General features: G+C 47.8%; 3 protein-coding genes across 3 annotated transcripts; all 3 read right to left on the reverse strand.

The window, feature by feature from the left end:
* Window positions 1-9,541: 9,541 nt before the first annotated feature.
* OPN5 (opsin 5) lies at window positions 9,542-28,323 on the reverse strand. Its single transcript, XM_072333249.1, has 7 exons — window positions 28,243-28,323; window positions 20,899-21,051; window positions 17,297-17,416; window positions 13,636-13,806; window positions 11,703-12,037; window positions 10,518-10,762; window positions 9,542-9,605 (listed from the first exon to the last, which is right to left on the reverse strand). The coding sequence occupies exons 2-7, from the start codon at window positions 21,035-21,037 to the stop codon at window positions 9,542-9,544; spliced, it is 1,074 nt and encodes a 357-aa protein (XP_072189350.1). The 5' UTR covers window positions 21,038-21,051; window positions 28,243-28,323.
* A 17,143-nt stretch (window positions 28,324-45,466) lies between these two features.
* On the reverse strand, window positions 45,467-52,128 carry ADGRF4 (adhesion G protein-coupled receptor F4). Its single transcript, XM_072330925.1, has 8 exons — window positions 52,063-52,128; window positions 51,043-51,079; window positions 50,749-50,909; window positions 49,898-50,182; window positions 47,838-49,202; window positions 47,081-47,122; window positions 46,936-46,995; window positions 45,467-45,472 (listed from the first exon to the last, which is right to left on the reverse strand). Exons 1-8 carry the CDS (start codon window positions 52,126-52,128, stop codon window positions 45,467-45,469), a joined length of 2,022 nt encoding a protein of 673 aa, XP_072187026.1.
* Window positions 52,129-57,376: 5,248 nt separating this feature from the next.
* CD2AP (CD2 associated protein) lies at window positions 57,377-112,953 on the reverse strand. The gene is made up of 18 exons (XM_072332815.1): window positions 112,814-112,953; window positions 97,282-97,442; window positions 83,420-83,573; window positions 81,433-81,533; window positions 80,074-80,194; window positions 78,914-79,098; window positions 76,499-76,607; window positions 73,563-73,654; window positions 72,762-72,866; window positions 70,986-71,022; window positions 70,536-70,595; window positions 68,200-68,359; window positions 66,649-66,791; window positions 61,657-61,772; window positions 60,716-60,805; window positions 60,268-60,452; window positions 59,448-59,511; window positions 57,377-58,374 (listed from the first exon to the last, which is right to left on the reverse strand). Exons 1-18 carry the CDS (start codon window positions 112,815-112,817, stop codon window positions 58,333-58,335), a joined length of 1,929 nt encoding a protein of 642 aa, XP_072188916.1. The 5' UTR covers window positions 112,818-112,953; the 3' UTR covers window positions 57,377-58,332.
* Between the last annotated feature and the right edge of the window lie 28,099 nt (window positions 112,954-141,052).

Below are 141,052 nucleotides of genomic sequence, written 5' to 3' on the forward strand. Positions count from 1 at the left end.
GGATGTCAGGGGAAGTTTTTTACTCTGAGAGTGGTGAGGTGCTGGAACAGCTGCCCAGAGAGGCTGTGGATGCCCCGTCCATCCCTGGAGGTGTTCAAGACCAGCTTGGATGGGGCCCTGGGCAGCCTGGACTGGTATTCAGTGTGGAGGTTGGTGGCCCTGCCCTGTGGGGAGGGCAGGTTGGAGACTCGTGATCCTCGAGGTCCCTTCCAACCCAAAGCATTCTGTGAATTTATGATTCTGTGATGCAATGCCCTGTAGCAAAAATAGGTTTCCCACAAACCATCCCCACAGGCAGGGCCATGCATGCTGCCCACGTCATTTCACATGTTGCGCACAGAACACAAAGGACTTGATCCCATGAGAAATCCAGGTCCCCAGATGTGACACTCAGCATGCCATGGGACAACAGCAGTGTGCCTGTACCAGGCAGGGCCCTGTCACCTCTCAGATCACATCAGTGCTCACTGAGCCTTGGTCTCCTTTGCTGATGCTGCTTGAGAAAAGCAGTGGATCTTTCTTGCCAAGGAAAACACTCCATGAACAAAAGTGACCATTTGATTTGTCCTTCTGCTCTTCTGACACTACAAATTCATTGGAACAAAATGAAGAGGTTAAATGAGGAAATGTTTTCTGAGACAGCTCCAGTTCAGATTCCACTCCTTCTCTGCAGGCTGCAGTTTGTTGCCCTCCAAAGCAAAAGAGAACCATCCTTATCTGTCCGTCAGCATCATGTTGCAGCTCATTAGCTGAAGGTGAGGAGCAATCTGCACATCTGCCTGAGCTGTATTTCCATAAAGGCACTTGGGATTAAACTAAAGACATAAGGAACGAGTAATCCATTCCATCCCTGCACAGTTTATTCCAACTCTTAATCAAGATTGTTAGACACTGGGGGAAGCTCCCCAGGGAAGTGGTTGAGTCACCATCCCTGATGTGTTTAACACCCCTTTGGATGTGGTGCTCAGGGCCGTGATTGAGTGGAGGGCTGTTACAATAGGATGGTTGGGTTGGGGTTGGACTTCATGACCTTTAAGGTCTTTTCTAACCTGAGTGATACTATGATTAAGATCAGAGATTACAATATGCCATCCCATTTTGTGTTGAGGATGGATTTGCATGCTCCCAGTTGATTCTCCTCTGACACGTCCATCAGTCACTGACTGCTCGCTCCAGTGACTTTGGGATGGAGGAGGAACTCCCACACTCTGCTGTTCATTGGAATTTATTAAAGTTAGCAGCCAGCTATTACTTCATCTGCTCATGTGTGTTGATGTCTCCCTGCTCCAGAGTGAGGATCAGCTCAGTCTTGCATGTGAAGGTTGGCCATCCCCAGGAGATGTGGCCACAGTTTAAAATAAAAAACACCTTTTTTTTTTTTTTTTTTTTCTGGTTTTGGAAGCCTTCAAGACTGAAATCCTAATGAACTTTGCTCCACTAGATATGCACAGCAGCTTTTTATTTCTGAAACAGTTTGGTTTTCTTTTACTGGAACAGGTTGCCCAAGGAGGCTGTGGATGCCCCATCCCTGCAGGCATTCAAGGCCAGGCTGGATGTGGCTCTGGGCAGCCTGGGCTGCTGGTTGGTGACCTGCACACAGCAGGGGGTTGGAGCTGGATGAGCACTGTGGGCCTTTGCAGCCCAGGCCACTCTATGATTCTGTGATTCTATGATTCTTTCAGCATTTATCCAGCCACGTATCTCAGCAAAAAGAAAAAGCCACTTGCTCGTATAAACTGATCTGCAATATTTCAGCAAAACATATAAGTTATGCTGCAAAGAAGAAAAAAGCAGGTTGACAGCATTTCCAGAATGAGACTATAATGTAATAAAAGCATTATCGTGGCTTGTGTCTGCAAAGAGAATAAGAAAATTAATGAAACATCATGACAAATTAGGACTGGGAGAATTCACAAGAGGAGGGAAAGATGAAGGTACAGCTCAAGAAGAACAAAGCAAAGCCTTGCTGAAAGGCCACGTTTAACCCCAGGAATGTATGGCTGCTCTTCTCATCTCTGTGGACCCTTTGTGAAGGGACTCCCCACCCCAATGAAGGGTTTGTCAGCTGTCCACTGAACACTTTTTCTCTAAAATGCTTAGCTAAATTTAAATGCCCACTGTGTTTCTAGATTGGGTATTCCTGTTTCAAATAGCAGCACTTAAGGAATACTAACAGTAAGGAATTTGGGCTCCTCACCACAAGAAAGATGTTGAAGTCCTGGAAGGTGCCCAGAGAAGGGCAAGGAAACTGGTGAGGGGTCTGGAGCACAAGTCTTATGAGGAGCGGCTCAGGGACCTGGGTTTGTTCAGCCTGGAGAAGAGGAGGCTCAGGGGAGACCTCACTGCACTCTACAACGTCCTGAAGGGAGGCTGTGATGAGGAGGAGCTTGGCCTCTTCTGCCAGGCAACAAACAGGACCCAAGGAAATGGCCGCAAGTTGTATCAGATGAGGTTTAGGCTGGACATAAGAAGGAACTTTTTTTTCTCAGAGAGTGGTCAGGCACTGGAATGGCTGCCCAGGGAGGTGGTGGAGTTGCCATCACTGGCAGTGTTCTAGAGGCGTCTGGATGAGGAGCTATGAGATGTTGTTTAGTGCTCGTGGTAGCAATGGTAACGGCAGGATGGTTGGACTGGATGATCTTGTAGGTCCTTTCCAACCTTGTGATTCTATGACTATGATTCTATGAATACCTGAATGCATTCCATTCACTGAAAGTAGCAGTAATAAGCATGGCAAGGTGAGGATATATTCTCAGCAGGGCTTTGGGAGCACCTGATGTATGTCTCTACATGCCCACCTACACAGAAACAAACCTGCTACTTTATGATGTCTCTTTCTATTCAGCCGTTCTGGTAAAAACCATTTTCTTGCTGCTGTTCTCAGTGAGATACAGCTTTTCTCCAAGTAGCACTGCAGGTTGATTTCTTGCTTCTGTCCCTCCAGGTCTCTAGGCAAAAACTGTGGAAGCAACAAACTGGTTATGGCACAAAAGGGAGTGAGGTTTGCAGTGCTCTGAATTCAGTAGGCTGCACCTTGCCTTCATGCCATGATCCTCTCCAGTATTCATCCCAGCAGCATTCCTGGAAGGCTGTTACTGTGTACCCAGTTCCATTCTTACAGATAGGAGAAGAATGAGATATTTAAAAGTATGGTTACTTTATGGCACAGCCATGGAATCATAAAATGGCCTGGGTTGCAAAGGACCACAATGCTCATCCAGTTCCAGCTCCCTGCTGTGTGCCTCCTCGCTTCAGCCTCTTATCACACCAAAATGGGCCTCACCCTCTTCCTGCAGCCACTCCAGTCATAGCAGAGCTCTTGCCTACAGTTCCATGTGGCTTATGGTTGGCACTGAAAAAGCAAAAAAAATGCTGCTTTGGTGAGAAAATACACAGCTTTCTAACCAAAACCCAGAGACAAATCAACGTGTAACAGCATCAGTCCATTCTCCTGCTTTATTTGAAATCACATTCAGACAACAAAGTGCAGAAAATAAAGTCGACCCATGATGCCAGAAGTCTGGAAATAGAAACATGAGTTCAAACCAAAAATAACCAATCTGCTGCTTCAACACAGTGGCAGCAAAGTGTCCCCCGGTGCTAAGTGCAGTCAGTGTGTTTGGTTCTTCACTGCTTCATGACACACCATTATATATTAACGACACATCGATTCATTAACACCACTAGAGAACTTACACAGAAAGTTATTTACAGGTTCGCCCCATGAATTTTCTCTTGCAGTGTTGACTGCAGTCCCAGGATGTTGCACTGACACACAACGCATTTAAAACATTTACAGACAATAACAACTGAATTTCATTCTGTGAATTACAGGACTGTGGCAGTTTATGAACTCTCCCACTGCTCTGAGGTTCATTAGTGATCAGACTCAAATCTTCCATGACTCTTTGAGCTCCAGTATACAGAATAATGCAGAAATGAATATTTTAGGATGCTCAGTATTTCTTAATTTTGTACAGCTCCATAGAGCTCTGAGTGTTGCTTGCAACACCAACACGCTCCTACTGACATTTCTGCTCATGGTTCAGTACACCATTGGGTTAAATGCATCTTTTTTAAATATAATGAAGCAGAACATGGAGGAAGCTGAAACCACTCAGCCACAGGACTAATGCAGCCTTCAGCCTTCCTCATCTTCATGCTGTTGATCGAGGGAAAAGCTTACTGCAAATGGTGCCTTCTCTCAGCCCAAGGGATAGCTCAAGGTCTGGATATCAGAGTCAGAGCGGGCAAACAAAGCCTAGGAGTGGGCTGCTACATCTCACATCTCATGTGCCAGCATGCTCCCATGCAGCTGGACTGAAAAGACACTTTGCTTTCACTTCTTTCACAGCTTCAGAGCATGGTCAGTCCCATGGTTGCACTGGAGCTGCTCATGGTTCATCTCTTCCATAAGTAAGAGAGTAGAGATTTTTGCCCAGCCCCTGCTTACTTTACTGGTTTCCTATGGACACCATCCCTTTGTCATCACTCTTGTGAACATGCAAGACAAACAAGAAGTGTAAAACCATTTCTTATAGTAGAAACACTGGAAATAGACATAGACCACGGTCTTCTAAAGATACACAAGAAGGAATCTGATAACCTAAACACAAAAGAAAGCTAACTATTGCGTGCCTGTGGTTTCTTGCTCTAGAATGCTATGCATAGGTCAGTATTAGGATTTAAAATACACTTACAATTCCACTGCCGACAAACTGAAACAGTCAATATAACATATACACAAGAAATTACACTTCATTTATGCTCTTAATAGGAAATTCTTTCCTATGAAGGGAATCATAGAATGGTTTTGGTTGGAAGGGACCATTGAGTTCCAAACTCCTTCCCTGGGCAGTGATGTTCTCACCAGCTCATGCTGCCCAGAGTCCCATCTAACACAGCCTTGAACATCCCCAGTGTTGGGGCATCCACAGCTTCACTGCACACCCTGTGCAAGTGCCTGATAGGAAATTTCTTCCTTATGTCTTCTTCAGCATTAGGAATCACTACCTATTCAATGGACACTCCTAAGCCTTGAGATGTCACTGGAGTTTCAGTATCACTAAAAGTCTGCTGACATCTTTGTAAATTCAGCTGTATTAGAAATACGGTTCCTAACAATGAAATTCACACTCTACTAATAACTGTTTTTTCTAAAGGTAATTTCTTCATGTAATTTAATTGCCTTATGTTTGTTTGGTGTATTTTAATTTAATCGTTTTCAGATACCAGATTTATCATCATATTCTCAACATCTCAGTAGCACAACTGAAAACATATTATTACAAGAAATTATCCGAGGCAGAAATTGCAGAACTTTGTTTCGTCAAGAAATGCAAGTGCTACAAAATGTTACCTCTATAAAAACTCATCTAATAACTGAGAAAGCAAAGCTATTCCTTTCAAAACAAAGTTTTACACTTGGCACCTACATATGCCACTGCATTGCACCAACTTTGTATTCGTTGAACACAGAGTTTCACTGCATACCAGGCCTCTTAAAGTGTGTTTCAGTGCGCACAATCTAGCCATTGGCATGACATCGGTATGTTCCCCATAAAGAAAGGCAAACCACAAGGAAAGACAGTGACAATCTTTACATTAGGAAATTTTTGAGAAAATCAGATCTCGGCACTAAAAGGAAGAAGTTTCTCAGCACTAAAAAGAAGCATTTCCAGTTGCAAGTCCTGCTACTGGACTGGGTAATCTGGTAAATCACACACCAGCTTCTCCCCTTCAGACCCCTTTCCAGGCCTGAATGCTCCCCTCCTTCAGAAAGTCTCCTTGCAGCTTTTCCTGCTTTAGCTTCCACATTTGATTTCTCATTCTATCACCTTCAGAGACTGCAAATAATTCCCTTTCTTCATTTACATTATTATTGCCTTAAAGCTATTTATAGACTGTTATAATTTACTCTCAGACCTTTCCTTTTCTAGGCTACTTAACTTAACCTGTCACCTTCTCCTCTTAGCTTCTGCTGCTTGTGCACAACTACATCTCCTTATCGCAGAATCACAGCACGGCCTGTGTTGCAAAGGGCCACAGTGCTCATCCAGCTCCAACCCCCTGCTGTGTGCAGGGTCACCAACCAGCAGCCCAGGCTGCCCAGAGCCACATCCAGCCTGGCCTTGAATGCCTGCAGGGATGGGGCATCCACAGCCTCCTTGGGCAACCTGTTCAGTGCGTCACCACCCTCTGGGGGAAAAACTTCCTCCTCAGATCCAACCTCAACCTGCCCTGTCTCAGTTTCAAACCATTCCCCCTTGTCCTATCACTGCCCACCCTCACAAACAGCCATCCCCCCCTCCTGTTTATTCACTCCCTTCAAGTACTGGAAGGCCACAGTGAGGTCTCCTGGGGACCAGTATACTTTCCTTAGTTCCTCTGCATTGTTCCTTAGCTTTGAGACCAAAGCTGCAGGAAGCCAGGCAGATTCTTCTCTACTCTCTGTTCGATATAATGTCTTTCAACTCAGTATAAAGGATGTTCACACTGGAGGAAGACATTTAGGTGTTGAAAATTGCCCCCATGAATGCAAACCCCTTTTCTGACTTTCATCCAAGTTTCTTTCTTTTGTATGCTAAGCCTCTGTGTGGCCCCTTTTCTGAACTGGTAAGACCTTCACTGCTCCCTTGTCGTATCTATTTCCTACAAGTATCATAACATTTTCTAGATGTTTAATATTTTCATTAACATAGGATGAAGCTTGATGCAATGTGAACATTATTCATCATTTACAATGCAGGGCATACCACATGCCACATCCACCATCTACAACTAAAACACGGTCTGTGCTACAATAATGTATTTATCCAGTATTTCACATACATCTCTGTCATTTGACACCGCGGGTAAGAGATCTACTCCCAGAATTCCCTGTAGATGCTACATAGAAATAATAATAATAATAAAAGACCAAGGAGCTCTTTTGATGGCTTTTGATTAACCTTTACTGTCTGTGAGCACATCTCATCCAGATGTTGCACAAGTTAACTGTTTTGACTTTGAACGTCCCTCTTAGAATAGGTCAGTATCAGAATGGCTGTAATGACGAAACTACAGTTGGTGACTGATAAAAGCTGATTATACACGGTTAATTAAGAATCCTTTAAGTTCAGAAATAATGAGAGCCTGAAAGCCTGTAATCAACCCCTATACTTCAAAAGATTTTGTTGTATGTCATAACTGGGGAAGTGAAGGTCATGCTTCAATTACAAAACTGCCCTACACCTCTATCTACCAAATAAAGGGCAATACAAGTCATCCTGAGAAACAAAGCAAGAACGGAAATAGCAGAGAAAGGCCACTGTGGGATGTGCAGTGGCTCAAGAACGCATGCAAAGATGGCAGTGATGTTTATGGCCTCTTCCCTTCATTGCAGTGCTCTGAGCTCAGCAGCAGCGCTGCAGAAATTCTAATTTCAGGTGGCTAAATTTTATTCCTTGGGGCTGGACAACTACAAAGCCTTGTGACACTTGCAAAGACCCAGATAGGGAGGAAAACAATTTATCTTAAGAGAGAGAAGGGAGAGAAATGGGCGTTCTGGTGAACATTATCTTTATTATGATCTTCCAACCTGAGGCAAGAGTCACCTGGGAACTCTCTAAGCTGGGAAATACAGCTAAAAAGATGTCACAGCAAATTTGCACATTGAATTGTCTGGAAGTTTCCTCATGGGAAGGGTTAGAATCTCAAGCAAAAATGGATAATGTAGGATACCCCTTCACACTGCAGGTGGAACATCATTGTCCACAAAGACTTTACACTGTCATCCAGAACTGACATTGCACCTGTCAGTTCTCTGGACAAATTTCTGTAAAGTCTTCAAGCTCACAACCACAACTTCCATTCTTAGTGCTCTTCTTTTGACTTCTTTTACCATAAATATTTGCTTAATTCACCCCTTTCAAATGTCGGTACTTTTCAAGTAGCATTGGCCATTCCTTCTATAGTACCAGCAATTCCCAAGCCTATGGAGGAAGGCTTAAAGGCATTCTACAGCTATGACTGGTAATGACGTAATTAAAAGTCTTCATGTCCATGGGCTTCATGCTGTTTTACCACCTGTAACCTTGAAATACAAAGTAGAGGGTTATTCCCACTGGGACAATCTTACTGTCTGGGTCAGCTCATTATCTGAATGGGGTTTTAACCCATGTCCCTTGTTTCCTTCAAGCCAGTGGCAGTGAATTCAGATAACACTTTGCTTCTTGGCAACTCTGAATGTGCACATAGGATACACAATATTCATGGCAATTGTTCTTCACAGCACTATTTTCATTGAAAACCTAATATTAGTAGGTAAAATGAGAAACATTCTTAGTATGACGGCGTTGAAATATTGAAGATGCAGTAAAGAAATCTTCCTTCAGAGAGATGCTCCCCACACATTCCCATGTTGGGCTTTGTTGATGCCAAGGGCTGCCAGCTGGGTTACATCACAACATTGCTCTGTAGGGTAAGATCCACAGAGGTGAGAAGACTTGATTTCTTGTCAAAATTTGGCATAGAATAACACAGAGTAACACACAGCTCAGGAAATTCAGCAGTGCCCAACTTCTGCCACGTTGTCTGAATGTCATCTGAGAACAGAGCAAGTGTTTGTACTGCAGAATGGGATTGCCGGTCAACATCAGGCTACTTTAAATCTATGCTATCAAATATGATTACATCACAGTTGTGAAACAACAGTCTGATAAAAAGCACTACTAAGTGTTAAAGAGGAAACCAATTGAAACAGGTTCATGAATCCTCAAAAACGCAGTTTGGAATAGGACTTTAAATCTTGTACCTTTTTTAACCATACAGTCTGCAAAATTTGTATGGGAGATTCTGGTTTTCTATTAACTTATTTTATGTATCAGTTCCTCCCAGAAGAAACCACAGACAAGCATCAAAATCATTATTTACAGAGTTAATAACCTGCTTATACTGGGCAGCTCATATCTGGTGAGTAGGGATGCCTCATTTTTAAGGCAAATCCACAAATGAAGAATAGAATGGGAAGAATTGTGACCCAGGTGCAGCACAATTATTGGTCACAATTATTGCAGATCCTTTCAAAGCACACTGTTTGTTTAGTGTTGCATTTGGAAATTACGTGCTGTCTTTGGGACTGTCAGAATCCTTCCTAGACTTCATCCTTGCAGGGTTTGGTGTTTTAGAATCAGACTCAACTGCACATGAGAAAGATTTCTGTGTACCTACTCCGTAAACTTTCTCATCTGATGGCCTTCAGGGGTCCCTTCCTGCTCAAACCCTCCTGTGGTTCTATGAAACAAAAAACATATTTCAAAGGCTCTGAAGTGAATCCATTTCTGTCATACAAATGAATCTTCTCTCTTCTTCTCTGAACAATCAAAACATTTGCCTGGCTCTAATCACACTGTTTTAGTTGGTATAGAAAGAACTACACTGTACATAGGACTGGGGAGTAAAAAAAACACCTGTCATTGTGCTTTACTTTATTCACAGGAAGAGGAATTTGCAACCATATGATTGTTTGTCATCAGGTTTTCCCTCGCTGTGAAACAAGCCTTCACACTTCCAGTTGGGTTTCGCTCAGTGCTGCTGAATCTCTGTGTGAAGATATGGTGTACATCCTGTGGGAAGAAAGCACAAGCATGTTGCTTGGAACAAGCTAACCAACCATTAAGCTCCTAATTCTGGGAAGGTTTTTTTTAAGAACATTTCTTCAACACACAAGCCTGGGAAAGAGGGACTTTATTCAACCTTCTTTCTCTGCAGTGATATTTAAGGCTGCTTTGGGTTTGTCTCCCCGTTGCCCAAAGCTGCAGAGAGTTCTTGGGTGAACTATGAGTTTAGCATCTCGATTAAGAAACATATAGACCCTATACTTCTGCAGATGAGATAAATCTGAGCCTGTGATTGCAGGACCATCTGCTAAGGGACACTGTGGAAGACGTCAGGTGCTTTATTTATAATCAGGTACATCAAAAGAATTCTGGAACTGGCAAGGGAATGAAATGAATGATGGCATAGGCCCTCATGCCTCTCATACATACATACTCATATTTTCCTGGAATTCTACATATCTCCCATCACTTAACTCTGGTAGAGCATCTGTGGCCTTTATTCCAGCCCCTGTTGACAGACTGATTTACAGCATTATCTTCTTGTTGTTCTGACTTTGAAAGTAAGACAGAATTGGAAATGCTTTTCCTTCACGGACTGTCAGTGTTTTCATGACCTCCACTGGTGGTCAGTACAGACTGCACCAAAGCTACAGAGCAGGAAATGGAACTGAGGCCTTTCTGGTTTGATTGTTTGTTTGTTTGTTTGTTTGATGTGTGCTTTTCACAGCTTCACTGATATAAGGCAAAGAAGAGGAACCAGAAGAGAAAAACCTTGCATAAGTCATAGCAAAAAAGAAAGGCCATGGTCAAAAACAAAAGCAGAGATTTGAAGAGCCATGACTCTTGGAAGATCTTATGTTCAGTGAGTTTTTGGAGCACTGTATTGAAACACATCTAACATCTCAAAGAAGAAATTACCTCGAGTCCTTCAAAGAGCTCTTCTTCTGCAGTGCCTTCAGCCCACCTGACCGGCAGCAGGAGAACTTGCAATCAATGACCTGGTAAATAATTGGGTTGTACATGGCAGCTGACTTGGCAAGCAGAGTTGGTACCACCGAAAACTGGATGGGAACGGAATCTGGCTGTCCAAAGGCTGACCACACAGAGACCACGGCGTAGGGGATCCAGGCAATGAGGAATCCGGCACAGATCAACATTGCCACCTTGTGAGAGGAACAGGGAAAGGAGTTAAGCTGGCAGAGTTGTCATTGACGGAACGGCAAAATGCAAGGGAACATCCAACAGAATGGGAAAGAAAAAGTACAGCCTGCTTCAGATAAATTTGCAGTCTGAAAACAGAGAAAGTGCAGCATCTTCCCACTGTACTTCATCTTCCTGGATACAAAAGTGGGTTCTAAAGACTTAACTCTGCCTACACAGAATTATCGGACACTGGTGACAGTCTGAGAAGTGGAAAATCAGGAATCCCCCCACTGTCACACCCCACGCAGACTCTTTCCATCTTAATTGCAAATAAAAACAAGTTTTAAAAAGGAAACAAGTCCAAAGTAGGAAGGAAAATCACCACAATTACCAGACGTCGACCTTTTTCAAGGCTCCTGTAACATGGGGAGAAGAGCCAAACCCCATACAATGGATCGGGAGTTCACCCGTTCTCCAGAGGAAAGATGCTGAATAACTGAAACACTGCACTGCACCCAGGTGACCGCTTTTAAACAGATCACAAATGCAGCTGTACCAACGGTACTGACAGCACTGCAGTCACTGGCAGTTCAGGCACGTTCTGATATGATGTCACATTGCTGTGTACTATAGAAATCTCATTTTAACCTCTTGAAAATGTAATCAAGTGAATGTTGGACCATCCAAGTTAAAGATGCTGCTCTCCTCCTTGGCCTGAACTGCAGATGATGGTGAATTTTTACCACCAAGTCTGGTTTTGTTTGGCACAAGCTTTTGTATTGAAACAGCAAAATAGCCAGTATCAGCATGGAAATTATGTCTCAGTTCTTGCTTTTTCCCATCTTGACAATAATATGTGAGAAATCTAGACCACCACTTTCAGATCATGCCATCACTCAGCCAGGGCAGCACACTTTTTACGATCCAACAAAGTAAACGAAGTTAAATCTTCCCACTTACCTTGGTCAGCTTCATTTCAAGTATGTGGCTGTTCTGGATCCTGGTGTCATAGTGAGCAACCTCTTTGGTGGACGACTTGACTTTTAAAATGATTTTAACATAGGAGAACACAATCACTGCAGTCGGAAACAGGAGGCAGAAGAAAAGAATGCTGAGAACAAAAGCCTGCCCAGCCACTGAAGCCTGCGCCAGCCACCAGTCCAGGGTGCACGAGGTCCCGAAGGGCTCAGGAGCATAGCTTCCCACACCAGCAAAAGGCACGGTAGCCCAGAACGTCGCATAGGCCCAGATTAGTGCCAGGCAGATAAAGGCATGGTGTCTCTTAAGCCAGGTACCTGCAAGAAAATTCCAGGGTTACAACCATCGTTCAATATGTATTTGGCACAATGAAACCTGCCATCCTACACCTAAAGTAAGAGCTCACTTCTCTGTCAACAACCTCAGTGGGTTTCATTTCATCTCCATCTACAGTGGACACCCACGCTAACCACCCCAGTGCAGCTCCATACCTCATGAGAGACGCTTGCCTGTAGGGACGGCATGATTTTCAGTCTCTGCTTTGAGCTGCCATGATTCACAGCCTACAGGAGTCTGTACAAAAGCAATCCAAACAGCTGGCTCAGCAACAATCATGGGAATTCCCCTTATTTTGTTGGGGAGTTAGTTCCTCCCCATGCAAGAAAAACATCTCTTCCAAACTGTGGCAGTGTTCTTTAACTGAAAAGGGTGAGGCACATAATGCTTCGTATTTGAGAGATATACAATGTTGATGGATATTTCAGTAACAGCTTTCATTGCTAAATTCATTTCCTCCTTTCAAGATCCATCTCCAGACTAGAGAGATATCACATTTATTATGAACTACTTCACATCCAAATCTTTTATCTGTTTCAGCCTGCCAAATATCTTACAGGAATGTAGGCATCTAATGAGGAATACTTCTGTGCATCAGGTCATAAGACCTTTCAATTTGTGCAAAACTTGAATCTGCTAACACCAGTTAACAGCCAATTAGACGCAAAGTGATTTATCTATGAGCCATTACTAAACTCCTGGCTTAAGCAGACAGCAGGGGGACAAAAGCAAAGAGGGTATGTCCAGCACTACAGATTTAGTAGGGATTATTTGGGTCATACAAACATATTTACTTTATATATGCTTTTTTCTCTGTAGTGAACATAAGCATTTTGGAGAGCTTAACTATGATTTCAGGCTAGAAACCTCAGATGACAATGACAGGATAAAAAGCTTAAGATACTTAATATATCCAAGGAGAGGTTAAGAGCACAGCTTCAGTGGTTGTGAAGGGCTGCTGCCATCCAGCAAATGAAGTGTAACAGGACCCAAGAGCCTGCTCGAGTCAGAACCAGGCATTTCTTCTACCATCAGTATGATCTGCTCAGACATACTCGACATCTCAAACAGAAGAATACCTGCCTTCATGGTAATGCTCTACTCCATCAGAAATTTGGGTTCTGGTTCAGAAACATTTGAGAACAATTTGTAGAATCATGGAATATACTGTTGGACAACACTGAGTCCAACTCCTGGCTCCACACAGGACAACGTAAGAGGTAAATCATGTATTAAGGTTCAGTGTTTCCTGAGGACCCTGTTCCAGTGCCTGACCACCCTTCCCAGAGAAGAGAGATTTCCTAACTTTAAGTAGGAAGTTGACAGAGATAACCAAAGCAGTTGTTTTTGGTCGTGTAAATCCTTAACTCCCTCATTTGTATTGTATTGTATTTGCTTTATAGGTTTGGGTTTTGTGTTGTGTTTTGTTCTTTTTCTTCTCCTATTTCAGGAAATAATTTCTAATTGTTTTGTTTCCTTGCCCTGGTTGTTCACAACCCTAATGGCCAAAGTCTTCTTGGGCAGGAGGGGGAGAGGAGGCAGAATGAGAGCATCCCTTAATGCCATTTCTCTTCCTTACCATAAGCCAAGTGACAGATTTTTAGGTATCTATCCAGGCTGACAGCTGTCATGGTAATAAGGCTCCCACAGCCAAAGAAGAAGCCAGCCCATCCGTACCAGCGGCAGCCCATCCATCCGAAGATCCAGCGGTGAGAAAAGAAGGAAATGATACTGAAGGGTTTTCCTACAACTTCCAACAGAGAACAGACTGTCAGTTGACTGACAAAACCTGACACTGATAAAACCATTCTTCTTCAGAAAAGCAAACCCTTCCCTTTGCAGAAAGCAAACCCCAACAGAAGTGCTCTGCAGTGTGGATGTGATTGATCCACAGGACAAAGACAGCCGTAGCTAAATCTCACAGCATCTGCACATGGTAGGATTGTTCAGACCTGTTGTATGTGCTGGAAACAGATGCTTCCCTGCAGACCACAGGAAGCAGACGTCAGCTTGCACTCTAGTGCTGCGCACGTACAAATTCATCCCTCTAAAAAACTTATGAGTATGATTTATCATAGAATCACAGAATGGTTGGGCTGGAAGGGACCTGAAGGATCATGAAGCTCCAACCCCACTGCCACAGGCAGGGCCACCAACCTCCATATCTAATACTAGATACTGGTTTAGGTCCACTTGCAAACACAAACGTGTGAATCTGCATATGGAACAGGCACAGATCTAGTTAGACTACATCCTAATAACTAATTGAGCATCTTCAAACATAGGAGAAAGAAATTTGCCTTCAAAGAGGTCTTCTGCAAGCGTACCAAGGCCCAGTATTAAAATCTATACTGTAGTAAAGTGTTAGGTAAGAAAGACATGTGGTGCAGAGCATGGATCTGAGCAGCAGAATGACTTCAGCGCCTGCCCATCCTGCTACATGTCCCGAGGGACTCTCAGCAAGTCTTCTGCATGCAGATACTCAAAAGTTTTAAGCATCCCCAGCCAGCAGGTAAACCCATCGGTGTTTTGGAGATCCTTGTGGCTCTCTAGCTTGGTTCTCCACTTAGAGAAGTGGATGGTGTGCTGTGAAGGAAGTCAGGTTAGGTCATATGTTGTTCCATTCTTTGCCTTAAAACAGACTGACTTTATTCACATTCTTTGTAAATACCAGGAGAATGGGAAATCTTGGAAATCGTGATTTCCTAGTTGGAAATCTCCACCTTCTGAACCATTCAACTGTAGCATTCAGACAACATTAAACATTTAACTCCAGCTTTCCATGTATATTCCTGCACAGGAGTTACCTGAGTGCCTGCAGGGGTTCACAGCATCACCAGCTGCCCTGGGCTGCTGCCCTGGCGGTGAGACCACAGCAGTTTACATAATGGACGTGTGAAGCAAACTCCAATTCCCACAGCATAACTTATTCATAGAAATAAATCAAGAGAATTTCACAAAAGCAATCTGAAGTAAAATATTTCCCTAAATATTCCACTTCAAATCAAGCTGATGTGAGATAAAATATTTCATTCTCAATGAGAAAATGGAACATTTCTACCAAAAAAATCTCACAAAGAAGGGCCTCTGCTCCATTTTCTAAGGCAGTACTGAGAAGCCCCCAAAATGAGGCGTATTTTTACACAGTGCACTCTGAGCATCTTTTCCTGTAGCTGAAGCCTGTAAGGAAAGCTCTATCTGAGCATGAAGGCTGTGCTTAAGTCATATAAACACATTTTTCTCCAAGCAGAAGAAACACTTTAATTTTTCAAGCAAAAGCTGACCCCGGTGATCAAGGTTTCAAGAAAAGCATGAAATACCACAAAAGCCAGGATATACTCTGAGAGCAAGCAGCCTTCTTCATGTAAGCCATTACCAGCTCTGAAGGGCGTCACATTTATTTGCACGCACTGAGGTTCTGTTAGCACACAGTGAGCCCGCTGCAGCCCTGAACAAGGAGCTGTTGCCACCCAGTGGCAATCTGCAGGAAGCTGGGCTATTGCAGACCTCACCTCTTCAACAAAGTGCCCAGGTAAGCCAATGAAATAGAATGGCTTTGGAAAATGTCCCATCTCCACTACGATTAGCACAAAGGCAGAACTCATCACGTTTTTTGAGTCAACACCTTCCTTTAACAAAAGAAAAGGAAAGGAGATGAAGCACGTGTAGCTCTGCCAGTCACCACTGCTTCCCATAACAATACTTCAGCAGGTGAAGTTGAGATCCCTGTGGAAATATGGTGACAAAGACCAGTTGTGTTGGGAGTACATACACATAAGGAGAGAAGCGGGGAGCCCTCATGCTAGGACACTTGCTTTCATAGCCTTCCCAGATGGGCTGTAGTTGGTGTGCTCAGGATATGCCCTTTGGTGGTTTGGAAATACCTTTACATTACAGACATGTAGCTACAGAGAATTCCCATTTCAGCAGAGCAGCTCACACTATTCGGATCTGTATTACTCCTTCCCTAGAGTGCTGCAGGATGGAAATAGTGTCTCCAGGGCTGTTATGCTAAAACAAATAAAGGGATTCATCTTTGTGCTGGCAGAGTGAATGTATTTATACCAACAGCTTTCTTCAGCAGAAGGGATGTGTCTCATTCAGATAACCACGCTTACTGACCACTGAAAAACAACAGAATTTCTGGGGTCAGCAGTTTGTTGCAAACAACAAACTTGTTGCAAACAACAAACTTGTTGCTTGTTGTTGCAGCAACAGCAATAGGCTGCATCTTCGAGGGGCTGGGAGCCATCCTTTTATGTCACTCTGCTCTATTTCAGGCATTTGGAAAGTGGCAAAACCATTCAGGAGGGATGAGGGCAGGGAAAGAGTGCTGGACCTGAGGGCAATAGTCCTAGATATGCAACACATAGGGAACAGATGACTTTGGGAGCATGGGAGTGTTCTGTCATTTACATTGCACTGAAGACACTGCATGGTCATAGCTGGGTCGCATCAAGCCTTTATACTCATTAGGTCGTCTGCCATCTAAAAAAGCCTTTTCTAAAGGACATCCAGCTCTCTCCCTCTCATTTTCCTGTCACTCTGAGCAGCTTAATGAGACTCACGTGAAGAGCCAAAGAAGTGATCTGCAAAGACCCTTGACTCCCCAATGTTGTGTAAGCCTTTACAAAGATTCCTGTCTCATTCCAGAGCATCTGGGTTGCTCAGCCCTGGATGATGAGTTAAAATAGAAACCCCTCGAGTTGGCTGATGTTGTTTTACTCTTCAGACTGACACGAAGGCTTATTTTCCTGACACAAAGAAAGACGATGAGAGTCACCGGCAAGAAAAGTATCACCTTTGATAGGCCAATGGCCGCTGACAGGTTCCAATTTGTTCCCTTCATTCCCACCCCTTACTAAGATTTGATTCCTTCTTGTTGCACTGCGCAGCAAGTAAAGGCAATTTGCTTCAACTGCAGTGCAAACCCATTTTCTGCTCACTGTGCTGGGATGCACATGGGAGCTGTCTCTGAAGGCTGCACAGCTCTGAGGGGAACACGAGCTTTGCCTGAGACAGAATTGTTAAATGCAACCCTATTTTCTCCTCTGGACTTTTCACTTCCTTTCATCAAGTTGTGCAGGAACGTTGTTTTCTGTCCTTCTCTCTGTCGTGCAAATAACAGAGCAGAAGTTTCAGTACCAGAGGCATATGGGGCTCCCAGCACTTCCAGAGGACTGCCTCTTCTGCTGCCAGAAGGGAGAGTACAAATGAACAAAAGTAAGATGTGAAATTACCTGAAATGCCCAGATCACACACCGCTAAATTAACAGTCATTATCTCCGCAGGTCTTAACTTCTTTTTTCGCTTTGAGGACATAAAGATAACATACCCGTTTCCCAGAGTTGAAAGAATCCCTACAATTTAAACAGAAAAGAAAAGCAATAAAACTGGAGTTCTCCTTAACAACAGTGATGCCTCATCCCACCAGTGAAATTTCTGTTTGTTCTGTGTTCCCAAGGCTAGACATTCTGCTCTGAAACATGACATCTCACTTCCATTTTGTACCTCATAGAGACATCTGCTGCAGACATGGAATCATAGACTCAGAGAACAACAGAATGGTTGGGTTGGAAGGGACCTCAAGGATCACGAAGCTCCAACCCCCCACCACAGGCAGGGCCACCAACCTCCACACTGAATACCAGCCCAGGCTGCCCAGGGCCCCATCCAACTTGGCCTTGAACATCTCCAGGGATGGACGGGGCATCCACAGCCTCTCTGGGCAGCTGTTCCAGCACCTCACCACTCTCACAGTAAAGAACTTTCCCCTGATATCCAATCTAACCCTTCCCTCCTTCAGCTCCAAACCATTTCCCCTTGTCCTGCTGTTATCTGCCCTTCCAAAGAGTTGATTCCCCTCCTGTCTGTAGGCTCCCTCCAGGTCCTGGCAGGCTGTACTGAGCTCACCCTGCAGCCTTCTCTTCTGCAGGCTGAACAAGCCCAGCTCCCTCAGCCTGTCTTTGTAGGGGAGGTGCTGCAGCCCTCCCACATCTCCCTCCTGAAATGAGGACCATCCTCCCCTCAGCAGCAGGGCTCTGCCTTCACCACCCAACCCTACACAGGGATCAGCTGGGTGCACAGAACAGGAATCCCACCATTCCTTGGTCCTCATGAACCCAGTTTGTAACACAGCACATGAATGAAGCTCAGCTGTCTGATCACCAGCACCCCAGCTCTGACCGACCCTAGCTTTATTCTACTGTTTTGAGATTTTCACTTTAAAATGAACGCAAATTATTTCTAATCATACTAGAGACTTAATTGATTTATATCACAATCAGAAAGGAAAAACATTCAAAACAAAAAATAACAAGACCATTCTAAATCACTTTTCATGGTCCTGAACCCTTTCCAACAGACTGGAGGTCCACAGAGCATTCTTCCTCAGACAGAACTGGACTCCTACAGCCACCCACCCTGTTCACTTTATTTCCCTCTGTGTCCCAGCAAAGCCAGTGGGGACTCTGAGCTGCTCAAAATCAGCTTCATGGGGAGGGAAATTCAGGATTGTTTCTGTCTGCAGAAAATACAAGAGCCAACAACAGATCTTCCTGGGAACAACAGAGATGCATTTCCTTCCAGTTTCTGCTATTTCTGCAGATCCGGGTTATTATTAAAATGTAGCCATCCACCCAAGCTCAAATGGGTAACAAAGACAAGTTTGCATTGCCGGAGGTGGTGGTGTAGGCTGGGTGAGGAGCTAAACCAGGCTTGGAAGGTACAACCCACACATGAAGCACCAACCAACCAAAGTCTTGTTGTGCTGTTTGGAATCAAAAGAGAAAAGAGTTGGAGACCCTGCACATAACAGGGGATTGGAACTGGATGAGCACTGTGAGCCTTAGCAACCCAGGCCATTCTGTGATTCTATGACTCAATGGGCTGATATCTGCAAACCCAAAGAAGATGCAAAAGTAGTATTTGGGTGCATATATGATTAAGGTTGGCTCAAATGAAAACTGTTATTGGCATTTGTAAGGACCATCAGGATAAACTATCCTTGCAAGTAAAATGAAAACAAGAACAACAACAACAAAAAACACACAAATAAAAGTTAAATCTATAGCAAAAAGTGGGATACGATGTCTAAAGAAGAGCTACACGTGGATCCAGCAGAGAAGCTGTATGTCTATCAGCTCTCCTTAACCACAAGTTCAGACTCATGGTTGGGATTTGCTTTTTCACAGGACACATGATTTCTGCTCTTCACCTTTATTCAGCTCTCTCTGTGCTTTGAAATATGTTTCACACCTGGCAGGGTTACTTCTTTGGAACTGGATAAATCTACACTGCGTACAGCCCCTACAAATAGGCACCATGGTGTGCTTTGGAAGGATTCATTTCAGCTCCCCAGACATCTTTCCTGGGATTACATCCAGTTTGCTTCACCAACCAAAAAAAAGAAGCCTCGAGGGGGGTTGTTTTAGACAGCTCAGTGAAAACGGCTGTTTGTCCAGCAGCCATAAAGAAATAATATATATTGTATATTTATGGAAAGATATAAAAACTTAGGATGCATACAAATTGGTACATGAATACTGAAAACAGCACAGAGTTACTGAGGGAAGACAGAGCCTCACCTGTCAGCTCTATTGCTCTGAATGCCTTCTTCAATAAAGGCATAAGCAGAAGGCCTGTGAGAAACAAGGGTTATTCAGAAGGGTTATTCCAGCCTTTGTGGGATGTCAGCATTGGGAGGAAATATATAGATCCCTTGTGTCAGTCAGAGGAAAGGCAGTAAGAGAGGCAAGTGCACAAGATAGCAAAGAAGAACCATGAAGGTAGGACTGGGAGGTCTTTGTGCACAACTAGTAGAGCAAGAAAATGAACCCAAGAGAAACCAATGTGAAGGAATATCCTCTATAAGCCTGGGTCCAGCTGGCTGAGCCCCAGAGCCCAGCTTGGTGCAGCATCGTTACACAACCTGGGGTTGAGCTGTGAGAAAACACATCAGCTGAATCCTTGGCAAAAGGAAACCAAAATTGCAGAAAGAAGTTAAGTGCTGAGACAGCGGTTAGAAGCTCAGGTATTTGTGAGCAAAACTGTTGGCACAAAAAGATACGATGCTGCCCCACAAATAGCACAACAGGTGGTAAATTGGCAAGAACAGGGACCTGCCTGCTTCTAAGATGGAGAGCAGCATTACCCAACCCAGCAGCTACCTGACGCATCACTGTTTAACCTTGAAATCAGTTCAAGCTCTCATCTCCATGCACCAGCCAATAAATAACTGCATTTATTCTGTTTGCAAAGTCCCTTTGAAAGTGGTGAAAGACTCCAAAACAAAAAGAAGGAGAGCGTTATGGGCAGAAAGTGATGTTTGTTGTAATGTGCAACACAGGAGAGCTGCTGCCAGACAAGCAGGACCTGAGCAAACACATCCGAGGGTGTTCTTTGATGTGGAGGCACATGAGAGACTTTGAAACGAGGCAGTAAAATCACACAGTGTGAGGGCAGAAGTCAGCTCTGGTCAGAAACAACAGAACTGCAGCTTCTGATCTCATTGTGTGCCTGCAAGGACACAGTGGCATAGAATCACAGCACGGCCTGTGTTGCAAAGGCCCACAGTGCTCATCCAGCTCCAACCCCCTGCTGTGTGCAGGTCACCAACCAGCAGCCCAGGCTGCCCAGAGCCACATCCAGCCTGGCCTTGAATGCCTGCAGGGATGGGGCATCCACAGCCTCCTTGGGCAACCTGTTCAGTGCGTCACCACCCTCTGGGGGAAAAACTTCCTCCTAAGATCCAACCTCAATCTCCCCTGTCTCAGTTTCAAACCATTCCCCCTTGTCCTATTCACCAGAGCTGTACTTCGAAGATGAAATAAAAACTCATTACCAATTACTGTCAAATAAAACCCAGCTATGATGTCAGCTTCTCTAGACAGCTTTGATGCAAAGGGGTCTTCCTGCTGCACGTAGTGTGGGAGGAATTCTTCCTGGGAGGAGGAGTTGCAGTCCGATGCCATCCCACTCATGTCCAACTCAGTGTCTGAGAAAACAAACAAACAAACAAACATACAGAACCAGCAGAGCACACGACAGCACCCATCTGCCACCAGGAATGGCAAAGATGTTTTTCTTCATATGTAAGATGCATCCCCCCATCCTCATCTCTGTCCTCCCAGCTCCCAGGGCATTTCAGGATCCATTTCAAAACTGCATAAAGCATCCGGCCATAGTTTGTTTCATGACTTTGTTTACCCAGGAATGTCACGATCGGTGCTGTAAGCATTGCAGTATCCCAGCAGTAGCTGGGAAGCACTGTGCTGCAGCACTCAACCCACGGCTCCTGAGGCGCCTTCCCTGATTGTCTGAAGGAGCTTCATGTTTCCAGCTGAGCAACCCAAGGCTGAGGATCTAGGAAAACCAAGCAGGGCAATTGTTGATGTCTGAATAGATTTGTTGTTCAGTGTGCTTAATGCGCATTGGACTTGTCTTTATCTATATGCGCTATTCTCATAATCCCAAGAAGCTGGGAATTATCAGTTAGACAGTCCCAGCAGTTTCTTTGTGTCCCGAGGGGCACCGTGTCTACAGACTGCAGCCCTGCAAATTGCACAGTTCAGTGAAGAGACGTATCCATAATTCTCCTTAGAGTTATTTAGATGGTGGGATCCAACACAAACAACTTCACACGGCTTTGGTTATGAATACTGATGGTTATTATGGTTATGAAGAAGCAGCAGGAGTACTGAGTAATAGACTCAACTAGGCAGGCTTGTTTCATTTCCTGTTCAGTTTGTGGGAAAATGGGCTACTGAGGTGAGATGTGCTAAGATTAGTATGGGGAATCCTGGCGTGGGAATCCCCACAGGTTGCCTCTCCAGGACAGCTGCCACAGGACCTCCACCAGAAGATGCCAACACATTACAGTATTTGAGGCCAGCCATTCTAGTACTGCTTAGGATCTTCTGTCACCTCAGTTCTTCTTGTCAGTGGTTGATGGGGCTAAGAGAAAGGAAAGCCCTTACTCCCCTCCTGTTTGTAAGCACTTTAGGCACTGGAAGGCTGCAATGAGGTCACCTCATAGCCTTCTCCAGGCTGAACGTACAAAGAGACGCACAAACTTATCTCATTACTTTAAATGATATCTGGTTAATCCAGAATACAGGAGGTTTCAGACGCATAATCAAACCTATCTTCATTTGACTTACACAAAAAGCAATCCAGTGAGATTTAAATACCAGATTACAGCTTTACAATAGTTCCAACGTCCAGAAATAGCTGTGCCCCCAAAACAAAGTTCTGTTCACGATTCAAATTTCACTTTAAGAGCATCAGAAGACAGAAAGAGGATGTAATTAAGAAGGCATTGCAATCATTCCTCTTACCATTCCAAGTCAAGGAAAACCAGAGTCCTCATCAGCATTCTATTCCAGTGGAGCTTTGGGTAAAAGAGCAGTAAGGAGGGATGGGGATGGCTTTTAAACTATCAGGTGAAGGGCTGCAAATGGAATTGTGCATTTCCCAAGACGTACCACGTTTGAACACCTCACCCTATTGTTTTGGCCCATCTTATGTGTGTGTTTCTCTAGATACCACAGTATAACAATATGCCTTATCAAGGTCAAAAAGGCCCCTAAATATCCCACTTTGGTGGGATGTATGATCCATGTACGCACTGGTTTCCATTGCTTATAAGTTCCTGTGAGCCCCTCAAACATATTGGGAAGCTACAAAGAGGTGAGTCACTAAAACCAGGTTCAAACTATGCCTTCTTCACCAGGCTTAGCTAAGTGCCGGCAGATGCACAGAAAACCTGAATACCCCAATATAAATTAATAAGAAAACTGATACTAAATTGTTGTTAGCTTGCCAAAAATGGATACATTTGGTTTATGGAGACAAGGCAAAACAAAAGGGAAACGCATCTGTGCAACTTTGCAGAAAAATAAGGGACATGAGCATCAACCACTTTCTCATAGTCATCTGAAAAGAGAAAAGCATGGTGTGGCTGAGAGGCAAAAGCCACTCAGGATGGGAAGGAGCAGGAAACAACACGAGCCACAGCATCACATCACATCGCTACCACTGAATGCTGCCAAAAAGCCATCCATGAACGTGACTGCAGCAGCAAAGCTTTACTGCAGCTGCTGGACAAGGGAGCACGAGGAATGGATTATCTTGGAAGTCATGGACCACATATGGAATCATTGCCATCATTCATGAAAGCAAATGAATTCACCAAGTCATAAAATTGTAGAGTAAAACTAAAGATACCAATGGATCCCAGTGCATCTGCAAAGAGAGAATTAGCAGAGCTCATTTAAAGAGTTATCTCAGCTGAGTGATAACATTATCGATCGTGTTAATTAAGAAAATAACTTTCCACCCTCTTGTGATATGTAATAGGTCTTAAGAACAATACAAGTATGAATAATTTTAGCAGAATGAGTAAAAGACAAAAGCTAGAAGTTTGCATTAGTCCCAGAGGGCACAGTTATCTTTCAAGGGGGAAAAAGGGGGATGATCTTTCTCTTTATTTTGCCTAGTGATAATTATTTCACAGATACTCATTAACAAAGTTAGTTAGCTCTCAGTGGCAGTTCATATTGTCAAACGTATCTTTATTTGAAACCTCTCTTGTATTTTGCAGTGTGTGCTGTGCCATACAGACGAGGGCAGGCATGGCCCACATTCCCCATGGGCACTGTGTCATCCCCCCAGTCTTCCCAGCTGCTGCATTGTCACCAGAGACCTTGAGTCCAACGCACCAGATGACAAACGGGCTTCTCTCTTTAGTTTGATGGTATCATCAAACTTGCTTCTGATGTCCTGTTTAGGTTGTAGATGCCCCATCCCTGCAGGCATTCAAGGCCAGGCTGGATGTGGCTCTGAGCAGCCTGGGCTGCTGGTTGGTGACCCTGCACACAGCAGGGGGTTGGAGCTGGATGAGCACTGTGGGCCTTTGCAACACAGGCCGTTCTGTGATGCTGTGATTCTATGTGACCCCTCCTTGGTCAGCAGTCTGCATGGCTGCTGCATTTCAGGAGGTAGACAACAGCAAGCAGAAAACTTAAAATAACCCTGAAGCACCACCTTCCTTTCTTTTCTTTCCTCCTCCCCTCTACTGTAGCCAAAGAGACTTCTTTAATAAAGACAATTTATCTCAGTGGAGATCTCAAGTCTGAAGACTCACACTATGGACTGGGATCAGTCTTCCCTTTAGCAGACACCTTGTTTAACCACCATTATTCTGGGGTAGATGTTCTCACTCCCACTGAAGGGGACTCATCACTTCCAACAATTATTTTCTAGGTACTGGCATTCAAACCAACTCTTCATGCCTTTCAGTTGAGCATCCTGCTGCATCACACCAGAACGCTGCTTTCCTTTGATAACAAAGAATCACAAAGCTTCTGGAACTCATCTTTGTGGATGTTGATATAGGGGGAACAGTTTACAGCTACTCATCTGCCCAACCAACATCCCGGTGCAGCACAGGAAGGGCAGGGGGGGGAGAAAAGCACTCAAGTTGATGTGGCTCCCACTCAGCTAAAGAGTTCTGCTAACAGGATTAAAGACTCAGAGAGGGCTTCTGTCTGCTTGTAGCCTAAAAGTATGAAGTAAAAATTACTACTGAGTTTTGAAATGATGCAATTATTATAAAATCGAGGCCATCGTAAATTCACAAGTGAATTATGTGGATGTCTGCATCAATATTTACACCAGTAAGCAAACTTACAGCAGCGGATCTGCAGTGCTTACAGCTGCTGTTGGAGTCCTGCTGAGGACCTTCGTTTTTCCAAGTCCGTGTACTTTTTCAGCCCTGGCATTTAAAAATAAAAGGAATAACAGAAATCCATCTCATTATTTTTTTTTTGTATTTGTTGAATCCTCAAATAGATTGAATCCACCATTGGCTGAAAAGCAAGCTCTCAGTTCTTCCGTAACACATCAAACGTGGCAGACATATTTGGGCAAGCACTGCAAAACAAACCAGTTCCCAAGGCTGGTCCCTTCTTGCTCCCTTGTTAAGACCAGAGGACCACTTTGCAGCAGGTCTCCAATCACCGAGGTGTGGGAGCAGAGAGCCATGGAGCACTGCTTGCCCATGCATACATCCGCTGCCCATCCTTACAGCGCATCTCGTGCTGAAGGGCTGCAGTGAAAATAGATCGAAAGCCACAACAAAGGTCACCAATTTGCTGCATCTTATGAGAAATGGACTCATGCTTGTTCTTGTGTTGCAGGCAATTCATATTCAATTAACAGAAACAATCCCGCTTTTAAATAATATATTCCTCAAAATGGAACTGTTCCACTATAGCGAACCTCAAAATCCTATAGCTAATCCTTCAAAATCCTTACCCAGACTGTATATAAGAGCAATAGCGACTCTAAGACCTTTTGTGGTAAGAGACAGAGGAGGGGTGGAGGGGAGAAAGATTGTGGGTATCTGTAGCTGTTTGGTTGCACCAATGCCATTTTGCCAGCTCTGCACCAATTTCACTTCATTCTCTCTCCTCAGCCCTTTGTAGCTCAGCCGTGCTGTTCTGGGCCCAAGGAAGACAGGACACACATCCCCATGTCTTGTAAGAGAGGAACAGACAGATGAGACAGCATCTCTTTCCTGATTTCTGTCTCATATAGAACAGAACCAAAGAATCACCAAGGTTGGAAAAGAGCTCCAAGATCATCCATTCCCACCGTCCATCCATCACCAACATTGCCCCCCAAACCAGGTCCCTCGGTACCACATCTACATGGCTCTGGAATACCTCCAGGGACAGTGACCCCTGGCCACCAACCTCCATACTGAATACCAGCCCAGGCTGCCCAGGGCCCCATCCAACCTGGCCTTGAACAGCTCCAGGGATGGACGGGGCATCCACAGCCTCTCTGGGCAGCTGTTCCTGCACCTCACCACTGTCTCAGAAGCTCAACAGAAGAGCAGGAAAACAGGCTGGAGAGGACCTCAGAGAAACGAGCACTCCTTACTGACTGCTGTTACAGGCCACCCAGTCAGTTCTTCAAAGCTTTAATAATGCCAGTCTCAGCTCCTCACTTGGTAGATATTTCCAGAGATTAGCTACAATTGTCACAGGGAAAATCACCTCTTAAGCCCCATCATTAGATTGGAGAGATCCATTTTTTCTTATATTCCTATTTTTGATCCCTTCTTCAGATGAATAACATAAGGGATTAATTCCACTACTTTAGGAGCACAATTAATACATATTCAATAATTACTGCTGAATTCAGCCTTGATAAAATACTTGTTATTGCAGACTGAGCTGTGAGAGGAGCTGTGGGCAGGGAAGGACAGCTCAAGAGCCCCAAACAGGTAACACACACCACAGAGACGTGCACTCATGCAGCAACAGTCAGTGAGAACTGGGCATCAGCAGTCCTCCTGGTGAGGAAAATCCTTCGTGCTCAGAAGCCAGAGTACAAGGAAGAAAGGGCCGTCCCCATGGCACCCCTCCTTGGAGCCCTCTGGCACACTGGAATTGAACAGAAGTCCAACATGAGTACTGCTGCCCACAGGTGTCAGAGCTGTGCTCTGCAGAGTCAGTCCTGCAGCCCCAAAGGCACACAGAACTCTGTCAGTGTGTGCCTGCAGCCCACTCCTTAATCGCACAGAAGGGACTGGGGCCATCCCTTTAAGCCTCATGAGAAGGGAGCAGAGCAGGCATGTCACAAGTTGCAGAGGATTCACTGAATGTGAGCATTTCTGTGCCACTGAGAGCACTGCAGCCATGCAGCAGGTTTCACACTCCTGCTTCCCTGGTGCAAAAAGCACAGATGTGAGCAGCAGCACCAACAAAAGCGGTCACAGGAACTCCTGGATCAGAAGGACAGAACACATCACCCAGCATGGCACTGCACAGCAAGGGACAGCACAGCCCACAAGCTGAGCTGGTGCAGAACAAAAAGGCACCCAACATGCTGCCCTGCACTTGTACATGCAGCTCCTGGGATGCTTTCAGGTGCAGGTTTGCTGCTGCAGAGGAAATCCCTTTCCTCAGTTGCTACATTGCTGTCCATTTGTCCATCAGTGTGTCCTGGTGGCACACAAACCCTGACCCTGTCCTGGGCCAGGACAAGTGTTTCTGGCTGAGAAGCACACAAAAACCCATCTGTTCTGATCTCATACTAAACACAAAGGCCATACCATAATTGTAGAATCATAGAATCACAGAACGGCCTGTGTTGCAAAGGCCCACAGTGCTCATCCAGCTCCAACCCCCTGCTGTGTGCAGGTCACCAACCAGCAGCCCAGGCTGCCCAGAGCCACATCCAGCCTGGCCTTGAATGCCTGCAGGGATGGGGCATCCACAGCCTCCTTGGGCAACCTGTTCAGTGCGTCACCACCCTCTGGGGGAAAATCTTCCTCCTCAGATCCAACCTCAACCTCCCCTGTCTCAGTTTAAAATTATTCCCCTTGTCCTATCACTGCCCACCCTCACAAACAGCCGTTCCCCTCCTGTTTATACGCTCCCTTCAAGTACTGGATGCCCACACTGAGGTCTCCCCTCAGCCTTCTCTTCTCCAAGCTAAACCAGCCCACTCCTTACTTTGAAGCCAACTGATAATCAGCAGCACAACAACATCAGTCAGATAATCTGCATCAGAATGAACCCATCAGTAGTTTATTCTCCTGACCGTCCCAGAGACACAGACGGTCCATTCTCTTTCAAATTCAGTTTGTAATAAAGGCAATATCCGACCTGCACAGACCTCCACAAACGCTGCAAATAAATACACAAATAAGAATTAAAACATCAGTCCCCGAATGGGGATTTTTCTCCCAGTTCTGTGTGCTGCCCAGCTGTGTTACTGCACGGCACCGCCTCAGTGAATGCACAGCACTCAGCAGCGCAAGTGGAGGAGAGAAAGAAAGAAGAGAAACTGCATAAAACTTCCGGATTCATCAGTAATTTCGGGTTTGTTTTCCTGCCTCTTCTGGGAGACACCATCCGAACTACTTTAATCCTGTGATGATTTATTCAGCAGGAAAGAGGAGAAAGACAGAATGGCAATCAGACCGTTAATGAAGCTGCTTTGTAGCGGCTGGTCCGGGGATAGCGGGACCTCGATCGAGGATAAAGTGAGCACACACAGAGCAGACACACACCTGTGCACGGCTGTGTGCACTTCTGCACCTACACTCTGCACCTACACTCTGCACACGCACTTTCGCACCCCCGAACAAGAGCCGCAGGACCGGACGTACCTCCCGCACCAACTCCACGCTGAGCATCCCCCCGAGCTCCGCAGCTTGAAGTCAAACCCAAACCGTCTGCAACAGCGTGAATCCGCGGCTCCTTCAGCGCTCCGAGTGCTGCAGCTCAGCAGACAGGGCAGAGCGGCGCTGAGCCCCGCGCAGAGCAGACCCTCCGTCCCGCCGGGTGCGGCTGAGGATGCTGGGTGCCCCCTCCCTCCTCCCGGAGGGGCCGCAGCTCCTCCACCTCCCATCAGCCCACCCCGCTCCGGAGCTCCCAGCCCCGCCTCCGTCCAGCCCCGCACCGCACCGCACCGCACCGCACCGCACCCTGACCCGCAGCATCCCGGGCGAACGGGAGGCTGATAGGAGATAGCCACGAATAGGAAACCGAAGCGGCACTTTAAAGGCATAGATCAATGTAGGCTAAAACACCTCTCTTTTGCTTTAGATAAATAAATGAATAAATAAATAAATGAAAGATCATTATGAATTTCAGCTGTGTTGTTCTGCAGCTCACCCAGTTAGCCCGCAGCCTCGCCAGCCCTGCGTGGCACTGAGCAGGTGAAGAGCCCACAGCTCTGAGCACAGAGCAGAGGGGGAAGGATTGTGAAACTCCACAGTGACCTTCTGGCAGACCCAAAATACTCGCACGGCAAGTGGCATGGGGACAGTCCGCTGAAGAACCAGTAGGAGCACAGAGCTTCACACTCAATTGACTTGGAGTTGCTTTGCAGGAATTGCTCGTTGTTCAAGTCATCTTTTATTTACAGGGTGAAGAATCAGGGCAGAGAAAAACGAAAGACATCAGCTTTTTTGAGCAACCAGTTCACTCTAGTACGATGTCAGTCTTCCAGATGATTGTGGTGTGCCAGATAGGGGTAAATGTCGGAAGAGCTCTCAGGTTGTGAAGCTCCAGCAGCTCCAGAGCCAGTCCTGTGTTAGACTCAAGAGAAGGACAGCAGGTAACTCGGCAGAGAGGCCCAAACACCACAGCATCCCACATCTCATCTGCATGTGGAGATGGGAAAGGTGAGGGCTAAAGGGGGCGGTACAGCATAGAAGGGTCAGGGTCAAGGGTCTCCGCAGTTCCAGAACACCTCCATGGAAAAAAACAAATGGCATGGGTATTATTTTAATTGGACTAGCAGCATCTTTTGCCTTATTTTAGTAGGGCCAGCAGTCACTTGTATGTGTGTATAAGGTCCACAGCCACATTTTAAGTGTGCCAGGACAGGCTTAGGATGTGGTACCAGTGCACAACTTGTGAACTGGCTGATGGTCCTGTTTAGGCACTCAAGGCTCACTGAAGGTGTAAGAATAAAGATGCAAGTTGTGAGACTTACGCACTTCCAGCTTGGCTGCACAGGGTGGCTTGAAAGAGGGGAATGTGAGTACAAAATCCTCACCCATCAGGATGTGTCCATCTGAATTACCCTTATAGCACTGGCACTCGCTCATTAAGAAGTAGATGCCAGGACTTATTAGAGGGCAAGGCAGTGTGAACCTCCAAGTCACACATTGCAACGTGTGACAGAACGAATTAATCCATCCTCTCTCGGGGCCTCATTTTCCAGCTGCTAACACAAGTTAACTGAGTCACTGGCTGCACTAAATCTACTAGCATCATTTGGGGCAGTATTTTAAATGTTAGCACTTGGGCACAATTTGCCAAGTGGAAGAGCTGTGCACGTGCCCAGACCTTCCCAGCTGAGATGCAGCCCGGTGATGGCTTCCGTACACCTACATGTCCACTGACAGCAGAAGGAGAGTCCTGGAGAGGCCATGGATTGCTGGAAAGCAGCAGCGATAGCAATGCACAACAGTGCAGAGCGGTTCTGCAGGAGGGTTTCCATGGCTTGAGAAGACTCAGCAAGCAGCCCAAGGCTGTGTGCAGTGTTTGCATAGTTTGGTGCAAATCGGAGACCACTCCAAAATTTCCTTGTGCCCAGAGAGTAGAAAAATACTCATCTCCAAACTACTCACGAAGTTCTTCCTTGGAAAAGGTGTACTATGAAGGCCCTCTTCTAAATGAAGAACAATGATGATGGCTTTACAGGAAGGAAGGAGGGAGCTGGAAGGCAGCATTTGGAAATACGGTTGTTTTTTGAGGAAGAGAAGGTCAGGAATGGATAAACAAGCAAAGGAGTGGGGAAAAAAGGATTGGTATATGTGTATGATAGCAATGCCTACTAGCAATGCCTACTTACCGCACCACAACCTCACGGCTCCTCCTCATCCACAGATTTCAGATGAAAATTGTGATTTAACACCAACATTCCTTTCTTCGAGCACTTTGGATGGCTGGATTTCAAGCAGCCCCCCTGCTGCACGATTCCCAATTGAGCATTCAAGTGGACAGTGAACAGTACAGCAAAAGCCACAGTACAAAGTGAACAAAAACAAGAATTTCATTGTTGGCCTCAAAGGCAAGTTCATGCTTTGCAACGGCCCATCTGCGCCTGCTCACTGCCTTTCAGCTGGAAGTGCCTTGCTGCAGAAGCTGTTAGTCGAGCTGTGAGGGTCTGTATCCAAAATATTACTCAGCAAGGCACAAATGAATTAAGATTTCTCACTAGCAGGTTTTGGTCACCAACACACAGCTCTGTCCCTCTGCTTGTTGCAGCTTGCTGCACCGTCTCCATTTTATTGAACACATAGGTCATGTCAAGCAGAAAGGTGAAATACGTCCTTATTCTTCCATCCCTAACCACGCCTCCCCCCAGAACAAAACCTCATTCTTCTTAGCACAGAATCCTCAAGAGATGTCATTCTTTTTTCCTGGAGGAAATGATACAGAGAAGGTATCGATGTGGGACCTTTCTCCTCATCGGGACAGAGCAGCCACTTCCGCAGCTGCACAACAACAGGAGTTGAGTTCCAGCATCTCAGCTGCAGAGATGGCCTCAGACTCTTTGTTCTCTTGTTTTCTGCCCATCTTTGTCCTCACCTTCTTATAGATGAAGTTCGTCAACCCTTTCTCTGGCTCTAAACCCTCCCTGAATTTCTGACAGCCCATTCCTCTCTTTCTTGCATTAAGCCCAACCTTTCTCAGCTGTGTTGTCCAGAAGCCTTTCAGGCACTGATCTCATATCAGTCACTGCAGATAAACAGGCAGTGTGAGCCTGGCTGCTGCCAGAAGTCATTTCACCTCTCCACAACATCTGCAGCCGGGGGTGGTCAAGCAAACTGCTCTCTATGCTGTCTATTTTTCGGGGACCAGAGAACAAAACAGCCTGTACCAACCCCATTACAAATACAAGCTGTCTCTCCTTTATCCTGCATGTAGGGATATTTTTCTCATCCTGCTACATACAAAAAATACGTGATCCGTCAAACCATTAATTCTGCCTCCTGGGCCTGCAGAGCTTACCAAGGGGTAACCTGAAACAAGGCCATTGCTGACAGTTCAGTCTGACCATCTGGGTATGTCCCACAGCAGAGCCCATCTCAGGCAAGGACAACACCTCGGGGTCCTCTGGTTTCAGCTCATGGCCCCCGGTCTCACAAGGAGACAGACATGCCAGGAACAAAGCAAGCAGAGTTACTTAATATTTCATCACTCTGAACACCTTTTGTACTTAAGGATGAGACAAATAAAGAGAATACATCACGTTTCTCACGGAAGCATTCCGAAGAGGAAATAGGATCAACAGGAAAAAAATGGGGGAAAAAATCCTGACATTTTGAAATGGGAATTTCTACTCATTTTTAATTTTATTTAGCCCTAAGAATGTACATCACTTCAGGAAATTGAATGACCATTAGGCTGCTGAGCTCGTTACTTGGATTCTTCAGAAAACAAAGACTTCCCAAGTTCCACACACAGAATGACAGAGATTTCCCCCATTTATTAATTCCATCCGACACAGAAATTAATGGAAATCTCTGGTGTAAGTACAACCCTTTCATTGCTTTCAAGAATCAGCGGGAGCAGATAAAAGGGATGCTGGACTGCAAGTCCCAGGAAAGAAAGCAGAATTATCACTGGTAGTCCTATTCATGGATGGAGGTCACTGTGGGTACCAGCCATGGTTAAGGCCTGAGACACTGAACACCTCAAGCAACAGAAACTCCCATTCTTCTGTCTACAGTGTTCCTCTTTCAGTGCTCACTGATGTTAAGAAGCATGGGCAAAAGACAACAAGGTTGATTCAGAAGGAAAAGGGAAGATGTGCATTTAGGGATGGACAATGGGAAATCGAGCTTCACTGATTCTGCTTCTCATGGGAAAACAAAATAAAATGGTGACTTGTTTGTGTTTTATTTGCATTAAAAACAAAGTAAAACCACCACTGGCTGGCAAACCATGTGAATCACCTATTTAGGTCGGTAGGCTGGTAGACCCAATTTCAGTTAATAGCCTCATAAATATATGTAAACCCCACACATAAAATGAGAGGTGCATCCACTGAAGTCTGGAAGAATAGGAAACAAAACAGAGAAAAGAGCTATGAAAAAAATACAAGATATTGAAAATAAATAAATAAATGTTGTTTAATCTGAAATGGAAACTATTCAAGGCAAATCCCTAAACAGAGCCAAATTGTGTATAAGAGTGAAAGTATCTCCCTCCTGCCTATGCTAGAGAGAACAAGAAGGAAATGGAGGGAGCATTTCCACCAAGAGGCTGACACCAGAATCCACCAGCATCCACTGAAATGGTTTTTGAAGAGCAGGGGCAGAGTCAAACTCAGTGGGTTCTCACATTCCTTGCTCCCCCTGTGTTATGTCTATATAATGTAACTATATCTGTTTATAAAAGCAGAGCATGTGCCATTTAAATGTTGATGTAACCACCACAAAAACAGGGGCTACCTGTCTAAATAGAGCAGAGCAAGCACTTTTTAAATGAATATTGAGTTATAGTAGAGACCAAAGAGTAGGGAACAGTATTTGACGGATGTGTGTCAACTTGAATTGCAAATTGCTCTGCTTCATAAGGTGTGTTTAAAGAGGCATTCCAAAATGTTTGTTGGCAGCAATTATCCTCATGAGGGCCCCATGGTAGTAACCCAAGTTCAGCTCCTGCTGGAATTGAAACATAAAACTGCCTGTTGGGATCCTGACCTCGCTCTTGATTTGGATTCACTCCTTCCCCAAATGAAATCAAATAGAACAGCCCTTTAAATGTTTTCTTTGATGGAAGAATTCTTTCTGGATTCAAAAGCAGACACCCTCCAGCAATTTGCAATTTCAACAGTGATTTTATCATTTAATTGCTAGAAAGTGTGGCATCTTCCTAGAATCATGGAATTGGTTGGAAAAGACATTAAAGACCATCAAGTCCAACCCCAACCCAACCATCCTACCCTAACTAACAGCTCAATCACGGCCCTGAGCACCACATCCAAAGGGTTGTTAAACACAGCAGGGATGGTGACTCAACCTCCTCCCTGGGCAGCCCATTCCATTCTTCTTATATTTAACATCCATAGACAATAAAGTGTGTCAGCCTGGATGTGGCTTTGCGTGTCCTGGCCTAGCGGGAGGTGTATTTCCCCATTTACAGGACAGTGGAACTGGATGGTCTTTAAGATCCCTTCCAGCCCAAACCAGTCTAAGATTCTATGAAAGACACTCACAAGTACTAACAGATGTAGACCAAAGAGCACTGAGTTATGGCAGAAAGGACAGATGAAGATGCAACCAGAAATCACAGCCAGGCTAAACAGCTAAGCCTAGTTTGATGTTCTGAAAGTCAACAAGGACCCTCTGTTCTTTTGTCCAGGCCCTTCTTTGGTTTGTTTCTCACTGCAGCGTAGAGTAGTAGAGTAGAATACTGTCAGAAGGACAGAGAAAACTTCTGTTCCAACAAGAGGGCCCTCTCCACTCAGTGGATTAATTTTACAGTCTTCACACTGTGATGGCCTCAAGTCCCACATCACAACTGAGTAAAGCTCCAGTAAAACGTGTAACTTGAAGTGCTAGCCTCTAAAAATATGTTCTTCCTAAAGGAATAAAAGCTCTGGAAACATGCAAACCCACGATGGTGGATAAACCTTCATCTTAACAATTCCCAGTGTTCAGAAGAAGTCTGCTTATTTATTTGAAATCCACCGCTGCTCACAATCTGTGTCTCTAAATGGTGACACATTCATGTTGTAAACTCTGCTGGGGTGTGAGCAGAGGGTCAAAATCATAACACTATCAAGAACCCAAAATAAAGTCCATCCAAGAAGCAGAATATGCTTTAACAAATAATGTTGTGCAATTGCAAACACGCCATTTCAAGATAGAATTCTCTGATAGGTGTAGAATGAGAAAATACTAATTACTGGAAGGCCAGCTGGAGCTGTCCTGACTTTGAGAATGAATCCTTTAATAGCTCCACACTGAAGCAAAGATTCTGGTGTTTAATGGCACAGCCTCACATACTAACCAGCCATTGATTAACACTCACTGTTATTGTAAGGGTACCAGGCACACATTATATATGCACTGGGTGTCTGCAGGCAAATATGTGGGTCCAAAGTCACAGCCCTTCTCAAAAAAAACCCACATATTTTCCCACTAAAGTTTGGAGTGAAAAAGAAAGAAGCCACGAGCAAATTCTGTTCCACAAAACCCAGTACGAATTGGGAATGCAGATCAATCCGTCTGGAATGGCATGTTGGGAATTTCTCCTTGAAACAAGAACTAAAACGTTTTCTGCTTCTATTAAAGCTTATTTCCCCTAAGTGAACCTTAGAGCTAGAGTTACAAAACTGCTGCAAAGAGAGGTATGAAACCACATTTGAATCAAGCATACAGGGGATAGAGCATTTTCCTCCACTTCTGAGAAGCTAAGATGGAAAATATGAACTCATCTTTGTGGTTTGGATCAAGGTTGCAAAGCAATGCCATCAAGGAGAAAAGTGGGCAGCATGCAAACCCCACACAAAAGGTAATAGGAAGATTGTGAGCTGATGCCATACTGCTTCTGAGTACTAGCACGTGCTGTAGCACACAAACCCTTGTGAAGGGTGAAGAAATGCATCCAGGGCTGCATCAGCAGAGGGGTACAGTGGGTAGGGAGGGGACTGTCCCCTGTGCTGTACCCTTTGTAAGGCTGACAGTGCTGCGTCCAGGCCTGGGGCCCCCAGCACAGGAGGGATGTGGGGCTGTGGGAGTGGGGCCAGGGGAGGGCCAGGAGGATGCTGAGAGGGCTGGAGCAGCTCTCTATGGAGAAAGGCTGAGGGAGCTGGGGGTGTTCAGCATGGGGAAGGGAAGGCTGAATGAGACCTCACTGCGGCCGTCCAGCAACGAGGGAGCTCATAAGCAGGAGGGGGAGTGACTTTTTACAGTCTGACAGTGATAGGACAAGGGGGGATGGTCTTAAATTGACAGAGAGATGATTTAGATTAGATGTTAGGAAGAAATCATCTACTCTGAGGGCGGTGAGGTGCTGGCACTACCCAGAGCTGTGGGTGCTCCATCCCTGGAGATGGCAGAGGCTGAGGATGGGCCCTGGGCAGCCTGAGCTGGGGGCACCCAGCCCACACCAGTGGGGGTTGGGGGCTATGAGGTCCCCTCCAAATTCTGTGATTCTATAAACTGGAACTGGAACTGAAGCTGACCTACCCAGATGACTGAAGTACTTAGAATCATAGAATCACAGAATCACAGAACGGCCTGTGTTGCAAAGGCCCACAGTGCTCATCCAGCTCCAACCCCCTGCTGTGTGCAGGTCACCAACCAGCAGCCCAGGCTGCCCAGAGCCACATCCAGCCTGGCCTTGAATGCCTGCAGGGATGGGGCATCCACAGCCTCCTTGGGCAACCTGTTCAGTGTGTCACCACCCTCTGGGGGAAAAACTTCCTCCTCAGATCCAACCTCAACCTCCCCTGTCTCAGTTTCAAACCATTCCCCCTTGTCCTATCACTGCCCACCCTCACAAACAGCTGTTCCCCTCCTGTTTATACCCTCTATTCAAGTACTGGAAGGCCACACTGAGGTCTCTCCGCAGACTACTCTTTTCCAAGCTAAACAAGCCCAGCTCCCTCAGCCTTTCTCCATAGAGAGCTGCTCCAGCCCTCTGACCATCTGAGTGAACTGGACCCACTCCTCTTCAATCTCATGCTCCAGAAGCCAGCATTCTATCCAAGGCAATGCACAAGTGTCATAGAAAATGTCTTTAATTTTTCATACCAAACACAGCATCCACTGAAGCACCCTCCTTCTTCAACCTCCTTGAGGTTTCTGGAGCCCTGAAATACAGCTGAACCATTTATCCATTTCCATAGAAGAATACTACAGAAGGAGGTAGTTTCTCTGCACCCTTATGATTACGCTCTGGCATTCTTGGTTTTGCTAAGCAAAATAAAGCTTTGTTCAATTAACAGTTTATCAGCAAAATTAGTGCATGCCCAATTTATGCTGAAGTTCGGAATGATCAGTACATGTGGAGGATTTTTCTGAGAAAAGTCCACAGTACAAAACGTTGCCTTGGGAATGTTAATTGAATCAAGTCAAAGGACATTCTCCCTTAGGAGAAATGGGATAATAATAGGAAAATCACCTCACTGCGTATTTCAGAAGAAAACAAATACAACACACATAATTCCTCCTATACAGGACGTGGCTGTGCGATCCCCACAGCATTAAACGTTCAGCTGATGGAGCCATCGACCACAATGGTAGAGGTGAGAGATCATACATGAACCTGTATAAAGGGTGTTTCCACTGGTTTCCCTGAAGAATTTTTTCAACATTTTTCCTTGTATGCGATCACAGCCAACGTCAAAGCACACCCCAAAGAGGAAGGACTTCATCTGAAATTGCACAGAAAACCCTAGAAAATAATGTAAGATGGAGGCTTATTTGTACATTTAGCTCCAGAGGCAAATCAGCAAAGTCACATCTTTCCATATAAAGAGAGAACAAGGTGTCAGTGCCGGAAAGGTGTAGGACTAATTAGAAAGGATACCAATTTGTTCAGTTTGGACAAGCATTGGCTAAATCTGGACTAAGCCTTCATTCATGCAGGCATCAAATTCCATATAAGAATGGCCTGAAACTAATAGAGATGTCAGCAGGGAAAAGCAGAACAAGGGAGGAACAAGAGAGGAACAATCGGCCTTCTCAACCTCTGCTCATAACCGCGTGTAGTGCAGGGAGCAGAACTGGAGGTGGCATTTGCTATTGGTCTTACATTCACCAACTCAGAGCCAACTGTACTCATCAAGGGACAAAATCCCACATTGATTACATGAAAACCCACAGAATTTCAGTCAACCCCTCTGTTCTGTCATATCCTGAAGTTTTAATACTCAATTAACTAACGGAAGGAAAAGTCACAAGTCTGGTATCAAACAGCATCCACACTAAGACTAACAAAATGGTACCCACAAGCAGCAGACATCCTTGTGAAAGTACCCCTGCAGTTCCTCCCTTCCCTCCCCTCCCCCTTCCCATGCCCTGAAACCAGCAGACAAACAGAGCTCCATGGGACTACCGCATGGACACAGAGCTGTGGGACCAACACAGTACTTTTCTCCAGAAGGTCTCCATTCCCCTTTCCTTGCTCTGAGCAGTTGGGTCAACACTCACAGAAAATAAAAGGCCAAGTGCAGACAGCAGAAGTTTCTGAAAGTTCCCAATCAACTATGGCTGAAGTTACAACGCATACATTTTATACCAGAAGGATCAAAGCGCTGTATGTGAAAACAAAAGTGATCGCCTGTCCCTCTGGATATGTTGTTTCTGGTGTCCTTTGTTTGATTCCTGAATAAATGAATGGGAGATAGCTGCTCTGGAGGGCTGATGCTCAAAGGCTTCGTGATGGTGAAAATCCTGATGTACTGGTTGGTGATCTGCTCAACAAAGAGGGAAAGGGAAGGGAAGGGAAGGGAAGGGAAGGGAAGGGAAGGGAAGGGAAGGGAAGGGAAGGGAAGGGAAGGGAAGGGAAGGGAAGGGAAGGGAAGGGAAGGGAAGGGAAGGGAAGGGAAGGGAAGGGAAGGGAAGGGAAGGGAAGGGAAGGGAAGGGAAGGGAAGGGAAGGGAAGGGAAGGGAAGGGAAGGGCTGCTATCCCACCCAATACGCATTTCTGTAGCTTAGAAAAAGTACTTTTTGCATTTCCTCTGTGCAGATGATGTTGGCTGATAGCTGAGGCGGGAAGGCCGATCTCAGAGCTCACGCTGCAGATTCCCCAAGGCTCTGTGCTAACACTGATGAAACGGGGGAAATCTATGACATTAGGATGACAGAATCCATTATATTTGCACCTTTGGTGGCTGTCTGCTCAGGAAAAAGAAAGTGTGAATGTGCCGAGCAAGATGACTTTGACTTTAAAAATAGCTTCTATCAAGGTCATGCAAGCGCTCAAACTTTTAATTACCACAGGGATGGTCTCCACGCTCATAACTCACCTCTGGTATTACATGAGAACAACACCGTGGGGAGAGCAATGTCCTCTCGGTGCATCCAAGGGACAGGCTGCCCATTTCCTAAGGTGTTCAGCTCACAGGGCAGCACCAGACTGTAGAAACATGGAATGGTTTGGATTGGAAGGAACCTTACAGATCATTTAGTTCCAACCCTCCACCGTGGGCTGGGGCAGCTCTCACCAGGTCCGGCTGCCAGGAACTGCTCCCAGCCTGGACATGGGAACTGCCAGGGGTGAAATGTCAGCAGGGATGGGATGCAAGGCACACGAGACGTGGCTGTAAGTGGGGCATGGAGCATGTTTGCAGAACCAAGCTAAGAAGTGGGAAAAAACTGGAAGAGCACATCTCAGACCCTAACAGAAAGCTTCCACAGAGGCACAAGTAAAGAGTAAGAAAAGCCATCATTGCATTTGCATGACAGAAACATTAATTATCGAACAGGGATTCAGATTCACATCACAAATTCATTTCTGTCAAAGTATTTGGAAGAGCTGCTGCCATTTTCTCATAACAATTTACATTCAGTTCTTCAACTGAGCTCCTTCAGAGAGGTGGGGGACACTTCTGCCTCCCCAGGATCATAGAATCATAGAATCACAGAATCACAAGGTTGGAAAGGACCTATAAGATCATCTAGTCCAACCATCCTCCCTTTACCATACCGACAGAAGACCCCTAACCCATCTCTCCTCGCTTCCTATCCAGACACCTCTTGAACACTGCCAGTGATGGCAACTCCACCACCTCCCTGTGCAGCCATTCCAGTGCCTGACCACTCTCTGAGGGAAAAAGTTCCTTCTTATGTCCATTCTAAACATCATCTGATACAAGTTGTAGCCATTTCCTCAGGTCCTGTTTGTTGCCTGACAGAAGAGGCCAAGCTCCTCCTCATCACAACCTCCCCTCAGGAAGTTATAAAGTGCAATGAGGTCTCCCCTGAGCCTCCTCTTCTCCAGGCTAAACAATCCCAGCTCCCTGAGCCGCTCCTCATAAGACTTGTGCTCCAGACCCCTCACCAGTTTTGTTTCCCTTCTCTGGACACGTTCCAGAGCCTCAATGTCTTTCTTGCAGTGAGGAGCCCAAAACTGAACGCAGTGCTGGAGATGCGGCCTCACCAGAGCTGAGTACAGAGGGATGATCACCTCTCTGCTCCTGCTGGCCACACTATTTCTTATACAGGCCAGGATGCTGTTGGCCTTCTTGGCCACCTGGGCACACTGTTGGCACATGTTCAGCCCAGCATCGACCAACACCCCCAGGTCCCTTTTCTCTTCACAGCCATCCAGCCACTCTGTCCCACCCTATAGCGCTGCATGGGGTTATTGTGGCCAAAGTGCAGGACCCGGCACTTGGCCTTGTTGAACCTCATCCCATTCACCTCAGCCCAGATTTCTTTGGACAGGCTCACAGGAATAAACAGAAGAATGCTGAAATTCAGTCAGAACTTGCTTCAAATATGAGGGCTGCCACAAAGTAATGCCTTCTATTTCATCATCAGTCCACTGTGTCACGGGCTGATGTTGGTGGAGAGTAGAGGTTGAACCTTCCCCCCAGTATTCCATTCCTTGCTGTAGCTGTGTGACAGATGGCAGACAGAATGGTGTCTGATATGGGAGTGAAGGTGGATCAAAGGGGTGGCACTGAATTCCTCCACAAGGAATGAATGGCACCCATTGGTATTAATGGATGCTTGGGAATGTTTACAGAGCGACCAGTGGGTGTGAGCACATTGCAAGTTGGACTCCATGGGTAACATTTCCCTCACAACCGTTCTGTTGCAGCAGCTGTGAAGCTGTGGGTCACCTCCCCTGGGGCAGATCCTTCCAAGCATGGCGTGCAGGCTCTTGCTCATCACTGGTAAAAAGGCACAGCTCATGGTGGTGATCACATGTAAAAACACAGCAAGTTCTCAGCCACAAAGCACAATCAAACAGCATTACTGTGCTCTTCTGTTGTAGTTTCCATGGAAATAAATAGGAGGCACTACTTTTGGAGCAATGTAGATATTATTTTCCAAATCAATATTTTGTCGCACTGAAATCTTCACTTTTAGCTTGCACAGAAGCTGGGTTGAATGCATGCCAAGGTGATCTCAATATAAAAGCAAAGCCACTGGAGCTTCAGGCTGCATCACATGGGGGCAATGATTTTCCCCAGGTGGTTCTCTCAGACATACAGTTTGTATTTCCCCATTAGGATGATTGCACTGGTGTGCAGACAAGGAAGAGCAAAGCCCATTGCATTTGTTTTCTATCTTTGATATTTACATGGTTTGCCTTCACAGAACCAATAAAATAATCATGACCTGATAACCACAACTGAGAGTAACTGAGCTCACTTTGTCCAAGGCCTGTAGACACGCTGATGAAAGTGTGCTTCTCTCACAATGTTCAGCCTCTCACACCTCCTCCATTTCAGGAAGTCCGATCAGTTCTGCTTTCTGAATCAGATCTCCAGACAACAACCATCAATAAGGTGACCTGCCATATTTCAAGTACCTCCCCCCATTCTGCTTTTCTGCTACAGATGTGTCTACTAGATTTTTTACTCCTCAGCACACAGGAATTCACAGGGATGGAGAACCTTGGGAAATTATTTCTGCTGTGAAATGTGGTAAGGCTATTGACTGACAATGCATCTACCAGCGATAGGACAGTACTGTGGAAATCAGGGGGTTGTGTTTCAGAGTTAGTCCAAGAATTCACTGCAGATTATTTGTTTCTTTATGTTATCAGAAGGTCTGACTCTGAGCCGCTTCAGGAAGAACTGGTGCACAGAAAGGGCTGTTAAGCACTGGGATGGGCTGCCCAGGGAGGTGGTTGAGTCGCCATCCCTGCTGTGTTTAACAACCCTTTGGATGTGGTGCTCAGGGCCGTGATTGAGCGGAGGGCTGTTAGTGAGGGTAGGATGGTTGGGTTGGGGTTGGACTCGATGGTCTTGAAGGTCTTTTCCAACCTGAGCAATTCTGTGATTCTATGATTCAGATCTTCTCTTCAGTAGATCTTTGGGCAGATCCTGACACACTCTTATGTAATTATAGTCAAGTAGCTTGACATCTTATTGATGAAAAGGTCAAAATGTTCTGTTCTACCAACCTATTCCTGTTATGAACAGCAGCACTTAGCTGGCAGCACAGGAGATAAAGAAGGATTTTCTGTTGTACCTCTTCCCATGCCAGAGATTAGGATGACTTTTTGCAATACTGAGAAGGCCAAGCAGAAAACCCAGACTGCTGCAGAGCTCCCAAGCCAATCATCCCAGCCACGGGAGCGATTGTCAGCCACTCCATGAGAGAAAAAAAAAGATCTCATGAGTGTCATTAACCAGAGGAAGTGAATATTGATAGTGGGGATAATGATTGCGCAGACACAAACCCGTGCCATGGATCTGATGTGACTGAGGCAGGTGAGTGGTGCTCCAGGTCCACTTCTGCTCTCGGGTGTCTCCAGAAGTCAGGATTAACTGCTGACATCAGTGGAGTATTTCTGGAAGAAAAACACTCTCAGAGCAGGGATGGAGACCAAGGATACCGCGAATGAATAGCAGGGCTTATTAAGAAGGCTGGCACTGGTATGAGTACACTGATGTACTCTTCCCACTTTATCTTTGCTTACAACTGCCATCAAAGGGTTGGTCAACAGAGAACTCTGCCTGGGGATAACCACCTACAATGTCAGGTATTCACATTTGGCTACTGACAACAACGTGGCAATGGAGAGAAAGGCTTTGAGATGATTACAGATGTTAGAAGGGACTTGCTTTCCAAGCTGGAGAACTATGTTTCAGACCACTGTACAGATCCCATGTACCAGAAGCCTGATTTTGCAACATCAGAAAAAGGAAAATCCACTGCTTCTCAGAATACTTCCTTCCATCACTAACCTGCCTTTCTTACAGAAGGGTATTTGAAGCTGGATAAATTCAAGCTAAATACAGTTTGATGTTCCAGTAGCCCGCTGCTCGTAGCAGTCTGCTTGTTCTGACCAGAGACACTGCAGTGTAAGAAGCAAATCATAAACCTAAACCTGCATTCCCAAGGGTCAGAATGCTCTTTCTAATCAGTTTGATGAGAGATTCAACACGAGGCAGCAATGTGTGCCCACAGTCCAGAAGGCCAACCAGATCCTAGGCTGCATCAAGAGAAGTGTGACCAGCAGGGTGAGGGGGGTGATTCTGCCTCTCTGTTCTGCTCTTGTGAGACCCCACCTGGATACTGCATCCAGTTCTGGAGTCCCCAACACAAGAAGGACAGGGAGCTGTTGGAGAGGATCCAGAGGAGGCCACAAAGATACTCAGGGGGCTGCAGCACCTCGCCTACAAAGACAGGCTGAGGGAGCTGGGTTTGTTCAGCGTGGAGAAGAGAAGGCTCTGGGACGAACCTATAGCAGCCTTCCAGTACCTGAAGGGGCCTACAGGAAAGAAAAGGAGAGACTTTTTACAAGGACAGATAGCAACAGGAGGAGGGGAAATGGTGTAAAACTGGAAGAGGGTAGATTTAGACTGGATATCAGGAAGAACTGCTTTACAGTGAGGGCAGTGAGACACAGGCCAGGCTGGATGGGGCTGTGAGCAACCTGGGCTATGGGAGGTGTCCCTGCCTACAGCAGGGGGTTGGGACTGCATGATCTTAAAGGTCCCTTCCAACCCAAACCATTCTGTGATTCTATGATTCTAATTTATTTGTTCAACACAACCTTCAGATGACTCAAAGAGGTGATTTATTATTGGTCTCAACCTGAAACAAAAGTATCCACGGGGCATATGTACATCTCTTATGTAGGCTGAAGGGCTGCAACTGATGCTTATGCAAACAGGAGAACACTGGGCTTTGCAAGTTTAGCACTGATGAGAAATATAAGTGCAATCCCATATTCCAGCTGTAGACAAGCACATGAGCTTTAAATACCTTATATCATTACAAACATTTTTCTGCTGTATTCAGATGGAAGATGTATTTGGCCTTTGCAACCCAGGCCGTTCTGTGGTTCTATGATTCTGGAAAGTAAATGTAAAACTTGTGATATTGGAGGAAGAAAAGGGACACTAAGGTTCTGCTCAATAATAACCTGCTTTGCCTTCACGCATGGCACAAGAGAATTCAGTGCTACCTACCTGGCTGAGGAGGTTTTATATCTACCTACACTCACAACCAACAGTGCAAGCCCACAGGAGAAAATGGGCTGTCCCATTAAGCGCAGCCCCTTGGTAACAGCACTTTGGTTTTCAAGTCTGACCACACTGGCAGGCAAGGTGGAAGAGCAGCAACTTTGCTGCTGTGATTCCCAAACTCCAGAACAGTGGGATCCTCCCCTGAGATGTTCTGCAGACCCACTGCCACGTGGGGCCTGACGAGCACATGAGGGAAGGGTGACGTGTTTGGTTGAGACAAGCTGTGCTATTTTCAGTGCTATCAGAAAATCCCTGCTCATCAGTAATGATATTTCATTTGTAACAGTAAGACATACAAATAGAAAAATGCCTTCCAAGTTAGATGCCATCCTGAAAAGAAGGGTCATGGGAAACAGGCATTCCTAAATGTACCACACAGCTCTGCATGCATGGAACCCTAAGGAGCAAGGAAAGGGGAAAAAGAAAGCTCTAACCACTTCGAGAAGTGCCAAGAACAGAAGATGCTGCTTGACACTGCGAAGTGGACTTCAGGGCAAGAGTCTTTTTGAGTTTACATTACACAAGCACAGGAGTCCAATTTTATATTCATTTAATCAAAGCTCTTCAGCATGCAGGGATGGCCTCTTGCTATAAGCCTAGGGTCTAGGCAGAGAGAAGATAGGATTGGAAATGCGAAGCAGCATGCAAGTCCTGGGGACAAGAAGAGTTGTCTCACAGCCCAGCTCAGAGCTCTGCTCTCCCCATCACCATCTCCTCTGCCACGGCATCCCATCACACTGCAGATGTCCCATGTATGGACCACATGTGCTGCACCATCAGCTGGGATAGTTTCTCACTCTTCAGTACAGGGGTGTTGATGATGTAAGCCAGCATCACGTCAATTAGATAATTAAATTCCAAACATGGATGAAGAATTACCTCTGTAGAAGCTAGAGAGGGAAAAGAGATTTCTGATTTGAATAATGTGATCTAATTATAAAGGGCATTTTGATTACATGCTTTGGTAAAGCGTGTAAAGGTGGCTCTGGGCAGCCTGGGCTGCTGGCTGGTGATCCTGCACATAGCAGGAGGTTGGAACTGGATGAGCACTGTGGTTCCTTTCAACCCAGGCCATTGAATGATTCTGTGATTCTAAAGGAACAACATACTACAAACAGTGAGAAAATTTGTACTTTGAGAGTATCGATTTGTCCTGACAAAAACCGACATTTCTATCCAAGGTTTCATCTGTAAGGGTTTCCCAGACCAAGGGTTGACCTCCTGTAAGAACAGATGCACCATCGTCCATGAACAAACTGCTCCTCAGTCAGTGCAGTGCAGGTAACGAAGGGGACCTCCATCTCCACAGCATGCATGGAAGGACAGACAGCATCAACAGATAATGCTCAATATTTGTACTTTGTGTTAAAAATGAAACGTCTGTAGAACAGCCCCACACGCTGTGCAGTTCCTTATTGCGCTGACGTGAAGTCCTGAAGCAAACAGGGACAAACTCTCCTCACAGCAGTTTTCACACAAGGCAACCTGCACATTATGGCACGCTTCTCCCAAGGGCTGCAGCAGCACCGACGGCTTCTTGCTGCCACCAGCAGCTCCAGGGTCCTTTCTCCTCTGGTGTTTGTGACACGTCCTGTGGCTCTGGGACACTGCTGTGTGCACTCCTGGCTGGCCTCAAACCACAGCTTCTGTACCACAGCTCCTCCTCTCACTGTGCTCAGATGTGCGAAGGCAGCCTGCTGCTAGGCCTAGGAGAGAGGACAGCAGCAGGTCATGTAGGGCACAGCAACATGCAGGGAGGGCCCACTTCTGTCCTAAAGCAGCTCCTGCTTGCAGCACCACAGTGGACAATCACAGAACGGCCTGTGTTGCAAAGGCCCACAGTGCTCATCCAGCTCCAACCCCCTGCTGTGTGCAGGGTCACCAACCAGCAGCCCAGGCTGCCCAGAGCCACATCCAGCCTGGCCTTGAATGCCTGCAGGGATGGGGCATCCACAGCCTCCTTGGGCAACCTGTTCAGTGCGTCACCACCCTCTGGGGGAAAATCTTCCTCCTCAGATCCAACCTAAACCTAATTCATGTTAAAATCTGGCCCAATAGGAAGGAGAAGGCAGGAGGCCTTGAGCAGGACTGAGGGAACAGCATGGAGCTGCGGCAGGGGAGGGCTGGGGGTGAGGCAGGGCTGTGCCCCACCGAGCTGCCAAAGGGAGCGCAGGGACACCACTCTGACATCAGACTGGGGTGCTGTGTGGGGCCGGGAGTTGGATTCGATGATCTGTGGGGTTCCCTTCCAACCTGGGACGTGCTCAAACTTAGCAATGACAGCAAAGTTGGACGCTACCACAGACAAGGTGGGAGAGGAAGGATGCAGAGAAGTCAGAAGTTGCACAGTCAGCTTCTCTCACACAGAGCGAACTCGAGCACAAGGGAAGCACTACAAAAGTATTAGCCTTCTTTCTGCTGATTTTCCCCACCAGTTACATCTGAACACACTGTCACTGTCACAGCCTTCAAGACTACAGTCAGGACTGATTAAATAGAGAGAAACAAGGGAAAATGACCAAGCTCAAACTAAAGTGACAGTGTTTTGGTGGATAGGAGGAGCGCTGCAGACAATGGCTGAGAACTAAAGGGAATTCCCTTCTGGAAATACAGCATCAAACCATGGAGCCTTGGTTACAGAAGCAATCATTTAACAAAGGTTCTATCAATCAAACCACCCTCGTATTAACTTTGATGAGTGCCCAATGTGCTGGCTGAGCTCTGAGTGCCTTCCATCCTGAGCTGACGTTCATCTGGAAGCAGACCAGCCCTCCCAACATGCTCAAACAACCCTGCTGCCACCCTGCAGCACTTCTGTGAGGAGCACAATGGGGTCACTATGTGGGAATTTGGGGATCCCAATTCTGCATCTCATTCAGTCAGTAACCTTAAGGTTAACGGAGGCCTGTTGTACTGAAGGGAGAAGTCATGCATTCTCTTTCTAAATGGCTTTGATATCTATCAGGGAAGAAATATGAATAAAATAATACTTGTAGTTTTGTAACAGCAACAATAGTTTACGCAGCAGTCCCAGACTGCCACCTCACCCACTCAGTACCCCCTTATTCACAAAATTCCTTCCATTTATGAATGAGCAAGTTGGTAAAAATTGTAAATTAAGCCACAAAAGAGAACAAACAAAACAACAACAACAGAAACAACACATCACCTTTGCTAGGCTGCACTCCCGCCTTGATGAAAGGCAGTTCTTCCTTAAGGCTTCTCTGGTCTGTACATTAAAAACAACAGAAATCAGAGGTTGCTGTTTATGGATATAGAAAATATTAATGCATTCCAGGAAATGCCCCAAGTACCTTTCTGTCCAGAAGTGTCCCAAACAGCAGAATGAAGAATCCCTGAAACACAGCAAAAACAGTCATCAAAGCCAGAATAACCACATGTTGTTTCTCAAATATTTCTATTTCCCCTAGCATAATTATAATAATGTCTTTGAGTGTGAAAAGAGCTCATCACCTATGGCGTATAGCAGCACTGAACATAGAACCACAGCGTGGTTGAGTTGGAAGGGACCTCAAGGATCATGAAGCTCCAACCCCCCACCACAGGCAGGGCCACCAACCTCCACACTGAATACCAGCCCAGGCTGCCCAGGGCCCCATCCAACCTGGCCTTGAACACCTGCAGGGATGGACGGGGCATCCACAGCCTCTCTGGGCAGCTGTTCCAGCACCTCACACTCTCACAGTAAAGAAAAAATGAGTTTTTTCTCTCAGATCACACAGACTATCCGGGAATGCCAAGAATGAATATATAATCCATGCTGATTCTCATTACAAACTGGACTGATGGATTACATACCCGAACCTTCCTATGTACTTAAAAGCAGCATCAGGCAAGAGCAGACAAGACAGTCTGGGTACACAAGAGTATGTCAGGCAATAGTAGGCTTTGAGTAACGCTGGTGACATGGAACCACCCTTAATGTCAAAGTGAGCATCCCCTGTATTTATAAATCGATAGAGATGATCTTTGCAGTTACTGAACATGAAATACTCCAGTTAATGTCTAACATAAATTATCTCACTCAATGCTCAAACTCACTGAGTTTACCTGGAAGGCATTAAGGAGAGCGAAGGTAATGTGGAATCCCAAAGAGTGACTGTCAACCACCGTTGCTAACCCAAACCCCCAGGTGAGGCCCAGCAGAGGTGTCAGAAGAGCAACATTTTTGCTAATTCGGATCATGTTGCTCAGATCCTGTGACTTGCAGCTTTCTCCAATAGAGGGTCTTGGAGTCTTCACCACAACCACCACGACCACAGCCAGATTCACTGCAACGATGCTCAGAGCAGGTACAGCAAAGGCTAGAAGGGCTTTCGTCTCATACCAATTGAGCCAACAGGCTCCACTCCTTAAGTAGCCATTCTTTGGTTCAGTAATAATGACGGTGAGGACAGCAATGACTAATGGACATCCATATCCAATAAGGAATGCCGTAACTATGAATACTGATCTTGTTATCTTAAAAAAAACCAATAGCAATCCATAGAGAATTAAGAGACCCAGGGTGAACATCCAAAAGAACAAGGCAAGATAGAACAAGTGAAGGAAGAAAGTGGCCGCTACACACAGGCGGTAGTTCAGGGCTGTGTTATGCACAACAGCTGCCACGATGAACAAAATATCAGCAATGAGAAGCGACGTGGCAATGTTCACCAAACAAAAATGGCGCATGTAGGTGATGTCAGTTCTCGTAACGTGATGCCAGACAGTGGTCTCAACGGCCAGGCACAGAATCAAGCTGAAAATAGAAAGGCCTAACCCCACACACGTAATGTAATCCAGCACTGCGTTTCTCAGCAAGGTGGGGGACATCAGAATGGAGAAGGACCTGAAGGTGCGGCGGCGGTGCTTGCACATGCAGACAACACTGCTGATGTTGTCGGACTTCATCTTGCACGCCTTGTGATCCCACCTCCTTTCAGTAGAGTGCCATCCAACACACTGAGCCCCAGCATTCTCCAGCTTATTCACCTTTTCAAAGGTAAGTAAGATATGCTGAAGCTCTTCTGGAAGGGACACGGATAAAACCATCCCATTCACAGAAACGGGGTCCGGACGGCTGGCTTCCATAATAGCTCCAAGCGTGGGAAACGCAATGCTGATCGCTTTGGAAGTCTTCGGTAACCTCTGAAGTTCTTCTTCTGGAATGACCACGTGCCCACTGACAGTGTTTGTCTGATTCAGCTCCATAGAAAAATCGAAGTTTTTCCCCGAAGCATTTTGATGTATGCTGAGGCCTTTTGTAGAGATGAAGCGTTCCTGAATATTTTCCGATCCGTTCCTTAGAAGAAGTTTGCCAGCAAACAGGTTCACTGAGTCCAGTAACATTGAACTGGCATTTTTGTCCTTTACAAAAGCCCAATTGGAAATAACAGAGCTGTTCAGAATGTGATTTGCTATCTTGCTGTAGCTCTGAAACAAAGAATAATAAGTTACTGCTGAGGCTAAAATAAACCAATTATATTATGCCACTGGCATAGTCTCTAAAAAGGCTCATTTAAATTGAAGGCTAATTTCTATAATGCAATTATACTACTTCAACAATAAATAGGTTCATTTAACCCTTATCAGCCCAGCCCAAACGTCTCACTGGTGTGAGTCACCTTGTCCTTTTCACTTCATTGTCCTAAAGGTGCAGGAGGAACAGCATAGAGCAAAAACCTCGGCACTGCGGATGGGTTCAGCTGCACAGCTCCCTCACACCTCCCTCCCCCACCCCACGTCTCTGCTTTCTGAGTTCATCACAGGAAGGTTTCAGTTTTCATCATGCAACGCATGAGAACAGAGTTGTGGTCAGCATCTCCCTCACAGCCATATCTGCGGTGTCACATCTGAAGTCTTCCCCCTACTGCTCTCCAGTATCTGTAACAGCAAACACTTGCTTTTCAAGAGCAAGGATTCCACCACTGGGGGAAATGGAAGATCTCCACTTGACATGAGTAGGTCACTTTGTCTGACTACAAAACAGCCCCCTTTGGAACCTCTACGCAGGGGCTCTGCGTGCACCTTGCAGCTCTCACTTCACTGGACAGTGACTACAAAGGAGGGAACTTCCATCGGCCCTGACAAGCTCAGATCCACTTCTTCAAGCCCATCAAAGTAAATACCTGCATTTTTCCTCTATTGACGTTCTCTGATAACATTAAGGAAATCTTCTGTAGCAGTTCCACTATATCAGCGATATTTCCTGGAATTGCTGGTGAAGACAAGATCTCTGGGACGATGCACGAAAAATCAGCTTGGCAGTTACTTCTCCCACCGTCATCAGCACCAAAATACTTCGCTCCATCCCCAGGCTTCCCATGCGCTGGAGTTCCTGGCCCTACAAAGGGAAAGCGTCCTCCTGCAACGTGACCTTCTGAGCTTGGAAGGGGTTCCCATTTAGAAATCCTCTGGAGGGAGGAAAATACATTTGAGACAATTAATGAGCAGGATGAAATGCGATTACTGCTGCAAGCCAGCAAAATGTGCAGTCAGTGTGCTGGAGGGCCTGACTCCTGCATCAGCGCTCTGCTGAGAGACACATCTTGTTTGCAGAATGCACGTGAAGGAAGAGGGAGAACTGAAAGTAAAGTTTCATTCTTCAAGTGACTTAGAAAAAAAATGTTCTTTTTGTAGTTGGGGAGGAATTTACCATGGATCGTCTAATTGTTACAGACCTCTGCACTGCTCTTTGCTCAGCTTCATCCCAGTCTATCTTTGCTCTCCTCAGTCTAAACCAAGACGTTCACCAAGTGAAGAAGGCAACTTAATTTCTGAACTGTGTTTCAGATCAGGGATTTCCCAAAGTCATTTCCCATTAATTAATTTTAGACAACAAAAAGGCTTTTCACCGCAGGGATCTCTGTTCTAGAATACCATCTTCTTCCCTTGCTCAAGACACAAAGGTTGGGTGAGAGTGGAGCACGTGGAGAGTGGAGCACCATAGGCCCAAGTGGATGCATAGCAGTTACACTACCTGAAAAAGTGACTGCACGTCCAGATTTGCACAGGCATCTGTGAACATTCGCCACCTTCTGTCTTCGCAGACAAAGCTTGTCTCCCCGTGGAAGGAGGGAGAACAGGCCTGAATGCAGAGAGTTCCACTGTCTTCACAGGGAATCTGATCTCTACACCCATCTGGAAAACAAATCAAGCAGACATTTCTGCTATGTAATACAGTGCGGCACATTCCACGAGGTATCAGGGGCGTAAATACTGATAATGGATGACAGTTAAAAAGAAATGGAGACAACACAGTTACTCACTGTACCTTGCAGGTCACCAGCCTTGAATCCCTTACTGAGGACCTGAAAAATAACACGAAGTGGACTGTTGGTCAAATGTGAAGATAAGGAAAAGATGAGCACTTGGAATAAACGAGGAATGAGGCTTCATATGCAAAATGGTATCTCTGATGTGCAGACATCTCAAGGTATGGGATAGAGCGTTCAGAGCCCTTCATCCCATGTGAAGGGCTGGATGTGGCTCTGGGCAGCCTGGTCTGGTGTTTGAAGACCCTGCATACAGCAGGGGGTTGGAACTGGATGAGCACCGTGGGCCTTTGCAACCCAGGCCATTCAGAACTCTCTGCTAACATTTGTTCCTATGGAAAGGCTTCAGCTGCCCCCTTCTATTGAAGTGACAATACTGAGGTAATTAGCAAGGCCATGCATGTCTCTAGAATTCCTTGCCTGCAGGTGCTTGCACTGAAAGAACACCCTTTTAAATTTTGGAGAGGAATATGTTGTGTGTTTCTACCAATCCTCATCAGCCCTCAGAAGAGGATTTAGTGGTTGGTTTAGTGGGAGCTATTGGTAATAGGTGAACGGTTGGACTGGATGATCTTTTAGGTCTTTTCCAACCTTGGTGATTCTATGATTCTAAGAGATCTGTATTCCCCAGCTCAGGTCTGCTTTGTACAACCACATGAGACCAACTCTGCATGCATTATTCAGGGCAATTAGGAGGTCTGGGAGTGGTCTGTCGGTAAATCTAAACACAGAGGCAGTAACTGGAAGAGAGAACTGATACCAAACTAAATATAAATTTCATTTAGATATTAGAAGCAGGATATTACACAAGAGCGATGTTGACCCAAATGTACCCAGTCCAAAAAGATGTATCAGTCCTTACATGAAATAGGAGATGCTCCCCTTTCATTGGAAGCTGGGGCTCAGTTCTGGGTTAACCCAGGTGAGTTGGTGGCTCCCATCCCTCCCCACATAGAAACGAAGCGTTGCAGAGTTCTGTGCCACAGGGCAGCAGCGCCCAGCTCGGCTCATGGACTCACCCCAGGAGCAGCCAGTGGAAGGAGCCCAGCGCAGAGCAGCAGGCAGAGAGCTGCCCTCACATCCATCGCCTGGCGCTCACCGCTCTCCTCCTGGAAGAAAGGCGTTGCACATGACCACGTCTGTTCCCACTTATGAGCACAGCTTGGTTGCTCGTCAGCAGGCAGCCAAACCCATTCCAAAGGCTGTCCTCCATCTGCATGCAGGGTGCTCTTCAGTTGTCACATATTATTATTAATCATTAAATTCATCATTTATTTGCTTTTTACTGGATACTTGTGCATTTAATCAGTGCTAGTTACAGAGATTAGCTCAGTAATGACCAAGTCATGGTTATGTAATGATAACTATTTGCATTAAATTTGCTGTTAATGATTGCCAGTCTACAAAGGTCCTGTTTTACAGTTACTTACTTATTTCTTTAAACATCCCATTCGTAGTGATCTATGATTCTCTAACTCTGAATTTTGCATGTATACCACACGGATGTGCATGTGTACAGCCATGCAAATGTGTTTTGGTGCAGCAGTGTTTCAGCCCCGTTAAGAGAAGTGAGAGAAAAATTGTCCATGTTGTGTTCTGGCAAAGCAAAGCATGAGTGGTCTCTAAGGAAATCTCTTCCTGTGAGAATAATTTTCATAATTGTCACTGAAAAAGGTTTTTCTTGCTCATCAATAAGAAGAAATGGCCACAAGCAATTGAAGCTGGACATGAGCCAGCAGTGTGTATTTGCAGCCCAGAAGGCCAACTGTGTGCTGAGCTGCATGGAAAAGGGGTGGCCAGCAGGGACAGGGAGGTGGTTGTCCCCCTCTGCCCAGCTCTTGTGAGGCCCCATCTGCAGTGCTGAGTCCAGGGCTGGGGCCCCCAGCACAGGAAGGACATGGAGCTCCTGGAGTGGGTCCAGTGGAGGCACTGAGATGGTCAGAGGGCTGGAGCAGCTCTGCTATGAGGAGAGGTTGGGGAACTGGGCTGGTTTAGCTTGAAGAGAAGAGATGTCTGCAGGGAGACCTCAGTGTGGTCATCCAGTACTTGAAGGGAGTGAATAAACAGGAGGGGGAACAGCTGTTTGTGAGGGTGGGCAGTGATAGGACAAGGGGAATGGTTTGAAACTGAGACAGGGGAGGTTGAGGTTGGATCTGAGGAGGAAGTTTTTCATGCAGAGGGTGGTGACGCACTGAACAGGTTGCCCAAGGAGGCTGTGGATGCCCCATCCCTGCAGGCATTCAAGGCCAGGCTGGACACCCCGCCTCCATCGTCAGCATTGGCACATGTTGGAACAGAACAGGCCCTGCTCCAATGGATGGGTCTCAGTTCAAGGCATGGAAGGCCCGGCACACAGCTGGCTGCCCACTTCCTTAGTGGCATTTTCTTCATATTTTGTATGCATTTCCAGACCCGAGTGTTTATTCATTCAGAAAATACTATGAAATAAAGAGCTACACTGAAGCACTGAATTTTAAGTTAGTTCAATCCATTTTGGTAAAAGCACTGACCAGCTTTAAAGCCAGCAAGTGTCAGTTCTGCTAAGGCACAGAGTTTGATGAAGGGAAGGAAACCATCAGGCTCAGATCAGCACTTCAGAAGAGCATGAGGTGGGCAGGGAGCACCTACAGTAGGAGGTAAAATATCGCATGGCCTTCTTGCCCAGTTTCTGCAATCATTACATTTCCATTTGTGCTCCTAGCCCTAATTCCCTCTCACATTTGGGAATTCTTGACTTCACGGTGCTTCATCACTGATGAGTTCACACCCACTTTGCATTTCATCACCTACGTAACTCCACCCAGGGCTGCCACCTGTAAGCAGCTGCAGATCTGGGGCAGCTCCAGGCAGCTGAGCCGCCCCGAGATAACAACACGCGTTGCCCGTGAAGCGCTGACCTCGTTCAGTTGCATTGCTTGACTCATGGTGGAAACCACCCAGCCTCATGGCGCCGATAACCACCGTGCATCACCAGGTGCATAAAACACAGCAGCACAGTCAGTCACTTCAGGGAGAGGAGATGGGCGCTCTCACAGAAACTCACATTAAAGCACACTCCTGCACTGCCCCAGGCATCTCCCATTCAGGAAATGTCACCAGCTGCCGATCCTCCTCCTCCTACTAATGGCATCTGATCCCAGCACTGTGGGGGTGGGCAAAAGTGACAACAGGAGGAAGAATAAGTGACAAATAGTGTCTGGAAGAGGAAAGAACCACAGACTGGTGGGCCCAAATCTCCATCCAAGGGTTCTCCGTCACCTCGGGTCACAGCTTTCACCACCCCAGAAGCAGAGCAAGGCTCATAAGGACATACTGTGCAAAATCAAAGTTTACAGGGGGGTTATGTGTTCATCTGTGCAACTCTCCTTCCCCAAACACTCACTGCAGATTTGCATTGTGTGCATTTAACATCTAAAGAAAAGGTTTTCACATCCTTCTGTACTGAACCAAATTCTTTATTTAGGGCTTTAATGGCGACGTGGTCATCTCAAAGCCCAAGGAGCTCACAAAGCACCACAGGGTCAGTGCTCGCTCTGCTCACTGCCATATCACACCTTGAAAAGGCTGCAGCACGTGTTGCCAATGAAGGATAAAGACTGAGGCTTCTGAATACAGAGACTGGAATGACGTGAGTGGCATTTTTAATGGAGCCACACATGGAAAAGGTGAATTTAAGTAAATCAAATCCTGTGACCTCTACAACAATTGCAGCAATAGGATAATCTGACATTTTCTCAGAGGTGACAACGCTGTGATTAGAGACCAGTGACAGAACCACAAGCAAGAAGCAGAGCTGCCTATTGACTTCCACGGGAAGGAGCGCATACAAAACCAAGGGAAGCAGCACAAAGTGAACGCAGCCCAAAGCACTGCGATACCGTTTGGGTGGCAAACAAACCAACTCCACAGATGACGATTCCCTCGCAGCTAACATTCAAACAGAGCTGGAAATGCACGCTGCGATGGCACTCACCCTGTTCAGAGCTCCAGGTTCTGCTGCACGGAGAATTCACAGCACCAGAGATCCTGGAGACTTCACCGGTGAGCGCCCAACCATATACCCACAGCCATGGTGCTGTGCAGGGCTGCCTGTGCGCCCCACCTCGTGTCCTCTTCCCACGGGGAAATAACCCGGGGCATCAGCCCGCTTTCTCACTGGCCCCACTGGACGGACAGTCCGGGACTGGCAGATGACAGCAGAGGTGTTGCAGTGCGGAACGCCAGCACAGTCACAGACACACCCACAAAGCGCCAGGCTGCCACTGTGCCACGGGTGAGTCACAGCGGAGCAGCCGTTCCTCCCCAAGCCCTGGACGGAGCACCTTCTGCTCTCCTGCATTGCAGGGATCTGCTCAAACAAGTTATGCCCGTGTCCCACTTGGGACCAAACAGGAAGCAAATCAAGCACAGCTCAGCACCCACAGCACCAACATGGGTAGGCTCAGCAACTCACACTCCACACACTACCAGGCAAGGAATTATCAAGGCAGCAGCTCAGCACACCTCTGACTCAAAAGCAAAGGCCCAAAAACAGGCAACCCAAAGCACATCTCAAAGACCTCCTCCCTGGGTAGCTGCAGCTGTGCATCCACACACACACCCAGGAGCTTTGCTACGATGGCTGAACAGCCCCTGGCTTTTCAAACACCCCCTCGGCCCAATTTGTGCTCTGAGGGCTGGTGTCTCAGCAGACACACACACACCTCCCACAGACCAAGAGGTGTTACGCTGTGCTCCGCGGGGCTTAGAAACATACCCAAGTTGTGAGTCCCACAGGTGAGGAGGGAGCTCTGGACACATGGGCCTCATGCGCTGCAAGCCAGTCGGGGCTGTCTGCATTTTTCATGCTGGAGGTGCGTGCCTGGGCACCCAGCAGGGAGTGGTTCGGCACTACGGCTCTTGCAAAACTGGGTTTCCCAAGAGCCAGGAGAGCTGTTTTGACACGGCTCAGGGAAAGCAATCGGCAACACCTCGGAGAGCTTTAGCAACAGCCCCGAGTCCAGAGCCACAGAGACACACTTTGACCATTGCCTTCGGAAACACTTAATGAGATTTCTGCTAAATTAGGACTTTTAAACGAACGCTTTGTGTTCACCCAGGTTTAACACACACTTTGCTAAGTAACCCCAAGTCAAAGCCTGCAAGACATTAAGCCCGCCCATTGAAACCTAATTCTCCTGCAGCAACATGAAGGGAAAAGCCAGAATAACCTGGCAAGTGAATTCCAATGACAGCATCTCCTGGGTGGGCTACATGATCAGCAATGCGCTTTTCCATCCCGCCTCCTCCTGCAAAGCATCTTCAACAGCACAGGAAACGTTTCTGACCATGAAGTGAGCAGACGAGTCAACAGGTTGATCTCATCTTATTTGCTGAGTTTGGGGAGCACGCATCGTTTCACAGCACCAGAGAACAGGTCAGAGAAGCGCCCTGCTCCGAGGGAGCTGCTCCATGGAGTGCCTTCAAAGCACGGCCCTCCCCTCCAGTACATAACATGAGCTGAAGACAATACAGACGTATGTTAGGGCAACTTCCTTATGGCCAAACACACTCCTGGCAGTGACTTTTACAAAGGGGCTTAATTAAGTCATTGCACTCGGGTCATTTATTGCTATTCAGTAATATTCAATAATAAATGCCTTTCATTTGTGGCTGTAACTGATGGTCTTGTCCCGTTTCTCTCCTACATGCCACGCACAGGCAGTTTTTGTGGAGCAATCCAATCCAAGGTCAGCTTCATGCTGCAATCACAGCGAGGAGCTCGTACAACAAAACCTGCTCTTCCAATCCGCACAGTTCCTGCCCTTCATCATCTGCCCCACAGCTGTGAGCTCCGGGGGGAGATCAGTGCCTGACAAACAGCACAGCTGCTGCTGTTCCCACAGCACGGAGATCTGCCCCGAGTCTCCATTTGTGATGCATCTAAGAACTGAAAGTTCAAAGCACTGATACTGAATCAGCTTATCGGCAGTGTGCAACAGCACACAGCGCCTACAGACCCGCACAGCACATTCACCACATGTAATGAAGAGTTTCAATTAGCCACTGCCAAACATCCTCCAGTTGACTTCTGGGTGTTTGCATGTTTGATGTTTGATGGAAGTTTGACGTTGTGGATGCCTCATCCCTGCGGGCATTCAAGGCCAGGCTACCCCTGCAGATAAAGATAATGGCAATCAACGGGATTAAAACTTGTTTGCACACAAGAAGTGGAAGATGCTTTTTGGACAGCAGCACAGTGCTGTCACAGCGGCTGTTCTGATCACCCACTGAGGACAGGTGTGATGGAATGTAGAGGGACACAACATACAGAGATAAATACGGAGACCTTTTCAGAGTATCAAAGTTCAAGTGATTTATTTTGAGCCATCTTATAAACAAAAATTGAGCACTGTAAAAACAGATCAGAATGCATATTCAGCCACTGGAAAGACTGATGACATCAGTTTAGATAGGCAGAAGCACAGACCCTGTGAATTCAGGTTTACTTCCCACATTGCAATATTTGAGGCACAACAGGTTCGGTTCAGAGCAGATCCCAGCCTCCTTTCTGCACCTCTTCCTTTTGTGATATTAAAGTTCATTCTGTTGCGACGCCATGACTCAGTCCTAAATCCCTTTTTAATCCAATAGTGCAAGTGACACAACGTCCTGCTGAACCGCTCCGACGAGGCCGGCCCTTCTCAGCACGACGCGCAGCTGCGCCACCCGACCCGCGGCCTGAAGGAGTTCCTGTCTGACGGCCCAGCTGACAGACAGCGGACGGGCACACAGCAGAACCCAGCCTGAGACTGCTGACATTAAAGATACACAAACATCATCTCTTCCCTTTCGCACGCAGGGGGAAAGCAGCGACTCCGATTCCCATACAGCTACTCCGTCCCTCCCAAGGGACCATTTTACAGATTACTTGTAAAGATAGATCACCCTATTCATTGTATAGATCTCTTTAAAAATTAAGCTACGGATATTCAATAAAAATCTATGAAGAATTCCCTCTCCTCTTTATACAGATTCAGTAGTATTGTCAAGCAAACCAAACAAAAATAACGGTCTGCAATTCCAGCACAGTAAGAAATAAGGCCTCTTTTATATTGGCAAGAAAATTACACCATTTTTCTCTCTTGTTTTTTTTTATCTCTGAATAGAAGACTATATTCCTTTGTTGCACTATATTTCCTTAAGACTGTAGAACTCCGGCATCCATTATGACAAAATAAGGGAGTCAGTTCTACTTGTGTTCAGCTTTGCATTCCTGGCAAGTTAAAAACATCCAGTCCACGGGCGTATCATGTCGACATCACTGCTTTCTTCAGCTTTTCTATTTCAAGCTGGAAAACAGACATTTTGGAAAGAAAAGTCAGTGTTAGAGCCACAGCGATGGGAAGTCTGCACGGCTTCCACTGCAAATACCACCCCGACATCTCCAAGAGCTGTAAGTAAACAAAATCAAAGCACAGAAGCAGTGACAGCTCAATACTTATGGCTGCTGCTGTGCTCCCAGGCTGCTCACTGAGCAGGAATTCACGATCATTAGAAATGTGCCTGTACTCCTGGTACGCAGAGCTGGACCAGCCCACTCCAAATGACACAGTACTGAAGCTGAAGGGTGGAATCTCGCAGTGTGTCTCTGTGTAACGATGCACTGGATCAGGCTGATTTCCTAACACAGCCTTCCTGCAGGACAGCATGCCAGTTCTAACCTTTCCTTCTCCAAATGGATTTAGGAGACACGAGGAGCTCGCTTCCTCTTCCCCCCCAATGCACATTCCGGGCAGCTTCAGAGATGTATTAAAAAAAGAACTTGCCGGAATTTCTTCTCCAGATTTGAAAGCAGCCGTTAAGTCAATACGAAGTGCTGTCCCACAAAGATAACGCCCATCTGTATCACACTAACATGTTTTTCTATAACAAGCTGACCCTATTAACTTAATAACATGATACCATAATGCAGCTTGCTTTCATCAAGAAACTGAGCTGGGCGATGCTCAGAGGGACATTTTTCAGATGCATTCTATGCTCTTTGGCTTTCTCTAGACAGACCATCAAGAATTTAGGAAAGCTGATGTTTTCCTATTTCTCTTTTGATGACACATAATTTAAACTCATCCAAAACCTGTATGGTCTCTCTTGGAGCATGTTCTGTCGTGACACACCTCTAGCACAGTGCAGAATCCAGCAGCCCTCACCTGATATCCCAACACACATACAGTTAAAGGTGATTACTTCCCAAAGAGGAACTGTGGATCTCCTGCCCCGTGAGGCATTTCTGCAACTGCACCCCAGCAAATCAATGCAGGAAAGGTTGGGAGGGTCCTTCAAGTCTTCCCTCCACAATCAAACTCCTGAACAACGTATGTATGTGTCTAAATCTTTTATTCTTCCTTTCAGTTGCTCACATTACCTCCAGATTACTTCGCATCAGCTTCTCTTCTTCCAAATCCTTCCTTAGTTTTTCCAGTTCTCTCCTAATAATTCATAAGGTAACAGAAACCAAAGTTAGAGGAGGGGGAAGCACAGGCCTTGTTTCAGTTTCACAACAGGGAGTCACACAAATCTGATGCTGCATCTTACAAACCCAACACGCTCAATTAGAGACCCACTCGTGCTCAGCTATTCCGATTTGCTGGACAAGGGGCATCCAACAGCCCCAACACACCGATCATTGTGCAACTAACCCTGGCTTTGAGTCAGGATTTTAAGTAGGCTATTTCAGAAGCATTCTGACGATTACTTTATCTGGAGAGATGAATTCACCTAACCCGGTAACTTCTATATGTAGAAGAGAAATTCTTTAGGGTAAAAACTCATGAAATGTTTTGTTTTGTAACTGGATTCAGATAAGAATGATCTGAATGATCTCTGAGCAAATTAGCTCATGAAGCTCCTGCACTCATCATGGAATAGTTTGCTTTGGAGGCTAACCAGCCCAGATGCTCAGCAGTCACTCCAAAACTCTCCGTAACAGCTGGTTTAGTTACAGCACAAGTCATCATTTAAACAGAACCAGAACAAATGTCTGCGCTCTACAACGTGAGACAGAAGTGCAGTTTCTGCAGATTGGCCTTTCAGGTCACAGGCCATCTAACTGGATCAGCTTCTGAAGGAACAAGTCCTGAATGTAAATGTATTGATACATGATAACTTTATCCTTAAGTCGTTTGGCATTAAAGACACTTAGAAGACATTAACATACATCCATTTGTTGGTTAGAAAACACTCACCCGTGCTCTTTTCTCAGTGCATCCACTAAATTCATCAAATCATGAATCTGAGCCCTGAGCTCTTCCACAGGAGCCTGTGAATTGTCTGTTTCAACTTTAGGCTGGATTTCTCCAGGCAAAAAGTTGAGGATGACAGAACTCGGTCTCTGAGATGAAGGTGGGACTGGTGGACTCAACACAGATGGCTGGAAAAAATACATCAGTAGAAAGCTAAGAAATGCAGACAGCGCACAAGTTGTAGTGCCGTGGGAGCTATTAGCATTTAGCTCTAATTGCGTCTACAATTTACCAGGTGTATTTAGAATTACAGAATGACTTGGGTGGGAAGAGACCTTAAAGATCATCCAGTTCTGGCCCCCGTGCTGTGATGGGTTGCATCATCAGATAACAAGCAAGGGAAACAGAACAGCCAGCTGCTGGGCACGGCTCCGGCCCCACGCTGTTGTACCTTTCTCACTTCAGCTGGCTTTGGTTTGGCACTTTCTTCTTCTTCCTTCTGCAGCTTCAAATTTTTTTCTGGACCGTCATTTTGACTTGTCTGAAAAATAAACAGTTCAAAACATTTTCAGAATAAGGAGGGAAAAAAGAGAAAGCCCACGTTTCTGAAAATGCCACTGGTATAACATTAGTATCGCTACACTATTATGGGTTTTCTTTCCTTGCTCAGAACTTCTCCCCCCCATGACACCCATTCCTCTGGATGTAAATCAAACAAACTTAGGGCAGGATTTGCAAGCTTCTCTGCAACACTGAGCAGAGCAAGTCATTGGTGCTTTGGGGAATCTGTAGGTACTTCCACAATACAAAGCCATTAACTGGTAGCTAAAGCACACGGTAGCTGACACGATTGAACTATAAAACATGTCACTATATATAAAGATGTATATAGTATATTAATTCAAATGTAAAATGATATGAGAATCAAGGACTCTATGTTGTTTTCACTCTGTGATAACCTCATGCTTTAACAGTTGACAAAACTTCCACCATAACAACATTAAGCTAAGACTTTATGGAGCTAAAGCCAGTGTCTTGCTAGTGCACCATCAGTGCTGCTGGGAGATCTGGCAATACCTGACGGGGCAGGAAGGGTCTGGAAAGAGCAACACAGCTGTGCTGTTTATCTCAGGTAGACCCTCTTCCTTTTACAAGCAGTCGGTATGGCTGATCCCTGCAGATCTGAGTTCACTTCTGGAATAAATGCACCGTGATCACAGAATCACAGAGCGGCCTGTGTTGCAAAGGCCCACAGTGCTCATCCAGCTCCAACCCCCTGCTGTGTGCAGGTCACCAACCAGCAGCCCAGGCTGCCCAGAGCCACATCCAGCCTGGCCTTGAATGCCTGCAGGGATGGGGCATCCACAGCCTCCTTGGGCAAAGGATACTCACAGCACTCCCGCAGTTGAAGCGCGTGGGCAGCCTCCGGCCGGGCATCTTGGGCCGACTGGCGGTGGGGTGCGACAGGTTGTCTGAGGTAGCTATTACATCATCAAAGCTTAACAGATCTAGGGAAGGATAACAGAACAGACAGCCATCAAGAGCTGAAGGTTTTGCTGTGCTCCTTTTTAACGTTACTTTTCCATGAGACAAAAACTAAATGCATAAACAATCAGATTTCTTATTGCTTCAGAGATTTTCAGCACATCCAACACACGAGCTGCATAACACACCTACGTGACTTTGGCATGTCAGAGAACTCACCTCTTCCCCCTTGAAAAAACTAAGGATTGATTCAACTAGCTCTTAAATTCAGTCCTAATTGAAGTAGTGCTGCAGTAACACAGCACCATAAAACAGATCTGGAGTGTTTGGAGAAAAATGTGGTTTTTACTGTTTTTTGAGATAATAATTATAAAAAAACCCACACCATTGTGAGAGATGTGCTCTCCAACCCTTCCATCAGCCTCTTTTCTTAGTGCCTACCAAGCATGAAACCCCAGAAACTCACATTTAGCAACGGAGTCAAAAGTAAAAGCAACATGGTAGATCCAGAGGTTCCCGTGTGTCAGCGAGACACAAACCTTTCTGCAAGGTCATGTTCTGCAAACATTGCTGTACAGAGGAGTTTCTTGTTTGCAGCACTTTGTTTGCAGAAACCACGTGACCCCGGGTCTGTAATCAATCCCTGAGCTTAGAACCTCGTTTCCTACTTCATTAAGGCTCACAGACCTCTCACTCTCCACACTCCAGCTCTCAGTAACTTCTCTTGAATCAAATCTTGCTCTTTTTCCCCACTCTCCTTCCAACCCTTATCAACAGAAATTACATCTCGCAGGGAGGTTTGACCATGAGAAATATCTACACAAATATAGAACATTTGTAATTCACCCAGTTAACGACTGGGCTCCTTACTGAGTGTCCACAACAGTCAGCCAATCCTTACCTGCCAACAGGTATCCACTGAGACAGGCTTTTTATTTAAGCGTTGATGTCAGATGTGATTTTACAGCACAGATTCAGCAAGCTTGTTCTAGGGACTCTAAATGCTTTACTCAATTGCCACTCAGCGGTTACGATGGGCAGCAGAAGGTGCTTCCAAGTTTTGCTGGGTGTTCTGTTTTGTTCTCTAACCTCTCGTTTTCCCATGGCATCCCAATCTATCCAGCAGAAGCTATGGCAGACCTGTTTTCTCACCTATTCTCAAGCTTTAGCAAGAGGTCAAACAAGAAAAAGCCATAAGAATACTGGGCTGGACCATTCACGCCACTTCTGTGTTCAGCTGATGTGAAATCATCCAATTAATAGAAAGTTCTACTTGCACTGTCAAGGTTAATTAATAGCTGTGGGAATCTAAGCCTTCTAATGAGTGTTTTAACTGATTTTAACATCTACTACTGTGTCTCATTATCTGTTCAGTCCTTAAAACATTCACATCTTCCAGACATATCTGGACTTCCCACTTCATCCTCTATTGCCTTCTGAAATAGAAGCATCTGTAGCACCACCAGCTGCCAGTCCGCTGTGCTGCCATTTAGTTTTACTGCAGAGAACATACAGATGGCGGTGGGTAAATGTGGAACCACGTCTGCAATTCGTAGGAAAGCAGGAACAACAAGGTAGGAAGAAACAGAGGAGTGACGAATGCAAGGGGCTGACGAGGCGGGGGGTGAGGGAGAACTGGCTCTTGGGGCATTTCTCTTACTTACAGTCTGTGCCAATAAAGCTCCCTGCTTGTTAGGAACCAAGCAAAAATCACCTAGGAGCGCATCCTACTGACTTTACTCAAACTTCAGTAGGCTTAATGCGCGGCAGGACTTGTTTGGGTTACATGTTTGATGAAAAGGTAACGGGAAGAGAGGAAAAAATAATATATATACACACATTTTCCTCCCACTGCAATCATTTCTAAATGACCTCCTGTAGTAATAACCCATGGGGCAGTACATTTAAGTAAGAACTGAAAATGGAATTACTGCGATGGCTGCAAGAGCAGCCCTGTCTCCGTGAGCAAAGCATCAGTAACAAACATATGCAGAATATTGTAACTCCAGAAGGAAACCTCCACAGTAATTCACACAGATGCAGTTTGAGACCGCAGCAGTCTATGGTTGGCTCAAGGGATGGAACAGAGCCCAGGGGTCTCCTCCACCTTCAGCAGCTTCACCAACAGAGGGACAGACCACATCTGTTAATAACCAACCCAGGGGCTGCTTTAAGGCTGAGTGAGAACACGTTTCTCACTGGAAAGAGGGGTGAACCTTAAACAGTCGTGTAGGACAGACTGTTAGAAGCACCTCCTCTGCAAGCTTAACCTGGATCCCTACGCTGTAGAACTGCCAGGAGCTGGAAGAGATACAATGAGGTGAGAGGCTTTGATTCCATTTGTGAATGCCTTAGTGTATTCCCATCAGCTTGATTAAAAAGCCTTCCCAAAAAGAAGGAAAACCAAAGGGTTCATAGAGCCCGTCATGCTGGGATGCAAAACCCGCAGTGCAAGTGAGACCTAACCGGTATTTCAGAAGACCTCACGTTAATCTGCAGAGTGGGAAATGTGACAGCACTGACTCCTATCGCTCACACTGCAGGGACTGCAGCCCAGGAAGTCAGGGGACAGAGGGAGGTTTTCAAGTATCTAAATGTGCAGTTGAGCTGTAATGAGGTAACTGCTACAATGAATCATCCGCCCAATATGAAACTTCTGCTACAGCTACCTTGCAAGAGTCACAATAACAGCCAACACTAGAGGATTCAGGGCCCAAATACTGCACAGTATTATATATATGTGTGTATGAAGGTAACGCCATTCAATCTACACAGCCCTAAGTGCTATAACTATTATCCTACACCCAGCAGCTGGACTAAGGAGAGGTCGTTTGTCTTTATCTTTCCCATACCAAAGGGCAGGCCTCACTTCTCGTTGAACAGCAAAGGAAAAGAAGCATTCAAATAAACAACAAAAAAAGGCATTTTAAATCGAAACCCAAATAACTGCAACTGAAAATTACGCTTATGAAGTAAAGCAGAGGCTACGTGCACGGCATCAAGCATTTGGATTTCCTTATAGATTGTTATCTTACCAAAATGGAGAAGGGTAGGGTAAGATCCTGACACGTAAGAAGGGAAACATGGCAAACAGGATAGGAAACAAAATCTGGAAAGAAAAGTCAAGGAGAGGAATGTCTAGAAAAAGATTCCCAACAAAAAAATTATTTCACAAAGCAGGAAAAAAAGAAACATTTGTAGAAGAAACAGAACCGCTTTAAACGTTCAGCCAACCGCGTTACAGCTTTAGGTCTTTGGGGGAGCTTCAGTTCCAACCCAACAGAGAAACACTCAGGCAACTTTCTGAATGAAGCTTCAGGAGAAGGAATTCCAACGTGACCAACGTTTCTGGATGTTTCTGGCTGCCCTCCCTTTACCTGATGGCTGGCTGGGGCCTGAGTTTTTGTCTGTAGTTTTTGTAGTTATATACACAGCATTCACAGCTACGCCTTCAGCTCAATTAAAGGTAAATTGGAAGTGACTGAACTTTCCACACCTCAGGTCCAAACCGAGATGCAGAACCTCATAATTAAACAAATTGGTTTACTAGAAATTCATCACTTCTAAAAAATATAGTGCTGGTAATTTCAGTGCCTGCAAGAACATCCAGAAGTGCCCGCCCCAGCCATACAGTATCCTCAGCATTTAATAAGCTTAAGACTTTTAGCTCTTCTAAGAATAAACAATACGAAAGGGCCTGATGTCCTCCAAGCATCACATAGCAGCAGCTGCTGCACTGAGCGTGCACACAGCAGCACGCATACAGAGCACCAGGTGCTCCACATCCTGCTAGCAGGAGCTTGGACTCGTCCTTTGTTAAACAAATAGGAAAACCAGCGCCAGCAGGCACAGATCATTCTGAACAGGGGCACTCTGACACAACAGAGGACTCTGGAAGCTCTCCTCAAATAGCAGCTCCTTGCTTTGCCAGGGCTGCAGCACCTTCGGTTTGAACGTCTCCAACCTGCACCCCTGTTAGCTGCTGCAGGTCAGTCATGGCCTTTAATATCCCCTCCAGTATTCCAGACAGCGATTAACCTGTTCTGATTTAGACATCTCAGACTGCTGGGAGCAGAGAGCCAATCAAACTGCAAATCCCACAACACGTTCTGGCAGCCACTGGGTGCTTTGTTTTTATTTTTCCTGTCTATTTGGGTGCCAAAATCTAAAATTCCTCTTCAAGCCTGTAAAAATCTTACATCGGCCAATAGGAACAAACAGGGATCAATAGTTGTGTGTCCTGCTTTGTTTTCAAATCTGTCTGAAATGAGCTTTTATATAGAGCCTGGCCTGGTGGCTGGCGACCCTGCACAGAGCAGGGGGGTTGAAACTGGATGATCACTGTGGTCCTTTTCAACCCAGACCATTCTAGGATTCTATGGCATATAAACCCCTAAGTCTGACAGCTGCTGCGTTGCCATTGTGGTTATTAAAGATATCAGGACTGTTACACCTGAGGAAAAGAAGGAAATCATAACCCGCAGGAGCTGCCAACTCAACCGCAAAATGCAAAAGTTAATGGCATTACTGGAAATAGGCAAGTTAGCTAGAAATGCAAAAGTTACCTGAAATGCAAGAACAGAATGAACAAAATGCAAGATAAAAGTGATAGCAAAAAAACCATGCTTTCCCTTGGAAGAACAAGCTGTTTCCTGTATTCCTCCCTTCCTATCACAGCTGTAACAGAGCTTAACTGCCCCCAAATACCCTGTGAAACCTGTACTTTGTGTGCTAGCTCTTAACGTGAGCTGTCCGCACTACTCTAAAAATACACATTTTCAGCAGAATGGGCATAAATTGCACTCTGAGGCACTTTGAATAAATCCAAGACCTTATTCTAAGGCTGCAGAACACCACAATCCAAGCAGAAATACCCAGGACTTCTTACTGTTTTCTTACCCGATTCTCGAGAGCTCTTTACCACAAGTGAATCTACCTCTACTGATTTTGGTCTCGCTGGTAACTGCTCAGAGTCCAACTTTGGTTTTGCTACTGGCTCAATTTCAGATTTCGGTCGGAGATGAACAACTTCTCCATTAGATCTGTAAATAGAAAAGTGCCAATAGCGAGTCATGACATTCAGTAGTTTATACCATGCAAAGAATAAGAATTTATATAAATATAGATATACCAGATTTCGCTGCTTTTTAAAATCCTTGCTTAAAACAAAGTCTTACAGAAAGCAATTCCAGTACGATAAAAGCCAGTTCATCTGTTCCAGCTCTTACAGAGTTGTCAGACATGTCCAATCCCCTTGAAAATTATCCAGAACTCTTAGTGTGTTTACTACAGGGCATATTTTTGCACTTAAACCTACAGTGTCACACCTCATTGCTACAGGAAACAAGCAAACTGAATAGCACCTTCGGTAATCTCTCTTGAAATACTCACAAGCAATCACTCAAATCACTCAGATTCCCTCACGCCAAAATTTTCCTGCAAAGAAGAATGTTGCCAAGAAGTTCTTTCCTTCTGCATAAAGGACCTGTGTGTAGCTCTTGTTCTACTGTGCATCCTTTGAATGCCAAGCCAAGGAATCAAAGAAAGAAGAGGTGATCCAGTTCTTGCCATTTATGCCATGGTGTAAAAGCAAAGGACATAAATGATGCCAACCTCAACATCTCCCTTTCATTAACACTTGTTCCAGGCTTCTTTTTTTCCTATTTGGAAATCACTCTGCAGCAGAGGAAGCAATTCCACATTAATCTCCCTGGAGCAACGTTAAGCTTTCAGACATTTAACATATTTAAAAATCCCTAAAATGTGATGCTGGCAATTACTGGAGGACTACAGTTTAGTACACCTGCTGTTGTAAGTGCATACGAACTCCTTTTTCCATCCTTAACCACGACCCAATATGGTCAGGGATGAGAAAATCTCCTCTTGGCAAACACCCCAAGATGCCAAGTGAGAATGAAGCTGCAGGTAAGAACCTGGCAAAAACTTGGCTGGAGGCAGAAAGTGGGGAGCAGCAGCAGGGGCTGGGGATGGAGAAGGATCGTATGGATGTAAAGTTCTTGGAACTCTATGAATTATTGTTTCAAACTCATGAGAAAGAAACTTCAGAGAGCTGAAACTAAGAGAGAGCAATTGCTTGCTGTTACGTCCCCTATGCAATTGTCCAGTGACTCAACTGACAGTACTCAAGACAAACCTGAGAACAACCTCCAGTCTCTACACTAACAGCTTTCTTCCCCAAAGAGAAGATGAGCCACTCTGAGAACCTTCTGCACGGTATGGTGCTGACCTCTCCTTTTACTTCTGCTTTATTCTGAAGTGCTGAAACATTGAACTTTTGACTCTAATCATTTTTTCCCCAACACAATAACATTGTTCCTAACATCCAGGGATTCTTTTATACCACATTACTGCTACAATTAAAACTTCTTCATCCTGTGGCATACTGCCACATAAAATATATTTATTAAACACAAATAAAGTTATACTGACTTGGATACAGATGATGGCAAAACAGGTTTTTCTGGACGTTTGAGTTGCAGAATGCCCGCTCTCAGTAAGCTGTTAGACTTGCTTGGAGGAAGGGGTTTCTTGGGTGGTACTTGAGGAGCATGCGGCTTCAAAGGCTTCTGATCCAAAGCTCCTTTTTCATCTGACAAAGTAAGTCACCAAAACGTTAAAAACCTTGTTGTCCAGGATTCCTTCAGTGCTAATCCCTCACAAAGCAACTGCTGTCACAAACGACTGAAGTTCAGGTAGTAGTGAAAATGCAAATATACAAGTGTCTGAAGTGATACCTTGTCACAGAGTCATGGAATGGCTCAGGTTGGAAAAGACCTTCAAGACCATCGAGTCCAACCCCAACCCAACCATCCTACCCTCACTAACAGCCCTCCGCTCAATCACGGCCCTGAGCACCACATCCAAAGGGTTGTTAAACACAGCAGGGATGGTGACTCAACCACCTCCCTGGGCAGCCCATCCCAGTGCTTAACAGCCCTTTCTGTGCACAAGTTCTTCCTGATATCCAACCTAAACTTATCCTGGCACAACTTGAGGCCATTTCCCCTCATCCTGTCACCTGGCAGCAGTGAGACACACAAAACACACAAAAGCCACTTACTTGAACTTAAAGGAGGTTACACCAAGCAGAATTCCTTCCTACTCACATGAAGCAGCAGTAAGAAAGTCTGGATTCCCATTACTGAACTGCAAATATCAGGTGAAAAACAAACCTCTCTGTACTGCTATTGCTTTCAGTGCACAATGAATCTGATTGCATCTCTTCTTATACAGGTGAGGGCTTTTGCTTTAACTTTTGCTTTCTTTCTGACATAGAGGAAAAAACGAAGACTATTCAAGTGACGTGTTGCCTACACACAGGCTGTGGGATATCCTTCTGCTCTGCATGCAAAGCAGTGCTACGGTTCAGTTATGTATGTATCCAGCATTGGCAGCTTGAAAAATTCCCAGTAGGTTACAGTGGAAGATTATGGTCCTTTGAAAGCGGGACAGTAAATCAGCAAATGAATTACATCCAAAACAAGCCCTGAGGTAGAAGACAATGCACTTCTATGCCACTTGGTGGTGCTGACTGCCCTGTGCTAAACATACTGCTCATGGGGGGGGTCTCCTGCCCATGCTTCCTTAACACTGGGTGGCAGTACCGACCATCATCAACCACCCCCACGTCGCCTACATTCCTGCAGGAAGCTATATAAGAATTATGCACTTGGTGTATAAGAATATGTGAGTTCATGAACAGGGCAGAGAAATGCTGCCACCAAACTGTACTTGTGAATTCTCATCCGTCATCACCCCCTCCAATGACTCCCACCCATAACCTGAACATAAGAACTGCCTGCAGTTATGTGGGGGACGTTAATGCGAAAGGTCAAGGTCCCTCGTGAGTCCAGAAATCAGACAGTTCTAGTCTGTAAATGCCAATACTACCTGCTTCATTACGCATACCAGTAATTACTCAGATTGACCTTCCGTGGGGGGACATTCTTTACTGTGAGAGTGGTGAGGTGCTGGGACAGCTGCCCAGAGAGGCTGTGGATGCCCCGTCCATCCCTGGAGGTGTTCAAGGCCAGGTTGGATGGGGCCCTGGGCAGCCTGGGCTGGTATTCAATGTGGAGGTTGGTGGCCCTGCCTGTGGTGGGGGGTTGGAGCTTCGTGATCCTTGAGGTCCCTTCCAACCCAACCATGATGTGATTCTACGATTCCACAGAACAAAGCTTTCCTGCAGCATTTCTTCCACCAAGAAAAGGGCTGCTCTGTACCACACTTCATTTTTCAGCAGCTGTCACATTTTGGAGCATTATGGATGTGATATATTTTTTCCTTAATCCTCCATTAAAGTTAAACTCAGCTATGTAATGGTTAAAACCACATTACAAACAGAACCTGAGAAACTACACTTATCTCAGTTTAATGGAACAGATCACAATTTCTTCCACCGTTAAATTCAGTTCCTGGCTGGATGTGGCTCTGGGCAGCCTGGGCTGCTGGTTGGTGACCTGCACACAGCAGGGGGTTGGAGCTGGATGAGCACTGTGGGCCTTTGCAACACAGGCCGTTCTATGACTCTATGATCTTTCAGGGAGCTTTGCAATAACAAGGAGGACACACTTAATAGAAGCAAGGCTCTTCCTTCAGTTGCTCAAAAGGCAATTCCATAGCATCACGAACATGGCTACACCATAGATATTACTAAGATCAAATTAGATTGTATTGCTATCTAGAATCTGCATGATTCCAAACACCTGTTGCATAGCACAGCTAAACTAAACAAGTTTAGCACCCATTCAGAAAACCACTCTCACCTTTTTCTTCAGACCTCAAAGGGAACTTCTTATCTCCAGCTGGCAATTCAGGCTTGGGAGCTGCACATAAAACCAAAGCACAGGCATTTCTCAAAGAGTTTTAATTATCTTAGTCACAAACTAAAAATATGATATACACGAATTTGTGTTTATATTCTTTTTCCTTTGCAAGGTGGGTAACACCATTCATAACAGCCACTTAGACCGAGCAAACCGTAGGCTCCTATTACAGTGTTTCCAACGTAGGCTCCATCATCATTTGGAAGAATACAGAGGAGCAATTATAGCAGCAGTAAGAAATGTCAGGCCTACAGTAACCTTAAGGTGCAACTAGGGGCAGCTTCAGCACTGAGAAATACAAAGCTACATCTGAATTTTCTTCTGACTTCATGATCTGTTCTGTATTTTAATACATTCACAGGCACCGACCAGCACACACATCGTACATACCTGGACTTTTAACTGGAGGCGGAGGCTTCCTTGGCTTCTGTAAAAGAAGCAAATAAACAAGACAGATATTCTCTATCAATGACAGAATCATTTGCTTTTTGTTTTGCATAATGTAACACCAAGCTTATGAATGAGCTCGTTTCAAAGCACTTCACAAAGGAGGCAATGGATTTGCAGACAGGAAACAGAGAACTGAAGTAATTCATCTGATATCTCCCTGCCAACAAGTTACCAGAACAGGAACAAAACGTAAGGATTCTTCAAATCTTAGAGCAGCACTTCAGCTGCAGAATGGGTTTAAATAGGAAAGTGTCACAGTTTGCACATTGAATATGTACAGTTTTACAAGGCAGACACTCTTTACTCTCCTTCAACTGACAAAATCATAGCATTACCAAGGTTAGAAAAGACCTCCAAGGTCATCCAGTCCAACTGTCCACCTACCACCAATATCTGCCCCCTAAACCGAGTACCTCAGTACGTCATAACAGTTCTTGTGTGAACCTCTCTCCTGTCCAAGGAGCACTGGCTGATCTCAAGGCAGACATCTCAAATCACCTCATCCTCAGAACCCAAGTAATGAAAATGCATCTTCATGGCTCTGCCAACGACAAGACTCACAGATAAAACAGTCAAAGAAATCTACTAAACACCGCTGCTTATATAAGCCCTGCTGAAGTCGTACGGGTTCAGTCCAACGCACTCCCTCTAAAAACTCCTGCTATTACACATTTCTGAAAGAGCTGCCGTGGATTTCGCTCCTCTGCCCCTACAACTACTGAATAAGCTCTCCATAAAGGAAGACTCTATTCTGACAAATGAAGTGTAATTACACAAGCATGGAGACCCACATTCAATTTCTTTCTCTAGCTCCAGACAACACAGGAGCTGGTGAACTTCATTCACTTTCTTCCTGTGCGACCCGGCCTGTTCCTGCTCCTGCAGGGCAATTGGACTAGATGATCTTCTGAGGTCCCTTCCAATCCCTGACGTTTGTGACGTGTATACCCACATGCTGTCAAAGTCCCAGATCAAACAGCGCTCAATTCTGGTGTTCTAAAAGCCCTTTTCAGCTGACATACAGACATGGACATTTAGATGGCCTCATCTGGAGCTGAATTCACTCTAACTTGCATGGATGTACATGAGTCAATTTGGCCATCTTTGCTACACAGACTTACCAGAAACAAGGCATCATCCTAATCTCAACAGAAGATGGACTAAAAACTAGAATAACACGACCAAGGAGTCCAACACCAGAACAGATCTCTGTGACAAGATTCTGTGACAGATTTCAGCACAGGAGACAGTGGGACAAAAACAAGAATCACCTTTTGTAAATCCCAGTCAAAGATTCCCCTACACGCACAGCAACCTACTGGCAAGTCTTAGCATGGAAAAATCCCAGTCCCACAGGGATTGTTCAGCTCCTTGCAAGCACACTTACAAGGCTACAGATGAAAGAGAATGGATTGCTCATCTCCCTTCAGAACTGTTTGGGTTTAATTCAACCACTGGTTACATGCATCAGCACTTGACCTTTGACTTGCCTACAGGACCTTATCATCCTCATTAATTACTGTTACTCTGAAAAAGCATCTTTCTATTAAACATTTAGGAAAAGTTAAACCTTTAGATCAGTCTATTTTGATAATCTTCTGAAGCTGAAAACTGACACGTTTGTATGAGTATTTTCAAGAGCAGAACGTGCTGTGGAGCCTTACAACCCCTGTTGATACGTTCTCGTTTCACTAAATGAAAGACACAGGAACTTACAGGGAAGTCTTTATCAAATTCTTGTATTTGAACAGCAAAATTATCAGGGAAGACTCCTTCTTTACCGTTGAGTTCTCCTCTCCACCAGCCTGGCTCTCCAGTTTCCTAAAACAAACAACACATTATTTCAATTAATATTTCCATTTCTTTCCCCAGGGCTGGCAGTGAAAGCTCTGCGCCTGGAACCCCCGTTTCAAAAGCCTGCACTCAGAAGAAGGCTGTGGCTCCCTCAGCCAGGGAAACAGTTCCAGCTCTGACTACATTTGGCCACCTGGACTACAAAATAGCACAAAATGGTGCTGTACCGTCATTCAAGGACAGACAAGATCAGTAACGGGAGAACAAAACCAGCTACGATCCAACGCACAGCAGTTAATGTTCTCATCTTCCTTGCCTGGAAACTTGTGCAGTAAATACTTGGTGTGGTTGCAATTACACACAATTCTACTAAATAAAAGTAATTCTTATGTGACTGATCCGGCTTATTGGTCTGAAAGGCAGGAAGTAAACAAAACTGCCCTTCTGAGGAAAACACAGGCAAGTTAAGATGGATAATAGCAAATAAATAATAATAGCCAAAAAAAAGAACTGTAGCATGGAAATCCATCGTACGATCTGAGTGGATGGAGGCTTTGGTTGGTCCCTAACAGAAGAATGTGCATTAATACATAAAGCTACTCAAATATTTTGCCAAATACTTTACCCAGCCAGTAATACCCTCCTGGCACAAATTTCATACTTCACTTAACGAAGCAAAACTTACAAAAGCAGTAAGTGGTGAAAGGACACAGAGCATCTTACCTTACTGATAATCTGAATGATCTCTCCTTCTTTAAAACTCAGTTCATCGTTTACGCCTTCATGGGGAAATATTGTCCTGCAATATTCCTTGGCTGAAACAAAGCAGCACATCATGACACTGCATATCACGGGGACCAAAGCCCTAACAGCTGACTCTTGCTGTTCGAAAGGAGAGCTCAATACTCAAACTGTAATCACTCTTCTACAGCGGCCATCCAGCACTACTTTACTCACTGTGTCATTCACATCGGGAGGAAAACAAGATCACAGTGAAATGTAAGGAGGTGGGTCTTCACTGAGTTATATATATTCAATTCTGCTGCTTCAGACAGAAACACTGTTTGGCTGTAGTACCTATGAGCAGCACATACATAATCATCCCTTATAATCTCAAAATGATCATAAATTCAAAATCTGCAAGCATAATTAGATACACTCAATTGTTTCATGGTGATTCCCAATTGCAGATGTTTCAAATACCCAAGCAGTGCATTTGCTGAAGTTGTGCAGTCAAAACAAGCCATTGAAGCAAAGGAATTGCTCGGCTGTAACCACCTGAAACCAGAGCTTGTCTGAACAACCAGCTCTGACAGTCGCAGCCTCTCTGCTATTAGGAGGAAGAATGACTCCCTTCTTCCCATTTGAAGCACTACAATAACTTACCCAGCTAAAACAGAGAAAACTATTTCAGTTCAAAGAGACAGAAGATTTGTTTTCCTTTCCTATGCTAGAATAAAAATAACACAAGGAAGGCCAAAATGCAAGAAATGTGGAAGTCTTAATAGGAAAGTACTTTTTGCATTACGTTACATTATTACAAAGTAATGAATCTGAACTTTGGACTCCCTCTTAATTATAAATACTGACTAAACTGTGTCCTTTCCAATGACTGAGGACTGAGTGTACGAGCAGCAGGAATCCCAGATGTTGTACTCAAACACAGCGGGGGGAACGAAAGGGAACAAATAGTGATTTCTATCTCATTTTTTAAACAAAATGGTTTTTTTTTTTACATATTTGCCCCAGAGGCCACAACAGGCTTCCCAGAACTAGCAGAGGCACCCTAAAATAAGGCACAGCAGTCTAAGCATTTTAAGAGATCTCTTTTTAGTTCTTAACATATTGAACGTGGGTTATTTTGAACTCTCTCCAAACTGAGGATCACTTAACTATACCATGGTCTGTACTAAAACAAAAACACTAAGAAAGAATAGCAAGCTTTCTTTCAAAGGTTACAAATAATATTAAGTGGTGTTGATAGATAATATCTATTAACATTCTCCTATAACATTTATAACTACCACACTTGTTCACCTTTCATGTGTGCTTACTTCTCTGGGGAGTAGAATCATAGCACAGAATCATAGAATGGCTTGAGCTGGAAGGATCACGAAGCTCCAACCCCCACCACAGACAGGGCCACCAACCTCCACACTGAATGCCAGCCCAGGCTGCCCAGGGCCCCATCCAACCTGGCCTTGAACACCTCCAGGGATGGACGGGGCATCCACAGCCTCTCTGGGTTCTCTGGGTTCCAACACCTCACCACTCTCATAGCATGAGAGTCAACGCATCACACACAAACTTATTTTGACAGATGTTTTGCAATGACCAAACTGTAACAGCTAATTGCTCTGACCCCACTCCATCAAACAGCCCCGGGCAGCAATTCTCAGCCTGCCATCCAGCACAGAAAGCCATGGAGGGCTCACAACGCCAGGCAGTTTGCACACCATTAGAGATACAGATAAGGCAGGGCTCTTACTAACAGCTCTGCCAATCCAAGTGCTCTGCCTGATTACACAACCCCCAAATGCAGGCAAAAAGCCAACAGCCTGTTGTTTACTTAATTCTGCTAAGTGTGCACTCCATGTACAATAACCCATTTACGCCAAAATAACTGATTTCTGCATACAAATATACTTGAAATTCCAATACAGAAGTTCAAAAAACATCTTTATTTGTAACCAGGCACAATGAGCTGTCCACACATTACACAGCATCACAGCACGGCCTGTGTTGCAAAGGCCCACAGTGCTCATCCAGCTCCAACCCCCTGCTGTGTGCAGGGTCACCAATAGCAGCCCAGGCTGCCCAGAGCCACATCCAGCCTGGCCTTGAATGCCTGCAGGGATGGGGCATCCACAGCCTCCTTGGGCAACCTGTTCAGTGCGTCACCACCCTCTGGGGGAAAAACTTCTTCCTCAGATCCAACTAAACCTCCCCTGTCTCAGTTTCAAACCATCCCCCCTTGTCCCTACTGAAGTCAGTTTTTCCTCTGGCACTTCCAGAAGAGGCTTTGAGTTGGCTGAAAATAAATGAAGGATTCCTCTAGACAGAAACTATACAATTTGGTTGTTCAATGAAGGCATCAGTTCTTAGAAGCAACTTTTATTATTATTATTATTATCAACCGAAATCCAAAGGAACTGGACTTTCTGGAGAACAGATTTCAACAGAACATAAATATTAAGTTTTCTGATTCAAGAAGCTCATCATACATCCATGACAGCACACAAACCAGCAACTACACTGTAAGCCCTAACCCTACAGCCATAGCCCTGGGCCAGAAACCAGGTTTAGGGCCTGCTCACACAGCAATAGTTCTCAGCATCTCAGCTGGCTGCTAAGAGATAAGCAAAATAGAAGCCAGTACAACTACGGCAACCCAGCAAATGAGTGCCAACTGAAAACCCTGGCCTTGTTTTATTCCTTGCAAATGTTTTCAATTAATTTTCTTCCCACATGTAAGCAAAATCTCCATCAGACACGTCTACATTTGTGTAACTCCTCCAAGGCAAAGAATATAACACAAAATAAAACCACACACAGAACTACAAGATTATAAACAAGAAAATAATACTAATCTGGTCTGACAAGCAAATACTTCCCCACAGGGAGACACCACACAACAGCTGTGTCTGCATCCGCCTCACCTTTTGGTTTACCTTCAGCTTCTGCCTTCGGTACTTCTGAGGAGTTTTCCATTTTTGCTGCACGAGGAAAATGAGGGAGCTTTGTGCCAGGAGGATGGGTAGGCGATGGCTGCAGGAACCAAAGAGAGCTTTGTTAACAGAAGCTCATTGCGAGCTGAGATGGTGTGAATTATCACCTCCAAGAGATTCACCAAGGTTCTCCATGAAGTACTTAGTGCAGTAGCCATGACAGTAACTGCAGTAAGAGTTCTGCCTACTGACCAAAGGCTTTGGGTATAGCAGTAGGGTTTGAAAAGCATAGCTTTCTAACTGGAAACTACATTGCCATATATACTCTTGCAGTGGTATTTCAATCTTCCCAAATGTTACCGTTCTATTACTGAAACGGCCTCTTCTGGCCCAGAACAAAAGTGGTCATTAAACAGCTGGGCTGACAGTAACTCACTGACCATATTTACTTGACACTGGGATACAGCAGGAACCTTCAGCAGCCTCACGCCATCTCAGCTGCAGAGTTAATTTGTTTTGAAACTGCTGCCACAGACATAAGAGCACATGAAGGCCTGCCCTAATTTCCCTTGGCTCTCCATGATTCACAGAACACAACCCGAACAGATAACCATCCAACAGACATTTTCTCCTGCACCCAAAGATGCAGCTTCAGCTGCATTCACTTTTTCACAGCCATAACAGTCACAAATACCTTACAGTCAGAGCTTACCTGAGCAGCCCTAGCGGTGTTACCAGTGCAAAAAGTCCCACTGCCTTTACTTACTCTATTCCTTTCTATTTACAATTAAACTTCACAGACTTACCGCTGCCAGAGAGACCGGAGTTTCTCTCCTCAAACACAGCTGATGGCTGCGTGCTGGTGCTGAGTACCTCTGACATGCCATACAATAAACTATCTATGGCCATCTGGGACGTTCTGAGAGCGCACATGCAATTTACTTGACTCCATAAAGGAAGCACTAAAATAGCCCACCTATGACATTAAACAAGTCCAGTACGGAATCTTTCCTAAGTTCCCTCTTTCCAAAACGAGATGCAATTAGAAGTGTGAGAGGAAGTTTAGGCAGACAGGGTGTAAATAACCCAAACCCATGCAGGATGCTGCAGCTAACTGAAAGGCACCAACATCTGAAGTGCTCAGAGTGCTCAGTCTGCCCGTGCTGAGCGTCCCTGGAAAAAAGCCTTCTCTGCTCTACCTGGCATAAAGATGGAGAATATCCCTCCAGTCCCCCTCCATTGAAATCCAAAGTGAGCTGAGCAAAAACCTGAAGCAGGCAGCCATTTCTGCAAAGCTTTCATGAGAATCATGTCTGCGGGGCTCTTCGTGTTCTTCCCCAGGCATGTCTGCCTTTGGGATGACTTTGGCAACAAGCGTAAGTGGAATATTAAATACAAAACTCAACTGTTTATTTTAAGCTATGAGAAACTGCTTTCTCACTTCATTTCCTGTCTTCTGAGAAACAGCCCATAAACAACACAAACAAGCTGAAGAACAAAATAAAGCACCAATGCATTTCAGTGTTCACGTAGTCAAATAACACGGTTCCTTATCAATTGAATGTATTTCAGGTACCTCCTCAGCATTAAGTTATGAGTGGAGAAGAACCTCTTCCACCGTATACTCAAAAAAGGGGAAAAGCAAGTGAAAGAGGATGCAAACTTGTTAAAAGTGCTTTTTAGACTTGCACAACCTGCAGGTTACAGCAACATCGATGAAGCCAAAAACCTGGCAGCATTCACTGCAGGACACTTCTGCCAGTAACAATGCACCGTACCCAGTACTACATCTCAACATCCAGCACAAAGCTGAAGGGAAACAACAAAATGATATTCCTTGATGTAAAGGCTGCACTTATTAGCAGAGGAAGAGACTCAGCAGCCCAGCCCAGCACAGATTACATACAAAGTCAGTTGAAAAGAGCTACCAGAGACTGCTGTAGATGTGCTGGAACACCCCTTGTGTCCTAAACCGCCAGGCTTTAAGAGTACTTTTCATATTAGGTTGATTTTCCCTCTCTACTTGTTTGTTCTTTAGATGTCAAAACCTTTTTGCCTCCGTGGTGGATATTTGAGGCCAGGCTGGATGTGGCTCTGGGCAGCCTGGGCTGCTGGTTGTTGACCCTGCACATAGCAGGGGGTTGGAGCTGGATGAGCGCTGTGGGCCTTTGCAACACAGGCCGTTCTAGGATTCCAAGATAGAACTTAGAGAAGTTCAGGGGGTTTTGCTTTGTTTTGTAGGTAAGTCTGTACTCTTGTCTTTCCTATGGCATCCCCTCAGATGATTAGAATCTGATTATTGAACAACACTGACAAATTTTAGAACAGCCAACACCAATACGATGTTTGGTCTTCAGATGTCACCTTCTTTCTTTCACCCCAAAAAGACTACAAAGCACTACAAACCTTATCTGGCCTTTTATCTTCCGATTCATTACTGGATAATCTTGTCTTAAGCTTAACTGAGCCTTCTTTAAAGATATCTCCAAACCCAACACCTCGAATTTTCTTTGGCTGTGCTGGTCCAGATCCAGGTTCACTTTCATTCCCGGGAGAGGCCACAGGTGAGGTAGGACCACTGAAAACAGGCTCTGAAAGGAAAAAACAAAGAAGGAAAAAATAGTTGTTTTAATAGCTGAAAATATTAGTTCTCAGAGGAAAAAAACAGAAGAGAAACAGCTGTGTGAATGGCTCCGTCAAACAGCTTCCTCCAGCTGTAACCCCTCACGCTTTGTTCCAGCTGTACACTGAGTATAAGTCCATCTGAAATGATGCCAGCGTTCTGCTGAGTACTCCGACAACTAAGCTGTTAGCCCGTTGGTATTTCTTGCCATTTCCAATACAATCAATGCTGCACAGCCTGTCGTCATCCTTATGTTTTCTGCTCATTCTTGTGAGCTGTATCTGAATAATCAGTACTGAATAATACAATCAATACTGAATAATAACAACCTCAAAGACTCCGCTGTGTTTCAACAGCCACAGCAAAGCAAACTGATGCACTCACAGAGAGCGACGTGCCTCCAAGAACCAAAAGAAGCTTTGCTATTGCTCTAAACAAGTACTAAAACATGCCCCAAACAACCTCTTTGTGAATGTACTGAAACACTGTAATGTTATTAAAATGCTACTTTAAAGCACTGAACATTTAAATCAGATGAAGCTGCCTGAGATTATTCACCGGTAGGTAACAAAAGCGTTCACAATTTTGTTCCAACTTTCAGATTTAAGGGACAGCATTTACCCCCACTGCTACAAACTAATATTTATAGGCACGCCATTTCCACAGCGCCTCTGAAGTACAGCTGGAAGGCAACAGACCGAGTCACAGCTACAGACAGCCTGCTTTTACCTCAGCTACACAGCCACAGTGGAGCAGCTCGATGTTAAGCTGCCTCCAAACAGATCCAGTTCTGATCTGGAGTCCATTTTTGTATTTCTAGACAGTGCACCAAAAAGATTTTATTCTTAGAACCAAATATAATGTTGTGCAACCACAGTGCTCCAAATTACACCTGAGGTTTAAAATGGCTTTGCTGAGGGTTTAGGACAGGACAGAACAGCACCTGCATCATCCAGAGCATCCTGTGTTTCTCCATCGTCCGCCAACTCCAACTCCTTCACAAAGTTGGAAGGAAACAAGCCCAACCTGCCGTTCAGGGTTCCACTCCACCAGCCCTCCTCCACCTGCACGGAAACAGTTTGCACATTACTAATTAAAAAAGGAGACGTAAATGTAGCAATCACTGCAACATTCAATTAAGGCCATGTGAGCAATGAAGAAATGCTTATCCATTGCATTTACACCTCACTTCTAAAAGCCTACGGACAGTTCTGGGAAGTGTCAAACGACCACGACTTACCTTAAAAACAAGACAGCACACCAAACACATAGACACAGTCACCAAAAATAGAGCCGGTCAATCATTTCCTGCCCCCTCCGCCCCTCTGGCCATGATCCTACCATGAGATCAGTCCTATGCCACTAAAGCAGAAGAACAGCAAAACGTTCCATCAGGTTTCTTGAGAGCAGACAGCAGATTAGCAGCTAACGGGAGAAGAAAACACTGCACCATCTGTGACATAAAGACAGCTTGGAGGCTGGCTTCCTAAGGAGACTTCTATGCAGTATTGTCGCCAGTCTGTGCCATCCAGCTCCCTTCAGTCTGATTTCCACTGGCTTCATCTCTGTTGAAATGTGTGTCTTCTGATCGAAGATAAACCCTTCTGGATGCCAACACTAGAGGTGGCCATGTCAGGACATCTGGCATTTCCAAATCCTAATACAGGGCACCATTTCCACAGGAAGGAGGCACAGTTCTGGGACAAACATCAGAACTTTCTTTTAACCCCATCGACTTCTTTCTATAACAGGACAGCACTCAGAGCAAAAGGGAAAATACGACAAACAACTTTGCTGGTGTGAATTCCTTTGAAAGATCCAACGGTGAAGCCTGACACACCACAAACAAGCACACTGTGCAGCTCTATATCCAACAGGAATGGAGGAAAAGACACAAAGGAGAAAGAAAAGGTTTGGAGAAATCATACAGCTCTCATTTGTGCACGTGCTTTGCGTGCATAGCCCACAAGTTCTGACAACAGAACCCCTGCTTAAACAACCGTACTGCACACAGCTCTTCTTCCCTGTTCCTAAGCCTTATAGCCAGCTGCCCTCGATGCCGATCAGGTCATTTCTGAAGCCATCTGCCTCCAGTCTTCAGCTCACAGTCAATGGGATGGGATGTGGGACCAGAGGACAGTCAGGAGGGTGCTGAGAGGGCTGGAGCACCTCTCTGCAGAGAAAGGCTGAGGGAGCTGGGTGTGTTCCAACACTTAAGGGTGCTAAAAGCAAGGCCTAAGAAGCATCCTGAAAAGAGCTTCTGTCCACACGAAGAAGAAAGCAGCTCTGTAACACAGCTCACCTCCTCACTGACGTCAATCACATCCCCCACCTTGAGCTCCAGCTCATCTTCGTTCTGTGGGACGTACTCAAAGAGCACTCTGCACTGCCGCTTCTTGGCCTCTGGCAGGAGGGAAATGGAGAAAAGAACAACACTTAGAAATGAAAGCCACCTTTTTCCTCCGCTCCTGTGACCAGAACACTTGTAAGTCATCCCCGACAGCTATGAAATATGCTTCTGGTCTTCCAGTTTCTGCCATTTCAGCCTAACACACCATACCTTAGATGTAGCACAAAAACCACCAAGCATTGCTAGTTACAAGTGAGGAAATATCACACAGACAGCTGCTAACACGCTGTAAGAAAACAAGTTGACACAAGCAAGCCAGAGAAGCCCCCAGAACTGCGATTTTCAAACTATTTCCTGACCGAAACCCACAAGAATGACAGCAGCTGCTGGCTGCAGTGTTAGCACTTGCTTTGAAACAAAGCCTGCAGGTTTGGGCCTCCTGTCCTTCAGCATCCTGAAGGCAGCAACCAACGCAGTGTTCTTCTCTGTGCTGAAGTGCCAACAGCAGCTTTTGCTTTCTGCCTGTAGCAGAGATCCTTGCTAGCTCTACATCCAAGGAACTGCCTGGCTCACACTATCTGTAGACGTTTACCACAAGGAATTAAAATGCTTCAGGTATTAAAATAACAAAATGACATCCTAATGGGGGAAGGTGCTGAAGTGGCTTCCAACACCCCCAACCAGAGGAGCAGGAGCCTACCAGCACCCCGCCATGCTGCACCTACACTGCAGCACTGCTGTGCTCACATGATCTATTCTATGATCTATTACAGGGGAGCTGATAGTCCAGACTCAGAATACCAGAAGACCGTCAACACGCAGCACCTTCAGTACAGAACAAACCATACACTGAGTAATACTGTGGCATCTGAGAGGGATCAGCGAACTGAGGACCTCAGTGCTGGTGTGCAGCTTCAGCTCTGGAGGGCAAAAAGTCAGGAAATGAGAACATGAAGCTCCGTGGGTCACCTTCTAATAACGTCATTGGCCATGTTATACTCCTTTCTTTCAACTCATCAGCCCCAAATGATTATTACCTTAGTAGCAATTTAAACAAACAGTTATAGACCCCTACTGCTTCCTACTATGCTTTCAGGGTTCGTTCTTTGAATGGTCAACTAAAAAGCTACAGGGCTGTTTGGTGTACATTTGATTTCAGCTCTCTTTTTCACACCGTAATGCTCCTTAATCCAAGAAAAAAGCAGATGTGTTTCACATCCAGAGCCCTCCCTCGCCTGCAATCCATTTTCTAAACACTGCCTTTCAGCTGTGCAAATTGCCAGCCTGACCTGGGAGGCTCCTTGAGCAGCTCAGGAATCAGAACGCAGCCTCACGCATTGGGCTGGCAGCCGCCACGCTGTTCTGCCCATTTCCAAAGCAATCTGTTTCACCCCACACTTGTTCCGTGGCTCCATCCTAGGGGCTCCAGTTACAGCCAAAGGAAGATCGCTACTTTTTCCTGTACTCCACTATCCCCGTGTTATTTCATCCTAGCAGAAACTTACCCAATAAGAGGAGCCTGAACTACAAAGTATTTCTTCATCAAACAGCCCTGAATTTGTAGCTAAACTTCTCTAGACAGAAGTGACCACAGGAAGTTTTTAATTACGATGAACACGCCTTCAGTTCTCATTTGGATATGCTACAACATGAATCAAGCTCACGTGAAATTCAACAGCAACAGTGATTTTTCATTGCCTTTCTTGCTCATCAAAACAGCAAATCTCTGGGATTTGGAAGGGGTCTAAATTCTGCTCCCGTAAGAATCCATCCCTACTACCATTAACAACTAAACCATCTACCAGCTTAGAATAAAAAGCCTGGGCTCCTGTGTCTCCAGCACATCCCTAAACCTGAGTCATGCATTAAATCATTAATGTTTATTAAAAAACATTCATCAGCAGCTCATGCCATTGGAAGAACTGTAAACATTACGTACTCTTCTTGAAGCTTTTGGACGGCGGATGAGGCTGAATTCCTCCTGCTGGAAGCCCATAGGTGCAAATGCGCTGCACAAGGCTCGCTACATTGCCAGATTTCTCCCTTCTGGGTGGCAGGGCATCGTCCTTGGGCTCTACATCCTTCTTAACTTCCTGAAACAAGAGATTTGACAGATTGAGAGGCCATTGAAATTACCCAAGAGGTCAGAGCTTCTAGTGAGGCACTCTAAGAGATTTCACATACTTACCATTTGGTGTCCAACAATGTACTATACTCAAAAACCACAGCACTCTGAAAGTACTAAAGGCCTTTATAAGCACGACCCTCGCATAGACCACATTAGGAGCTGGGTAAGTTACGTGCCAAGAAAATTCAGAAACAAAGCAGCATTTCAGACATCAGCCCCAACCCTACAAAAAGCAGCTTCGAGCCCCAAGAAGTCCCACAGCACAAGTTTTAAGTTCATATTGGAAACTAAAAACAAAATACAAATATGATCTTAATGACAGAACCACGGCGTAGTGAGTTCATTGAACATAACGTTCAAGCACATAAAGCTGCATTACGTGATCATCTCTGCCTCAAAGCTCAGAAGCTGGTTACTGACAGGGTGTAAGGATACTGCTATAGGAAGGAAAAGAAAGTAACATGCGGAGAACAACAGGCACTCTGTTGATATGCTGGAATGAACAGGAAACAGTGAACGTTTTGATTTAGAAAGAATGTAGCACTGGAAATGGGCACCTATAGAAAAGAAACAGCCCTTGACAGAAAAGCCGCTGACTAAGCAGCGGCTCCAACACATCAGCACATTTCCTAAGACTCTACCTAAAAGTGAATGAATGCTCTGAGCACAAGAAGAGACCCAGTAGTCAGATCAGTGTTCTGGACCAGAGCAAAGCTCTGAACAGCAGCAGTCTGCAATGCTATTTACAGACAGCTAGCATGCAATCTTGGGCGCTTTCTGCTGTCTGACCTCCCACATCTCCTGATCACCCATAGGGCTTTCACTAGGAAGGCACATTCCGCCAGTCCCTCTGATGTCTGCACATAAATCTAATTCCTTTCTCAGCCTATGATCCCGCAGACACCCCCTGCTAACAGAAACAAGCCCCCTGCTACCAGCTGCTTTCAGCCGACACCTTTCCACTCCACACTTGTGCTCCTCCTTTAGTTCACCACGGCCTCCAAAGTCACGAGAACCTGGATCAAGTCTCCCCAGCTTTATCTCTGCAGCTGCAGCCCCTGCCTTGGCAGCTCCGATGTCACAAGGCAGCTGCTCCATCCCCATGACCACCTACTGCCCCTGCTCAGCAGCCCTCCTCATGACATCCTGTCCGTCTTTGGCTGCCACTCCAGTAAAGGGTTCTGGAGAACTGGGAGTCACTCAGCCAAATGTTCACAAGCTGATGCTCATCCCAACTCACATCTTCCTACAGCCAAAGCACAGGGGTTAATTCTTCTATCCACAGCTCGGCACTTAGCAACTTCATGCTCACCTACCACTTCTTTCACTACTCAGCTCCCCACCATTAGCACAACATTTAATTATCCAGAGCTGTAACAAGACTCAGAAAATGTTTGTTTGTACTGTGAGATGCTCTCTGCACATCACTGGGGACACAGAACAAAGCTGGTACCAGGACCGGCTCCTCAGAGATCCCAATGGCACGTCACCCTGACAAAGCACCAGCAAGTCCAGTTTACCTTGGCCTATCAACCCAGGTCCCTCTGTAGTGCCTTTATACTCCCCAGCACTCAACACTCACTCCCTACTTGGTGTTGTCTGCAGACTTTTTGAGGGTGCACTCAATCCCCTCATCCAGATCATTAATAAAGATGTTAAATAGAAGCAGCCCCAGCACCGAGTCCTGGGGGACGCTGCTCATGACCGGCCACCAACTGGATTCCACTCCATTGACCACAACTCTCTGGGCCCGGCCATCCAGCCAGCTCTTCACCCAGTGCAGTGTGCGCCCACCCAGACCATGGGCAGCCAGCTTCTACATGCGGGTGTTGTGGGGGACAGTGTCAAAGGCCTTGCTGAAATCTTGGTAGACCACATTGACAGCCTTACCCTCATTCAATAAGCGGGTTACTTTGTCATAGAATGAAATCAGGTTAGTCAGACAGGCTCTACCATTCATAACCCCTTGCTGACTGGGCCTGATCCCCTGGTTGACCTTTAATTGGTCTGTGATGGTTCCCACCATTACCTGTTCCATAACCTTTCCTGGCACTGAGGTGAGACTGACAGGTCTGTACCTACCAGGATCATCCTTCTGTCCCTTTTGGAAGATGGGCATCACATGTGACTTGTGAGTGTCCCTGACCAAAGCCTCCCTGAAAACCCAAGTATCAGCTGCTGGTCAGTGTGTGCTCACAGCAGGGCCCTCACAGCTCCAGCACCATTCCCACCAGCTGCTCCTTTGCTGAGGAAAGCGAGCATCCCTACGTGTTTGGTGACTTCTTGCCTTCCACTTCAGGTCAGCTCTTGCATTCATCCCTGGTTAGTACTGGTTAAACACTCCTCTCTAGTCATCTCAGCTTCAACTGCAATGGAACACTTATTCATATTTCAAAACAACGGGGACAATACATAAATACTCATTAATATCATCTGGACGCTCAAACAAGAGCTTTAAGACAGTAAAAGACATGTGTGCATGAAAATACAAGAAACATATCCACCAGGATACAGCTCTGCTGCTTTCCGGAACATTAAAAGCCTGAAAGCTCCTTACTGCTGCTGTCCAGTCCGAAAACAGAACAGGTCTGGGAAGCTGCTGGTGCTTTCAAGCACACCATGAACTTCACGACTAACAGTTCTGGGCACCTTCCTATTTCCCAGAAGGACAGAGCAGAATAACATTACTGGCAGCACAGTTTTTCCTCTCGCTCATTTCCATTATTATGTAATGGAGGCTTTGCACAAACAGCCAAGTCATCCTGCCTCTGCTCTCCCTCAAGCTCAGAGACCTTGAGATCTCAAGTTTTGCAGAGATTCTATCTTCCAAATGAAAAGAAAGTCTCCAGCAAAGAGAGCGCTGTGACCATCTCCCATTAAACACCCACCTGGATGCCCACCTGCACAAGTATATTATATAATTTAGAAGGGCTGCTCCAAAAGCAATGCCTCCCATTTTACAACGTTGGCCCACAGTGTCCAAAGCTGATGTTGGTGGTATGGCAGTAAATGCTGAACCTTCCCCCCAGTAGCCCATTCCATATTGCTGCAGTGTGACAGATGGCAGCAGAGGGCAGGCTGACTCAATGGTGAGTGTCATGGGAGTGCGGCTGGAGCAATGGAGGGGAACTGAACTGCATGAGCAAAGAATGGCACCCACTGCCATTCCCTGGTGCTTTTCCCCTCAATGAGAGTAGCATGCAGGCTCTTACTCACTGCTGGTGGAAACACTCAACTCATGGCAGTGACTATGTGAACAATAGCGATTTGTAGCTGACTGTGTGCACTGTCAAACAATGCTGCTGTGCTCTTTGCATCTGCTGTAGTTTCCATGGAAATAAACCAGAGGCATTACTTACAGTGCAGCCCGTGTCGATGTGGCCCAAGACAAGCCCTGCTCCCTCAGTGCAGCCCAGGCAAGGCAGCAGGTCGGACACACACGAGTTAAAACAGTTTCCAGAACACTCGCCACCAGGGAGTCCATCCCCTGTCTGCACTAATGCTGCACTTTGCACAGCATTTCACAAGGTGTAACTGCATGCACTTAGTGAAATGGGAGACACAACAAAGGAAAGGATGCAGGGAAAAGACCAAGATGACTCTGGGGTAAGAACACAGGCAGGCAGCTACAGAACCATCGGAGAAGCTCTGCCATGAACAGTAAAGTACCAGATGTCAGCAATACTCAAACCCAGAAGTGGATAGTGACTGACATGGGTGAATCAGAAAGGACACTGAGCACAGCATCACTGAAAGCTGCTTCACAAGGCTAGGGGGAACAAGAAGCACATGGAGCCCATCGCTGTGGCAGCTAGCAAGAAATCCAGGCTGGATAAGATGAGCAAAGGGGCTGGTGAGGAGCACACACAGAGATCAGCTACTGCTGTTTCAATATTTAAGCAACTAACCTTTAGAATATCCTTGTACAGCAAAGACATTGTTATTGTCAATGAGGAACTGAAGCATTAAGTATCCCTCCCCAGGGCACTACTGGTGAATGGAAAGCCCATCTTCCGAAGGGGACAGAAGGATGATCCTGGTAGCTACAGACCTATCAGTCTCACCTCAGTGCCAGGGAAGGTTATGGAACAGGTAATGGTGGGAACCATCACAGACCAATTAAAGGTCAACCAGGGGATCAGGCCCAGTCAGCAAGGGGTTATGAATGGTAGAGCCTATCTGACTAACCCGATTTTGTTCTATGACAAAGTGACCCACTTATTGAATGAGGGTAAGGCTGTCAATGTGGTCTACCAAGATTTCAGCAAGGCCTTTGACACTGTCCCCCACAACACCCGCATGTAGAAGCTGGCTGCCCATGGTCTGGGTGGGCGCACACTGCACTGGGTGAAGAGCTGGCTGGATGGCCGGGCCCAGAGAGTTGTGGTCAATGGAGTGGAATCCAGTTGGCGGCCGGTCATGAGCAGCGTCCCCCAGGACTCAGTGCTGGGGCTGCTTCTATTTAACATCTTTATTAATGATCTGGATGAGGGGATTGAATGCACCCTCAGTAAGTTTGCAGGCAACACCAAGTAGGGAGGGAGTGTTGATCTGCCAGAAGGGAGAAAGGCACTACAGAGGGACCTGGATAGACTGGATCAATGGGCCAAGGTAAACTATATGAGTTTCAATAGGGTCAAGTGTTGGGTCCTGCATTTTGGTCACAACAACCCCAGGCAACCCTACAGGCTTGGGGAGGTGTGGCTGAAAGCTGCCTGATGGAAAGGGACCTTGTTGTGCTGATGGACAGTCGGCTGAATATGAGCCAGCAGTGTGCCCAGGTGGCCAAGAGGGTCAATGGCATCCTGGCTTGTATTAAGAATGGTGTGGTGAGCAGCACTAGGGAAGTCATCCTGCCCTGCACTCAGCACTGGTGAGGCCTCACCTCGAGTGCTGTGTTCAGTTTGGGGCACCTCAGTACAGAAAGGACATGGAGGTGCTGGAGCAGGTCCAGAGAAGGGCAACAAGGCTGGGGAAGGGCTTGGACAATATGGGCTATGGGGAGAGACTGAAGGAACTGGGGCTGTTTGGGCTGGGAAAAGGAGGCTGAGGGGAGACCTGATTGCTCTCTGCCAGTACCTGAAAGGTGATTGCAGCAGAGCGGGGCTGGTCTCTTCTCACTGCTGCCAGGTGACAGGATGAGGGGAAATGGCCTCAAGTTGTGCACAAAGTCTGAGCTCTTCATCCAAACCAGAACAACACGTCCCAGTTACTGCTCTATCTGAACCTTCCCAAGACTGCCCGCCATTGCCTTCAGAACAAGGAAGGCGTTTCTCGTGGCTTGCGTTGCTGTTTGAAGGCAGACCTGTGCATCTCCACACAGCCTGCATTATGACAATGAAAGCTTTCCAGGACACTTCAGCTTGTTCTGAGATGAGGCCACCACTCATCGCCAGCCAGCAAAAACAAAACGAGTCTGACATCCACCGCAGCTGGGAGTTTTAATATTCGTATTATGCCAACCCACTACAGCGAGAGGCTTGTCAGCATTTCCATGAGCAACACAGGCTTCATGCATGTATGACTTGGCAGCACAGCAATCCCTGCATCAAGTGCTCAGTCTGGGAGCAATCACCCACTTGTTCTGGTGCAAACCACAGCCCCAGCAGTAAGGGCTCTCCTTTTTTATAGCCTCCATTAAACGTGTATGTCACACCCTTTACACACTGCTGGCACCAACACAGATCAGGGTAATCCTAAACCCACTGCCTGCCCCACAGGGAATGACTGATGATGCAGAAACCAGGTCAGAAGGCTGGAGGGACACAAGGGATGGATGGCTATAAGTTTAGCCTGCTCCTGAACAACAGGACACGGTTCTTGTTCAGCCCATCAGAACAGCAGTAATGGTATTGACTACTCCTGTTCTTGGAAATAATGAAGTTTCTGATTCACACTCTACTGGGCAGAAAATAAAGAGATGGGAGTTGAACCTGCCACTCATTGTAGGGAAGCAGGAGCAACTGGAACGAGCAAATTAATGAGTGCAGAGGAGGTCATTAAGATGATCAGAAGGCAGCTCTCCTATGAGGAAAGGTTGAGCAAACTGGGCTGGTTTATCTTGGAGAAGAGAAGGCTGCAGGGAGACCTCAGTGTGGGCATCCAGTACTTGAAGGGAGTGTATAAACAGGAGGGAACAGCTGTTTGTGAGGGTGGGCAGTGATAGGACAAGGGGGAATGATTTGAAACTGAGACAGGGCAGGTTGAGGTTGGATCTGAGGAGGAAGTTTTTCCCCCAGAGGGTGGTGACGCACTGAACAGGTTGCCCAAGGAGGCTGTGGATGCCCCATCCCTGCAGGCATTCAAGGCCAGGCTGGATGTGGCTCTGGGCAGCCTGGGCTGCTGGTTGGTGACCTGCACACAGCAGGGGGTTGGAGCTGGATGAGCACTGTGGGCCTTTGCAACACAGGCCATGCTGTGATTCTGTGAAACAGGCAACTGCTCTGTTTGTGCCACCTCACCCCTTCACCTTACAGCAGCAAAACTGCTTTATCAAAGACTAACATCACATAGAAGTGCGACTGTGTGCAGATGCAGACAAACACCATCCCATACAAATGTGAGTCAAAAACTCCGACCAAGTGCAATGTAACACGATGGCTCCTGGAATACAAGGCCTTCCCCTCTCACAGTTCAGAGCCCACCACCTCCTGCCCTCATGGCCTTAGTGACAGCAGCAGACAGGCACACTTGGCAGCTGTAACACCACCAGCCTCCTGAACCAACAGTGTCCCAGGTCCATTCCCTCAGACTGTGGGTCCCCATGGAAGTATATTTTCTCATCTTAAATGCAAGTGGCCACAGAAAACCAGATGTGAGGTATTTAACCACAGCAAGGAAAGGAAAATGAACAACCTGCTCCATTCTCCTGTCACATCTGCCATGAACTGGAAGGACAGATCCAGACAGTTTATGAACACAAATAGCTGAGCTGCTGCCTGAACTCCATTCCTGGAGCACTTCCCATCACCCAGCAGAGAAGCTCTGCTGGCAGCTGGAGCAAACAGTGTTGCAGCAACCCGGAGGGTTAGAAGTTATTCTTGGAAACAGAAACCAATCACTTTAAAGGTGAAAGCAGTTACAGTTCCCCAAAGCACTGAAGAACACTCTAACTTGATAACCTTTGTTTTCCAAGACAAGTTACCTCGTGGGCAATTTCATGTGTCCCAGGGCTGGTTTATCCCCCCAGCTTATGGCTGAAGCAGGGACTGCTCAGCAGGAAGGCCGCATTGCTCCTCACTTCCATCCCTTCCAAAACTGACATTGCTTTATATTTTGACTTCATACACTCCAGCTAAACGTATTTCAGTTCAGGACTGCGAGGCTAGAAGGAAAGCTGACATTCATCTCCAGCAACGTGTGTGAGTGAACAGAAACAAACTGCAACGTGAGCAGTTGTGGCTGCAGGTCCTCAGCCCAAAGCCCGGCTCCAGCAAAGCCAATCAGCAGCCCCAACAGCCAGGAAAGAGCCCTACATTAACAGAGCATTTAGAAGACACAGATGCTCACATTAGTGTTTCCCAAGCGTTTAATTTTAAAAAGTCCATCTTAAAATACTTCTGAAATAATATCTAAACAATGCTTCATGGAGCTGCCACGTTATCAAATAAAACATCTTAAAACTCTAAGTGCATTTCTTCTCTATTCTACTTGTTTATATGGATGAAAGTTGAGTAATATTTCCTGTATCTGTTCCTACAGACTAGCACTTAATGTTAGTCCTGTAAACCAGCAGCCACAGAACAGTGCTCAGCAGCACCCACAGAGCTGCCCATGGGGGCAGAGTGGATGAGGTGTCTGTACTGCTGGCCCAGAGCAGCACATGCTCCATTAACCACCACAGGCACTTTGATGTTTAATTGGGAACATCCTTTGTTGCTGCTCACCATTGCCCAGGTTTCCTGTTCCTGCTGGCATTATGGCTGTCCTCTGCTGTGAGACTCCAAAGGTTTCCAGCTAAGGAAGTCATCCTGCCCTGCACTCGGCATTGGTGAGGCCTCACCTCGAGTGCTGTGTCCAGTTTGGGGCACCTCAGTACAGAAAGGACATGGAGGTGCTGGAGCAGGTCCAGAGAAGGGCAACAAGGCTGGGGAAGGGCTTGGAGAATATGGGCTATGGGGAGAGACTGAAGGAGCTGGGGCTGTTTGGGCTGGGAAAAGGAGGCTGAGGGGAGACCTGATTGCTCTCTTTTAACACCTGAAAGGTGATTGCAGCAGAGCGGGGCTGGTTTGCAACCCAGGCCATTCTGTGATTCCATGATGAAGGCCTTAGTGCTGCAGGCTGGCAGAACAGCAGAGGTCGTCTCACACAGATCATCACAGCGCACGTTGTTAAATCTGATTGCTTCATTCAACCTCATTAAAACAAAAGCACAGAGCAGCTGTACCATCAGCAGCACTGGGTGTGTGCATCTTGTTCTCTGACACGTGAGAAAGTGCTGCAATGGCAGAGCTGGGACACACACCCAGAGGCTCCCAGGATGCAGCAAGCATTACATATTACCTGCGTAACTGACCTCTTTACTATCATTACACACGGAAATTGCACAGTCCATAGTTAGGGCAGTACCTCAGATTTCCGTATATAGAAAAAGGTCCAAACTTAGACTAAGCCTCCTATGCATTTTGCTAGTTATTTCTGGCCGAGACACCACATACACTCTGCAGTTTACTTAATTGTAGCTGCAAACTCCACCTGATGCAACATACTTTCCCTACAAACTTCCAGCACTTGGAAAGGAAGTTATAAAATTACACACAGAGCAGTTTAACTAAGGAAGGGCAGAAGTGCACAGCGCTTCATGTGGCTGAGGGACTAACCATACGCATACAGCAGTTTTCCTTTCCAGCCCACTACACCTGAGTGTGGCTGCACACATCCAAGGGCACGCAGCTCCACCGGAACCGCATGGGCAGATTCATCTCTTTGGAAAGCAGAAGTGTACAATCAAACCCTTGGATAACTCAAATGGGAGTAATTAGTGTATTCAACCATGCTCACATACACTAGACATCACGTTCTCCCCTGCCATCCTTGGGAACAGTACATCAGGTTCCTTTCCATCTCAGTTCTACAACGGATGCACCATTCAGGAGCTCTTCCCATTCCTTACATACCCTTGTCAACACTATTTAAACATACTAAAAGAAGCACCAGTGCTCTCTTCACAGCATGGTTGGGTTGGGAGGGACCTCAAGGATCATGAAGCTCCAACCCCCACCACAGGCAGGGCCACCAACCTCCACACTGAATACCAGCCCAGGCTGCCCAGGGCCCCATCCAACCTGGCCTTGAACACCTGCAGGGATGGACGGGGCATCCACAGCCCAGACTGAACAATCCCAGCTCCCTCAGCCTGTCATTGTAGGGAGGTGCTGCAGCCCTCTGAGCATCTTTGTGGCCTCCTCTGGACCCTCTCCAACAACTCCTGTCTGTCTTGTATTGGGGTCTCCAAACCTGGACACAGCACTGCAGATGGGGCCTCACGAGGGCAGAGCAGAGAGGAACAATCAGCTCCCTGTCCCTGCTGATGGAATGAAATAATGCACAGATTTGTACCTTACACCAACAAAGCAATGGGATCCCAGTGTGAATGCAGTGAGGATATTACCAACGAACACCTGTCGAGTTCCTTCCACTGCTGATCATGGCACAAGACCCCTGGGCCCTGTGATGAGCTCTGAATCCTAACGAGAACTATTACACACAACTGCATTTGAATGTCATTGGCTTTATCTGCCAATGTGTTTCATCTATTTCCTTTTTAGAAACAAAGGTTCCACCTCACTATAAGCAAGGCACACCCGAGCCATTTACCTTCATACCTGTTTCACTGTTCATTCAGACCGGACAGAGCAGACAAATAGCTGAGAACTGCTGCTTCCCCACCAGACCAACTTTCCTATCCCCACACCAGGAAGCCAAAGAAGCCTCCATGCCCCCAAAGCCCCTCATCCTCTAGCAAACCTAATCTGTGCCAATTTCCTCAAACCAGCAGAAAAGGAAGGAGACAGCTACGTCAAGCAGAGCATCCCTTGGCTGCTAGGACTGATTTAGGAGCGTACATTTCATTTCCTCCAAGCATTACTTGAACGCAAAGAATTCAGACCGAACAGGTGTCAAAACACACGGCCTGGTGTGACGCACAGCAGAGCCCATCTGGAAGCAGGTATGCATTTCATTGCTGACTTTAACAAACACACTCCTCCTGACTTCTGTCTAGAGGACCCCCCGTATCTGCTTCCTAACTGCATGGCCCATCCTACAGACATTAAGTACACAAGATTGTAGCTATTGATCCATTTTTTCAACTGTTACTATACAAGCTGTAAGAAAATGAGCATTAGGCAGAATGGAGACCAGTACCTTTACCTTGCCTGCAGTTCCCGCTGGCTCCACAGCTCCCAGTTGCAGAGCTGGGTGAGGCGCACGTGCTGTTTTTGCAAAGCAATTGCAGAGGACATTGCAGGCAAAGCTTCTCCCATGGGCTCACAGCATGCTGAGGTTGTTGCACCATCACAGCCCCGAGGCAGCAACACAGCTCTGCTACCGCTGGAACTGCTCCCAGGGACAAGGTTTGGGTGCAGGAGGGCTCTGAGGCAGAGCAGAGGGGTTTGGGTTTTGTTTTCTATGCACTGACAGGCACACAGACCGGGAAGCCAAACAAGAAAGGAACTCTCGCAACCAAACGGCTGTAGTTTAAAGGAATCCTTCACACAAGCACTGCAGCGACTACAACTCCTGCCTGTCTGTACGCTGGAAAGAAAGAAGTTCACCCAAACCCAAACCAAATGAGCACATATACAAAGTACATTAGACCTAATAAATCATACCGCAACCATCGCTTTTTTAACTCATGCTGCTGTGCACATTCATTTCCCTGAGCACAAAATCAACGTACACTATTTGGGTTCAAGAACGTACAGAAAATAAAGCAAGCTTACCACTTCCAGGGACATATCTGCTCGAACACACCCCGTGTTCTGCTTTTTTTTATTTCAGAGGAGGAAGAGAAGAAAATGTCGTAGCGAGCAAAGTTCAGGGGCTCACTAACCTGAGCAGGACGGCACACACCTTGCGGGCAAACAGCGCTCTGAGCAGCAGCACAGCACAGCCCTGCTGGGCACAGGTGGGCACACCCAGCACGTGCTTTCCAAAGGACCCCAGCCTGCTCCCCACAGTGTCCCCCGAGCTCAGCAGCCTGTCTGCCTTCACTGATGGGAGATATGAGCTCATCTGTCCACTGCCCCTCCCGCACTTGAAGCACTGCCCCAAGCTGAGCTTATGACCCAGCTGGTTTCACTGTCACGAGCAGCAGACCCACAGTCTGCCTGGCTACAAAGATGAGAAGCTGCTCACTTGATTTCAATTATTATTACGATCCTAAAAGCCCTTTCACTGTGTGCACAAAAGCTCTCTAAAACAAGCAGATAAACAAACACCAAACCATCAATGCAAGAGTTGGAGGGTGACCGTTCCATTCAGCAGCATTATGGGCCGCTCCAACTCGCAGTGGATACGAATGGGTGTGGGTACGTTTCACAGTGATGAATTTTAGAAAGGAAAAGCTGCTGTCAAAGAAAACAATAGAAGTCTGCGAGGTTTCCACTGCTCGTTCCTTTCAGGAATTTATGAGGCTGTTTACTTCAATACTGCCCATGTAGAAAGCAGGAAGAGAAATGGCAATAATAACGATGTCAGGAACAAAACATTCAGTTCGAGTATTACAGCATAACTAAATGCATACAGGAACACAAACCAAGCTGGAATTTTAAAGGAGAATTCGGAGAGAAAGAAGAAAGGCAGCAACAAGGCGTGTACGAACCAGGAGTCAGAACCAAAACTGAGAAAGTACATTTTGTTTTGAGGCAGGGAGGAAAAACTGAGCCCATCAAGCGCCCTACATGAATTTGATAGCACTCAGTTACATTTTGAACAGAAAGGATACATAGATTGGGCCAAAAACCAAAGCGTGAGGGGTGGCATTGGTAAAACCTACACTGTAAACCCATGCCCAGCACAGGGAACAAAATGGGACCGGGATCTGCTGTAGCTGTGATGATATACAGTCCAAATCTGGGGCATCCAACACACCAAGGAGGCACGCAGCCCTAATCCCCTTCTGGTATTTGGGTTGTCCTTCAGACCAGAAGGTTGCCTGGCTGCTACAGACACTGCAGCTGCCACCTGGCAACAAGCTTTTGTCCTGCAGGAGCAGAGCAAAGTGAGCAAGAACAGAATGAGCTGGAGATCCTGCTGTATCTCTGCAGCGCTCCTGCAGCTGGCTGACAAAAATCAGTGATGTCACGGGATATAGAAGGACTCACAGAAACACAATTGCAAGGGTCCTCAGGAATCGCCAAGTCCAAGCCCTGCTAGAGCAGTTCTGCAGCAGGTCGCACAGGAAGGCATCCATCTCAGGCCCTGACTGCTGAGAAGGAAAGTCCACTGCCCCTGGGCAGCCGTCCCAGCTCCTCACAGCAAGGAAGTTCTTCCTTGTGTTTGTATGCAACTTCCTGTGTTCCAGTTTTCCCCCTTCATAAACATCTCATTGAAAACAAGACAGCGTGTCCAGCTTTGTCCAATTTAAACTATCATGTATTTATTATGTTTCAGGACATTTCACATAGGAAAAAGCCAGGCAGCTCTAGTGAGTAACACGAGCACCTTCAGCTTCAAACACTAACCTACCCAATCAGCAGATTACAACTTACCATCCAAATTCTTCACGGAGAGGTTACACACTGGCCTCCATTCAATTCTTGTGTTACATATATATATATATACATGCACACACACACACAGTTTTGCATACATATATAAAACCAACCAAACAATTCCACCTTCTGATGAACCCAGGCCAAGTCCCCGTGTAATGCACGAGATGACATTCACACCAGGAATACAGAGATCCTTTCAGGAAAGCATGAAATTCAAGCTAGCCACATTGGTCCCCCTCCTTCTTGTCACACCCCATCCCACCGACCTGCTACATTCTCCACTCCCACCTGGTTTGCTCTCAGGAGCTGCAGGGTGCTCGGAGCAGTAACAGCCTGCTCCATAGGAAGCCCAGCTGACACACAGGCCACCGCCTCGCTTCGAGTTTGAACAGCTGACGGGTGAGGTAACCAACAAGCCAATTCATTTCTCAAAGGACCTTTCTTGTTCGCAAGGCCAAAGTACAGCTCTGCTCCACTTGCTTTTAAACCGCCTTCCTGCAGCTCACCAACCCTTCATGTGTCAACAACACAATGGTTTACATCAAAGTTTGTGGAAGCTCTCCTTGAATTTGGAGACAAGCAAAACAACGTGCAATTAATGCAGTTCTTCACATAAAAGCAAGCCAGCCTCAACCCTCTATCAGCAAACTGACCTTGGTGAGCCCAGACCTGGCGTGAACTGCTGTGCTGCCTGATGCCTTCCTACATGGCACCTATGGGCCAGGCAAGGATGTCCTCAGCACAATGACCATCGAAAAACACGCAAGGTAAGAATAAGGTGGTATTTATACACAGCCCTAGACCTCAAAGAGATCTGGCAATGAGCTAAAACAAGTTATAAGTGTTAGACAAGTGAAAAGCATTCCTGCTACGAGGCACAAGAGGAACAACTGGTTAACTCCAACCATTTTGAAGGGTGGGCAATTACAGTAGAAGTCACTGGGGCAAACTCACCTTCACAAAGTTATCAGGGAACATGCCCCGCCGGCCATTCAGCTCCCCTTCCAGCCATCCTTCCTCTTCCAGTTTTTTCACATTCCGGATGATTTCCCCCACTCGGATGGTCAGCTCATCGTCATGCACTGCATCGTAGTCATACTCCACAATATACTCCACTGCAAGAAAAGAAACAAACAGCTCAGGCGGGTGTGAACGCCCTCACAGCAACACTTGTTTGTGAAGTGCTGCGTGCCCAACCACTTCAGAAAGGGAAAAGAGGAAGAAGTCACTTATTAAGGTAAAGCAAAACCAGGAACAGCACATTCTGTGTGTGGCGGGTGGGTGGTTTTTTGTACTGTAAAACCTGAAGGAGAACAGTGCCCAAAACCCAGGGCACAGTCTCAGATGTAGCAGCTATGAACCAGTGCCAATAGGTGAAGGCCTTTGCTATGAGATGTGTACCTAGGGCCTAACAGAGAGCTTCAGACTGTGCAGGTATGGCACACACAGCACCTGGTTAGCAGTCACACTCACTATCACGCCTACAAAAACACCCCAATACTTCAGCAAGTTTCAACCAAGAAATTTAATAAAACCACAAGGATATGACGTTGATACAGTCACTCATTAGTACCCACATTTAAAGGGCATCTCCCTTCAGATTCATTTGGTTTGGGATTGAGGAATAAGCGAGCAAGCTTTAATTCTGACATAACCAAGTTTCCGCGGAAGAGTCTCGCAATGCACTGGCAGACCTGTGCACTCGTTGCACAAGATCCATTGCAGTTGCTTACTGACAGCGTCTGGCTTGTTTGGAAAGAAGGGCTCACGTGTTCATCAAGAAATCCTGCTCGTGCCAGGACTCCCCACAGCCCTGCAGCAATCTTCTCCACTCAGCCCAACCCACCAGGTCACCCAGCTGCTACAGGAGCTGACACTACGCTCTCCCAAACCCCCCCTGCTCTGCAGATCACAACATACACAAAGACAAGACCATAGGAGGGTTCAACAATGGACGTTCTGAAGGGCTGGACATGTCTTTTATTTGCTGGCTTTCCCATATCTGACAGGCTGAGGGAGCTGGGCTTGTTCAGCATGGAGCAAAGAAGGCTGTGAGGTGAGCTCAGTGCAACCTGCCAGGAGCTGAAGGGAGCCTACAGACAGGAGGGCAGACTCCCCTTTGAAAGGGGAGATAACAGCAGGACAAGGGGAAATGGTTTGAGTTGAAGGAAGGCAGATTGAGGTACGGTGTGAGCTTTTCTTTGCCCAACGCCTGCTCTCAACTTCCTTCAGTATTTATTCTCCCTGTTACTGGCTGCAGCAAGCACAGAAGTTGTCTTGCCTCTGCAGGGCACTTTGCTCCCACTGAGTGGCTGAGATAAATACTGCTGAATAGATCAGACATTCAGTCGTTCACACATCATAAAGACAACAGCCATCCATCACCTGCAAATAAAAACATCATCTTCCAACCAACCAACCCGCCATCTTGGAGACCTGGACACACAATGTTGTCACACAAAGCCATGCTACGTCCTTTGCCCAGGCACACAAGCAGGCACTACATGTCAATGCACACAACACAGGACCAGCTTTGCGAAGGTAACTGCAGGAAGCAGAACACGAGGTGCCAAACACCTGCTGCTCTTCCCACAGGACAGCATGCAGCAGTAATCATAGCCTCGCTGTGTCAACATGAACTAATTACTTTAAATGCCTCTTTATTTCCTTGGGGGAACATTTCTGTATTTGCCCTTGAAACACACAATACATTCATTGTGGTCACCCAGCTGTAAAGCACAGACACGGTGATGCCAACAGCTGGAGGAGGTTCTCAAGAACCACCCAGACGTGCTCCAGGAGGCTCCACGTTCTGTTCTTCCCATTAGCAAGCAGTGTTAGCTGAACTGTCCGTGTGCTTCACACTGCAGCACAGCGGGCACGAAACATTCCCACTGCCCAAGCAGTCCAGGCACCGGATGACGTTACCAGCTAAAGGAAAGTCCAATTATATTTTCCCAAGCAAAACACTGCTCGATAGCGACAGTAAATGTTTTTAAGTAATCGCAGCTCCTTACAGTAATTAGAAGCCATGTCAATGCATGGATCACCCTGCTATCTATTTCCAGCATCACCTCTCATTTCCTCAAGAACAGACGTGCTACTAAAAATCTAACTACACGTTAGATTACAGCAATACAGGCTTGCCAGGACCTGAAAAAATAAAGACAAAAAAGCAAAACGAAGTCCCAAGTAGTAAAAGGTGCAGCAGAATATGTCAGTAGCACAACCTAGCAGCAATACCCATCCTGCCTCCCTTCTGCTTTATAACACAGCCATCTCAATTGCCAACTCAGCTCCAATGGACGGTCTGAAGCTTAATAGTTCTTCATCCTAGGTCTCTATCAGATCAATTAGAAGTTGTGCTGAGGGAAAAAAAAAATCAAAGACAAGTGTAATGCATGGGCTGGCATGTGCTTCAAACTAAGAAATGAGGTAAGGAAACCAAATGACAAGCTAAATCAGAATCATCTTGATTAGAGCATCATGGAAAGTGTACATATATAAAATGGAGAAAGTAAGAAGTGGCAGAACAGAATGCGTAAAGCAGAACTCGGCTTCACATTCAAAAGGTTGAGCAAAGTGGGCTGGTTTAGCTTGGAGAAGAGAAGGCTGCAGGGAGACCTCAGTGTGGGCATCCAGTACTTGAAGGGAGCGTATAAACAGGAGGGGAACGGCTGTTTGTGAGGGTGGGCAGTGATAGGACAAGGGGGAATGGTTTGAAACTGAGACAGGGCAGGTTGAGGTTGGATCTGAGGAGGAAGTTTTTCCCCCAGAGGGTGGTGACGCACTGAACAGGTTGCCCAAGGAGGCTGTGGATGCCCCATCCCTGCAGGCATTCAAGGCCAGGCTGGATGTGGCTCTGGGCAGCCTGGGCTGCTGGTTGGTGACCTGCACACAGCAGGGGGTTGGGGCTGGATGAGCACTGTGGGCCTGTGCAACACAGGCCATTCTATGACTCTATGGTCTTGGCTGCAGACAAGGGGCTGGAAGCTCTGTTAGAGGAGCTCAGCTCGGCCTGGGCCACCCAAGAGCACCTGGGTGACAAGCAGTAAAAATCAACAAAGACATAAGGAAGAAATCTTGCCTGCCCAAACTGACAGCTGATTTCAATGCAAAACTAGTTCACTGAGTGAACAGAAATCTGGGGATGCTGTTTCTCACCCAGTTCTAACAAGACTTTGGACAAAGTCTCCCATAAACTCCTCATACACAAACTGACAGGAGCACAGGCTAGAGAGGTATATAGTGAAACGGGCTGAAAGCTTTGCCCAGATGCCAGAATCAGAAGGTAATTCCCACTGATACAAAGTCCAGGTGGAGGCCACTCACCAGCAGAACGCCCCAGGAGTCACTGCCAGGGCTGGACGAGCTCCTGGTGAATGCTCAAAGCCAAACCAGGCACAGCCTGCTGCAGCTGGCCCTACTCACAGAGCCACACGGCTGGAAATGACCTGTGAGATGATGCAGTCCAACCATCCTGCTATCAGCATTAGCACACACTGAGCTACTAAACCATGCCTTGTAGCTCGGTGAGGCTGGGGCACTGCCTGAATCAACGGTGCTAAGCAGAAAAAAAGCCAAGCAAACACCACACCAACAATTGGAAACATGGGGTTATTTTGGCTTTGTGGGCACGGTCTGTTCAGCTCTTGGTTTCCAGATGACAACTTCCCAATAACATGGACCTAATACATCAAAAGCAGTCAGCAGTGCCATTGCATCCCCACGGCAGAGGTATAAAGCACCCAACTTAATGACACGGCCTCTCTGATAATAACAGTGGGCGCTGTTAGCCAGCCTATCACCCAAGCAAGGCATTCCATTTCTGCTGGCACAGGTGAGCTCTGTGCTTCTCAAAAGCTTCCCCAGGCAGCTCTGCAGTGCCAGCACCAGGACGCCTCCTTATCAGCACAGCCACCCAACGCCCATCTCCACTGGCTTTAAACAAAGCGAGTCCTCAGCTACGTGGGCTCTTCCTTAAGCCACCTATTAGAGAAGCCCTTAGGGTTGCTCTGGGAGCTCTACAAAAACAAACAGAAAAGATCAGGAAATACACCAAAATTCCAGCCTGCCCATCCAGCAAAGAGCACATCTTCACATCCTCACTGCTTCATTTAGGATATTGCAGCGCTGTCCGTGACCTTCCTGCACTAGCCAGAAAAAGGACAGAAATCAGACAAAATAAACCTCTTGCAACAGACGCTGAATGGCTTTCAAACCTAAACCAAAGTCACCCGTGGGACAATGACAGCCCTGCATATCAACTCCAAAGCTACCCAGGAAGCCTCGAGCGGAGCTGGAGGGCCAAGTCCAGCATCAGGCTGCAGGAGGAGCCTGAGCTGCGTGCTGTGCTCTCTAAGGGTCTCTTCAGGTTGGTTTCAGGTCTGCCCAGCTGGAAAATCATTTATTGCAAGCCGTGCCCTGGAAAGTTGTCTGGCCTCCAGAAGCACCTTGCCAGCAAAACTGCAGCTGGGACATAACAGACAGTTGCTAGATGCCTGAAATGAACCTTATTCATGCTCTTACCCTCACACTGCTATCACAAAGCCCAACGTTTAGCCTCTTCTCAAACTAAGGTAGCACCTTGGTCAGTATGTACGAATGCACACAGAGTTAAAGGAATGCAGTTTCACAGCAGACAAAACTGACAGCTCCATCACTCCCAGAGAGAGGGGAAAGAAACCTGCACAGCTGTGCTTCCCAGACGTATTAACACGGGGATGCTGTGATCACACATCCTCTTCCATGCTCACACGCACGGACCCCCTGCCCTGCTTTGTGCTGAAGTTTGTACTTCTGATGAATCAGACACAGAAAACAACCTCAGAAAAACCTGATTAGTGCCAGCTTTCCATAAGTTTACTTGCCTAAGATGGCACGTGGCAGGGTCAGAGGAGCAAGACTGCATCAAAACCAACATAGATTGATATCAGTATTTGAAAGGAGCATATGAACAGGAATGGAAACAGCTGTTTGTGAGGGTGGGCAGTGATGGGACAAGGGGGAATGGTCTGAAACTAAGACAGGGGAGGTTGAGGTTGGATCTGAGGAGGAAGTTTTTCACCCCGCGGGTGGTGATTAGCTGTAAGCTGATTATTCCAGCTGCGGGATGTTTCCTTAACAGAGAGCCTAAATCTATAGGATTTACCGGCTTAAATGCTAGGCAAACAAATAGTGCTTTCCAGCCCTCAAGAGGAAGAAATGCACTGTTGGATCCGAGCAGATTCTACACCAAACTGACTCAGTCGTACCCAAACAAACCATGGGCACCCGCTGCCATCTGACATGGACTCACTTGGGATCCTGACAGGGTCTGCTCCATTTGCAGAAAGAGCCTTTTGTACTTGCTCCAAAAAAGCCCTCAGCTTGGAAGGCCAATTAGGTTTGATGCAGCTTTAGATGAGCAATGGCACACAGACACTGCAGTGTGGAGCCAAGCCTAATTCTCTATGAGCCCCAGGAGATCTTCCTCTTTATTCCAGTCCTTTGTGCTGAGAGCTCACCACTGGGGGCTCAGGCCGGGATGCATTCAGGCACTGCTGTGCCTTGGCAGCTCAGGCTTCCAATTCCAACCCTGCTTCCATCAGATCAGAGAATAAAACATCCCGTGACTGCAGAGTGACCCACACGTTCTGGCAGAGCCCCGGTACAGTTTCTCGTGTCTCTGATCTCACTCCTACAACTGATGTGCAACTCTGCCAAAGTTGGTCAAACTGAATGCAGGCCAACTTCTGTGAGCTTCTCACCAAAGGGCCTTCCCAGTGCTATGCTGACATCCCGGAGCAGAGCTCAACACAATACAACCTGCAGACACCTGTAGGCACTGCTGGAGTCAGCGATAAGACAGTTTGTGTCAAGTTCTGCTGTTTCCTTTTCATGCTCCACCAGTATCTGCTATTCTTCATTACTCTCTCTGAAAATGGCCCTGTGACACACAACCCCGTCCTACCAGAAACATCTTCTGCTTAGAACAGCAATCTTGCTACTGTGACAGCTTGCCTTAAAGGAGGGAAAGTGAAACTGCAGTCTATCAGTGAGGCAGCTGAATGCAGGGGTCCTTGTTCTGCCACTACAGAGCAAGTCCATCCAGATACCAGTCCAGACTTAAGCAGAAAGTGATGCTTTGTGCTGCCTCTTACACTATGTCTGAATAGAGCTCAGTTCAGGAAACCAGAGTGGAAATGGAGAGGTGACACCAACAGGAAAGGCTGCAAATGTCTTCACAAGTAAAGCTGAGCCGCCACTAATCCAATAAGCAAAGAAACCACGGACCACAAAAGGCCCTGAGGAAGGTGCTTCAAAACCAAAACAACCCCAGCACCACTTCCTCAAGCCGTGACTCAGGTTCTGTTCCACACACACCTTATGCCCCCTTCCTGTTTCTTCCTTTACATTAAATTTGTTTCACCTATTTTGGTAAAGCATTCAAGGTGAGTCACAAAACACCAGCCTACGACAGCTGCTAAAACGAGGCCATGTGGAGAAGCTCTGAACAAGGAAATGAGCACATCCCACTAAGACTCGGCAGCACTGAATAAGCAGCAGATACACCACAGGGTCAACATTGTATTTCCAGGTTCCTTAGCACTTTTCTCACCCAAAGCTGCACTAAAGCATCAGCTCACAAAAGACATTTGAAGATTCTGTGGCTTATCTGAGCTAGAAATCCTCTTACTAAGTTACAGGAAAATAAAACCTGCATTCAAATGATAAAAAATAAACGTACCTGTATTCAGGCCATACCAGAGTCCCTCATTTCAACAGCAGGACAAGATGCTGACACTGCAAGAGCCGCATGCCTTACACAGACGGTTCTGAGGGCTCTTCCAGCCCAAAGGGCAGCACGATCACAGCTCCAGGTTAAGAACTGACAGTGCAGAAATGAGCTCCCAAAGCCCTCTGCTCAGACCACAAACTCCTCTCAGAGCACAAAAAAACCACCCGAGTGCTGTGATAGATGGCCGACAGCTTGGCACATCTCTCATTCCGAATGGCAATTAGTAGTTCTGCAACCACGGCAAGAATTTGGCTTTGAAAGACAGCCATGGAAACTTAAAAGCTTCATTGGGACGGCGCACAAAGTGTTCCCTTCAGCTTCAAAAACAGGAATGATGCAATTGTCTGAACGGCCCCAGATTGGGATCTTTCAAGAACCACAAAATACGCTTACCATTAAAATAGGGGCAAGTGCTCCTGTCTGACTTCATTCAGTCGGGATGGCCTGCACTGGTGATCGCGTTAATGAAGTTCATTCATTTAATAGCACGGACATTTTAGTCAATAGGACAATCGAACAGTTAATTGAAAAGCACTGACAGAAACCCTCACGCAGTGGATATTTACAGCAGCCAGTCAAAACCACTAATGCTCATGGGCACCCTAAAGCTTCAATTAGATACTCTTAAAAGAGATTACATTGCTTCTGTAGCTCAATTATGTTCTGAAATGTAAGAAATCAAGTCCTTTAAAAATCAATCTGTGATGTGAATTTAGAGGGGATTTAACCGCATCTTAGCAAGATTATGATTTAAGCCAGCAGGGTTTGCAACACTTTGAATCACAGTGGGGAGGAAAAAAGTTGGAAAGGAGCTCTGTAGGTCACGTACTGCAAACCAATCAAAGCAAGGGTGACCTCCAAGGCAAAGCAAGGCACCCAAGGCTTTGTTCAGCTCCATCCTGGGAGTCTGCAAGGGATGGAGGTAACACAGCCACCCCCAGGCAGCCTTTCCAAGACAAGCATGGCCTTCTCTCCTGCAAGCCAGACCAACTTCTCATGTAGTACATGCACTGTCCTCCTTGCTGTGCTTGAAGCTCTCCAGCTTGTTGACATTCAGGGGGAAAGGAGAGCAAAACTGGACAAGGTATTTCAGCTACAGCCTAGTGAGCAGCAGATAACAATCATAGAATCATCCAGGTTGGGAAGGACCTTAAAGATCTTGAAATACAATTGCCAGCTTGATCTACAAAACCCCGTCACTAAACAGCGTCCTTTTGTGTCATCACAGAATCATCACAGAATCACAGCATGGCCTGGGCTGCAAAGGCCCACAGTGCTCAAAGTGCTCAAAGGTCTGTCTCCTCACTCAGTAATTTTCTCCTGCATAGCCACATGGTTAAACCATGCCAGAATGCTGTCCCAAAACAAGCACCATACTCTCCTTTTTCCCTCCTCCTTTCCTATCACTCCTGCATGTAAGCTGCTGATTGCCTAACCATCAGATATGCAGCCTGCACACAGCTACAGCATGTGCCACGTCTTGCATAGCTCATTGACAGCAACACAGAACTTCGGTATTTGAGGAATTCAGGAAGGGAGCAGAGACATTACAGAAGGTTATGGAAAACCACCTGGGGCACAGGACAGTGGTCAGTGCAGGCAGGAGAGAGCAACAGAACCAAAGCTCAAAGAAAGCTAGCCATCACCTCTGCCATTCTCAACACCATGAATTGACATTTGGCACTACAGCATAGCCAAACAAGATGAACCCTCAGGCCCTTCTCAAGCTCCAAAGGATTTCATCCAAATTGACTTCTGATTCTCCCACAAATACTGGCATGCTTTCCATAAGAGCTATGATTTCTCTTATTAGCCACTGCCTTCCACTCTAACCCTGTGCTGAAGGACTTATTAAATTTCAGAGCCACATGTAAATTGAGTCAGGTATACAAAGTCTTGCATTTGCTTTCTGGGAGCAAAGCAGCATAGCTTACAATCATTTCTGATTAATAAAAAGACTTATTCCAGTGTTTGCAAGTGCTTTTCCAAAGGATTCACTATCTCCTTACCTACCATACAGAATCACAGATGGACTGGACTGGAAAGGACCCCAAGGATCACGAAGCCACGAAGCCAACACCCACCACAGGTAGGGCCACCAACCTCCACATTGAATACCAGCCCAGGCTGCCCAGGGCCCCATCCAACCTGGCCTTGAACACCTCCAGGGATGGACGGGGCATCCACAGCCTCTCTGGGCAGCTGTTCAGCACCTCACCACTCTCACAGTAAAGAACTTCCCCCTGACATCCAACCTCAGTCTACTCCCCATAGCTGTGACAGCAAAGGAACAACACATCAGTTTTTATCTTAATGTCTATTTAATCGTCTCAGCCCTTCCAGCGCCCTGATTTCCGAACAGCAACTCACTGTACCTGGCTTCAAAAGGGCAGTAACTGGGGACGGTGAGGCTCCCAGCAAGCAGCCAGTGGCACACTCTCGAGATAATTATCTGAAGCTCTGCAGACACTCCCAGGCAGCTTGTAAACATGGCCAAATATGTGAAGCCTCACGTCAGAATCTCTACACAAAATGACACTCTATTAAACCACTTACAAAACCAGACGGGCTTTGCTTTACAGGAGCAGATTGTTCAGTTGTATGCAGGGAACGCAGTTTCTCACAACTACAGCCAGCAGTTTGAGGATGAGGAGCAGCCCTGCCATGCTCTGTCCCTCTGCAGTCCCACAGCGCTGCCTCTTGGTCCCTGCTACGCAGCCACAAGGTGCACTGGGTGAGCCTTCAAGTTCAGAGCAGACAAGGGTTAAGAATACTTTCGCAGCTCGAGCTGCTTCTCAAAACACACATACTGCTGAGGACAAGGAAAAACAAATGCAGACATACGAAGAGCACGAGAATAACAAGGGCTGGCTGTGCTGCTTTCCCTTTAGAGTCCTTGTTAAGTCAATAAAAACTCTGTGCAAAAATGGATGGAGGAAGATGGCAAGAAGATTTTTAAGAAGCATGTTAAAATCAGGCACAAATGAGCTGTGAGACAATCAGTTTGCTGGAAGATGGACACTTCTGAAAGCAATTAAGACAGACACAAGTAATTAAAGCTCCAGCTTGAATCAAGTGCAAAGTAACTACAGACTGAAATGAAACAGGTGAGAGTCTCTTCATCCCCTGCCCTAAGATGCATTATCATCCACTCCTGCACAGGATTCAACCATCACACAGTCAGGGTAAGGCCAGTCTGCTTGCTGACACGATAGTAAACCTAGCAGAGAAGTTTACCACATCAAGCAGCTTATCAGCTCACACCACAGCCAAATAAACCACAGCAGCCAGTGCTGGCCAGGGGGAGCAACCACAGGGCTCCAGCCCTTTATAGCAGCAGCCTCCAGTTATCTCTAATGAAACACAGCACGAAGCTGCACTCGCAGGGTGACTTTCAGTGCAAATCAGACCACACAGAAGTGCAGCCCAAAACAAAGCCTTTCATAGCTGGAAGCGTCACTTCAGAGTTAAGCGATGTGATTCTCCCTTAGCAAAGGCAAATCTTATGATGCTACGGTGCCTTCACTTTTGGAGTAGCAAACATGGGAACTTTGCTTGTCCAGTCCCAAAATCACATTGCATGGGAACGACTCAACCTGTCCTGACATTCAGCTTACTGCTCTGCCGAGTCAGCTTACTGCTCTGCTTTCACATGTTTCTAACTTAATAAATAAATTAAGAAGCAGCAACAACCCAGCTTGGAAAGCAAGTTCTACACACAGTTAAGGTAAGGCAGGGCTTTTCCAATGAGCTTCACAGAAGTAAAGCCGTCCCTCCCAGCAATGCTGTCCCACGTCAGCAGCCAGCCCTGCCCTGAGCAGCCCCACCTCGTGCTTCTCACAGCCATGAGCTCCCTGTCCATCCCTGCAGGGCCAGCCTGGCTGCAAGCAGGAAGGCAGGGAAGTGTCAGATGATTCAGCTCGCACAAACAAGCCAAGAGGTCGGTAACTACCAGCCAGTGCAAAGGCTGAGAACAAGCTTCATCCGCAGCCAAAACCATTTGACTGAAGCTGACCAAAAGGTAACAGTGGATGACTAAGAGTCGCCTTCAAAAGGTCGGGAGAATCTCCAGGAACTCTGGAAAAACTGTTTTCTTAATTTAAAAGGTAATTAACAGCTGCAGTGCACACAAACCCACTGACAGCCACTGAGGAACCAACAGAAGGAACAGAGAGACCGCTCTTCATTTCTAAACCACCCACATTATTCTCTACTGTCAAAGAGCATCAGGTCACACTGACTGAGGGACTGCTCAGGAAGCTGAAAAGCTTGAGCTATTCAAATGAATATGATAATAGCTTATCTGGTGGAGCCAAAGGTGGTAAAAACAGAGCTGCTCAACCAGCAATGCCAAATGGGAGCTGGGAGTTGAAAGCACTGTGGCACATGAGCTCACAGGCAGAGCCCTGCCTCACCCTGCAGGCAGCACTGCTTGGGCCACAGCTTCTCCTGCAGCAGCTCAGCACAAACAAGTCGCTCAGGTTACAGGGAAATGCCACACTGCATGACTGGGAATATTTCCTACCCGAGCACTTCCAGCAGAAACCAACAGAAAACTTTTAAATGGACCATTTCTCAAATATCGGCTTTCAGAGGTGCTTTAATAATTCATCATATCAGATTCAAAGTTATTCCGCAGAAAGCAGGCCTGCCTAATAGCGTGGCTGTCGTACCTGGATCGTGTTGCAGGTAGCACACATCCCTATGAGAAAAGATCACTTAATATCCCATGCGGCCTCACGTTGCATTCTCTTCAGTGTGCATCATTCCAAAGTGGAACGATGGAGCGCCCTGAGCAGACACAGCCCATCGCTTCCCCTTCACTCAGATTCTGGCAGTAGCGGCCCTAAATACTTCAGGAAATGCAGATCACAGAATCACAGAACAGCCTGTGTTGCACAGGCCCACAGTGCTCATCCAGCTCCAACCCCCTGCTGTGTGCAGGTCACCAACCAGCAGCCCAGGCTGCCCAGAGCCACATCCAGCCTGGCCTTGAATGCCTGCAGGGATGGGGCATCCACAGCCTCCTTGGGCAACCTGTTCAGTGCGTCACCACCCTCTGCATGAAATACCATTCAAAAACACCACACAGATGCTTTGCTTTTTCATGTCAGTTTCCTGAGAGAGCACCAACTCTGCACATTGCTGGAGCAATGAACAGCATCCAGTCCAAAAATAGCTGATGGTATTAGTCAGAAAAAATAAATATTTGTGCTGGCATCGCAACATTATTCATCTCATTTATGCCAAGAACCACAGAACAATTGAGGCTGGAGAGGTCACCTGGGTGAACATCCTGCTCAGAGCAAGCTAGCTACACAATCCAGTCTTTGCTGCGCTGTCACATCACATAGCCAGCAATGAGTGCAGAAAGCACACAGCTGAGCAGCTCAGCGTAACAGCCAGGAGCTGCTCAGTGTCACTGCAGGAAGCCAGCTGAGGGCAGCGTGTGAGCAGGTAGATGCTCACAGCAGCACAGGGGCAAAGCTGCATATAACTGCTGCTTGGAAGTAGACAGGAGGCTGAGCAGGAACAAACTAACCCTCGTGGGGCAGGAGGGTCATTTGAGATGGCTGGCAGTGTGGGAGCTTGGAATAGAAGAGGAAAAGAAAAGGTTATGGAAAGGAACAGAGTCAGGAAAGGAAAAGTTCAATTATGTTTAACCACATTACAAAATAAAGACTGTCCAAGCAATGCTTTAAGTGAGGGGAAATGGCCTCAAGTTGTGCCAGGGGAGGATTAGGTTAGATATCAGGAAGGGCTGTTAAGCACTGGGATGGGCTGCCCAGGGAGGTGGTTGAGTCACCATCCCTGCTGTGTTTAACAACCCCTTGGATGTGGTGCTCAGGGCCGTGATTGAGCGGAGGGCTGTTAGTGAGGGTAGGATGGTTGGGTTGGCGTTGGATGATTGTGAAGGTCTTTTCCAACCGGAGCCATTCTGTGATTCCATACCCAGGCTGTAAACACCAACTGGACACCTGCATTAGTCGTCCCCTCTCAGCCATTAAGTTTCCGCCTGAAATCGCTACACTCCAGATCCACCAGCAACAGCTGCCATTCGCTCACCTTGCCCTCTTCCATCCAGGTAACCCACACCACGTTAACACCTGTGCTGCTCTTCTTTCCTAACACATCAGTTCCTTGTTACTGGGTTAGGCGCAACGACAACATGCACGTGGAACGGCTCACGCAGGGGACAGGTGATGTATGGAGACTGAAAGGCAAAGAGCGGTAGTGGGCAGAAATGAACCCAGAAGGTAAGAGCTACCAGGAGACAATCAATGCACAGCTGTACGAAATACAAAGACATCAGGCTGTGTGAGCAGCTCTGCAGGAGAGGAAAACAACCAAACCCCAGACAGAAAGGCAGCACTTCCCCGTCACAGCATGACGTGAGATGGGCTCACAGGAAGTGCTGGGCGCTGAGCCCTGCCTGCACAGAGTGGGCCCTCAGCATTGATTCAAACACAGCCAAACTGCAAACACCTCTAAGAACATCCAGAAATTACTAATTGCACAGCACTGGGTAAAGACAGAGACTGCCCAGCTAACTTATTTCCATACCCTCCTCCTACACAACGCGTGGCGTCTACCACTGCAGCAGGTATCAGCCATTCCCGGGACTGTTTCCTTCTTAGTCATGGAGCAATGTAAAACTTAGCAAATAGAGCTGTACATTCACATCGTTTTCCTAATTGTGGCTGAGAAGCAATCTGCCATCCTGAAATAGAACTAAAAAGCTGTCATACTGCACTGACACGTGGAACTCCACGTCGCTCTGGGCAGCTGCCCACCCAAGGCAGCAAAAAGAGAATCCAATAGAAACGTTTCCCAGAGCACCTGAATGCACTTGTCTCCCTTAGGTCAGTCTAATTCTCCTTCTGTTTGTAGAGCCGTGCACTGAATCCCCGCAATTCACGTTGTGTGGAAGACAGAGCACTGCAAGGACAGCCTGAGCCTGTGGCTGGGTGTTAGCAGTGGCATCACACAGCACTGCTGACAACACCTTTGTCACCATAGAACCACAGCACAGCCTGTGTTGCAAAGGCCCACAGTGCTCATCCAGTTCCAACCCCCTGCTGTGTGCAGGTCACCAACCAGCAGCCCAGGCTGCCCAGAGCCACATCCAGCCTGGCCTTGAATGCCTGCAGGGATGGGGCATCCACAGCCTCCTTGGGCAACCTGTTCAGTGTGCCATCAATCACGTTCTCACCACACGAATCGACAACTATTACAAGAACATAACAGAACCTGTTCCAAGGCCCGCTGGATTTGCCTTTCCACTTTTAGCTCCCCAGAGCCATGCTGACCTCTTGTTACTTCCCTGTTAATCTTGGAAACCTGAAATCATCGGGTACCCCAGCAGTTTCCTCCAAGCCTTCTCTTACACACAACGTTTCTTTCACAGGCTGATATAAAAGACAAACAATCTCTTATCAAGAGCCAGCTCCACCATGACGTCAGTAATAAAACAATGAAATAATGGCTTCTCGGGGTAAAGCAAAGCCATCATTAAATACAGCAAGCACAAACTACACCTGGGTCTTACTTCCTTCTCATGTTTAGAGGCGGTTTATTGCATATTGCTCCTTGCTTTTCAGTTGTAGGAGCGCAAGGTTTGAAGGATGAGATCTAGAAAATCTATTTTCAAGGCCAGGTTGGATGGGGCCCTGGGCAGCCTGGGCTGGTATTCAATGTGGAGGTTGGTGGCCCTGCCTGTGGTGGGGGGTTGGAGCTTCATGATCCTTGGGGTCCCTTCCAACCCAACCATGCTGTGATATTTAAAAGGCTCCTGAATTAGCTGTGAGCCAATATGCAGACAGCAGCACCTGGCAGAAACTCTCCTACTTAATTGCAGAGGCGCAGGAATTGTTAGTGCTACAATTACCCACACGGCAACAATAACACAGCTGAGCAGGCCTCTCCATTCAGCCACCTATGGAGCAGCACCACGCCTTCACCGCTGGAATCGGAAACGCAGGAAAAGAAACCAGGCTTAAGAAATGAGATGGAACAGCGCCATAGAGTAATCACAGCCTGAAAACCGGATGAGTCCTTCACTGCAAGCCTCATACGGAATGTCAAACAGCGCTGTAACGCTTCTAATAATCCACTTACACCATGGAAACTCCAGTGTGCTTCACACCGCAGGACTAGGGAGGTCAGAACCAGCACTTCTACACCACAGGCACTGCCAGCAGCACAGCACAGCAGAGCAGCACAGCAGCACAAGTACAGCACAGCACAGCAGCACAAGCACATCCCCGCTCAGCTGCAGGCTGTGCCGTGCAGCACCGAAGCGCCTGCAGCGCTCTGCTCTGAGCAGCCTGTGTGAGCAGCCAGGGCCCGCAGGGCTGTAAGCGCAGCACAGCACACACAGCTCACTTCACGCCTCCAGACTCCGCTCTAAGCACGCTCTGAGCACAAGGCTGCCCTCCATCCAAAGGAAAGTAAGAACGAAATCACGAGGAACGCGAGTCAGGAGGAGCGAGCATCGCTTCCATCCCTTCACCGAGCACACGCTCGTCTCACGCCACGCGCTTCTCGCCTCCTTCCTATGCCTACAAGGACGGGAGCGGGGCCGAGCCGTCCCCCAGCGGGCACGGAGGCGCCGCCACGCACCGCCCGCGTACAAAGGGCCGCGGGGAGGGAATGCGGGGAGCGGGAGGCGGCCCCGCAGCGAGTCGCCCTGCCCGCCGCGCTCACCCATGCTGCGCCCGCCCGCCCGAGCTCTGCGGAGCGGCTCCGGGTCCCGCCGAGGCGCTCAGGCCGGGCACGGCGGCTCCATTCGCGCCGCTCCGGGCGTCAAGGCCGCTCCGAGCCGCCGGCGGCCCGGGATGGGGGGGGGGACTCGGCCGCGCCGCCGTCCCGTCAGCTCCGCTCAGCTCCGCTCCGCGCGCCGCTCCGCCCGCTCCGCCCAGCGCCAAATCCCGCGAGAGCCGCGCGCCACCGCCCCCACGCCGCGCGCCGTTGCCAGGCGGGATGACGTCACAGCCGCTCCCCCGCCCTGTGACGGTCCCGCGGCGCCACCAGAGGCCTGGGAATATCCGGGCATCTCATAGGGACGGATGAGTACGGACGGCTGAGTATGGACAGCTGAATATGGACGGCTGAGTATGGACTGCTGAATATGGACGGCTGAGTATGGGCGGCTGAGTACGGACGGCTGAGTTCGGACCCTCCGCGCTGCAGGTTGCGCCGCTCAGCGCTGCTTGTCTGGGCACTGCTGGAACAGCCCGCTGCCCCTCACAGCGCTGCATAGACACAGCACGGCCTGTGTTGCAAAGGCCCACAGTGCTCATCCAGCTCCAACCCCCTGCTGTGTGCAGGTCACCAACCAGCAGCCCAGGCTGCCCAGAGCCACATCCAGCCTGGCCTTGAATGCCTGCAGGGATGGGGCATCCACAGCCTCCTTGGGCAACCTGTTCAGTGCGTCACCATCCTCGGGGGGAAAAACTTCCTCCTCAGATCCAACTAAACCTCCCCTGTCTCAGTTTCAAACCATTCCCCCCCCCCGACCCTTTGCCCCCATTGGAGGTTCCTGAGTTGTGGGACAAACTCCCTGTGCTTCGTGGAGACACTGCTGGGCTTTGCGCACTGGTTTGGGATCATTCACAGCATTGGGCGGGTTGGGTTTTTGTGGCCAAGATGTGTTTCTTAAAGGGAAAAAAGAAGCATTCGAAGCTATATCGAGCCACCACCACTGAGGGGTGTGTGGGAAACACAGGAAGGGTGAAAACGGCCGCTTAGAACTGAACAGATTGAAAGGAAAGCAGTGACCTGGAGGCCAAAAGGGCACGTAAACACGGTGCGGTTGTGGTGCAAAGCAGGGCTAGCAGCACCACAGCAATATCCAGCCCTCCTGCTGCAGGATCCCTGCTGTTCAGGATGAACCATTCCTGCCCAGCCTGCACAAAATTAGCCTGAAAAGAATGTCAAGTATTTCCAGGAGGCAGCTTTTGCTGAGCGTCCTCCTGACAGACACAAATGAGTCAGACATGGGCGCTGGAGGCATGCTGTGAGGGCTGAGGCAGGGAAGGAGCTTGCAGCAGATCCCATCTCAATACCTTACCTCCTGTACGTGTACATTTAACTGCAAGTGTGCAAGTGTGAGGGTTTCCCTGAAGCACATACGGTGTTCAGAGGAGGTCCCATGGCACTCCCTGCAGAGGAGTCTTTTTAGTTAAAGTGGATTTATAACTGCTGATATTGAGAGATTTGGGACTGAAGGAAACCTTTAGAGTTTGAAGTGACCTCCAACAGAAACTGAGCAAATAATTTTGTTTAGGCTGAATTGTCTCTTCTGTTTCAGGTATTTTTTTTCCCCACTTCCTCTGAGGAACAACACACTAAGATAAGGATAAAGGCTGAGTGATAGCTCTGATCCAGTACAGCAATCGCTGTGAGACCCTCCTGAAGGCTAAGGATGAGGGTACAAGAGCTGAGGAATAAAATATTCATGGCACACACAATTAGAGAGGAGCTCTGTGCTGCCTTCGCTCCTGAAGCTCCTTCCAATTAATGCAAGGATCATTACCAGCTTTGGACCCTCCCTGATGCTCACACTGACATCAGGCCAGCCGTGTGCTCCTCTGCAGTCTACAGCTCTGTGGAGAGCAAAGCATCTTTGCAGAAATGCAAACCTGTTCATGTACGAGTTACAGCATCACTGGGGCCTTTACTTAGTGCTGCTGTGAGTGGGCAGTGACAGTGAGCAGAAGGAAATGACATCCGTACCAGGCTGGAAACTGCTCATCGTTATGGCTCAAGCACTGAGCTGCAGGGCTACTTCTTTACTATCCTCTGTCTGATGTCCTGCATTTTGGATGTGGTGCTCAGGGCCGTGATTGAGCTGTTAGTCAGGGTAGGATGGTTGGGTCATGGTTGGACTTGATGATCTTTAAGGTCTTTTCCAACCTGAGCGATTCTATGTTTGTTTACTCATAATTACCTCCTAAGAAGATACCTTCCTTTAAAAAAGCCCACCTGTTTTGGCCCTGCGGTGATCTGAGCAGTACTCTATGGCTTCCAGATGGAGAAACCTGAGCATGGAGGTTCCAGAACTTCACCCCAGAGCACAAGGAGTTAAAGGAAGTTCATCTTGTGAACCAGAGTCACGTGTCAGCTGTTATCGGATTGTGGTCTCACACCCACTTGAGCAGCAATCACTGAATAACTGAATGTTCCCCTTTAAGCAAATAGTTTGCTCCCAGAGACACAGGTGGGTCGGTTTTTCATGCTTTTGACACTGGATTGCTTTTATTGCACAGCCATATCTGTAAGTGGCACATGGAAGCACACAGCCCGCGGTGTTCGGGAGCTGGATGGTCTTGGCTGCAGGAGTTCTGCTTTTGTTTTCAGAGGCTGTTCCCATGAGGTAATTTGCTAAGAAAATATAAAATACAATAAAATAATAAACGGGCTTGTATTTCACAAGTGAAAAAATTACTTAGAAAACTCCCTCTGCTGGTTTGAAGAAGCTGCAGCTACATATTATATATTGAAGTTTTTCACCCAGGGGGTGGTGATGCACTGGAACAGCTGCCCAGAGAGGCTGTGGGTGCCCCGTCCATCCCTGGAGGTGTTCAAGGCCAGGTTGGATGGGGCCCTGGGCAGCCTGGGCTGGTATTCAGTGTGGAGGTTGGTGGCCCTGCCTGTGGTGGGGGGTTGGAGCTTCGTGATCCTTGAGGTCCCTTCCAGCCCAACCATGCTGTGATGCAGTGATTCAGTACCGCACCTCTGCAGATAGCTGGTCTGCACAATAATGGCATCTGGCTTTGTGAGCTGTCTGCAGCCACAAGGGCACCTGTGGGAACACCGGGTGTGCGTGCTAAGCTCAGTCGGAGCCTGAGCGAGTTGCATTTCTGTAGCCTGCTTTTATTGGCACAAAAACATTGCTGCGGGAGCGGGACTGTGGAACTCAGGGACGACTCAGTGTGAGTTTGCAACTGAGAACAACTTTCTTATTATGCAGGGCCATCCCCTTCACCCAAGATTTCTTTCCAGGTTTTGTCTTCTCAGATTTAGAAAAGGCTCATTGGTAGGCTAACAGCATCATAGCCCAGCATTACTAATGCATCAAATGCCTATTCCCGTAGATTCCAGCATTGGTAACATTAGATCCTATTTGATTCACATCCAATCCATTAATAAAATAAAAGCACACAATAACCTGGATAATGCCTAGTAATTCCAGTTCCTGAGACTGCATTGGAAATGCCAGAAATTCCCCCATGATGTCACTCCGCTGTTCTCTGCAGTATAGCAGGTTACAAAGCAATACCAATCAATAAGGAGCACGCAGTCCCAGTCACTATGAAAGCTGGATACTAGGGCCAGTCCTAACGACTCCCGTCCACTTTCAAGAAGCACCATTTGGGCGGGCAAGGGGCCCTGGCCGCCCTGTGCCAATCCCAGGGGGTGATGAGCTCTATCAGTATCACGGCCAATAGAGCTTGGCAGGCGGGACTTTCCGAGCCTGACGTAGCCATTACCGAGCCTAACTCCTCAACTAGCTGCCAGTCAAAAGGCTGCCAGGTGGGCCGGCCCGGAGGGTCCCGTACCTCGGGGCGTACAGGCGGCCCTCCCCCCTCTAATGGTTGAAAGATAAGATCTTGAAGCGAGCAGTTCGTAACGGTTATATACCAGTTGTCTACTGGATCTTTAAGAGGCTTCGCTGAACCGAGCTGCTGCTGTTGTGCAGCCTGAATTTGAACGGCCTGAGCTAACGACCGAGTTAACGGAAAACCCCCTCCCAGGGCCCATTTAAGGGGGGTCCCATTTAAGGGCCGGCCAGCACTAAGGCGGGATGTCTGTGGGGATCAGCTCCTCTGTGGAGTTGTCTGCGAACCTTCACCATCGGTGAGCCTTTAGCTTTCTATCCCATAATCTTTTGTACGACACACCTGTTTACCTGTTTACCTGTCAGCTCTGCACCTCTCAGCTGTACAGCCAGGTGCATCTACATGAGAACTGGGTGATGGGCAAATGATCTCAGAAAAGCCAAAGTGTAGCTGTAGAAGGAAAAGGCAGGTGTGCTTGCCAGGTATTTGCATTGCCTGGCAGGAAGGTGGCAGGGAGCAAACTGCGAAGGGGCTGCTTTGGAATAATCCTCTCAGCTCTTGCAGGAAGAAGGACGACTGTGCTGCTGCTGACCTGAGCTTCTGCAAATGCTTTGGAATATTCTATTGGAAAATAGAAATAATTTAATGGAAAATCAAGATAAAATGAAAGCTGAGCTGTGAGCAAACCAGTTCTACCCCTGCTCGGTCCTACCTGTCCGGGTTTTTGTTTGCTTTGGTGTTCTGGTCCATTACCATATATTCCTCCCTTTGCATACATGAGGGTACCCTCATCGCATCCTGTTGGGACTGGGTGTAGGCCAAAGGGCTTCCACCAGAAGGAGACCCAGGAGGATGAGAGACGATGAGAGCATTGTGTTGAGGGTGGTCTGGGTTTCTTTGCTCACTCCTTGCAAACTGCTCAGCATGTCCTGCAGACATTATTCTGCCTTGTGCTCTTTGTGACCGAGAATCTGGAGCTCATCAGTCACAAAAGCTGGTAAGCAACTGCACGAACATCACTTTCTACTCGCTTGTGCGAGACAAACTTTAACATCAGTCAGGGATTTCACCTTAAAACGGAACAAACCAGACACGTGGGAAAGGTTTGTGATTCCTACATTTATTTTCAGAAGTATCAGGCTGTGAGTTCACATAGTTTTAAATAACAGCAGATAAGAAGGATATGGATGATAGAGATAGGGAGCTAGGAGATGTGGTTTAGGGGTTGTCTGTAGGTAGGGTAAAGGGAGGACGGTTGGACTAGATGATCTTAAAGGTCCTTTCCAACCCTGTGATTCTATGAAGGGTTTGTTCACAATGATTTTCACCACTGACACTACTGCCTGTCAGACATCTGGAGGTAACCGATGTCCCCAGTTTGGTCTGGTGTAATTCTCACTGTTTCCCTCAAGCCTCTTTATGGCGTGCAAGCGGGTGCCTGGGAACGCACTGACCAACAGGATAAACGTGTGCTCACATTTTCTTCTTGCTTCATGTTCTGCTTCATCTCTGAACCTTGTAAACTTTCATATCCTGAGGCAGTGCATTCTCCAGTGCAATTACTGGTTGCAGTTTCATTTGATATCCCGTAGCTCTTGTGTTGTGAAAGCTACTGACCACTTGTTTCCTGTCTGCCTCTCCCTCAGCTTCTAGCATCTTGTAGGATCTTCATCGCACAGCTCCGACGCACTCAGTTGTTCCTCTGAACGGAAGCAGTCCCACTTCTTTGGTTATCTTTGCTGTCTTCTGTATTTCTTCTAGTTGGGCACCTTGTACAGTGGGGAGAAAAAGAGGGGAAAAACTTTTTTAACAACTACCATTGGATATTTTTTCCCACTGCTACTAAAGACTGAATTGCTGTAATACAGAGCTGTCTATAAGACCAAACTCTCATTCCTGAGTGGCAATGGCAATTCCTAAGTCAGCCATGGTGTGTCGGAAGTTCGGATTATCTTTCTCTGTGTGCATTACTTTATCGGTCTGTGGATTTATCTCCGGTTTCATCAGAACCTCCGTGAGAACCCCCTGCAGATCTCTGCACTACAGTTATGCTTTCATGACAACAGGTGCTTTGGTAACGTGAGCAGCCTTTGTGGTCTTGATGTTTGCCCCCTTTTCCTGGTGATTTATAAACATTGAGCAGTTCAGCCTGCAGCAGAAATCTACGCTGTGGTCTCTGTGTGATTGCTGCTGGAGCAATGGGCACCACGCTGGAGGCGTGCATGTTCCTCTTATGTAGGCATCCTCAGTATCCTCACAATTCCCTTACCACCCCTGGCAGTCTGCCTGCTGTGGGAGCCTGAGATTCTAGTCTCTCTTTCTTTAGATCATCCCCACAGTGCTTTTAAAAATGGCTGCTTTGGTTTGTCAACTTCCCTTTCTCTGACACTTCTTGAAGATTCCATCCAAACTCTTCCAGGTTTTTCCTACAACACTCATTTCATTTTGAGCTGTTCTCATCCTTCACAGCTGCTTCTGCAGCTCATCAGTTCCTTTCTGCCTTGCAGAGGCTCCCTGCGATGTTCACTTTGCTGAGCAATCTGAACCAAGAAAACAGACAGAGGGGTAAACTGATGACAACACATGTGTTGGTCCATTTAACACGTGAAAGGAAGAAAAGCAGCTGGTGCTTGCTGGCAGTGGTGGGAAGCGTGTGGCAGCGGCAGGGAGCGCTGCACGTCCTGTTCCTCTCAGGGCAGTGCTGATCTCCTGGGTTGTTTTCCCATTTCCCACAGAGAGAAGACGGGCAATGGTGCTGCAGGAGATGGCAGCGTGGGGTGAGGAGCGGCACGGCAAAGGGAAGGGATGTGCCCGAGGAGTGGAGCTGAGCAGCGGGCAGGAGGAGATGCCGGGAGCTTTGCAGGGCGCTCAGCTGTCTGCCTGGGAGGAGTGCCACCTCCTCTGTGTGCCACGGAGCCTGGAGAAGAGCTGCCCAAAGGCTCCTTGTGGTGGATGTGGCCTCGTTTCCTTCAGGATCTTCAGTGTCTGAAGGGCCAGTGAAGAGACAAATGGACTGGGGTCGTGCTGCATTCCCTGAAGGCCTGTGATAAGAGGAACAGAGGCATGATGACAGTCGTGTACCTGCAGGGTGCCCAGCTCTTGAGGGACAAGCATGTCACCTGCTGGCTGCCCCAACATCCCACTCCCTGGCTTACTTTGGTAGATGTACTCTCTGTCAGCCTGCTTCTGATCCCTCATGTGCTGCCCTAAGAGCCCTGGGAACACAAGGCCCCGTCAGCGACCCCCACTGTTCCGTGGGTGCAGCATGGAGGGCCGGGGATGGGGGAATCTCAGCCTCGTGGCTCACCAATGAATCACAGAATCACAGAATCACAGAATGACCCGGGTTGGAAGGGACCTCAAGGATCATGTAGTTCCAACCCCCCTGCCTAGCAGGGCCACCAAACATACGCCTTGAACCACGGCAGTGCTGCACTCTGTCTCCTCCTCTTGGCCAGCTGAAGAGGGAAGAATGTGAGGTCAGTGCAGGCTGGTCCCGACCCTGTCCTGGGGTGTGGGAATGGGCACACCATTGTGCATACACACCATGCACTCACCGATCTGCCAGAACTGCTCTGTCTGCACCAGGTGCTCCAGCTCCAGGTGCTGTCACAAGGCAGCAGGCATGGGCACGCTGGGCTGGCAGCCACATCCCTCGTGTGCTGGACTCCCTATTATCCTTACATCGTTAAGCAGAGCTGGGAGCTTGCTGGCCAGCTCCAGAGCCATGAGGCTGAGCTGAACCTCTTTCAGGAGGTGCAGCAGGTTGCTGAATATTGGTAGGGCCGTGGCACTGATGTCGCTGTCTGCGTCCTGCAGCTGCTCCATGATGCACGGCAGGAAGATGATCATTGCTCTTGCCTGTGGGGAAAAGCACCCCTTCCTTTAGGTACAGCAGCAAGCACAGTGAGGGCAAGGCCACTCCAGTACCAGCCCCGAGGATAGCAGGCAGTGATGGGGTGGGCAGAGCGCACCAGCTCCTCACTGCCTGAAGAGCTGCCGAGTTGCACATGGCCCCGCTACAGCCCCATGGCAGGCACAGCCCAACCTGCGGCATTCCTGGCCACCCCTGCTCACTGTGTCCTGCCTCATAGACTTGATCGATGGGCCAAGGTTAATGGAATGAGTTTCAACAGGGCCAAGTGTCGGGTCCTGCATTTTGGTCATAACAACCCCAGGCAATCCTACAGGCTTGGGGAGGTGTGGCTGGAAAGCTCCCAGACGGAAAGGGACCTTGGTGTGCTGATGGACAGTCGGCTGAATATGAGCCAGCAGTGTGCCCAGGTGGCCAAGAAGGCCAATGGCATCCTGGCTTGTATCAGGAATGGTGTGGTGAGCAGGACTAAGGAAGTCATCCTGCCCCTGTGCTCAGCATTGGTGAGGCCTCACCTCGAGTACTGTGTCCAGTTTTGGGCACCTCAGCACAAGAAGGACATGGAGGTACTGGAGCAGGTCCAGAGAAGGGCAACGAGGCTTGTTAAGGGCTTGGAGAATCAGCCCTATGAGGAGAGACTAAGGAAGCTGGGGCTGTTTAGCCTGAGGAAGAGGAGGCTGAGGGGAGACCTTATTGCTGTCTTCCAGTACCTGAAAGGTTCTTACAGTGAGAGTGGGGCAGGTCTCTTCTCACTACTGACTTGTGACAGGACGAGGGGAAATGGCCTCAAGTTGCGCCAGGGCAAGTTTAGGTTGGATATTAGAAAGAACTTCTTTACAGAAAGGGTGGTTAGGTACTGGAATGGGCTCCCCAAGGAGGTGGTTGAATCGCCATCCCTGGATGTGTTTAAGAGCCGCTTGGATGTGGTACTCAGGGATATGATTTAGCAGAGGTTTGTTGTTGTGGTATTGTTTTGTGGTTGTTTTTTAAGAGATAGGCTACTGGTTAGGCTGCGGTTGGACTTGATGATCTTCAAGGTCTTTTCCAACCTGAGTAATTCTATGATTCTATGATTCTATGATTCTTGCTGAGCTGCAGGATGCCCCTGAGCACCAGCTGCTGCATGCACACCCTCTGGCTCTGCAGATAGGTGGCAAAGATTCCTGTGATGCGCTGCAGCTCTTTGCTGAGGTCCATGCATTCCAGCATCTGCAACACACGTGGCTCTTAGTGCTGGATCTAACAATCAGCTTGGGGAAATACAGCAGGCCTGAGGGAGGAGAAGGACACTTGCAGGAGAAGGGCCAGGAAGAGCTGGGGGAAGATGGCTTCAGCCTCCTGCAGGACCAGAGGCAGCTGGAGTATCTCAGGTAGAAGCCCTGCTGCCTGCAGAAAGCACCCAGATGTGATTCTTGCCTTGTCCCCTGGGTTTCCATCCCGTCTCTAGAAGTGTAGGGATGGAGGAAGGGAGGGGGAGGGAGACCCCCAGAGCCCCAGGCAGTCCATGGATGCATCCCAGGGCAGGAAGAAGGCTCGGGGGTGGACAGGGGAGTGGGGACTCAGCTGGGGTTCAGCTGGGTGAATGAGGAACTCACGGCCAGGGCAAGGACACGTGGGCTCTCCTTGATGAGTGGGGATGTGTGCTGCAGAATGTGGTTTATGAGCACTTGGAGCAGCTCCTGCAGCACCTTCATCACGGTTGAAGGCTCCGAGAGCGTTTCCCTCCACATGGTGACAGCAACTCTGCAGGTCCCCAGGGCTGTCAGTGTGGCTGCTCCTGCCTGGCTGACGGCCGTGGGCTGGGGGGGAGAGGAGCCCTGAGGGCTGTGGCCCCACACCTGGTGCAGGTGAGAGAGCAGACCAGCAGGCTGCTGACCATCTCCTTCGGGAATTTGCTGGCCAGCACAAGCAGGGCCCTGCCCAGGCTTTCAAGAGCTGGCGTGGCTTTGATGGAAGGCAGGCTGCTGTAGATCACCTTCACAATCTTTTGCACCTGGAGGGGGGGAGCATGGGTGAGAATGGGATGGCACCAGAGCAGGGCCCTGCTGCCATCCCCACTGCTGCCTGCCGGCCAAGCGCAGTGCCAGGGATGGAGCAGAGCCCCGAGGGCTGGAGCTGAGGCAGCAGCAGGTTCCCACCTGCTGTGGAGGGAAGCGAGCCTCTCCTGTGAGCACATCCACCATGTGGGCAGCCAGCTGGGTGCTGTGGAGGCTCGGTGCTTTCATGCTCTCAATGGCCGTGAGTAAAATGTTGACCTTTTCAGGGTACAGGAGGTATTCCAGAAGGTCCTGTGGGAGGGAGGAGAGGAGGGATGACTTATCCTCTGCTTGGCTGCTCAGGTGTCCCAGGAGAACTGGGAGCAGAGGCTGTGCTGGGTGACGCCAGGGATATGAAGCGTGAGGCCCTGCAGGCACCAGGGCTGCTCGGGGACAGTGTGTGCACTCTTCCTGACACTGCAGGCCTGGGTTCTCCTGTGGGCTCAGGGTTTCTCTTTGTACCTCAGAGATATTTCTGGCTCTGTTCTCGTGGGAAACCTCCTGGTGGAGCAAAGTTTGGCTGTCCCAGAGCTGTGGTACTTTGCGCTCCTTTGGCGGTCCTGGAGAGGAGCACACACAGTGTCAGCAAGGGGTCTGGGCATCTGGAGGGACCTAGCCCAACACAGCTCCTCTCACGTGGGGCAGCGATGAAGGAGAAAAGCTGATGGACGGCATCCCTGCAAACCCCAGCGTTTCACAGCCAGACCTCCAAGCTGTTCTGCAGCTCCATGAGGACAGAGCATCCAGGTCCGTGTCGTCCTCGTAGTGAGGGAGGTGGAGGGCGCTGCCGAGGCAGGCACGCAGGAGACCGTTCTTCTCCTCTGGAAGCACCATGCTCTGCTGCGAGGGGAGGGAGGGCAGAGCTGTGCTGCTCCGCTCAGCACCCTGTGCCCTGCGGCCTGTCCCGCTCAAGGCCCAGCTGGGACCGGTGCCTCCACGCTGGCAAAGCCGTGCTGTGGCGGTACCTCATGGCGGTACCTCATGGCGGCGATGGCGCTTGTTATGAATTAGACCAAATCCGTTTTCAAATCATGAATAATTTACTAATTTGAGTAAGCAACCGCAAACAAAACCAGCGCTGGGCGACCACGGCCGTCACAGCTCTGCTGGCCGCAGCTTTTCTAGTCTCCGATCCCTTCTGAGGGGCGGCGTGTCGCTGCTCTGCGCTCCGTGTTGCCGGGCGAAGCGGCGAAAACGGGAGCGGGAAAACAGAAGCCGCGGAAACAGGGAGGCGAGAGCAGGAGCCGCGGGGCCGCTGACGAAACACGGGAGCCCGCTTGACTCCGTTCCGCACAGCGCCTCCCCAACACAACGAACAAACATTCACCAGCTTTTGACAGCAGGGCCCCTGCTGGGCCGTGGGGGTGCGGGACGCTCCGGGCCTTTCTGGCCAGGCCCCTCGGGGTCGGGTTGAACGTCTGTGCTCCATCTCGCAGCGAGGAACAGCGGCAAACGAGCCTCCTGTTCCAGCTCTGCCTCCGAGAGGTCCAGCCCCTTGTACATGGCTGTGACCTCACCCCGTTCCACCCGCCTCCACATAGAACCTCTCCCCTTGCCCTGGACTTGCCCCAGAGCCCCACAGCCGTCCCCGTCCTTGGGCAGGTTTGGTCTGGAAGGAGCCCTGGTCTTCACTGTGTGTTTGCCACAGCTGCAGTGCTGGGATCTGGCAGTCCTTCTCAGCGCCCTTCAGTCCATCCCCGCATCCCCCACAGTCAAATTACAGAATCACAAATTAAACCGTGTTCTGGTTTCCATTGGGACAGAGTTGCTTTTCCCTTCTTGCCATCTGGTGCTCCATTTCAGCTTTAGGAGAAAAGCAGTGTTGGTAACACAGCAGTGTTTCTAGCTGCTGCTGAGCACTGCTGCACTGAGCTGTGGGCATTACAGCTTCGTCGTGGTGTCCTGCTGGTGAGGGGTGAGCTGACCCAGAAACAGCGCCTGTATAGCAGGGGAAAATGGAGGTGAGAGAATGATGGAGAGGCAGAGGGGGAGGAGAGGAGGAGGAGGTGACCAGGGAGATGTCTAGAAAGGATTTTAGTCTGTTTAACTTGAGGGACTTGGTCCCTAACTGCTTCTGTTGTGTGCTGTATCTGCACTGGCTGATTGCAGCCAGGTAGCCTTAGAAGAGAGGGCTTTTAGTCATGTCGGTGCTCAGTCCAGTTAGAGAGCTCTCTTAGTTTCTTGTAGCATCAGAATAGTCTGTTTATTGTGTTCAGCATACATCTTATATACCATTCACTTACAAGCAAGACACTCCTGCTCCTCAAACAGTTCCTCTCATCAGTTAATTGGTCCCAGCTTCTTCCAAACAACAGTGATAAAGAATTAAAGGTTTCTTAAGAATAACAGGATTAACAATGCATATCAGTGGAACCTGCTGTCCGCCTTTAGAAGCAAACAGACACTGCTTGCTCTTGGTCTCACACTCTGGTCTTCCAGGGTTCTGTCCTTGAAGCCATCATGTCCTCCCTGTCCTCTCAGCCAACTCCCAACACGCTGCCTTCAAACTGACTGAAGCTCTACGTCCAGGGCTGGATGCTCTGGCAGTTCTGAATGAAGTACCAGAAATGTCGCTTCTATTGCACAGGTGTGAAATAAAGTATTTCTAATTGTCCAAACTTGAAGGCAAATGATTAGCAGGAGGGGGCTATGTGAAATTCAGGCTATGAAGAAGCAACAGTTAATTATATCTTTGCAACAGGGCCACTATTGGAGCGTACTGAAAGACGGGTTACTCCATTACGTTTGTTCTCCCTTATCTCTTTTGAGGGTTTAATTGGTTGATATTGGGCTCTTGGAACCACTGAATGCAAAGCTGCAAACAGCAGGGAGAAGCTCTGCCCCAGCAGGAATACTTTTCCTCTAATAAACAACCACCTCCCCCCTTCCCTTGCAGGTACACCGGGTGTTTGGCATTCATACCCAGTTCCCTTGGCAGGCACTGCTTGCCATTTCCTCGTATTAACATCCAGCACAAAGAAATCTCATCTCCAGGCTCCAGCGGGCTAATGGCTTCCTTCAGCTGTTGGTGAATACATCAACAGCTGTGGCTTCAGCCATTTTGTCTGACCAAACCGAGAGCAGCCCCAAACCTGCTCCTGCACCTGGAGGGGATAAAGGCTTCCCACAGAACATACAGAACTGCACATGTAATTCTTCCTTCTCTCCTCAGTGCTGGTTGTCCTGGGCTTTTTGTTTCTGTCTTTGCTTGTTTTCCTCTTTGAATGCAAGTGAGGAAACACCTCACCCTGCAAGCATGCAAACAGCATTGTCCACAGTGAGGGCTCTTAGGAGCCTTTTGGAGGAAGGGGTGTGGAATTGTCTGTGTTTACATCTTCTCCATTGATTTCTCTGGGGTGACCGTGCAATGAGCAGTGTGTGGATGTGCAGTCTGTGCTGAGAGAGGCCAAACAGAGCCAAAGCTCAGCGCCGATCCTCCTCTGAGCATCAAGCAATGCAGGATCATCACTGACATTGGTGGCAGTGCAGCCTTTTTGTGAGTGCTGTGCAGCCTTCGTGGTTTATAAGCAGCATTCCCAAGGGACAGCTGCAGAATGACCCAAACTGACCTAAATACACTGTGTTTAGAACATGCTAAAGCAGCCCTTCCCCTGACAGGTATCCTTGACTCTATTTCTGCTCCAACACTCATCAGCATCTCAGCCAGGAGGAAAAGCAGCTCCCGTTCGGCTGTCAGAGGCAATGAGGTGACAGAGGCAAAGAGAAGTTCGGCTTTCTGTAAAGGGTTTTGCAGCTTCCATTTCAGCTGGGAGCTCGGGCTGAGGTTTCCTCTCCTTTCCCAAATAGGATGCAAGTAACTGCAGCTTTTATGTATACGGTCATAGAAAAATAGCACAACGAAATGAGTTATAAGGAAGGGTCTGCTGGATGGTTTGGGCTTGCATTTGCTCATCAGAAGGTGCAGGGGGGTATGTGGCAGAAATAGTGTTCTCAATGCCAAACGTATCACCAGAGATACTCACACACCTGCATTTCTTTTCCCTAAGGAAAAAAGCCATTTAAGTAATGGGCTGATTTGTGAGCTAATTACCCCGAGGTAGGGGTGGGGATGATCCTTCCTACAGAGAGCTGAATCCTTTAGCTGGCACCCTCCCAGCAGCGCCAGTTCAGACAGCAGGCAGTGCTTGCTGTCCTTCTCACTTCTCCATCTGTCCTGTTTCCAGATGAGACGGCTTGAAAGTCAGCATCCCTTCCTGAACTAATTAATCCTCGTGACTTGGCCGTCCTCATCAAGTTCCTTCCCTTTCAGAAATGGCCATTCCCAATTGTTCCAGAACTCCCGCTGTTCCCAGGAGCTTCCAGTCACTCTTACGACCTCTTTTGGCCCCAGCGATCTGCCAGCAGGCCGTGCTGTTTTCGGTGCGGTGTGACAGGGCAGGATGGTTCTGACATCAGGACAGGCAGTACCATGGATGGCTCTGAGGCCATTTCCTGTCTCAGAAGCTGTTTCCTACCCTGGCTAATCACAGCTCTCCTATGGGAAATCAGGACTCCAACCCTGCTCTCCTTCCTACTTGAAATAGCAGCGGGGCTTGCATTGAACATTCTGGGGATCACTCACTGCTGGGGAAGTGTCCCTTGCATCCAGTGTTTGCCTTTCAGTGCTTAGGAGAGATGAAGTGCCCTGGGGAGGTGCCAGCACTCCCTGGGGTTGCATGGGGAGCCCACACAGCCAGCTCAGGCTTCAGTAAAGCCTGCAGAAGTGCATGCCGTCATTGGAGCACTCGAGCACGTGTTGCTCTTGGATCATTTCTGCTTGATTTCAGTTCTGATAATAGTCGGTGCATTTGTTTGTTTGTTTGTTTTTCCCTGTGCAAACAAATCAATACCGAATTTTGGGTCATTCAGACTTAGATTCGGTTTGTGCTTTTGGAGATTGCTTCATATACCCAAAAGTGAGACAAGACCTAACACAGCTGCCTGAAAGAGGAAGTTCTGAAGTGAGAAGAAAGCGATACAATACTTGCCTAACCCAGTTATGCTCCTACTATTTTTAAGCCTTGCAGGGTGACAGATTAATTCAGAGTGCGACGTCCTGCAATGGTCCTGCATGTAAGTAATGGTGAGGATGTACGAGTGCTGCCACTATGAGGCATGGAAGAAAGATGTGGGACAGCCACGTTCAGACAGGAGTATGGAGAGACCCAGAGTTGTCAGGATGAAGCTGACACGTTTCATGTAATGGATTATTATTATGTGATGTGCTTTACCAGCAGGGAAAAGGGCACGATTACATATATTTGTGCATACAGGTGATGGCTGTGTGTGTGTCCATGTGTGCTTGACATATTTTATGATGATTTCTGAATCAAGGTCATATCACTGCAGGAGAAACAGAGGAGTCAGGCTCTGGGGTACAGCTATAGTTACATACAGCTCTATGTTTAGTTTTGCTTTGTACTTCGCCATCACATTTTGCCTTTGACAAATGGATCCAGATATTCAGGAGTGACTGCAGTGCAGCACTAAGAGGTCTGAGCGACCTTAGCATTACCAACCCTGAGTACCAGCGGCAGCAGTATCCTGAACAGAATGAGCTCCCCAATGGGATACCATGGCTCCTCTTTTGTCCTGTGCTTCTCCTCTTCAGGAAGGACGGTTCTGGCTGATGAAGGGCATCCCTAAAGAGCCAGATCTGTGATAAGGAGTGAAGCCCTCCCATCATCTGAGCAAAGAGAGAAGAAAGGAAAAAGGGGGAGAAAATAGGGAAAGAAAAGAGGAAAACAGGAAAAGAGAAGGGGAGCAAAAGGATGTGAAACAAAGCAAAAAGAAGGGGAAGGGGAGGGAGAAGGGGAGGGAACAGAAGGGAGGGGAGGGAAAGGGAAAGAAAAAAGGGAGACAACACCTGGAAAGGAGAACTGAAATCTTGTCTCAGCTCTGGCTGGGCTCCCTTGATGTTAACCAAGGGAGGGACACCCCAGCTCAGAAGAAATGCTCCAGCAGTGCTACCTGGCAGCTGCTGCTTAACCTGTGTGGGCCAGCAGCCAGGAGACCGGTGCCATCCAGAAGGCAGACGCTTGAACTGCCGCCCCTTGTGCAGACTGGTGGCCTGGAGTATCCATTTCTGCGGGCTGCCAATCCAGCTTCTGTCACCGGCACGTAGTTCCAAAGGAAACAAAGGGAAGTGCGAAGGACTCGTCTTCCAGCTGCAATCCATAGAAGTGCCAGAGGGGGGCAAGAGCATTCCTCCTCTGAAATGGGAGCGTGGGCAGGGTGTTATTGCACATCGGGTATGCACAGCACTGAGTTTCACCTCCACCAAAGACAGCAAACAGATGCTGCACGTGTGCCACTGCAGGGAGCTCTGGAGCTTTGTTCTCCGAGGTGCACGAGGAAAGCAGAGTGCCACGGCTGGATGTCCTAACACCACTGCTTCCATTAGATGCAGTGATGCTGTCGGTGTAGTAATCCCGTCCTTCGGCACTCGCAGGCTGTGTTTGCTCTCCCCAGGTATGCAGGCAGGACAAACAGGACACAGGGTGTCATTTTGATGCGGTATCTTCTTTCTTAGGACAGAAAACCTTTCCTCCTTCCATTTCCACATCCCTGTAAGTGCAGCAGCACGACCTCATGCAGCCGTCCCTCTCCTACTCCTGACCTTTACCTCCATCCTTTCCCATGTGTTTCTGTGAGCAGATCCCGCTCTTTCAGCCCATACCGCTTTTTCTCCTCCTCAAATCCTATTTGTTTTAATTTAAATCGTGTAACCATTTTAACTCCATAAAACCATTCAAAGGGATCCGTTTGCAAAAGAGATGCGTCCTGTGCTATCTTGTCCACCTTACACAAGTCTTGCACTGTCTGTCTTTCCCATTTGTCAGTGCTAATAATCTTTGTAATATGTTTTAAGGCGCCACATTGCTTTGAAGGACCGTCTGTATTCCTATTTCCTTAGACATGAACTCAGGCTGTTTTTCATACACTGACTTCAGCAGCTCACTTGAGCTACTCCACATCACTGGCACAGGGGGGCAGAGCATGAAGTGTGAGGTCTGGGAAGGAGGGGGAGCTGTGGGCACAAAGTTAAACCTGCAAGAAAAGGAGTTTGGAAGGAGAGGGTTGATGGGCTGCAGCCAACACAGCGAGCTCAAGGCAAACAAACACCTGACCCAGGAAATGAATGTATGTGTCCAAGAGGAAACCCAACCCACATGTGGTCTTTGTACCACCAGGATCTGACACACAGCACCGAGCCATAAAGCTGATGCTGGGGGCTTGAGGATGAAGGGGTGGCAGCCTGGAAGGAGGAGGCAACCACTCCAAGTTTGGCACCAGGTGTTCAAGGCCAGGTTGGATGGGGCCCTGTGCAGCCTGGGCTGCTATTCAGTGTGGAGGTTGGTGGCCCTGCCTGTGAGGTTGGGGGGGTTGGAGCTTCCTGATCCTTGAGGTCCCTTCCAACCCAGCCATGCTGTGATGCTGTGATTCTATGACTGCCAGCAATGTCCCATAGGGGACTGGGAGCTGCGGGCCAGCAGGAGGCACTGAGGGCAGCAGAGCTCCTGTGGCTTTGGGACTTTCTAGCAACATCAGATGCTTCTAATTGAATTTGGAATCGGGGTGATTTCCCAACACCAACATTCTGCTTTTGAAACCACTCCCTTAACTCCTCGTTTGTCAGTCCATTAACAGATCGGGGTGTTCCTGTAGCAGCTCGCATTCACAACTGCACAACGTTGGCTTCTAAATAGTAAGGAGAAATGTGATAGCTGAAAGATGGGGTGTTTGCTTGGAGAATAAACACATCTCCAGCTTTAGCTCAGCCTTTAAAACAAGCTGCTAATTGCTTCCAGAGATAGATACCCGCGAGCTATTATTACAACACCGCTCCATTAGAGGGAAGGAAGCACAGCTGCCCCTGGGGCGGGCAGGCAGCAGCAGAGGACGCTGCGCTCCGTAATTGGGCTCGGAACTGCCAGCGCTGCTTCCCTCTGACAGCTCAATGCTAAAGGCGCACCGTGCAGCGCGCAGTGCTGCTGCTTCCCAGCCATCCCAGAAAGGATGCGAGTTGGTTAATTAACTTCTAGGAAACGCCGCGGTTCCTTCTCTGAAGGCAAATGGCCCAGAGAGATACAAAACAGCTGCAGCAGAGGACTGAAACCTGCAGGAGCTGCAAGGGTTTGAATGCTGTGTCCTCTTCAGGAGCAGCCCAAAGGAGGAGCCTGCTGGCTCGTGTCCTCACACAGCTGTGTATGTACAGCTCCTTCCCCAGCACTGCCATGCCCTGAGCTGTGCCTGCAGCTGGCTCCTTCTCTTGGCCTCTGTAACAGAGGGATGGAGTTGTGCCCCCCTTCGGACACAGCCTCACACTGACAAATCCCTTGCCCAGAAGGAGCACTTTGTATTCCAGGTGCTGCTTTTTCCTGAAATGCTCTGCATTCCCCCCTCACAACTCCACCACCTCTGTCAGCATTAGGCCCTTATGCACCCATAAATGCATTGTACGTGTGACTGGTATGGAAGCCAGCATGAAGATGGGTAAGAAGATGGATGGATAGATAGATTGATAGGTAAGTATATGGATAGGTAGGTGGGTAAGTAGTTAGACAGACAGATATGGATAGATAGAGAGATAGATAGATAGATAGATAACCTCAAGTTGTGCCAGGGGAGGTTTAGGTTGGATATCAGGAAGAACTTGTGCACAGAAAGGGCTGTTAAGCACTGGGATGGGCTGCCCAGGGAGGTGGTTGAGTCACCATCCCTGCTGTGTTTAACAACCCTTTGGATGTGGTGCTCAGGGCCGTGATTGAGCGTTGGGCTGTTAGTGAGGGTAGGATGGTTGGGTTGGGGTTGGACTCGAGGATCCTGAAGCTCTTTTCCACCCTGAGCCATTCTATGATTCTATAGACAGATAGATGGGTATATGGATGGATAGATAGATAGATATGGATAGATGGATAGGTAGATAGATATGGATAGATGGATAGGTAGATAGAGATGGAAAGATGGGTAGAGGGATAGAGGTGGATAGATAGACAGATATGGATAGATGGATAGAGATGGATAGAAGGATTGACAGGCAGATATCTGACAGATAGGTAGACAGGTAGATGGGTAGGTGGTCCATGGGAGAAGGATCTGTGTTGTTTGTGTCCTCTCTTCCCTTCCTGGCAGGCAGGTGGAAGCAGAGTGCAGAGCTCTGGCACCAGACAGAGGCTGAGTGTTGCATTGTTTGGGAAGTTCTTTTTGAGGGGATTTCTTCCCATCTCATTCTGGGAATGTTTCACTTGGGCTGCCCTTCTGCCAAAGGAGAGAGTAGGGACCATTACGCTAAGGGCAGGGGTTTGGTGTGTCAGCTACTAGCAGGAAAGTGGTACTTTCCTTTACTGTTCACAACAAACATTTTCCTTTACAAGAAGCAAAATGGAAAGGCAGATCTGAACAAGGGAACAAGGTGTTTGCACACTGAAATCAGATACAAACGCTCATGAAGTTCTACAAGTCGTGTTCTGTTTGCAATAAGCAACACCCAGTGATACTTCCTCTTCTTTTTTGAATGCACCACTACAATAGGAGGAAGTTTTTCCCCCCGAGGGTGGTGACGCACTGAACAGGTTGCCCAAGGAGGCTGTGGATGCCCCATCCCTGCAGGCATTCAAGGCCAGGCTGGATGTGGCTCTGGGCAGCCTGGGCTGCTGGTTGGTGACCTGCACACAGCAGGGGGTTGGGATGGATGAGCACTGTGGGCCTTTGCAACACAGGCCGTTCTATGGTTCTACAAACACAAATACGGGAAAAGGCAGCAGTTTTATTTGCCCACCTCTGTCTGTGACACTAGGAAAACCAGTTCTGTAAGTGGCAAAGCAGGGCCATGTGAGACTATCTGCAGCATCCCCTGCCCTGCAGGTAACTGGGAGGACTCTGCAGAGACTGACTCTCCCTCCCGTGTTGAACCAGAAGGCAGGTGAGGGCTCAGCTCTGATGGTGACAGCAAGGCCTAAGAAGCAGTTGTTAAATGGAGCTCCTGCTTTTTCCCCTTGCCTTTAAACCTCTGATTTCTTCCAAACAAGCACAGTAAAGAAGCTCAGATGTCCGTGCTGTGCCATGTGGCTGCTTTGGGCTCATTCCATCCTTATTGCTCCACCAAAACAGCACTAGGACCCGACTGACAGCTGCCTGCCCTCTAACTCCTGCTCCTCAGGGAATGGCTATGGCCACCATCAGCCTCCTGGGCCTGCTGGCTGCTCTTGTTGATTCTTGTTTGGTATCATTTAACCTCATTCAGAACATCTTGAGGTGAAACCCCAGCACTGCAAAGCAGAATCATAGACTCACAGAATCACAGATGGTTGGGTTGGAAGGGACCTCAAGGATCATGAAGTTCCAACCCCGTGCTATAGCAGGGCCACCAACCTCCACATCGAATACCAGCCCAGGCTGCACAGGGCCCCATCCAACCTGGCCTTGAACACCTCTGCCCATCCTCACAGGGAGCTGCTCCATCCCTGGGGTGGGTTCTGTGACCCTCCTCTGGATGGTCAATGGAGTGGAATCCAGTTGGCGGCCAGTCACAAGTGGCGTCCCCCAGGGCTCGGTGCTTGGGCTGCTTCTGTTTAACATCTTCATTGATGATTTGGATGAGGGGATTGAGTGCACCCTCAGTAAGTTCGCAGACGACACTAAGCTGGGAGGGAGTGTTGATCTGCCTGAGGGGAGAAGGGCACTACAGAGAGACCTGGATAGACTTGATCGATGGGCCAAGGTTAATGGAATGAGTTTCAACAGGGCCAAGTGTCGGGTCCTGCATTTTGGTCATAACAACCCCAGGCAATCCTACAGGCTTGGGGAGGTGTGGCTGGAAAGCTCCCAGATGGAAAGGGACCTTGGTGTGCTGATGGACAGTCGGCTGAATATGAGCCAGCAGTGTGCCCAGGTGGCCAAGAGGGCCAATGGCATCCTGGCTTGTATCAGGAATGGTGTGGTGAGCAGGACTAAGGAAGTCATCCTGCCCCTGTACTCAGCATTGGTGAGGCCTCACCTCGAGTACTGTGTCCAGTTTGGGGCACCTCAGCACAAGAAGGACATGGAGGTACTGGAGCAGGTCCAGAGAAGGGCAACGAGGCTCGTGAAGGGCTTGGAGAATCAGCCCTATGAGGAGAGGCTAAGGAAGCTGGGGCTGTTTAGTCTGAGGAAGAGGAGGCTGAGGGGAGACCTTATTGCTGTCTTCCAGTACCTGAAAGGTTCTTACAGTGAGAGTGGGGCAGGTCTCTTCTCACTACTGACTTGTGACAGGATGAGGGGAAATGGCCTCAAGTTGCGCCAGGGCAAGTTTAGGTTGGATATTAGGAAGAACTTCTTTACAGAAAGGGTGGTTAGGTACTGGAATGGGCTCCCCAGGGAGGTGGTTGAATCGCCATCCCTGGATGTGTTTAAGAGCCGCTTGGATGTGGTACTCAGGGATATGATTTAGCAGAGGTTTGTTGTTGTGGTGTTGTTTCGTGGTTGTTTTTTAAGAGATAGGCTACTGGTTAGGCTGCGGTTGGACTTGATGATCTTCAAGGTCTTTTCCAACCTGAGTGATTCTATGCACTCCAACATATAATACAGCGAATCCCCGCTCAGTCCTAAGTATGAATCCTGACTCAAAGCTGGTGCTGCGAAAGGTTACAGCACACACACAGAGATCTCCCTGTTGGAGAGGCAGGAACAGAAGGGTGCAGCAGAGATTTAGTGTTCGGGTGATGTGTGATGGGATGGCACAGAGCTGTGTGTGCCCAAGGAGAGCATTGGGGTCTGCAGCAGTGCCTTCCTGGAGCACGCATTGCTCAGGTTTGTTAGGTAGATGCAGCAGCCAGAACATCCCGTGCTACTTGGGGGGCAGAGAACAGTCCTGACACAGCCTGGAGACAGACTGAGCTCAGATGGGAATCCGGTGCCTTGCAGAGGCTGCGAGCAGCTTCATGTGAGAGTCATGTTTTACCATCTTGTCCAACGTGACATGAATCTCTCCCCAGATCTGCATGTATAAAATCCTACCTCCAAATTATCAGCTATTGTCTGCGGGACTCAAGAGAGAATGGCCATACTGTGCCACAGCATCCAGAAATGGGACCCAACAGGGGCAGAGCGGCCTTTTGTTTCCCTCTGCAGAATTATATGCATGACCCAGTTTTTCCTAACACAGCAGCGATGGCAAAGACATGGCATTGTTTGTTCAGCACAAATGGGGAGGGAGAGAGGGCTCTACTCTGCTGCATGTCAGTTGCACTGAAGAGCAAGAGGCAGAAGGGATGCTCGTATCCCTTGCTACAGATAGCAGCATTTGCACCAGCATCTCACAGTCGGGGCCAAAGTCAGACCCCAGTTCTCATTTCAAACACCCCCCGCCATGTGCTGGGTGCCCTGTGTGCCACATGGGCTGGCTCACCCAGCTGGGCTGGGATGCTCCCTGTGAGCCCCAGCACCTCCTCATTGACAACAAAGGCAGCCAAGCAGAAGGAAGAGAAATGTTTGTATTTTTGGCCCCAATTTCCATGTTTTTTGCCACAGAAAACAGTTGTTGAGGATGACTGCGCCACATTGCTGCCTGTGCTGCTGTGTTAATGCAAAGACTAAAAGCACCATTAGCAGCACCACGGGCTGCTGAGCTCCCTGCTGCCTGGCACACGGCCTGAGCCCGGGGCACACAGCCTTCCAAAGGCCATCAGAACCCAGCCACGGGCTTTTGGAAGCAGCAGGAGACAACACATGAAAGCAAGGAGCACGTTCAAGTTACAGCACTGAGTTATGGCACACCAGGAAGTGCTACAGAGAAATGAATGAGGAAAATCCTTTGTAGTGTTGCTCACTCCTGAGCACCATCAGTGCAATATTTGTCTGGCTGTCAGAGCCCCCCGGGCCTCACCATCAGGAGCTCCATGCCCCATCCTTAGGGCCGGGATGGAAAGTGCAGTTATACTCATTGGGGTGCACTCCTTCGTGGGCCAGTGCTCCCTACTGGGTTCGGGATGGCTCTGCTCACCGTCAGGGGTTTGGGGCATCCTTGGGTTGGGTTTGTTGCCCTCCCAGAGCCAGCTGGACACTGTGCCAAGCTGGGGCAGCCGTTGCCTCCTGTGGATGCAGCCCTGGTGGGTGCAGGAGCGTCTGGGCTGCGTGCAAACAGCAGCTGCATCTGCAGCTCCTTCCGAGCTGGGCTTATTCCCTGCACACAGCCCTGGAGTCGGGGTGTGACATAACGGGAGGGCACGGAGCCCCAGGGGCGGCTGGGAGGGGTGGGCGAGGAAATGGTCCATTAGCAGCTGAGGTTCGGGGCAATCAAAGAGCCGTTGTGCCTTGGAGTGCCGGCCCTGCCTGCGGCTTTCCCGGCGTGTTCCCACCTCCCTGGGGACAACGCTCAGCCTCTCACCTACTGCTTACGTCAATGCAGTCCCAGCACATTGCCCCATCTGTTCGTCATCCCTGGTGGTGGAGCATCTCTTGGGGAGCTCGGCCTGCTCTGCATCTGCTCTTGTGACAGGCTCCGTTCTGTCTGCAGGGGATGAATGCGTGGCCCTGCAGAGGGGAAGTCCTGGGAACGTTTCATCCCTGTCAGCACGGCAATAAATCCTCCGGTCTGGGGAAGGGACCTTCCCACCCATCACAAGGGTCAGGCCCCGAGCCGCTGCTGCGCTAAGCTGGGGAGAATGGGAGCTTCTTGTCAGAGGAGCCGGGGGGTCTTTGTCTTCACCCTAATAAAATAAATGGTGTCTTCTTACTGGTCTCACTTCATAAAGCCTTTATAGGCACGGCTGCTTGTCTGTACGTACTGCCACTCCTCCGCTCTTATTATTCTGCCTTCCATTACATGTGATGACCACCTTCCAGCACGGCTGCTGGCCAGAGGGCTCACACACACATAGAGGGGGGCTCACACACACAGAGGGCTCACACACACACACACACATAGAGGGGGGCTCACACACACATAGAGGGGGCTCACACACACACAGAGGGGGCTCACCCGGGGCAATGAGGGCCACCAGCCAGCAGTGAGGACACAGAAGCCCAGGCCACCCAGGAGCAGCTCCTTGCCACACTGAGGCCTGTGCTGTCTGCCTCCTCAGAACAGCTGTGCAATGAGGCTTGTGTTGAGGGCTGTCTCACCCAGGTACATCCCTAAGCACCACAACCACACGTCTCCGCAGTACTTCCAAGGGCAGAGCTCTGCCCCTTCCCCACTCCCTGTTCGTAGCCCAGCCACCCTTTCCATGAAGTAATGCTTCCTAATGCACAACCTCAACTTTCTCTGGTGCAACCTGAGCCCGTTTCCTTTTGCCCTTTCACTTGTCACCTGAGAAGAGAGACGATGCCTACGGGCATCCCATGCCCACACCACACACCTGAGGCACAGCCACTGCCAAACACTGGCTCTCTAGTCTATGAGCAGGAGGTTGGTGAGTGCGTATTGCCCCTGGCTGCAGGACCACCACGAAACACACAGCTACCAGGTGGCCAGAAGGTGCCTCTCCCCCCAGTGAGAGCAGAGGGAGGGAGAGGGGGAGCAGGAACTGCTTGGTTCTGTCGCAGGCACCCCCAGCTTGTGACTCCAACCACAACACATTGTTCTGGGCATCAGAAGCAGCTCCAAACAAAGCGGGACACCACGAGGGGGTGGGATTTGTCATCATGTCCGGGATGCTGAACGTCAGCCCCAGGAACAAAGCCTTGCAGGAGGGCGCAGAGGCTCCCCCAGCATAGCAAGGGCTGCAGAAGGGATGAGCAGTGCAGACCTCCATCCTCTGTTGCAGTCAGCATGTGATTATCCAAACCAGGGATTGTAAAAGTCCCCTGCTCATCTGGTAACAATAACCAACAGCAGAACAGCTCGTCCCTTTGCTGTGCCACATCACCATAGAGTCATGGAACCACAGGAGGGTTTGAGCAGGAAGGGCCCCCTGAAGGCCATCAGCGCAGCCCTGCAGTGCACAGGGACACCACGGCTCCGTCAGTGCTCAGAGCCCCGTCCCCTGGCCTTGGCTGTGTGCAGGACGGGGCAGCACCACCTCTGGGCACGCTGTGCAGCACCTCACTGCAAGCAGCTCCTAACTTACATCCCACCTCAATCATCCATCAGGTGATCCAGACAGAAACACACATAGCCATGCTTCTGTTCCAAGGATCTCCTCTTCTGCTCCTGCTTGAATGCAAGGTGAATGGCAATGAAAAGCAGAGGTCCAGAAGCACTTCTATTCCTGGGTCAAATTCCTCCTACCCTGTAATACTGAGACCTCATCTCCACACGGCTGCAATTAGAAATCCTGCATGTTAAATGGGCTGCCCCTGGGCTTTGACTTTACCTACTAGGACTTCTTCTTTTGGAGCTCCTGCATAAGAAGGGGAATCACCAAACAGGTGATGCTGAGCAGGGGATAATGGGCTGGCTGGTTGGCTTGTTGGTTGGTTGGATGGCTGGATGAATGGGGCGTTGAATGGCTGGATGGTTGGATGAATGGACAGATGGACAGGTGGTCATGGAATCATAGAGTCACAGAATCATGGCATCACAGAACGGCCTGTGTTGCAAAGGCCCACAGTGCTCATCCAGCTCCAACCCCCTGCTGTGTGCAGGTCACCAACCAGCAGCCCAGGCTGCCCAGAGCCACATCCAGCCTGGCCTTGAATGCCTGCAGGGATGGGGCACCCACAACATCCTGCTGCCCAGGACACACACGTGCATAACCTGGGACCTGACACCTGTGAGCTGAGGTGAGAAGAAGCTGCGAGATGGAGGAAGCAGCCAGCTATCCTGGGAGGCCCTGGAAGAGCAAAGAGAAAGGGAGAGCTGAGCATTACTGTGCACAGCTGGGCTGGGGTGCGTGTTTATTGTTGTATTGCCTGTTTCCCTTGGTTCTCTTCCTTTCAGAGAAGCATGGCTGGTTCATGAGTGGAGGAAGACAGAAGGGAAGAGGGAAACATGGGAAGGATGGTGGGATGGCGATGGGGAAAGGCTCACAGGGCAGGAGAGTCCCCTGTGTATCCAGGCTGGTTTGAATGAATTTTTCCATGTTTTTGGCTGAAGACTAACAACACACTTGGAAGGTTCCTTGGAAATCACGGCTGGCTGAAAAGCAGCCATTAAGATTGAAAAGAGCTGCCCAGTGTTGAGGAAGGACCCGAGAGGGCGGGTGGTGGCCTTGCTTGAGCTGGATGTGATCCCTGTGCTGGTAGGGACCAGCCACCCTTAGCCAGCAGCAGACCCATCTCCTAGAAGTCTGTTTAGAGGCCTGACATCAAGCTGCTGGCCAAACACACCAAAGCAGATTCACCACATCTGTGTTGATCAAACTGCCATAAGAACGCAGAGAACAAGGCTGTTCTTGAAGGCTGGTGGCAAACCCTGGCTGCACGATGCTTACCAGCGCTGCCAAGATCTCCAGCTAGCTCTGCCTTTACTCTGTACTGAGGATAAAGTCTCTGGGGACACATGAACTTCCGCGCTGCTAAATGGGAGCAAACTGCAGACTTTAAGCTGCAACTATTTGTGGTCACTCAGCATCACGTCCCACCCCGCTGGGTGCAGCTAAGCAGGGTCACTCAGGAAGCAACATCCTCCTGGGGCTCCAGAAATGCCCCAGAGCTGCACATCTGCTGTTCGCATCTCACTGGAGGGGAAAAGCAAAATGCAACGTGCTGAGCCGGCTGGGCTGGAGCTAGTGAGAGCCCTCAGCTGCTTTATCTCTGTACCAGGACAGCCTGCCCGCTCAGTGTCTTTCTCAGCTGCTGAACTAAGCAGTGCACACAGCCCTCCCAGGGAAGCTTTGCTGGGCAGCCTCAGCTGCAGAGAGCGGGTGGGGAGCAGAAGGCAAAGGAGGGCACTGTGCAACCTGCCCAGGGCACCGTGTTCATGGGGAGGATGAGATGAGCACCCAGCTGTCAAAATGTGGGCCTCATTCCCGGCCAGCAAAGCCAAAGCAAGGGCTGCAGGACTTGCAAAGCAAGACTCCTATACGCCAAAAGGATACCACCCTCACCCCACAAAGCAGCGTTAACCTACTTCCATTACTCCTGCTCGGAGAGGCACAGACGTGGCTGCTGGGCTTATTCCATCTGTGCTCAGTTGGGGGTGTCAGCCCTTTACAGAGGCCATACAGCCAGGAGCCACCAACCCTGCACCTCACAGTGCCACAGCTCCCTCAGCCCTGTGTTCCAATGGGGATGCAGGGACTCCATCAGTGGTAGCACACCTGAGGGAGGAAATCCCTCCTTCAAGACTCTCCCCACTCAGCTGAACTGAAATGACGCATCCTGTGGCTGTGGGAGCTCCCACACTCCTTTTAGGCCGCCATTGCGCCTCTGGCACCCCAGAGATCTTCCCTGCAAGTCCTGCTTTTCCATGGCTCCTGCTAGGAACCACCACGCCTGTGTGTGTACGTACATGTATATGTATGTCTATATGTGTGTGATACGTTCGCTCTCACTGGGAGCAGCTGCTCTTGGAAGACGTTTCCCTTCCCGTTCCCCGGAGATCATAAGAAGGAGCAGAAGGGTGAGAAGTCCCACCCACGGCCTTCCTGCCCTCACCCAGGGTGGGCCCATGGGCTCTGCTGGCTCAGCTTCCTGCCCTGTGTTTACAGACGTGATAGATGTGGTTTGTACAGGGATTTGGAAAAGCAGCTTTTCTCACACGGGTGTTCTTCCTCTAAAAGCACCAGAGCACAGAAATGTTCTAAGGGGGATGTGAAAGTGCTGGTGCACATACAGACAGTGACAAAGCCCAGAAGTCAGTCACATCTGCCCCCCAGCCTGACTGCCCTCATTGCAAAGGAGAGATGTGACAACGTTCCCACGTGGCTCCTGGTGTCCACTGGGCCCAACGAGCGGCAGCTCTGCATCCCATCACTGCATCCCCCCCCAACCCCCAGCCCCACCTTAGTAAAGGCCCACTGCCCTCTGGCACATAAGAGCATTGGGGTTTGCTGCTGTGATTACAAACACCCCCTCGGTGCTGCTCAGGTCAGCAGTTCGATGAGCTGCTGATCCCACAGCCCGTGACCGGCTGTGTCTGCATGACTTGTGGGGCGGCACGAGGGGAAAAGGGAACCAAAGGGAGGAGAAACTCCTTGAGCCGCCAAAAACAACCAACACGAAACTGAGCTCGGTCACACACTTCTCTCTTTTTCTGCCACAGATGCAGAAAAGCAGCATCGCACTGAGAGGAGGATTCCATCAGCACCTGCTGGAGCAGGCGGCCCGAGTTGGGCTGAGCAGTGTGAGCTGTGTGTCAGACACAGGGATGGGGCATCCACAGCTCCTTGGGCAGCCTGGTCAGTGCAAACCACCCTCTGCATGAAAAACTTCCTCCTCAGATCCAACTAAACCTCCCCTGTCTCAGTTTCAAACCATTCCCCCTTGTCCTATCACTGCCCACCCTCACAAACAGCCGTTCCCCTCCTGTTTATTCGCTCCCTTCAAGTACTGGATGCCCACACTGAGGTCTCCCTGCAGCCTTCTCTTCTCCAAGCTAAACCAGCCC

This window comes from Excalfactoria chinensis, chromosome 3 (assembly GCF_039878825.1).
Source record: "Excalfactoria chinensis isolate bCotChi1 chromosome 3, bCotChi1.hap2, whole genome shotgun sequence".
NCBI lineage: Eukaryota > Metazoa > Chordata > Aves > Galliformes > Phasianidae > Excalfactoria > Excalfactoria chinensis.

What these genes read in the sequence shown, in the direction of transcription:
- OPN5 (XM_072333249.1), bottom strand. Translation starts at nt 21,037, where the DNA reads ATGAGTGGGATGGCATCGGACTGCAACTCCTCCTCCCAGGAAGAATTC. An exon ending in GTTTTATTTGACAGTAATTG is followed by an intron (nt 17,417 to 20,898) that starts GTAATGAGTTTT and finishes TTTAAATTGTAG; the next exon opens with GGATTCTTTCAACTCTGGGA. An exon ending in AATCTGTCACTTGGCTTATG is followed by an intron (nt 12,038 to 13,635) that starts GTAAGGAAGAGA and finishes ATTTTCTTGCAG; the next exon opens with GTACCTGGCTTAAGAGACAC.
- ADGRF4 (XM_072330925.1), bottom strand. Translation starts at nt 52,128, where the DNA reads ATGGATGTGAGGGCAGCTCTCTGCCTGCTGCTCTGCGCTGGGCTCCTT. An exon ending in ACGTGCAGTCACTTTTTCAG is followed by an intron (nt 50,183 to 50,748) that starts GTAGTGTAACTG and finishes TCCTCCCTCCAG; the next exon opens with AGGATTTCTAAATGGGAACC. An exon ending in TCAATAGAGGAAAAATGCAG is followed by an intron (nt 49,203 to 49,897) that starts GTATTTACTTTG and finishes TCTTTGTTTCAG; the next exon opens with AGCTACAGCAAGATAGCAAA.
- CD2AP (XM_072332815.1), bottom strand. An exon ending in TCCCTGATAACTTTGTGAAG is followed by an intron (nt 83,574 to 97,281) that starts GTGAGTTTGCCC and finishes CTCTTGTTTCAG; the next exon opens with GAAGTTAAGAAGGATGTAGA. An exon ending in GCTTCAACTGCGGGAGTGCT is followed by an intron (nt 60,806 to 61,656) that starts GTGAGTATCCTT and finishes TTTATTTTTCAG; the next exon opens with ACAAGTCAAAATGACGGTCC.